The sequence below is a fragment of the Pezoporus wallicus genome, unplaced genomic scaffold, assembly GCF_028554395.1.
Source record: "Pezoporus wallicus isolate ANWC-B61680 ecotype Strahan unplaced genomic scaffold, APGP_CSIRO_Pwel_v1 contig_4816, whole genome shotgun sequence".
Classification (NCBI taxonomy): domain Eukaryota; kingdom Metazoa; phylum Chordata; class Aves; order Psittaciformes; family Psittacidae; genus Pezoporus; species Pezoporus wallicus.
Window position 1 is genome coordinate 4,714,537 of NW_026640990.1, and position 143,090 is coordinate 4,857,626.

Sequence of the window (143,090 nt, forward strand, 5' to 3'; positions counted from 1 at the left end):
ATTTAAGTGAGACTCTCTTAACTTTGAGCAAAGTTTCTTCCATGTTTGAAAAGCTAGACTGCCCCACACCATTTCAAATGGCCCATGCAGTGAGATAAAGCTATGCTGGTGTGCAGAGCAGCCCCCTCCTCTGTGTTCAGTCAGTAAGTCCGGATTCAGGCCCTCAATTTTCCTACAAGCCAAATATATGGGCTAAGCATCTGGCAGCTCAGTACTCCGACAATTGCAACTCCGGCTGATACATCCACATCATGAGAACAGTCAGTTAAAATGTGCTCAGTTTACTTTAAAAGCTCTCAACCCTTGCATACAGACACAAGGGACTACAGAGTAACAATCATCCAAAACCCAAAGAAGTAAAGCAGCTGCTGCCATCTGAAAAACAAAGGCAATGTGGACAAAGCGACTTCCTTGTGCCAGCTACACCTCCCTAACGTTTTTCCTGCTGTTGAGAAAGTTGTCAGATGTTAAGCTCACTGTAACAGCGCTTGGATCTTTCCTAAGGTGCACCTTAATTTAAGTACAGACCATTCTGGCCATTGAGCAATGGCTAATGAAGAACGAGCAACTAAAATGGTGATAACACTAACGAACGTATTATGTTCTTTTATACCAATGGTACCCTTGAGCCAAAAGTGCGTGTTCAGCTCTGGACACCCAGCTCAAGAAAGATATCATCAAAACATAGGAGGAATTTTGAAATAGACAGTAATTAGAAAATGGAAAATATAACCCAAAGCAAGATGGAAAAGACTGGGACTGTTTGCCTTCAAAAAAAACTGAGGCAAATATATTTGTATTTTGGTATCACCTTTATAGCCAGTGACAAAAAAAAGGAAGATGATGGACTGACTCTTTCCATGTTAGCAAAATAAAATACACACATTTTTAAGTTTGGAAAGAAAACTCCTGTGGCATATCATCAAACTGCAAGTTCCACGAGGCAATAGTGATGCCAAAATGTAATTATATTTAAAAAAAATACAATTTTTTACTTTTAACTGCTACTATGAATTCATGTCCAGACACAGACATGCAGTGAAACTTTGACAGGATGAAAGGCTTCCCATGTCTGCATGTGAAAGAGCCTGTAATTACTAACGGACTAGGAAGAAACCATTTGTGTGTGAAACACGACTCCCCAACTTCCTTTTGCAGGTATTCCTGTATCAGCTTCTGACACAGGTGACACTGGACAATATCAAAAAGTCCTCATGTGAGACAATGTAGGTTGCAAATTATGTTCTTTCAAAACTATTTTGGAAGAAGTTTGTAGAAATGTGAAGAAAAGCCTTAGAATAAAAGAGGCTTCACTAGTTAACAATAATTTTTCTCCCTTTGGGGAAGTACATGAAGAACATTTAGAAAGCTATCTTGAGATAACAATCTTGAAAGATTGTTTTTTCCCCCATGAAAAGCAATTTATTTTGATGTCTCACCGATTTTTTCTGTGGATATACAATACATATATGGAAAGATTACAGTTTAACCACTTGCTAATGGTTATACGAAGAGATCATCATATCTTACTTTACTATGATCCCTTAAAGCAAACTGCAGCGTAATTTTCATTATATCATTCATCTGCACTGGCTTGCCTTGCAATTATCAATCACACTGTTTTTTTCATGGACTCTTAAATCAGTCACATATTCTGAAATTGAAATGTCTAACGATTCCTTCTACTTTTATTACCATTCTTTTACGACAATTGGGCCAAAAAGAACACTTTACTTGAATGGCACAGTTGGTTTTAAATTAGCAACACTACACCAAGCTCTAGCCGGTGAGGTAAACAGGAGTTCCCCTTCAGCACAAGGCTGCCTATGAAAGAAAAAAAAATAATGGCTGGTATTAGTAGTGTCAGTGACTCATTTATGAAGTCACCTTACACAGCAGATGGAATTATGTAAATCTGCTTCATGACACATTTTCTTGCAAGACTATGAGAGAAGTAAAAAAAGCACCTAAACTGTTTAGGCACATTTCTGGAAACAAGGCGCAGCTCACATAACATTTCTAACATTACACATTCACACAGAGATCTGTTGGACACATTGGACAATTCATTGAGCAATCATGCTAGCTGCCAGATGTTTGGGCTTTTTTCTCCCTTCCTCCAGTTTAGAAAACTGAGGCAAACACTGCTTGCTACTGTCAGCACCAGCCTAGAGGGATACATTCAGCAGGACCAGCAGAAAAGTATCTACTCATAAGTTCTTACTTTACAGCAGCCATCACCCATGGTTTATAAACTGGAGTAAAGCTTAATGCAGTTTTAGATTGAAGAAAATTACACCAAAAGCCTTTTACTCTAGGAACTTTAATTTCACTTGCATATTTTAACAGAAATACATTATGTTAGCAGCAAAAGATTTCTATTCTAACATTTCACGATACATTAGTGTCCAAATGTGCCTTTTTCTACCAAGGCAATCTACATTAATTGTACATCAGCTCTGACAGTATTTCCAAATATGTACACACCACTGTAAAATAACTATTAATATAATTACCATAGAAAAACATAAAATCACAACACTAGTAAAAATGTAAACATTTTAAGCTAATGAATTTAAAATTGCAAAAGGTACCATCTACCATTCCAAGACCAAGTGAACAGCTGAAGACATTAGATATAACATAAAAAGTTACTATATTAAGTCTTTGTTCAGTTAATATTTCAAAAGTTGTTCCTGTTCTGTGAAATCTATATTCAAGTTTGGGATACCAACTGCTTTCAAGTTGTACTTTCTAAAAGAAGAGTTCAGGTTGACTGTTGTCTCTGACTGACTTCAAGACAGCAATCCCACTACTTTTTAAGCAGCAGTTAATTCATTCCAGCAGCAAACAAACAGATACAGTTTTCAGAGCAGGCCTGACATATTCCTCATAAAAGTACCTAATCACACGTGTAGTTCAGCCATAGCAGATGCTACCAGTGTCTTTACCGTGCTACACTGGGTGGTTTGAGCTGTTCGTTCTGAGTGCAGTGACTCTGAGCAAACGCTGTGTTTCCAGGGACTCCACTGCCAAGCAGCAACACACCAACTTGCCTGCACACATGTGAACATGGGGCAATGGGACCTAAGGTCTACAAGAAGCCACAGGCCTCCTGCTGTCTTCCAAGCCTTGCCCTAGCAGGAGGCTGGCTAACATCACCTGTGCCTGTGTAAAACATTTCCTATTTTGGCATTCTTTATAAATACCAATCAAGTAACTTCACTGGTATTTTGACTCATGCAATTAAAACACCCTCATGATAGAATGCAACTGACAAGATGACTTAATGGGTACATTCTCCTTCAGTGCTGAGAAGCAGCAGTTTAATAGTTTCCACCATGTCCCGTAAGGAACAGGCTGTCTACTTCTCTGCTTCTTGACTCCCATTCACCTCCACTCCGAAGGATGGAAGCTAACAGCTCCCCAGCCCCACACAGTACCAACAGATGGGCTTCCGCTGCTGTCTTGGGCCACAATCTTAAGACAGCACAGCCTGGGAAGAGAATCAGTGCAAAGTCTAAAATGTCACTGTACCACACTGCAACATAGCTGTCTTCCTCATATTAGTTCATATATTCCTCATATAGTGCTTGGGTACAAGCAATATATTGGTTTTAATTCCTGTTTTGAATATTCATCCTCATTACAGCCAGGAAAACTTGGAGAAAAAAAAAACAAAAAAAAAAAACAAACAAAAAAAAAAACCCAAATCTCCAAACAAACCAAAGGAAGAGTTCAATTTCTGAGCAAGCCTATGCAATGATAAGGGACCAGTATCAGTAATAACATATTATAATTTGCCACTATGTGGAAAAGCCAAAAAAAATGACCATTTTCCTCACAGATATATCTTCTAATTACACTTTTGAAATTGTGCTCTGTTTTTATTACTAATATTTATGTTCCCTTGCATAGACAAAAGCTGAGTACAAATGAATTTCCTGTAACTGACTTTATTGTATAGCTAAGATTTGCTGGTAGCCTGCAGTTTTCATCAGTTAAACCAACTTGCTTAACAGAAGATTCAAAGGCAGCAATAAATGGCAATGCAAAACAGAAAAAAACAACCCCAAATCGACTGAGTCAGTAACAGTAAATACTAAAACCTGAAGTCAACTAATGCTTCATAATAGGGATTATATAGTGGTTTTTTTTTAAATAACAGAAACTACTTTCAGTAGCAGAAGCCTTTCAGCTATAGGAGCTTAAATATGCAATTAATTAAACAAGTCTCAACATTGCCATGACATTTCACAGGACTGTAAGAACAGCACAGTTGTTCTGAAGCAGGATGATCCAGGTAATTAATGGCCTAGTTTGCTTGCTTAGTAGGGATCACCGTAATATAGTGAACTGGCTCATATGAGTCTAATTTAAGGATAGATATAAAATGTCAATCAACACAGCTTCCTGGAGAATAGGTCTTGAACAACAGCTTGAATTTTACTCCTCAATATAGTAAGCTTGGCTTGCTAAGACACCTGCCCTGAGGTGTTACCCATAAGAACCCTAAGTCACGTACTGACAACTGGATGAACGTGTAATTTTCTTTAAATATATCAGTAACAGATCAGATCAATATAGAATGTTATGCTGGAGATGGAAAACTAATTTCAAAATAAGGCATTAACAGGGAATCCACAAGAACTACAGTTGTTTTCCATCTTGTTCAATTTTTTAAAGGTTCTGGGGAAAAAAGGGACACAAACTCAATGGCCTGTCTGTTTCCTTTCCCCCACCCCCTACCCATGTCACTGATGTAATAAAAACTTATCACCTCTCTCTACAAACCTTGCCTTGCATTCAATTTTAAAAATCAATGATCTGGAAGAAACTGTGAAAATCACCTGCAATAAATTTGCAAAGGACATGCAGACTGCTGGAGTAGTAAAGAATGAGGACAGGTCACTTACACAGAGCAATCTGGATCGCTTCAAGAGCTGTATTTTAATGCTGGTAAAATACAGTGTAGATTTCTAAGAAAAAATAAGGTAGGATAATAAGAGGATGATGTATCACATTCTTGAAAAAGGCTCTGAAGAGGACTTGAGCCATAAAAGTCAGTATCCAAGGCAATGCTTCCACAAAAAAAGGATAATACCATTTTTGAGAGAAGAAGGGAAGGAGATATTAATCAGAGTAAGAGGATCACGTTATGTTTCTATATAGTCCTGATGGATCATTATTGACATGTGGCATCTAATTCAGATGTCACACAAAAATATTTCAACACATGAAAAGTACAGAGAAGAATGCGAAGATTAATTAATCTTGTATAACATTCATTGCCATAAGAAGTTAAGGAATTCAGTGCATCTCATCAGAGAAAAGGTTAAAAGGGACATAATCATGATTTATAACTGCACACAAGCAATTAGAAAAGCTGATATACAGAGATCAATATAAGCAATCAAATGCATAAAAAGACCAAAATAACTTAAGGTGGAGCTAGAAATGCAAATAGAAAATCAAGTCTAAAATGTACCTGGGATAATTAACTAATGCAACAGGAGGTATGAGTGAATTCTCATCACTTGAAGGCTTTAAATTAATATTAAATGCCTTCCTAAAATATGTATGTTCAGTTCAAAACAAAGCCACTGAATTTAAGAGAAACTGCTCGTTGAAATTCAATGGCCTGTTGAATTTAAAAATAAATCCTCATTACAGTGCCTTCCTGCCTTATGTATTTATGAGATTTATTTTTAAATATAACAACTAAGTGGAAAGGGGTTACCAGGAAAAAGGTGTTCATTCTTTCCAGGGCACAGTAACATTTAAGGCTAGATTTAAAGCTAAGTAAACTGCAGCTGCATTTTGGAAAATATGGCTTTTCTTCCCCTCTTTTTCTTATTTCTTGTTCAGAGTTGCACAGTCCACTTAGTCAACTGTGTCTGATTTACATAATCATGTAGTCATTCTTCAGTTTTTCTGTTCCTATTTATAAACCATTCACAAACCATACACTTAAATAACAGCATGATTTATTGTAAGAATGATTATGGTTATTTCAGAGGGAAAATGGAATGTGATTAAATGAAGAATGAACAAGGACATTACAGAAACAAAGGGCTCTAATCCTGCAAAAGGATTTGTAAATGAAACCTACCTCTCAAGCCCCACCCCAAATAGGCAGTGAGCTACTGATGGAATTCAGCAGACACCTTTACAGCTGTGCAGCCGAGAGCTTAGCAAAAGACAAAAATTAGATAAAAAAAACAACCATGCACACAGTATCTTCTGGAGAAAGAGTAAAGCTCTCAAAGCCATCTGCATTTTAGAAAAAAAAAATAAAATAAATGAACTGTATGCATACAGTTGCTCCTGGATAAGTTCCAGCATCTGACGTAAATGCATCAGCTAAGAAAAGGGTTGGATACTTAAATTGTGGATCCAGGAAAACAGACTCTTTTCCATTTGCAATAGACGTTTTGCAGGTGCCACAGGAATCCTAATAACCCATGCTTCTTACAAAAATGGTAAGTCTAGATGGAAGAAGAGATGGAAGAATAAGATGGAAAAATATCAAAGTTCAGTATTTTGACCTGAAGTACTTACTTTCTACTATTTCAGAAAAAAAAGTGGTGAAAAGACATTACTACTTACCAGTAACACTGCTGTGTTTACAAACAAGGAACAGCTGAGAGGCTCCACAAAGGAGAAGCTATGTTACAGAGCCCCGTTTGTCAAAAAAAAAACCCAAAACCCAACCATAAAAAATGAAATCCTGAATAGCTGTTCACATGCAGTACAGCTTTTAAATGTTCACGTTAGTCTGAAACAAGTAGCAGTCACGCATCACATTCTTGCTCATACACAGATAATCTTGGTCTGCTTGGACAGCACATGCACCAGCAAGAATGTAGGTGATCCCATGCTAAATTGATAGAACTGTTTCAGAAATTCATATGGAGTTACAAAGCTGTTCAGACGAGTACAATAACTTTTCATAGAATATCACATTATAAGGAGGGGTTCCCAGACAGTGAGGGAGAGAGAAAAATATTTTAGGTGGTGTGCCAAGCATGGAGCCCAAGAAAATCGATTTTGCGAGATCTGTGCTGAGTCTGTGTGAAATTCCCACTTGGACTAGCCTGAGATGCAGATGTGCTAAGCTAATGTTCTGGTAGAAGGTAATGGTAACAACCCTGCTGCAGGGATACTGAGTTACCCTGAACACTGCATTTTATTCAAGGGGAGGGTACTGAACCACTCCTCAGAAGTAGCACCGTTATTTCAGATAGAGATAACTCCCCCAGTTATTAGTGCAATTATTTAGATGTTAGTGATACTGAGTACAGCTGAGACTGCAGCTAGTAGTAATGCCCTACCTAAAAGGAAAAAAACAGCCACCCAACCAAAACCAAAACCAAATCCAAATCCACTTCAGCTTCAATACTTATAACCTACATGCTAAAATCTGTTTTCACTCAAGAGATGTAGAAGGCTGAATAACTTTAAAGTCCATACACGTCTCTAAACTAATTATGATGTCTATGGCTGTAACCAGGACCTAGGGTCTAGCATTTCTCTGATGCATTTCTGTCTAGGGGCTGGTACCGGTTTGGTTTCAGACTCAGTCTTGTTAACCAATGAAATGGGATTTCCATGGCCAGCTAAAGTGCTTTTATTACAAGGACCAATTTTGCGAGGAGCAGCAGTTGGTGTCTGCAACTGCTGCAGTTTTGCAGATAACTTTGAATCAAAAGAAGAACTATTAGCAGATGTACAGTCAGACTTCTCCCAGTTTTCCTTGCCCACTTGCTCTGTGTTCACCTGTGCTTTTGTGCTGTAGGGTGACTTATCAGAGGGTGGAGGTGGAGCTCTTCTTTTCTTTCCTCTGCTGTCATTAGGACTTGTAGTATTTCTTTTGGGGCTCAGATGCATGTTTTTCTGAACCAGCATCTCATGAGATCCATCAAAGAGTGAAGCCCACAGGGAAGATGCAGACTCTTTTTGCTGGCCAAGCAAGAACTCACCATCAGTCTCTTCGATTTTTCTTTGTATGATATCAGCTAAGCCCTCATGTTTCACTGGAGAATCAATGCCTATAATTTTAAGGGACAGCAATTAACTCAGATTAAAATTCTACCACTGATTTTTACTGCTACTTATTTTGTTATTACTATTCAGAATACAAAACTATATTAACTGTATCTTGTGAAGTCCTGACTACTATTAAGAGTATTAATGGATGAAAAGTAAAAAATCACATATGCTTTCAAAGACTGCTCTGAGGCAACAGGAGGGAACTGTTTTCATGACAGCTGGCATTCAGGCAACAGTGTAGGGCATTGATATTTCTTCCCAAGTAAAAGCAGAAATGATGTGCCATTAGAAAACCTGTATGTATTAGATATTAAACATCTTCTGTTGCATAGTGCTTTCAAATTTTCATTTCACAGAAGGCCTACGAAAAAGTCCATGACTAAATATTTTTGTACTTCCAGCCTGCAGAAAATGGGTAACTTCACATATATAATTTTTTTTTATGTGCTTTAAGACTGTCTTTTCCCATTTCTTATCCGTCATATTGAGTTTTCTAGGTATACTGCAGTAATACTTGCCTCAAACAGCAGCAGTATCTTTCTATTGCAGGCCACATGTTAACAGTTTTCAGCACATTTTTAAACACAGGGTTTTACCTATAGAAGCATAGAATCATTTAGATAGGAAAAGACCTTTAAGATAATCAAGTCCAACCGTTTATCTGCCACTGCCCAATCCACCACTAAACCATATCCCTAAGTCCCATATGTACACAGGTTTTGAACATTTCCAGGGACGGTGGCTTCACCGCTTCCTTGGGCTGCCTGTTCCAAGGCTTGACAGCCCTTTCGGTGAAGAAATTTTTCGTCATATCCAATCTAAACCTCATCTGGCACAAGTTAAGGCCATTTCCTCTTGCCTATCACTTCTTACTTGGTAGAAAAGACTGACGCTCACCTTGCTACAACCTCCTTCCAGGTAGTTGTAGAAAGCAATAATGTCTCTATTCAGCCTCCTTTCCTCCAGACCAAACAACCTCAGTTTCTGCAGCCACTCCTCATAAGATCTGTGCTCCAGACCCACTATCAGCTTTGTTGCCTTTCTTTGAGCCTGCTCCAGCACCTCAATATTTCTTGTAGTGAAGGGCCCAAAACCAAGCACATTATTCAAGGCACAGCCTCACTGATTCTAAGCATAGGGGGACTTTGAGTACTATAAATAAGCAGAAAAATTTGTATATTAAGAGTGAAACAGAGTATGCGTGCTGCTCCTCACTGATGTTCTTGAGGGTCAGCAGAATTATGCTACCATGTTACCTTTGTAAAACTTCCATATAGGTTATTTACTGCCTTTCTCCTCTGCATTCTTAGCTTAGATAGGACTCTCTTGATTATTCAGTGCTCTGATGCACAGTAACTCAATGACCCACATGGCATTGTGAGCATTTTCACAGTTCCAATCTTAAGCAGCAAGCAGTCAGGCATTTATAGTTATACAGTATTTCTCAGCCAATACTGTATCAGATCCATTAAAACAAAGTGACCTACTTTTCTAGTCTGTAAATATTATTTCTGTAATGAAACTATTAAAATAATTCTGCTGCATACCACTTTCCTCTGTAAAAATACAAGTCTCAAAGACATGCTAGCTAGATTTTCCAATCATCTTTTTCAACATCATTATCAAAGACCAAAAAAATTGATAAGTTCTGCTTAGTAAGCCTTTAAATAGCTTTAAGAACAGCAGGTTAATTTCATGCAACTAGTTAAAGACATTATCAGTTTGCAGACTGGACTATTTAACCTTTACATTTCTTGAGCTTTATAGTATTCTTATGATGAATGCTTACTTCTAACAACACCTTTTTGAATATGCTCAGGACTCCCTAGTTATAACTCAGATTACAGATTTCTTTGTCTCCAGGTATAAAAATGTATTCATTATTTGTGCTCTTACAAATTCAGATTATTATGTACTCCTTGGTATGCAGTTTTGTTGCTCTCTCATTGTCTGAACTGTCCTTGAAAAACTCAGTGTTTCGACATCAACACCAGAAGCCATCTGAATACAGACAATGTTGTTTCTGTTACCCTGCAACTTGAAAAGACAAATCCCACTTACTCATATCATGGTAGACGGAGGTTGCTTCTTTTGTCAAGAACAAAGGTGGTTTCCGTGGTGACATAATCTCAATTTTCATAAGTTCTTCACAACAATGTTTCCACTGGCCTGAGAGAGAAAAAAAAGAACAATGACTGGAACTTAAAACACTTCAGCTTGAAAAAAGTCGATGTTTCTCGATTGTGTTGGGAAACTGTCTCCAATGCAATGCTAATCAATACGCATTTACTTTTGTTTAGCAGAAATGCTCAGCATGCATTTTTATTTTCAATTCTGTACTCACTCTCTTAGCACGCAGGTCTACCTCCAATTTCAGCATTCTAGCAGCATTGCTATACTATGGAGGTTAAATATCATAATTTGCCTTCAAATCCCCTCACACAGTATAAATTCACCAATAAAAAAAGTTTCATGAAGTTATCAGGAACAAACTCCAATACTCTGCAAGATGGATGTTATACAACTATGTTACAGTGTTCTAGTAAAGGAACATTCTGTCTTTAATAGAGGATAACTTGCCTTTTATCCGTTAGCAGACAAGGAAACCTCTTTTTCTATTAATAGTTTTTGACCTTAAGGAAAACAAGACATGGTAAAATTACTTTGTTCATACCAGTCATTCCAAGTTTTCTGAGCACATTAATTTTTAGGGAATTTTAGAAGCAAGGAAGAAAAAAGGCATTTAAATGCCAAGTGACCCATTTTTTCTGAACCTAAGGAAAATGTCTCAAAAAATCCATGGGTATTCTGTCTATAATGAATAAGAAGTAATTCTTTTACCCCACTCTACAGCTAATTTAAAGATGATGCCCTAGTTTTTGCTTGGTGTGTTTCTTTAATTGATGAAGCCTTTTCTCACTGTAAATCAGAGCTAGGAAGGACTTTTCTCACTGTAAATCAGAGCTAGAAAGGACTAGAAATACAACTACAATACTGAGTTTTCACAAGCTCAATTCACTGATTTTATTGGTGTGGCCTCTGACTAAAGACTAATATTCCATTCATTGACCTGGTTTTGTTTTTTGAAATTATAAAAATGACTATCGGGAACCAACTAAACCTGTCAATGTTGGCACAGTAACTGACACTTGTTCTCTACTCTCAATAAACCTGTGAGTCGAACTACTAAAGCAGAAGAAAAAGATGGAGAGGAATTAATCTATACTGCTCTTATAATAAATAGTTGGTGTTAAAACAGCAACACAGTATACTACGTCAATACCATTTCACTGTTTTACACCAATAAGTGAGTTTCTTCTCTCATGAAAGAAGAGTGTTGCTCCAGAGGTTAGCCAAACAATCAGGGTATCAATTTCTCATCTCATTCATATCACCTATTACAAAGCTTTAGGTACAGATTTTAGCAGGTTCAAGAAGTATGTATTTGCATGACTGGACTGGAGTGTGGCTGGGTGAGCATATTCCTGCATGACAAGGGGTACCAAAACCTTAGAATTACCAACAGAATCAAGTAATCCCTGTCACAAAAATTGCGATTTAATTCAGCTATTAATACTGCTGAGCAAGGAGTTCCCCAATAGATGTGCCTCCTTGCAAGGGCTGGCTGAATCTGCATCCTAGCCAAAGCCCAAAACGAATCCAGCATCTTCACCACTTCCCACTAAGGTTTCCACATCCAAAGGTTTCATACTTGCAGAGTCTCACAAAACCAACACACCACTGGTAGGATGCCCAAGCAGAGGTGGACTCTTCCTGCTACAGTGGAGGCAGAGATGGAGAGAGTGTGGCAGTCCGTAAAACAAATTAACTAGAATACTGCTGAAAAACACCAAGTTCATTTGAGATTGATGGGCATATTCTGCCTCTGATTTCCTGCAAACCCCCACACCAAATACATTGACTTTGGTTAGTCAAATATTGCTTTTCAACGCCTTAGACCACCACCCAGTATTATCCCAGAGAACATTTTTCCTTCTCTTTTCTTGCACACAAAGGTTTACGAGGCAGTTCCAATTCAAATTGTTCGACGATCCCTTTGATGTTACATAACAGCCCACTTGGAGGGCACACGGCCAGCACTGCCTGCTTACTTACTTAGGTCATAAAAGTGCTGCCAGAAAGCCTCCATCCACTCATGAAGTTCATCCCTACTGTCAGTAGCAAAAAGTTGCGTCACAGCCTCTCCAGAAACAGGGTTGATAACAGAGAAGTTATTAGTCCTTCTCTTGGAGTCCTTATCCACAGCTCGAATTCTGGTTTCCTAGGAATGACAAATTGTGATTAATGAGTTACTGCTTCAGCTCCACGCTGGTATCACCTTATAGCCAATGATACTATAAGGGACGTATAATTTGTCTTTTTATCTAATCCATATTATTTCCAAAACAACCAACAAAAAAAAAGAACAACAAACAACCCCAAAACTAAAGTCAGGAATCACTTATGAAAATATTTTCCCATAAAACTATTAAAATGGCATAAAATATGAAAAATAAGGGAATGAAGCGTAATTATTGCTGTTTAGTTTAGAATGTACATTTTATGCTTTCCCTTCCCCTGCCCCTCCCCCCACCAGCTCATCTCACACTGCTCATTCTTCACAGTAACTTAGTGAATCAAAAATAAGAGCAAGTAGCTCCTTTAAACTCTTAGCTGGACAACCACATTGTTACAGCCACTGTTTAGGTCTCCTATTGTACTTCTGTGGGTTGCTGATTATGCAGTCTGTTCTAAACTTGTATTATTTTATGTTCATCTTGGTGAATCAGGACATTCAGAGCTCGTACTATAATGACAGGAAAGGCAAAAATAAACGTATCTAGTCCACATTTAAAGAAGCATTTGTAGCAGTTACCCATGCAACTGCTAGAACAAATTTCCAGGATGAAAAAAACACTTTGCTGTAATATAAAAAAAAAATAATCCTATTTGTCATTTCAAAATAGACATTTTTGTTATGCCTTAACTAGGGAGAGCTACACAGAAACAATTAAAAAAAATGTATGTGAGAAGTATATCACAGGTCTATCAAATTTCTTCAGCTAATGTTAGAAAGACTTTCAGGTTACACAGCAGCATTGTTACAGCCAAGGTTTCCCCTTCTGTTTGGAGATGTAGTTCCTTCCGTGGGGAAAAGAAAAAAAAAAATTCATATGTAAAATACCAAAACATTTTGGTAAAAGTCTGATAAAACACAACTGAAAAACTTTCCAGAACACAACCGGTCAATATTGCTGCTCATCACAACCTGATGAACAAATTAAAATAATTAATGTTACTTTATTTACAAAAGTAAATGCAGAAACCCTGGGAATATCTTTGCATATACAATTCAACCTGACTGAACAAGCAATGGCCTATTACAACACAGCCCTCAAAAGGATTTTTGGCATACCTAGGAGAATAGCATAATCCCAAATCCTGTTGGGATGATGAGTTTTGGTGCCAGGGAGCCAACTAGCACCCCACATCTGGCCAGCCCTGGAGCTTGGCAGGACATGAGGCTGCCTAACACATGTTAAGACCACACAGCACCCTCCTGACACACAAGGGTGTCCCCCTGGGAATGCCCCAGCTTTTGAAGGAAGCCAACAACCACAGCCAGGGCTGTGCTCGAACGCCTCCTGTCTCACAGGACAGTGAATCTGACCACAAAGGTGGCCTCACGCATTCCTCAAAATACAGTGGGGACAGCTCAACCATGTTCAGTTTTACACAATTCAACCAAATGTCAAACATCTGTTAAAGATGTTAAACATACACCTACAGAAATTAAGTTTACACATGGGATCCCATGGGGATAAGTGGATAAGCCTAGTTCTGACACTCAGAAAACCAAAAAATTATACTACACAACAATCCTCAGATTTTGAATGCATTACTGAAGTAACCATTTGAAATACCAACAGCTGCTTGTAGCATATCTGATGGATATGCTCATTTAAATTCTTCCGTCTAAAAATAGGAGGTGAAGTAATTCATCCATAAGTGCTCTATATCCCATTAACTCAGGTAACCATAGAGACCAGCAAAAAAATTAAATCAAATAGATTAACATTTGACAGGTAAGAACTTCAAGCATGCCATACACACAAGTTTATTTAATGATGTTTGCTGTAGGTTTTATCCCACAACTATGGTATTATTTGAAGGAAATAAATCCTCAAGCAGCAATCTGTATCTGATGCTTGAATATTTAGGGAGTGATACAAGATGCCCTTACAGTAATGAGCTTGATGACTTTACCAAGCTTGGACAAATTACACTACATGTCCAGTTCCACTTAACCACAAAAAAAAAAAAAAAAACAACAAAAAAAAACATACTCAAAACAAAACCAAACCAGAGAGAGAGAGAGAGAGGACGTTTTTGTATTGCTGAGATGCAACACTTTCCTGCTAGGCCAATCTGAACACACTGAGGAGCAATGGCTATAAAGGTCACTTTAAGACATCAAAACAAACTACAGTTCTTGAAAAAAAATATTGAATAACCTAAGATCCAGACCTCTGTATTTATTTTAAGGTTAAACAAATCAAATCACATATAACAAACTTCCTTCATGTTTTTAGTACCAAAAAATAAACCAAGAAATAACATGACACTGGAAACAACATAGAATCTCTTCATGTGTTGGTTTCCATAATGTTAATAATTTCCATGGGGTCTCTTTTAGGCAAGCAGGGAAATTCAGTTAAATTTAAAATTGGCTTTCAAACACATTAATGCACAAGAGTGGATTCACCCTATCAGCTATGAATACTTTCATCTTCATTGTTTTGTGAACTTCTATTAACATCTTTGTGGCCACTGGGTGGTAAGTATTATGTGTAAGTATAATATGGAAAAGCAATATTAGGATTTCTATGTTATTTTAGCTATCTTAGGTACAATGCAGCAGCTAAAAACCAGGAGGAGATGGCATTATATGACCAACCAGCATTCAGTGGAGCACCAGGGAGCCATAACACATAGTTTCCAAACCACTCAATTTGAGCATGTGTGTTACAAGGTCCACGGTGTGGGATCTAGTTATTATATCTGCCTCCCCTGCCCACATTCACAACCTCTTTCAAGCAACTGCAAGACTAAATTGAGCAATATGATGTGAGATACCAGACATTTGGAGGCACTTAACTAGTCTGTGCTTTTCCAAATTATTTTCACATGTATGAAGGCTTGTTGAAGCCAACCAGTGGGACAAAGGCCTTACTACAGAGAACATAGATATTCTCAGGGCTCCTCTCATTTCACCACTGCTGGAGCTCCCTGACGCAAGCAGAGAATATTGCTCACATTGCTGACTCCCTAAATGTTCACATGGTCAAGAACTCAAATCAATATACTTCCGCTCCAGACCAAGACTGAACTCCCTGGTTGCCTAGAAGTTATACTGCTGCAGCTATCGTTACCTTTTCCAAAAAACTCTACCTGACCTAGTCCAGAGCAGATGTTCCAACAAGAACTGTCATTCAAGGTAACAGTTTGCAAAAATCGCAGAATCATAGAACGGTTTGGGTTGGAAGGGACCTTAAAGACCATCCAGTTCTAATCCCCTGACACCTTCCACTAGACCAGGTTGCTCAAAGCCCATCCAACCTGGCCTTGAACACTGCCAGGGATGGGGCTGCCACAATTTCTCTGGGCAACCTGTGCCACTGTCTCACCACCCTCACAGTAAAGAATTACTTCCAAATATCTAATCTCAGTCTATCCTCTTTCACCTTAAAGGCATTTCCCCTTGTCCAATCACTACATGCCCCTGTAAACAAGTCTCTGTCCAGATTCCTCGTAGACCTCCTTAAGGTATCAAAAGGCTGCATTAAGGTATCTCCCAAGCCTTATATTCTCCAGACTGAAATACCATGTTGATTTTGCCCTTTCACTCCTGCTGCGCTGTTTAGCAATTAGTCTATGAACCCTGAGCCCAAGACTGCAAACATTTGCTGTTTCTCATCCTGTTGACCTCAACAATTAGTATGAACAGAGATAGCTCTGGGCCTGCTGCACTGCATGGCACCACAGCAAAGACTGCACTGGCAAAATACGCCAGGAAGAAAATCACAAGCCTATGATAATTTGAAACGACATCCCAGAATTCCTCAAGCTTCAGGCATACACAGCACACAAAAAAAGTTTTATAATCGGGATACAATAGAATATGTATTCCAAATACTGAGGCACTCACGTGAAATGCTGGCACACACCCCTATTTGCTAAGCTATCAGGTGTAGGCAAGGCCTTTATTATTCATTTCAAACTAAAGAAAACCTGAAAAAAATTCAGGAACTGGCTCACAAGGAGTATTTCTTGTTCAAATTGGATTCCAGCAAATTTTCTTTGCTACAGAAAATATCATTTCTCTTTTCCTACTTAGTTGTACAATATAATATGTTATAATCACATTTAGCTGGAACAATAATAGTAACACTTGCATAATAGGAACTGCAGAACCATTCTTGCTCAACAGCAGTAGCAGTGAAGTCATCTGAAGTTGAAGTAATGACTTTGCTAGTCTTAATGGCTTCTTTGAGTCTCGATTCAAAAGGAATGGGAAATAAGGCTATCAGTGTGAATATTTTCCAGAGAGTTTCTCATAAATCCAGATGATTTCATTACTTTTCAAAAAGTATCTTTCAATTACATGTAAAAGATCAGCTCCACATTACAAATGAAAATGCCACATATGCAACCAGAAAAGATTTTAGTTAGAATGTCTAGAGTGGATGTTCAAGCTCAACTTTCATTTTGAAATTGCTGTTTCTATAACAACACATAACAGACAAGCCCATATGATTAGTCTGCCTTCATTTAATCTGTAAGAGAAATTTCATAACAAAGAAGTCAAAAAATACCTGCAGGCGTTATTTTCAAGAAAAACTGTTTCAGTAGTAAAGTATCCAAATACATTTAAATTGATTTTTTTTCTGGTTTTAATTTAAATTGAAGAAGGATTCACAGTCATATTCTCCAGCAGTCTGACATTTCTGTAAAATGCTATAAGATACATTATTTTTGTACCTTCTACACGTTAGCTTTAAGGATACTCTGCAAACATATGGACAGTTTCTAGGCAAAGGCTTATTAAGCTGGATGTTAAGTTCTGAGCATATTGGTAACTTGGAAGGAGCAAAATACCTTAGTAGAATATGGATATTTTAAAAGGAAAAGCAAAACTAGGATATTGACCAAAACAGAGACAAGACAATGATAGATACGAGGCAGCCTGATAGATACTTTTTAAAAATAATTACTGTCACATTTTAGCATATGGGTTTAATAATTCTATAATTTACTAAAGTTTAACATTTCTCAACTCATATTGTGAGCAGCTGGAAAACAGTCTTATGGCAAAGGCCAAGTAGTGCAATTAAAAGTGACTGAAGATGTATGCAAGTAAACTTGCTTAACTGGTTTCACTATAGTGACATTCAGACAGTTAATGTAAATGTATGAACAACTGGAATTAAAAATGACTTTGTTAATAGATACAGCACTACCAGAATGGTGGTTTTATTTAAGGAATCAATTTGAATCTCAGCAAATTAAATAAGAAGTAGTAATACAAACAGGTAACATTCTTATACCTGGTTTAAGTGTTTGGTTTACATTCAGGTCTCACTATAGGTAAGAATACAGTCATATTTTCCAGAAACTTTAAAGCCACCAAAAGCTGATATTGCTGTTGCAAGAAGCAGTTCTTTATTAATCCATGTCCCTACTCATTCCCAGTCGTAGCCTAGCCCCTTTCTTGTACCACGCAAGCATTTGTGTAGCCATGTAGTGAACTGGCTAAGAGACTTTATTAAAGGGAATCACAGTTGAAGCCAACCCTCCTCCTGCCCCCAAAATGAGCTAATTTTAACCCACACCAGTTCTCTTGCCCAATTCATCAGTCAGCTGCCCTAATGCCTGCCCTGGGTATAAAGCAGCGCGGTAGCATTAACAAATGACTGGACAAGAGGAATATTTCTTTCAGAATTAGTGCTGGAATCAAACATCCACAGTAACACAGCAGCAGAATCCAGATCGACCTGTGCTTAACACAGTTTTCAAATGTGTCTGTCTACTTATGTAAGATGAATCCACCTATGTCAATCACAGATAACATTAAATCCCTCAGCTTGCCCTTGTGTGCTATTAACTCTTGATAACTGCATTAAAACCAGTTTTTGAAAGCATCTCTTCACTCTAATGATCACCATTCTAAAAAGTCCTTCCAATAATATTCCTACATTGAACACTTAAACATTACTCCTAATTAAATACTTAATGCTTCTTTAGCCAAATAGTAAGTAACATTTTAACTTTACATTTTAAACTTAGCCTTTCTAACCAGGGCATGAAAAGCAGCAATAACATCATTCTAGGGAGCAGAACTTCCAAAGTTATTACGCCTTCTAAAAAAACACTATTAAGAAAAGCAGCTTATTTTAAGGCACTGAAATATTTTGAACAATTTTCTAGCTCTCCTTCTAATTAAGACTGTGGCCAAATAACACAAAAGCAGCTTTTGTTAAAATTCCACCTTGCTGAGGACAAAATTCTACCAGAGCTTTGTTAAGGGACTGTAAGCAATACATTTGCAAGAGCTGTCTTACAGAACTGTCATATAAGAAGTTACCACTTTTCCTAAAGAAAAACATCCTCTTTTTTATCTTTATGTTAACCAGTCTAATGCAATAGAAGGAACTTACCTTCTCAGATAAGAAATGTAATAACCTTGCTAAAAAGTTCAGTGACTGCAAATTTCACTGAAGCATATCCCACCCACGTACTAACTATAGAGCATTCTGCATACCAGCAGCTTAGAGCCCAAATGACAGCATGCCTTTAAAAACATCAACCAACCAACCAAAAAAACAACCTCCACTGAAATAAACAAAACCCAAACAAAATAAAAAACCCATACAACAAATTTTACCTTGTTGACGGGAACTGCCAATGCTGGCTCCAGTTTAGCCTCAATTTCTTCTGGTGAGTTGTAACAAAAGAGTTTGCCACCTCTTAGCACGCAATATAGCCTCCTCCAGCTAGTTAGACTTCCTATCATTTGCTAAGAAGAAGAAATAGTCAGAAGTTGCCAAATATAAACGACAAATTAAAAGTGTATTATAAGGTTCAGATCAGCCTTATGTGAATAAAACTTAGCCACACCTAATTCTTTCCTAAAACAAAAACTTTCTGTTGCAGAACAGTTCAGAGTCACTGACTTTTGAAATGTTACCAATGCTTTAAATGTCTTGATGTTTTACAATTTTTGCAGAATTATTGCCTGGTTACTCTAACAACACAGAATTTGCTGGTTCACACAGAATGAAATCTAGAACTGGTGTCCATTGTAAGAAAGAAACCACCTTTTATTAGCTATAGTAATTACACAGTAAGAGAAATAAAAGGAGTATCTCACTTTGGAAATACACAGTACATTCAACAAATGTCAAAGGCATTTGTCTAGCATTTCCACTTTCTCAAATGAATTTTATGAACAGCTTTCATAAATGTATTATAGTTTCACAACAAGTTTAAAGACTGTAATTCAGCACTCCTGACAAATAACCCAGCCCTCTGGCCCTCCACTAACACCTTCCCATTTGCCTAGTTGTGCAATGAACCAAAATAGAGAAGTAAACTGAGTTCACGTGAATCATTTTTGAAGGAATGAGTTTAAATACAGCTTGGTTCACCAGTCAGATTATCCCATGCTGTGATATGAACTCTTGTGCTAGCACAATGAGAAGCAGATACAAGGATGAGGGCCATAGGTTTATTAGAACTATTGCCATCAAGTACCAATTCTGAAACAACTACTACACTTGATCTTTAGGTAACAGCCTAAATAATTTTATTGATAAGCATGCCAAGGAAACATCTATTTCTTCACACTTAGCCACTGAAGATACTGTTTGTGAACAGTGTTTTGAGATAGGGTTTTCCCCTTGCTCTAGAAAGAACACATGAAAAATAACAGTTCTCAAGAAACCACTTCAGCTAAAAGCAAACATTTTAACAATTGACTCTTGGCGACAGCTATTAACACAAGATGATGTAAACACAAGCAAAGTCTTCTTACCTGTTGATTAAGAAAACCTGCCATCATATCCCTAGCCATGCAGGAAGGCTGAGCCACTAAACGGCAACACATGTTTCCATACAGGGGTAGCCAAAAAGAGGATTCCTCTAGAGGAAAAGACCAGGCAAAAGAAAGACAACACTTAGTTCTAAACTTTTGCCCTATGTACATAATTTGACTTTCTCTATCCAGTTTTACATTAAGATCATGAATGCAAAAAAACATTTCTATATTTAAAGAAAGAGTTTTCATCATGTAACTGAAAACTAAAAATCAGGTTTAATCTAATAAAGTTCTTTTTATTAAGAAGAAATCATGTAAAAATGAAATGATATTCTACAAGAACAAGTTGTTCTTACATAAAGTATAGCTCTAAATCTCATTTCACAGCTAGAGACAGTTTGAAAGATAAATACACTGATCACCTCATCTAAGCAGGATCCCTGAGCCTATCCCATTGCAATGCACAGCTACATTTAAATATGAGCACTTTGCTGCAGATTGTTTAATTAAGGCTTAGAATTTTTGTCTACTTCTGTCTTCAGCACCAGAAGTGCATACAGGATTCCAAGGACTTTCTAATGAACTACAGTATCCCTCCTCACTCAGCTCTGCTATACAATAGGTTCTCTCTTCTGTAATTAGAAGCAGGTAATACAAAATTCCATTGATACTACCCTGTCTTTGGCCATGTTTTAGAAATGCTTGTAATGAATCAAAATTTCCAGGTATGTAATTTCTCACCAGACTAATTTATGTGAATTAATGACAGAAAAAGGAATTTGAAGGAGTATAAAGTACTAATAAAGGTTACAAAGATACTCAGAATTAATCATCCAACCCTTCAAGAAACAAATGCCCCATAAATCTCCAAATCTGTACGTATTTAGAATTAGTGCAGTGTAAAGAAGGAAGTTCTCTTTGGGGTCAAGTTTACCCGTAAAAGGTAAAGTTCCCAGCTGCTACAGTGAAATACAGCGAAAGTCCCATGTCTGAAGTTAACAATTAGAGGGTGGCTTATGGGAGGGGCCATCCTTTCAGAAAATAATGGACAAAGTATCAAAACCAGTACTCTTGCTACTTAAATCATTAACTTCAGTTGCAGCATAAACATAGTCCCTGTGTTAGCAGCTAGCTTGACTGCTGCCAACTTGTGCTGCCCCAGAGGTTAAGTACAGTGAAAAACACAAAATGCAAACACACATGCTTATGTCCTCTGCTAAATTTGGGCCTGAAACAACCTAGCTGAACTGAAGCTATTTTTCTACTTTCTTCCTGACTACAGAGGAAAAAAACTTTTTTTCATTCTCATACCCTTCCTCAGTTGTGAGGAAGGGGAAATAATTTGTATATAGCTATAACTCACTTAAGACCGAGATGCAAATGACAGAAGAAACTCCCAAAAGAATTAAATTTTCATCTGGACTTGAAATTTTATTCAACTTACTGTTTATTCAGCTGTGTACAAATGCCTGTTTTAGAGCCGTTAAATATTTTATTAAAGTTGTTCTATATTAAGTATCAAGAAAAATAATATCTTTAAGCCTCTAGTTTACAAGAGAGAGAAATGCAAAATGTTACTGTTTTTTTTAATTTCCTTAAATTAGTACCACATGTACTTACCATTTCCTGTAACAGTAAGGTTGTGAGTCCTAAAATTGTCCTCAGCACTCTCCAGCCCCAAAGTGGTATATGCTAGCATACTGTATTTTGCTCCACTACATTTGAAAGAAAAGGTACATTTAAGGCATTTCTGCTTCACATTACTTAGGCAGTAATTAAAGGAAGTCTTGACACGCCTGAGGTAACACATTTGGGTACTAGGGAATGCCAAGGTGCAAGGCAGCACCTCTTAGTGATCACAGATTGCCACCCCCCAAAACCTCTTCCCACAGAACTCCCCTATCTCTGGTTTTCCTTGTAAACCAACACTGCCCCACAGTCTGTTCATCTGCCTCCTATAAGCTTATCTCCTGTCTCCACTCAGTGAATACCTCTAGTTCCCTCCCACCCCACAACTTCTAGCCCAATGCCACAAGGCTCCATCAGGTGGCTCTTTCCATAGCCTTCTCCTGGACCTCTCTGCCAGGAGACTTCTGACCAGGGCTGCCAAACCGATCTCTAAAGGTTGTGCTATCCAAACCCTCTGCACCCTGAGGATGCTAAAAGCATCTCTCTCCTCCAGTTAGACACCAAGTAACTTTAAATAGCTTTACAGCTTTTATTCGCTTGTATTCCTAAGCCTAAAGCAACTAGATTTGGTAATAGGTTCAAAAACTGCTATAGTTCATAGAACAATGGATGACGTAAACTTCATCTGAAAATACAGGTTAAAAATTAAAAGGCTTTATACTGCTCCTCCATGATGCTCTGCTCTTCTATTTTGCCTGTGTAGACTACACTTTATAGAACAGTTATTTATATATGTATTTTTTAATATTATCTAATAGGTTGATTCTTTGCATGCAGAAATCTGTGCAGAAGTCCTACAGTCAGTTTTGTTGCATAAAGGACTCTTTCACATGTGCTTACCGGTTTCAGAATGTTATATCTTTGGTTTGGATTTTGCTGAGGGAAAAAAAAATGCATTTACAATTCAGCACAGCGCATGTGGAATGCAATTCTTGGAATAAACTAGTATAAATTTGGTACACGTTTAATCTCTTCCCCCAAATACTCTTCAGACCAAGTAACAGATTTACAATTCAGCAATGCAGTAAGAATTCCACCTGGCTAATGGCTGTTTAAACAAAATTCACAAGAAAACAAACCACTCAAAGTCACTAACTACTCTCCCTAACAGGATCTAGTGTAAGATCTCCTCAGGAGAGCATAAAACAGCTTAGTGGTATAAAAGATAAGACACCACTGCACTAACATCACTAAAATAATAGCTTTCTATCACAATATTTTTCAAATGTTATTTTTCCTAATAGCACATTGGGAATGTATGTTTTTACAATCTTTGGATCTTCAGAGAAACAGGGCAGATGCCTACCTAACCCTAATGAAAGAGGAGAAGGAAAGTAGCAAGTTTGTTAGCAGGCAGATCCGTTACACATCTATCTCAAGGGAAGAAAGAGAAAATTAAATATGATGTACCAGTCCAAGTGAAGAAACAGTAGTGTGAAACATTACAAGAGGGCAATATGAATGAAATCTTGTTGGCATTTGTATATATTCCCTGCTAGACTGTTCACTAACAGAGGACTCTCCACTGATTATGTTCTGCTATGCAGTTGAGCAATACATTGCTATTCTATTTAAACTATATAAAAAAAAGTTCAGTTTCTTTTCACAGATAAAAACTTCTTTGCTGATTTTAAACTTTTTTCCTAAACCATGACTAATTACCACAACAACCTTGCAAAACAAACTACTTCACTTTTAAAATATGCTTCACACTAAAATTTTCATTCTAAAATACAAGTCACTCCTTTCAGCCAGCTGCAATATGATTTAGAAAAGTTTCATCTGCAAACATTTTTCAGATTTAACAGGCTACTCAGGATTGTTGACTATGTTTTGCTTCTACATTTCACAGAATTAGCTAACTGCCTTAATTGTCGATATCTCTGTATAATGAAGAATAATCTGCCTGCTGCATCTCATTCAGTGCTTTGCAAATCTATAGTATTCTTCCATGTAATAACTTTATTAAAAAAAAAAACAAACAAAAACCAGTTCATCTCCACAACATGCCTGTGGCAAAGGTGCATTGTTAAATCTGTTTACTGATCAAGAGACAGAGGCACCAAAGTTGCCCCAGAGACACTGGCATGGGAAGGTGTAACTATATCACCCTTTCTATCAATGTGTATTAATACACCTCAGATTCCAGAATATTAGCCCCAGTACTGGAAATCTCAATGTTAGTTTGCTCATCCAGATATACAGAGTGGAGGATTTGTGAATTATTAAAAAAAAACAAAAAACTGAAAAAAGTCTAATATGCTCACCTTTCAATCAGACCTTAAATAACAGAAGGCAAAAACAAAGATAACCTTCAGTACTAGAAAGAACCCAGTTGTAAAAGAGAGGCCATTCGAATAGACTGTGTACTTCTAGCAAAACATCACTATGAATTTGCTAATTCAAAAAGACACCACAACCATGCCTTCAGCCCACTGGAGGACAATACATAAAAGGCAATAACAACTCTATGCAGAGGCCCATTCTGCAAGTGAATAAACGTGCACTTCATGGAGTCTCTCTAATGATTTATCCAAACAGCAACCTACTCACTCTGGAATTCAAAAGTATAACTTCACTAGGACAAATACCTATATATTAAAAAAAAAGAGGCTAGAATAGTAAAAATAAACAGGCAGCAGACTGTATAGAAATTGACAGATAATTAAGAGTATAATGAAAGCTAACTAACCTAAGCAAGCGTTCAAAACACTTTGTCACTAAACTTTTACAAGAAGTTACAAGGCTGACAGTTTCTTCACTAACCAGGGAGATTTAGATTTCTAAGCTAAGAAGTTTCATGCAGAGGGATCATAAAGTTTTTGGAAAATGGAGAACTTCATCCATGGGTGCTCTGAAAAGAAAAATGCCTGTACAAATTAAATCTACTGAGAAAAAGATGTTAATATAATACAGAAAGCTCTCTTTTGTTGCAGTTGAATTTCACCTACTGGACTAGTAAAGTGCTCTGGGAATGCTTGAAAGATCTTCTGTAATCTTGCAATCCCTTCCCTTTTATAAGAGCTACATATCAAGATCTTACAAATATGTATCTTAAGGAAACTCTACTAAAAAAAATAAAAAGAAAATTGTCAACTTATTTTCTGCCTATAATAACTTCCTTCTTTTCAAGAATCTTTTTTATTCACCTAGGAAAGGCATCATTAGACACATCACTGTTCATTTAACTTTGTTAAACAAGTAACAGTCACTGTAAGATGATTATTTACAGTAGAAAAAATAAACTTCAAGATGGAGGAAAGGAAAATGCAACCACAATCAAGAAACCAAAAGATAAACAAAAGGGAAGAGGCAACGACTTAGATTATCTACTAGATACTTCTTCCTTAAAAGACAGGCAATATATATTCTAGAAAGTATGGTCAGAAAATAAGCTAGTGGTTATATCTGAAGCAAACTATAATGATAGTGTGTCATCGCCCAGCTGGAGCTTGTAGAAAGCACAGTGACCTGAGATGATGTAGACTGAAAGATACATTGTCATTAGGTGGAACACACTGGAAAGTTAGCAATGAAATTTGCTTCACTCTGCGAAGCAGATCTCTTGGATGTGTATTTTTGATTGAAACAGTCGTATCAGTATACAGTAATATCAGTTTGATAAAGGTAGAATATGCTTGAATGTTTCCTTTTGAAATCCAGGCAAATAGATACATGAAGGTAGATTAAGACTACATTCAGTAATTAGAATTAGGCATTGATTCGTTATTGTTCAGCTGCCTAAAATAAAGTAATTCCTTGAAAACATTGCTTTCTTTTTAAAAAAATAATAATTTTAAAATAAATATCATTAGTATTTACAATTTAAGTACTTGGCCTGCTTAAACCTTAATGAAATTAAAGTAGCTAGGAAATATTAGTGGGCAGTTAGCTTCTTTAAAAAAATGCATGAAAGACTTCAGATTGTTTTTAAAAGGAAACAGGTAAATTACTGGGAACAGCACTTATTTCTACAAACACTGAAAACCAGCAAGACATTTTAAAATGTTCTGTGCTTAAGTCAATTAAGAAAACTCCTGTTAAGCAGCTTGTAACTGTAAAGTGCCTTTGACAGTCCAGTTTTACTGAAAAGCCAGCAAGTGGAATGGTCCCCATGTGCACAGCATATACCCCAGGCACAAAAAAAGAACTTGGTCAGCTTCATTAGGGGAGAGGGTATAAGAAAGGGTTCTTCTGCCTACAAACCACACTTCTTTATTTAACACAACCTGTAGATTTTAGACATGTTTACCTCTCTGTCAAGTACAAGTAAAACTGGCTAGGTGCAAATGGGGAGGGGGTAAATGGTAAAGGGAAAAGGAGAAGTAGATGGACAGAGGGACCCAGACAGACAAATTGTACAAGCTTGATTTCCTCCAGAGGTCAAACTAAAAATACTATAGGGTTTGAAAGTAACAGTGGATTTGCCAGCTATTTAGCTGTATAGCAGAAAAATAAAGCCTACTTTTGTGTTTCAAGATCAGAACGAGGTCCCAGGGCTGAGCAACATAACTGGAATTCACACTTGCTTTCTCATTTCCTATTTAAAATGTAATTTTTTTTTCCACTTGGTAAATTCAGAAATAAACAATTCATTGGCAATTTGCCAAAAGATTACAATACATTTGTTTTATTTCTATTTTAAAAACAATAAAACCAGAATATCAATACGTATGCCTTACTGGATGACAGGGTCAGGAGGCGAAAGAGATTCAGTGCTGTCTTCTTCCAGTGAAGCTTTGATTTTCTTCCCTGTAGCTTTGCTGAGCGATGTTTTAAGCTTTTTTGCTAGTTTCTTAGGTGTATTTGTCACACATAAAGGCTCCTCTGTACAGCAACTATACACTTCAACCTTCAGCTGGAAATCTGGTCTCGCTTCATCACTGAAGGGGAGGAGGAGAAAATGTCAGAGCATTTGTTAATAAACAGAGTATGCAGGCAAGGAATGCTACTGCTACTTTATATAATAAATAACATGTATTTCTAATCAAGGGAAAGAATGCCATAAGATTCAGGCAAAGACATACATTAATATGGAATTAAAGACTAGAGTACACAGGAGTAACATAGTGTTGGAGCCATGAGATGGAGGTTATAATTAAACCATAAACAAATGCAAACAGGAAATTCAACGTTTAGGCTAAAAACTGAAAAAAACCCCCATGTTATGGAAATACACAGGCAAAACATTCAAACATACTTAAATCTGCCCTCTACCGTTATGCAAAAAATCACAATCGAAAACCTATCCATGCCTATGGCCCTAAATCAGATTGAGCTGTTTTAAAGATATCTTAGTTGCACACCATTCCCTTCACATTTACAGGAAAAAAAAAAAAATCCTATCTCACTTATAACCAACAGAAATTGTCATTCATAACTTCTGTCCACAGCTTATGCTTTCTCTTTTCATTTCTATTGATTGTCTTGTTCTCAAGCTCAGTCATCAGACTGGAAGCATGACCTCATCTTTCAGGTACAAATCATTTAATTACACACATGCCCATAATGAAATCATCCCAAAGGCTTTTATACAAGAAGGTCTGTCTATCTCGGGGGATACAAGGCAAGTTAGACTGCCTCTTCTGCTTTTGTTGCAGTATTTCACAGAAAATTCTAATGGTCAAGTTTCATATCTTTGAAGAAAATCTGATTTAAAGATCTACTTTCTCTCAACCACTCAGTTTTCAGGATCTTTATTTAAAATTTTAAGTAGTTTCAGCTTTCCAGTCAATCTTCCTCAAGAGACCAAATTTAAACTGCTAATATAAAAAATAAAGGGTGGGGGAGAGGGCAGTTAAGTACCTCTCAGGACTCTATTAAAAATTCTAAGGCACAAAGAATTATGAGAATACCTTTCTACTGTTTTCCAGCTTACTTTTAAAGACAAGTGAATAATTTCCTGTCTAGTATTCTTCATATTCTTCAACTATACGGACTGTGGCTGTAGCACATGTTCATATAGGTGTAACAGAACACGAAGTGTGGAAAGAGATCAGAGCCTTCTGTACAGAACAATACTTAAAATGCTGGGTGCAACGTCTATGCCTATACTTTCATAATTCTTTCAGGTTCTAGTAGTAAACTAATTCTGTCCTTGAGGTACAAGTTTGTTTATCTCTTCATATAAAGACGAATGCTTCAGCATAGCAAAAATGAAAAGAAGTACAGTTCAAGTGGCACAATCAGCAACATTACGTACATGAAAACCAACTTCCCAGAGAAGGGGTTGCACCATCCACAGGACCTCTACTGATTCCTTTGTCCACAGAAAAACTTAGTGGACCTCAGTCAATTTTACTCATAGTCATACCCACTTTCAAAAGAAACAGCAATATTCATACTTTATTCAACAGAAGCAAATTATACTCACAATATGGTTACATTTTCAAAACAAAGATCTGTTACGGCTTTATCCACAATAGCCACCTCTGTATCAAAAACCTCAGCTCCCATTTTGAACAAACAAAAAACTGCATAGCGCTGTGATTCTGGAGAAGGCCAAAGAAATGTTTTATTAGCCATATTACATATTGCAATACTAAATACTTCCAGTAAACAGCAGTAGAAGTAATGGTAATTCTGACCTCTAAGGAACTGATCTCCAATTCTTCCCACCATAAATTTTCATCACTGGATTTTATGATAATTGAGCTATCAAAGCTGCTGTGAAGGTAAAGCCATATTCACAGAGGAAAAAAAATTCCTATCTCTGCTCAACTTTTTCTGATAATCACTTATAGTTTGTGGTAGAAACTTCAGAAATGTTAGTAAAAAACATAATTTTGTTAAATAAAGCTGATATTAAGCAAAAAAACTCTAATATTTGATCCAAAGCCTATATCATTTTATGGATATACTATACAGGATTAGAATGTTTCGCCATGCTTCGCCACTCTGACCGTATTGAAAATCAAAGTAAAGTCAATGCCAGGCGACAGCTGGAACAGATTTAGGGTTAATCTCCATGACACAGCGAAACGCGTGCACTTGAAGACTATACAATAGTATATTTAACACTAACAGACAACTTTTATTTCAATTTCTCGCTGGAAACAGGCTCCAATATACTCTCTCAAGTGTAAACAACACATAGAACAACATGTTTAATCAGAAGTTTCTCAGCTATCAATTTAATAGCAACGCTTGTCTGTTGCTTCCTCTGGAATTTCTCCTTATGAGGACTTTTCTAGAGACCAGGGTTTAAACATTCAAAACTACAGGACTTTGAACTAACTCAGCTTGCTACAACCAACAACTTCAACTAAAACATGGACCTACTGAAAGGTCAAAGAAGGGGTTAAAATGAGTGCAGATTTCCCCATCCAGTTTAAATTTGCAAGCATAAGCAATTGTTTATCACAGTAGTTATTACATCTTACATACTTTCTTTATTGCTGAAGTGATCAGAGCCTTTCCACATTAATGGTATTCGAATATCTAAAGAAAAAAAAAAAGTAGGGAAATTAAGTTATAGCCAATACTGTAGATCTGTGATCAAAATAAATTACGAAAAGCGTCTTGTTTCCTTTCCTGATGTTCTGGGGGTAACAGGACCTTCTACCCAAAGAACAGCATAACTATTTCAACTTTATTATCCATTTCAAAAGAAAATTCATCAATTAGTCCATCTTGAAATGTCTTTTTTAGAAATGCTAGAATAAACAATATTTTAAATCTCATTTGAAAGTACCTGAAACGACATTTCACAGTGGCTGTGTAACTGTTCTGAGAGAACACAGTTCTGAGCCCATTATTATGCACAGATGTAACCCGAAACTCTGTTTGCCTTTTGCTGGAAACCACTCATCCAACTGCAAGAAGAAAAACTTCCTGGTTTAATGGAAAGACTGGGATACTTATACTGCAAAGACTTAAGTCTTGTTTTGCTAACCACAGAGAAAGTATCACTTATAATCACATTCCCAGTCAGAATTGTCTAAGTTGGCACAAAAAGTTGAGAACTCTTTTTTTTTTTTTTTTTTTTTAAATTCAGATATCCTTCTATTTCAGAGCCATACTAGAGAGGCAATTACAGGCCATTATTTTAAGTCATGCTCTTGCCATTTTAATACCAGGGAAGTATTTTCTTCAACAAATTTTCCAATTTATCTACTCACTCCAGCAGAGTAGAATGACATTCTCCTCCAGCTTCAAGGACTCAGGTCTAGTCATAATGTTTCTTATTAGTCCCTTATTGAAAAACAAATGCAGTGGGCCTTTATAAATCCAAAGTTCTTTTTGTAAGTACAACAGAGTGTTGTTTAAAAGTATATGCAATATATTAAGTGACACATGATGGCAGCAGTGAACAGCACTAGCTCAACTGTATTTTTGTAAAAATCGGTAATAATGTTATAAGGAAGCACTGCCGTCTCTAGTGCTGATCTCCATACTAGACTGATGGAAAAATCCACATACAGTATGCTAAGATGCAAAAAAGTAGTGGTATTTTGGCATGGTTGTCATGTATTCTGACAGGGTTTTACCCACAGAACTTACTGTTGATTTAAGTGAAAGTGCATATAGTCAGAGTGTTTCAGAAGCTATATAAAATAAAAAAAATAAAATTTAAGCTAATTTTGATTATATTATGGGACATCTTATTAAACACACTATTTCAATTCTGAAACTTGCAAATTCATCTATTTTTAAGTGTTCATGAAAACTAACAAATTTTCAACAGTAAACTGCCAGTATACAGCTTTAGACTGCCACGGTTTCCTAAAAATCAATACATCACCACATTCTGAAACTGCCTTCCAAAAACACATTTGCATAGTAAGAATTTCTAAAAATAGTGGTTTTGAATAAGGAAACAAGTAGTTTCATAGAATCATAGTATGGTTAGGACTGGAAAGGACCTTAAGATCATCTAGTTCCAACCCCACTGCTATGGGCAGGGATGCCTCACACTAGACCATGTCACCCAAGGCTCTCTCCAGCCTGGCCTTGAACACTTCCAGGGATGGAGCATTTACCACTTCTCTGGGCAACTCATTCCAGTGCCTCACCACCCTTACAGTAAAGAATTTCATCTTTATATCTAACCTGAATCTCCCTTGTTTAAGTTTAAACCCATAACCCCTATCACTACATTTTCATGTTTCATTAGAACAGTTACAGAAGTCTCTCTCCAAGCTTAAAAACATAAATGTATTTATCTCTGTCAGAGGCAAAGCACAGAATGTTTCTTTCTGAAAAGACAAAGGTCTTAAATTTACATAAATATGTGAAAATAGTTACAACAAAAGCTTTTTGTCACCTTTAATCATAGAAAACTCTGACAATTTTAATGTGCTCAATAGGTCTTGTTAACAATTAGATTACTAGGTTAAAGATTACTTCTGTATGCCACTTTCAATATCATGCAAGCTGAAAAATTTGTAACTTAGAAAATCATCAGGCTACAGACAGTCAATTGCTTGAACAGGTTTCCATGTAACTTGTAAATCAGTTTTCAATTCATTCTTGGATTGAAAGTGCTGCCATTTATCAAAGATCAATTTTCACACACCTTAATTTCAGTTACCATTAGCTGTAAATCCATGTAGATTCAAACTGAACACATTCCAACACTACAATTAATCAGATTTAAAGCCAATGATTTCTTTTTAAACTTACTTTAAATTATGATTATGCTTTTTGATCAACATTTAATGTATTATCTTCTGATATATTTTTGATAATGTATTATCAAAATAATTGATAACATAAATATATAATTTATTCACACATGTGGGGGATACATAAGTAAAAATAATACAAGTGTGAAAATCTGCAGATTAAGGAATGCACTCCCCACACAGTATCTGACATACAGTTGCTTTCTGTGGGAGTACATTCCTCGGTACTCCTGCATAGCTGTTCCTGAACTTTCAGTGTTGGCCACATGATCACACTTTTTTTTGGTAATAGTTTAAGCTTCTGGCATGTACTAACCATATGATACGCTAATATATTTATAAGTAGATGGATTACTTTCCCCTAAAAAAAACCAAACCCTGTATCTTCAGTTCTTAAATTACATGTCCTGTCATATTACATGGACTACCACTCACTCCTTTATTTCCAGCCTCTCCCAGACAATTCAGTCACGACATCTCCTGATTCACGCTGCCTGTATTCACAACTGCATTCTCAACAAGGCAGGCACACACACGTGTGCCTTCCAAACACGCAGGGCAACTTCAGTTTCAAAAACACTTAAGGTTGGCATACAAGAGAGAAGAAATGTAACATGCTGGTTTGCTACGCAAGGATTGGGAAAAACAGGGAAAGAATAATAATGGGACTTTACAGTGTGTGAACATACTGCAGCTGTGGAAGCAGACAGGACCTGGTTTGGCATGCTAAATTGACACAGGGTAATGGGTCAGAGGGCAATAAAAGGAGAAACCAAGGAGGCATTCATCTGTCTTGCGCAGAGGCTCCTCCCTTGCTAAGCACAAACAAGCTTGTCGCCACAATTACTTCTCATGTACCCAATTTTTCTCTTCTTAAACAAAAAAATGTGGAAAATGAGTTAATTACAGCGGATCTATAGACAGCATAAATCTCTCAGCAAAGGTCAAGAACATAATTTAGGTTTTCCTGCTGTAAAACAGAGCTGGCTAGGCTTCCTGGCACAAGTATCTGAAAGGGACAAGGCATGGCAGCATCCCAGCACTCACAGATTTGAGTTCACAAGGTATTTGATGTCTGTCTCTGCTCTTCATCTCAATCTGTGCCATACTTCTGAGGATCATAAGAGAAGCTTGAGAACCACTATGTTAGTAACTGGACAGAATCATTACCAGAGAGCATATAATAGGAAGTGGTGTATTTCAACCTTCTGCTCTCTTGTCCCGTCAAAAAACTAGCTAAATATTTCACATCTTAAACAAATTTCTCATACTAAAAATAAGTCCTTACACAATTCTGATTTTCTAGAGATAACAAAAGTACATTATATGATCTTAAACACTTCACTGCAGATAACTCCATAAATCCAAAGAAATGTGCAACCACAGCACAGACAGACAAACAAATGCTTTCATTCAACTACCATAAGGAGGAAGGACAGATGCATTCTTCAAACAGCTGTGCTGGCAGAAAACATTATTGAACCAAATGCTCATGACTCTTCTACTAGACGTTACCTTGCTTAAAGATTTATCAAAATATGTGGAATTAACCTAAACAGTTTAAGCAGTGAGCCCTCCAACACTGTTTTATTTTTAACTAAACAGGTAAGGAAGTACAAACAGATCCCTTCGCAGAGCTAGCATAACAGCCACAATGAACAACTACAGGAATGCTGAATGTAGCAACATCCACTATTGGCACAGGCAAACAAAATGGTAAATTCATAGTGCTGAAGTTTGAGAACTGGCTAAGAAACAGTATTATCAGCCTACTGGAAATGACTGCTAAATATTCTTGCTACTTTGCATGGAAGCCATACCACTATACCTTTGTTGTAGTATCTGCAGTATCTGTTGTAGTTATCTGCAGTAATTAGATAACATTTGCATACTAGTTATAATTCTGCCCTCAATTGGTTAGCCACACCCTGTATGATCCCTTCAAAGTCTGTCTTTGTTGGGAGAAAAAAAACAAATTATCAGCATATTCACACTTCCTTAGCTTTGAAATGTATTCAGTACCTCATGACAAATAGAAAAAAAGTATTTTCCACTGTGAAAGCCCCTGAACAGAAAATGGAAATACTAGATAGGATCTTTAAAAGCAGGTGTGTGACTTAAAAGCACAAGTCCCCTTGAAGCACAAGAGGATTTATGCCCCTCACATACACACTTTAAAAATACAATCTTGTTTGTAGAGTTTGTATTACAAGTTACTGTCCAGCAAATTAGGTCCCATAATTAAGTGAATACCCAGCCACTTACCTGATATAGCAACCTTTGCTCTGCATGCCATCCGGTCCTTTTTCCCATTTTCTGAAAGCCTGCCAAAAAGAAGAAAAGAAAAATGAGGCTTGAGATCTGTGCATTTAGACTTCCAAAAGTCAACCCTTTAAACATCAAAAAGTGTCAGGGTTTTCACATTATAACTCATTTCAAATGCTTTTCTTTAAAGTTAAATTTGGTATCTCTGGTTTAAGATATGAGTCATTAAGATTCTTGAGGATAATCTGGAAGGAAGGTACATCATCAATTTTCTTAATTCCCTAGAAGATTTTACTCCAAAGCTTGTTTAACCCAAGTATTTAAAGACAAGTAGATTCATCTTTCTTGTCTTTTCTAGCTCCAATAGAATTAAATATGTTATCAACTTTTCTCCTGCTGTACACATCAATGAGTAAGCAACTTAATTTATCAGTTCTATTATTGGTTAGAGAATTGCTACCTCCTCTATTAAAAGACTAATAATAAAATGTTGCATTCTTACTATTGTGATTTTACATGGAGGCAGACAGTCTACTAAGCAGCCAGAGTGCAGATCTCAAAGTTAACCTTAAATTGAATCAAAACAATCTATAGATGAGTAACAATAGAGTGCTTTCCTTATATCTGCTACTGCTCCTAACTCCTAACCAAATAAGGTGAAATGAAAATTTTTAGCTGCTACCAATATCCTGACTTCGAGAGACAGTTCTAGTGTCTTCCAAACTCACAGATTACAGATGCACATAACAAGAAACAGGCAAAATTCCTTTGAAAACCCTAGAATTTCCTCTCTAAGACATCATCATTTTATCTGGATTAAGCTTTAACCAAATTCCAGTCTTGGGCAAATGCTGAAAGAAGTGCAAATGAATTATCAGCTGTCAAAGATATGATCTAAATGGTAGAGAAATAACTCTATAGCATGCATCTCTTCTTATGACCTCCACTGACAATTCAAAGTACCCCTTAAGACAGACTCTAAGCAAAGCATGACAGATACAAGTACTTCAAGTACTACTGCCCTATTCTAGACGCGTTCTAGTCATCACCATTCTGTGGTGAACAACATCAGACAGAGGCTTGAGTAAATACCTGATACTATTCCATCATTAAAAACATAAATTAAAGATGAATTGCTATAAAGGTCTTCTTCACCTTAGTAGAAAAAAGCAATACAGTTGTGATAATTACAGAACACTACACATTTTAAGTGCTAGTTTTCAGAATCAGCTTTCATGGTAATGGTTGATGCAGTCAGAAAATGCAGTTCTTTCCTTCAATAATCTCCTATAAGACCACATTTGCAATAGCAAAAGTAGCAGGACTATTCCTATAGATACAATTAACTGGAGCTAAGCACATACTCAAGGAGTTTCTATGCTAAAGTGCAATGTAATATTTCATTAAAGCAATAACATAAGAGCAGTAGTGTCTCTGCACCATGATTCTCAACACTGTACCCAAAATATATTTCATTAGGCAAAAATTATGACACTATTCAAATAAATACTCTTCATTCAAGAATTACAATGTAAGAATCTTTTCAACTCGATTACTTTCCTGTAGTTAACAGAAGTGGCCAGCAGAGGGTACCAATTAACCATGATGCTTCCATCATTAAAGTGACCTTAATAACAATAGAAAGAATGAAAAATAGGTGTATTCTTGGACAGTTTTGTTCCTTCAGATTTAGTTAGGCTCTTTTTTATATCTTAAAGGTAATCAAGCAAATCTGACTATTATGTTACCTGATATTCAGATGCTGAATTGCAGTTTAATTTCAGTAGAATCTATACAGAAAAACATGACTTGTATTTCATTTTCTAAAGTAAAAAGAAGATACTAGAATGGTCTTATAAAGTAACGTTTTAAGGCAACAGTAATGTATGCTTGTATGGGGAAAGTCAGAAAGAAGGGTTTAAATACACTTTCATAGACAGGCTGCTAAGAATTTATGTAAGCAAAAGCCTCCTTCCTAATGCTTTATTTGAATTTGAGGTGTTACTCACTGTTCTCTGGTTCTGCATGAAATCAGCTCTTCTTTCTGGTTCTGTAGCTCTGTCCTGTATGCAAGTATACGAGCATTGCAGACCATCAGGTTTTTAACCGCTTGCAAGAGTTGGTCTTTTTGTGTGCTCACTGCAAGTAGTTTACAGATACCTTCTCGCATGCGGATTTCAAAGTTAATCTTCTCTTGAATGTCGTACTCCTAGATATGCAAAAAAACAACGGACTAAAAAAAAACAATAGTATCCTGAATTTTTAAACCAGCTATACCTATTTCACAGTTGGAATAGAAAACCCTATGTTTTAATTATACGCAGCCGTTAACAACTGTTATTAAACATAAAATGATGTTTCTTTTTTCAGGAAAAAAAAAAAAAAAGAGTAAAACACAGGATGTAGCAGATTGATTATATCCATTATGCACGGAAATTCCATGGTAGCTAACCATAGCATCTAAAAGTTATTAAAAATTTACATGCCTCAAGGTGTCATTCATAGGATTGTAACATATGGTTCCCTCATACGGTCACTGAGCAAAGCTTATAATTTAATAACCCACTTTTTATAGTAACCCCTACTAGAATAAACCCTAAACTCCGGAAAAATATCAGAAACATTTCTGATTTAATTTCTGATTTAAAATATCAGAAATTCAATCTCATTACTTCTCTGACCATCTTAAAAAGTTTTTTTTTTTTTTAAAAAATGGGCTTTTTTCACTTCTGGTTGATACAAAATTTGGGCAACACAGGAAGCAAAAGAAAAAAAAATATAATATCGTAATATTTGACTGTTTCAGGCTGTGAACTGAAAGCCAGACAGCTGTGGTAGCTTCAACACCACACAAGCATCTCACCCTACTTGGTGACACGGTCATAGACTCATTGAAAGGTTTGGGTTGGAAAGGACTTTAAGATCATCTAGTTCCAAGCCCTTGCCATGGGCAGGGACGCCTCCCAACTAAACCATGTCACTCAAGGCTCTGTTCAACCTGACCTTGAACACTGCCAGGGATGGAGCATTTACCACTTTTTTGGGCAACCTGTTCCAGTGCCTCACCACCCTCACAGTAAAGAACTTCTTCCTTATATCCAGTCTAAACCTCCCCTGTTTAAGTTTTAACCCATTAACCCCTTGTCCTATCACTACAGTCCCTAGTGAAGAGTCCCTCCCCAGCATCCTTGTGCAGGATAAAGTGCTTCTTCCATGTTCAAACCAGTGCAGGATAAAACAACGCACCAACACCTCCACATCCCCAGCATCTGCTTCCCTATCCATACTTTTTCTCAGCACTGGTCCCTGAAGGGAAGCAAATAGCTTTTATCAATCTTCTTTTATTCCAAGTCAAATCTTACACAGCTATGGAAAGCTAAGCAAGGCTCACACCTGCCCCCAAGAAATAATTACCCGTTCTTTAAGCCTAAACTACTAATACATCAGCTGTTACAAACCTGAATTTCATTTCAGAAGAGTAAAACAGTACTTCCCCCTAAGATTTCCCAGGGCAATAGGCCTCTGAACTGACCCAGTACAGGCTGTGGCTCCTCTCCAGGTTTATCACCTGGTATGTAACTATGGTGAGGAGGTAAACTCTCATAGGTCAGGGCATCTCCACATATCGGGACTAGCATTGAATGGTTGTTGGACCATAGCTGAAGTAATTGCATGATATAAATCTCATCTGAAGGAATGACTTAGCAGCCTGATTTGAAGCACATGATGTTCTCCATGTCTACCAAAAAAAAAAAAAAAAAACCAAACCAAAAACTGAATAAATTGGTCAGCTTTTTTTTTTTGGTTTTGTTTTCAGTTCCTTCTAAAAATATAAGCACTCCATCTGGACTCAAGGAATGACGCAGCACTGTTTTGCCATATGCTGTCTAGTAAGGCACCATTTCCCTTGTGGTCTCCATCCTTCCCCCACCAGTAGCAGCATAACCCAGACAAGATTACTAACAGTTGTTGAGATTTTCAGCCCCACACTCAGGAACTGCCTAATCAATACTTTCAGGAAGAGTCTAGGTATTCCCCACCTAAGTGTACCTAGGATATAAAAAAATTTCAAGGATTGTCAGTTTTACACAGTGGTGGAGTCACAAATCAACAGCAACAAAAAAATCCAACAACTAAGAAAAAAACTACGGATACTACCGAAGGCTGGACAGATTGAAATCTTACTTTATTTAATTAATATCTTAAAAACAAGCTTTCAGAATCTTATTCCAAAGTACACTTCTGATTTATTAAGACTGTGGCTTACATCTAAGCCCTACAGGTCTATTATATTTATTTAAAATATGCAAGTGGTCAGGCAGCAAGTATTCTTCTAAAACAGAGTATGAAGGCAAGATACTAGCTCAGGGCCTTTTCTAGCTAGACACAGGAACGAATATTTGTCACAATTCATAGCAGTAGCCTTACAGATACAGTTGAGTGCAACTAATTCAGGTTTTTAAGTGATTCGATGTTTCAGAAAACCCTTGTGAATAGGAAAATCAATGGCTAAAAGATTAAGGAGCTAGAAGGGATCAGCTTCACACTCCGAGCCCGAGCAGGGTGCGCAGAGGAGCTCACCCCCAAGGCAGCATCACCTCTGTCCGGACAGCCATCCGGCAGCTTCCCCAGCATAGGCCGTGCCCTCACCGACCTGCACACCTCCACTGAAGGACTGATGTGCCGCGACACCCCGGCACCGCGGGGGTCGGCTGCCACAGGGGCCATGCTCCAGCCCCACGTGCAGACCACTGCCGGAAGGGACACGCCGAGCTCGGCAGTAGCGCAGGCCTCTGCCCACCGAGAGCCACCCTCGGAGCTGTTGCGGGCCGCAGTCCGCTTGTAGCGGAAGGAGGCGCTCGTCGGCCCGAGCCGTTACGGACGGCACCTGCGCCGGGCCTCGCGGCGAAGGGTCGCGGGCGATCACCCTGTCCCCCCGGCGCCGCCCCTCCCGTCCCACTCTCCCGCCGCCGTCGCCCGCGCACAGGGTGCAGAACGCCCGCGCTCACCGGCTCCTCGCTACCGACGCCCAGCACGAGCCGCCGCATCCTGCTCCCCGGCGCTGCCGCCGTTCAAAACTCCCGCCCTCCGCAACGGCCGCCGCGGTCCCGCCCACTTCCCTAGGGGAGCTCGGGGAGAGCCGCGTTTTGCGGCGCCTCGGCAACCCACGCGCGACAGCAGCGCGACAGAGCCGCCCGTGGGAACGGGCACGGAGAGGGTTCTTGATCCGCTCCCTTGCTTCTCGAGCGGGCAGCGCCCAGGTGCTGAGGGGAGCTGCGGAGATTCAGTATTGGCTGTAACCGATAGTGGTGGTGGTACTAACTCCCAGTTATGTAGCCGGAGTGCTGAATCATACCGTGTGTATATTGACATACCACCACAATACCTTTCTCGGCTCCCTGCTGCTTTGTTCTCCGCTGATGTACTTTTCTGAAATAGGCCGATGCCACTTCTCTCTGATGAATGTGCTTCAAAGGAGCGGGAAGGAGAGCCTCAGAGCCGCTCACCTATCGGCAGCTCCGTACGCAGCCACTCCTGCTCTGAAACCAGCCATGAATTTTTAACCATGTTCTGGGGTTTCTAGAGTTCACTTAATTATGCATCTTTAATATGATGGTACTTCAATAGCTGAGCTAATAGCACGGATTGTGGAAAGTATATTACACTATTATAGATTAAAATAAAAGTGCGCGAATTATTCGCTGGATTGACTGGAGAGGAATAGGAGCCATCTCTCTTGTCTGCTTCCAGTTCTGCAGGTCTGGTTGTCTTCAGCACATACAGCAAATGAGCCAAAATTATGTCTTCCATCCATGCCTCATCCCTGATTTTGTGGCTTTCCTCGCTGAATTCTTCCTCGGTGGGTGATGGTCACAAATACAGATCCTTGTCACTTCACACATGGTTGTCAACATTTGCAAGAAGTGAATGTGCTGGAACAAGTGAGATACACAGTGTTGCTAACAGCTTTCCACAGAAGACAGAAGTCTCCTGGCTAACATATGCTTATTTAAAATATAAGAGAATGAAGTTAGAAGGGAAGATTTGAAAAGCCTCTTTTCTTAATCAGGATTTCACATCCTGGCATCTCTGCTTGCCCCCTGGCATTCACAGCCAGGGCACAAATGCAGGGGGCTAGCCTTCAAGGAAAATCATGAACTTCTGGACCAAATGTGTGTATTCCTTGGTGGAATGCAGAGGACAGAGAGCTATGCTGCCCTTCACAGCATTTGAGTCTCACCTCAGGGCAGAGACAGCAGCAGCAGCTGTTCAGCAGTTCCTGTTTCCATCTTGGGCCACGTTCCTGAGGGTAAGGAGGCATTCTGATATTTGTTAAATACCTTCATACCATGATGAAGTCTTCTTCATACCACTGGCAGGACGCATGCTACAGCTGGGAAGCCCTACCCTAGGTTATATATTTAGAGACACTACAGTTTTTCCCATTTTTAGATACTCCCCCCTGTTCTTTAGCTACTGCAGCTTTCCCAAAAGAAGTCTTTCTGCACTACATCCAGTGGAGAAATCCTGTCAGGAAGCCAAAAGGCTTTTGCTTATTCAAGGTATGATCCTTACAAGCTGTGTGTGGACAGTCAAGGTATCAAAGAGTGGGTTTGAGGCAGATTGAATGTAATCCTGGTGCTTCATAAATCCTAGCAGAAGCCTCACGTTCTCATCTCTGCTAGAGTTCAGGGTTTCAGACACATCAAGAGACCCATCAAAAGAGGGGAGAACAGGAGACGCAAAAGCAGAGTACACTTTTGCCTCACAGTAAGGCATACATCTGAAGGTGAGATCTGACCTCTCCTGAATCAGTCAGGCATGGGATTTGAGCCTCAAAAAATTCCAAATAATTTTCTGGTCTACAGAGGAAAACTAGAAACAGGAACATGTCTTGGAGAGACCATTCCTGAAATTGAAACCAAACACTTGAATGTTTCAAGTTAACTGAACTGCATTATTGCTGAATCAATGTTTGACAAAAGTAAGCGAGGAGGAGCTCCAGTCTCAGCAAGTATCAATGACTGAGCTTTATGTAAACTATGGGGAGTACCTGGAAATTATAGCCTTACCATAAACAAATAAGGAAAGAATACCTGTGATACCAAAATCCATTCATCAACTCACAAGATAGTGTGCTGCCACAGAAAAGTAATACAATATATGAAAAAGACACTGAAACACTTCCCCCCCAAGTGGTTCATCACTCCAGATTAGACTAGAACAAACCACTGGTGCAAGTTTTCCAGAAGCACTCCTCTCTGTGAGAACAGCTGTCTCAGGTGTGCACCAAAAGGACTTTGTTAAAAGCCAGGGTGGCTACCATGGATGCAGTAAAGTATCACTGCAAAAGGACAAGTTATGCCCCAACCTATTTCAGGCAATCAGCATCTCTAAAGCCATCTTTGCTGGTGGTGTAGACAGCTCCCAGGAATCTGTGGCAGCTTTCCAAGAATTTTAGATGCTAATTAGCATGGTTTTGCAGTACAGTCTGTTCAAAAAATCCTAGTCTTAATAAGTCCCACAATGTGACTACTAACAGCATAAAGAGCCGTGCCTGCAGCCCTTACACATTTTTACTGACATTGACTTGAATTGGAACCCTTAAGAAATCAGTGGGAGTTAAATGTGTAGGACTCAGCCCTAATTAACTTGAATAGTATCTTCTCAAGCTCAGTGCATATCTGCTCTTTAGCTAGTTCAAATGCCCAGTTTTCCACTACATTAGAAATATGTTACTGCAAAATCTGCTTTTCACACTCTTGCACCTGCTTCTGCTTTGGTCCTTCTTTGCATTCACTTCCTAAAGACATTCAGTTTTTTCTCTATAAAATCAAGCTTCGTAATTCACTTGATCTGTCAAATGCTTAACTAAAAAATTAAACATTTCACCAAACTTCTAGTCCTTTCTCCTAAGGGAACATGAGGCTTAGGCTTTAAGTGGCATTTCTGCAGGCATTATACCATGCGAGAAGTTCTCTAGGCATATGAAGTCTAACTCCAGGTACGCTGTCCTGCCTTTGGAGCACACATCCAAAGTAGAAATGAAGAAGAATTTATGCCATCTACATTATTCAGAGATTTGGGATTAAACTAGCAACTATTCTGCTCCCTAATTTAAGAGCAGTCCCACCAGACAGCAGCAATAAAAAAGGAAGCATTGTAACTGTGTATTCTTCTCCAGCCAAGCCTTCGCCATGGGGCAAAGAAACACAAGGCACAGCCCACAAAACAATTTAAAACCTGCGCAGTCACTGCTTCACTAGTGCAGAGAAGCCAGAAGCGGGTAGGGTGAATTAAGCAGGGGATCTGTATCCTGCATCCTGGGGTTTCTCAAGTGAAAAATTTTTTTCAGATGAATCACACCTTCACACTATTCTTTTATTTGCATTGCAAACCATTTGGCTTCCTTCTAGTATTAGGGAAATTGGATAGCAGAGGAAAGATCATTGTCTATCTAAATCACTATTCTGCTTGAGTGTTACATCAGCATATTATTTTAAATGTTAGGCCCATCATTTTGGTTTAGCAGGTACAAAATGTCTACACCTACTCTTGACAGCACTGCAGTATTTTTCTTAATTTTTTAGTTCCCACAGCTTGCTACACCTACTCCTTGAATATCATCAGAGTGTGCCAGTAGAAATCTATTCAGTTCCTATTCAGATTTATCCTAAGTGGAAATATATGAAGGTTTGTACTGGACACATGGAAAAGAATTTGAAAGGATTTCTATAACTGCCTTCTACTTCTTTAATTTTAAACTGAAAACCAAATTGTTCCCATTGATTGCCACTGATTTTTATTACCATGACGTATGACCATTATAGCTTGGTTAAATGGGCAGAGACTCTAGAATTAGGCTGTTTACCTGAATGCTTAGGGGTACCTAAGCTTAAGCTAGGGGTAAGTTAAAGGCAAAATGATAAACCTTGTTAACTTATTTCTTCATTTCAGCCTGCTGAGGTCAGTTGAAGTCTTTCCATTCCACTTCTGTGGCAGAAGGTCAAGGTGTAATCCTACAAAACATTAAATATGGGTAACTACCTTACTACCATGTGCTTGTGATTCAGTTTCGATAAGGTGAAAATTAGTCATCTGTTCAATGACAGTGAGCTAAAACCTAACCCTATCAAGGCAAAAGCAACAACAAGAGAAAGGTTTGTAGGCTTTATTTTACTTAACTGAGCACTGTTAAGTAGCTATCTTCTCTAAGGTAGTCATGGAGTCAGTCATTAAAGATGACAGCTTAAAACATGTGGATGCCCAAATTAGCTAGGATGCATCATCCTTATCTTTCTCTGATAATTAGACACAGAAGCCAGAATAGCTTAGAGTAAACTCTCATTATTTCAGGTGTTTTCAGATTAATTTTACCCTGAGAGCTTGCTCATCTTCTCCTCAAGGGTTTTTAATATTCTGCAGTTCTCCTTCAACTGCTCTGGTGCTCCAGATTGCACCGGGGCCATGTCTCTGCATGACGCTATCAATAAAACATTGATACCAGGTGCTTCAAGGAACTATTTTGTTGATCATTGTACATTCCTGTAGGATTTCTAAAAGAAACTGTAAAAGGCTGAAAAAGTATAAGGAATTGTTTTTCCTTTTTCCAGAAAAGTGTCCAGAAACCAGCTCCTCCAATATTCCTAATGTCTTTGTTTGAAATACCTCCATACTGAATTACTGTAGCCTCTCTAAATCACCCTATATAAGATAAATGCACTCAAAATCTATTTCATAACAGTAAGTTACAAAAAACTGTATCTCCATATGAATTTGGAAAACAATTTCTGAGATCAAACCTAAAACCTTAAAAGTCAAATTAAATACTACATGACTTTAAACTGCAGTTTGATGATCTTCTATGTCTTAAAGTTGCTCATGTACAAGACATTAGTGTGGTTTACTGAGGCAGACCAGTCACATGTATTCCTCTTTTTCTGCTTGGGAGCCCAGGGGCATTGGTTTTGAAGCCAAATCACATGTCGTTGCCATGTAAGTACAGAATCAACGCCATCGGAATTATCCTGAGGACAAGGATCCTCACAGGTGATTGACAGCTTCACTAGAAGCCTTCTTCCAGCTGAGAAGACACTTAATGTGGACACAGTGTCTAACAAAGCATAAGTTTTGCAGCCTTTCCCTAAGTTTAGAAATTTATATGGTCTCTCTTTTTTATGTGACTTCCTATCTCCACAGCAGTTGAAGGAACAAAATTATCTACAGTGCCTCTCAGCATCAAAGTTAGTTGAAATTGGCTACTTAGATCCATTGCTAATAGGGGACATTTGCATAAACAGAGTAATTATGGTCATACAAAAATGATGCTGCTGAGTAAACTCAGAGAGGTCCTTTCAGCTCAATATTAAAGGGAAGTTCAGTACAAAAAGGATTTCTTGGAAGTTCTACACTATCACTCCCATATCATACCCTTATACCAGGATTTCTCTGTTGGGTATACAGTCCTGCTTTGATTTCTTGTGCATTTACTGCAGGTGGCATTTGGTATGTAAAATATACATTGAGATGGTTGCATCCAGCTGTTTCCTGGTCAGTCTGCTTGGGAGGTCACCATTGTGTACCATGGGAGAATCTAACTGAGAACCGTAAGTTCTGGTTTTAGGGCCAGGTCTGTTACGAATTTTTCTAACTGATTTTACACAGACAAGTGAAATGTCACTGGATCATCTAATGGGTTGTCATTTTGCATTTGAAACATGGAGTAAGTACACTGAGAATATAACAAATCTAAACTCCTATATGAGAAAGTAATGACAGAAAATCACCTTCTTTTTGATTGCCAGAGGACTACCATCTATTGCTGGCAGAGCAGATTAATCCTGCTTCTGACAGCAATCTCCCAGGAAGAAGGAGAGATTATCCAGTTAGCTGTCAGGTTTGGCATCAGATTTTTTTTTGTCTGAAGGTGAATACAAGCTGTGTATTTGCAGATGGTCTCTTTATTTTTCTTTTTCCCCCATACAATTTAGACTATCTCTGCAGAATATAATACATGGCAAATGGTCTCTGCCTGAAGTGAGCGTGTAGTCTGGTCTGATTTTCCAAGTACTGGAGTGCAGACATCTAGGGAGAGAAAAATGGCACAGCAACATGGTCTTGAGGCCAAGCAGCATCAGCCGCACTCTGGGCAGCCACAGGCATTAAAGTTCCCCCTGCATTGCAGCATTGCTAAGGAATTAAGTGGTAACTGTCCCTTACTGAGGCATGTTTTGAGATAACAGCTGTTGTTGTAAATAACTGAGGCATGATATCCCTTGTCTGGTAGGACAAGTGATTCAAATACGATTTCTTTGCATTTAACACAGTTTTTGGACTGTTTTGATCCAATCTCAAGGAGGATATTCAATGGGGCATGGGTAGGAATATATAGGTTACTCAAACTCTCACTTTGCCTGAAGAAGTATTTCTCATTGGTAAGCAACTGGTTTGTCTCAGTAGCTTTCCCAGTTACAGTTAGGGCTGTAACTGTCTATAGCTCTGTAGTTCTCCCTGTCTTGTCACAAAACTGTGTTTTTCCTGCATTTTTCTAAGTCCTGAGTCAGGTACCTGCTGCATAAACAAGCAATTGTCATATGGATCAGGCCAAGAGAGAGAGAGAGCCAAAACAAGCAGGATTAAGGCAAATGTTATTTCATGAAAATAACACAGTAAAAACCAAATAGTATCTCATTACTATTAATGCACTTTTTTAAAGCAGTATAATAACCATTTGTGGTTGGAAATTTATACCAAGAGGTTTTAAGCCTCTGGTCCTTAAAGAAAAGCTGGCTTGCAATTATGCTTGGTTTCTCACAGAAATAGATACTGAAAAACTATTGAGCAGTTCATCCACTCAAGTGCTTAAAGAAATACATCCATGGGGATAAAAGGATTTAAATTTTTAAAACTTCCAGTTTATTTTCCATTCTGAGCATCCCTAGTCCCTGTGTTTCCACCAACCTTCCCCCTACATCCAAACTTGGCTGTGCTTTTCTCCTGCCAGCAGTGACTAGAGGCAAGGCAGTGCCCTTCCCTCTCCTCCCAGAGTGCAATAGCACTGTGAAACAACTTGCCTCCATGAAGCCTCAAAAAGCCATAATGCGACAAAACGCTTTTGCTACAGCACAGCTGTTTCTGGGACCCTTCTCAGGGACATAACGCTGCTCCTGGGAATAAGCCCAGCGTCAGAGACTATGTCTTTATACAGGTGATGATTTTTGCTGAATCACTCCAGTGTTGGATCAGAATTGACAGTTCATGTGTAAGAGTGACTAAAATACCTTTTTTTCCTAAGGTAGAAAGATCTAAGGAGAGAAACTTCTTGCAAAGGGCACTATGCCCTGAGAACGCCCCACAGTTGAGGTGACAGGCAGCATAACTTCTTCAAGCTCACCACAATTTCACTGCAGGAAGCCAGTCCAGCTATTTTTTTCCTGTTACTCCAGTTCCCCTCGAAGTCAAACCACGGGGAGAGGATGACATTGGGCTACACCTGTGTACTCCTTAATTTGAAATGGAAACACTTCCTGCTAATGATAGTATTTTGGGGCTAATAAGATGACCCATTTTTACTCACCATTATGAAAAAACAGAGTTGAGTAGCAAATACGAATAACTACATTTAACTGAGGTTGGTTTGTCAGAGATTTCTGTTATCCTTCTAACCATTTCAGGGCCTGTTAAATGAGCTGAGGCAACACTTCATGTCGCTGTTAGCACTTTAAATTATAAATAATGGTAACGATAAATAGCACCTCATGTTTTTACAAGCAGTTTCATTTGGATGAATAAAAATAACTAGTTCTGCCTGGATGCATGCATGACTTACATGCACATATTTACTTGCTTACTTTAAAAAACAATTTGAATGCTAGGAAGCTGTTCCTAGTACTTGATTCTAACCGTGTGTTTGTATCGTGTCATCAAATTATAACCAGACTTTTTAAAGAAAACCCAACAAACAGCAGGGAAATTTTCACAACAGGTTCTTTAAGGAGCTGACACAGACCCAGAGGGGAAGTTATCTGGGACACAGAGGATCACCTTTTTACATAATTCCCAAATATGTGCAAACAGCTTTTGTGCACTAAGGTCTGCAACTGGCAGTTTTAACCAACAAATTAAAATCTCTGCCTTCTCTTGTTCTTTGCCTGTTCGGGAATGTCTTTCTTGACCCCATCCATCAACAATCTCTGCAAAACTGAGTCATCCCACTTACATATACAGGCATTAGATTTTGTGAAGGAAAACACAAAAGCAAGCCACTACCTAACATGAAGGCTATTTTTACTTCATCTATTTCATACTACAGCCTTAATTTCTTAAAAATACCCCTGCTGTATCATACAGTCTTTTTGAGAGCTGTTTCAACTTCCATCTTTAAAACACCAAGCCAGGAGGGAGCTTGGAAAAGCATGAGTGGGTTGCTGCTCCTCAGCTGCCCCTTGTGTCACTCGAAGTCTCTCCCCAGATGTACATCTCTCTCCATACTTCCAAACATGTTTTTTCACACACATGTGTTGCTACATCTGTCTGCTACACAGACAAGTACACACTCTTGCTGAATTGATTTAAACAGGCAATTGGCACTAACAGGCACTGAAACACCCAGAACTTTGTTGGAAGCTTTCATGCAGGCAGTGCACACATTAATAATCTGAACAGGTTTTTCTCATCACCACTCCAGTCACACAAATTTTTAGGTATTCCTTCTAAATTATCTTACTACATGGCACCGCTAAGTTGGTGGAGAACAACTATATCTTTGATATTTTAGGGTAATAACTTTCATGCATAATTGGCACCATATTGGTTTACATGCCACCAACTGAATTTTACTGGCAGTCACCTCAATAGTTGTCTAGAAAGTCAACCATAGCATAAAGGCTTCTACAAGCCGTGTCTCCAAGGGCTCAGATTTTTGCAGGGGACAAATCATTCCCTTGTTGTTAATGGTCTTACCACTGGGCATTTCTAAACTAAACTTACTGCTCTAACCAAATAACCTGAGTTTAGGATAAAATGTTTCAACAAAACAGGGAAGCTGACAGTGTGCCGTAACTTGAATCCTTTGTAGCACAGTAGCTTTTCATGTAAGCTTTCGAGAGAAACTGCAGGTAAAATTTCACAGGCTGGGAAGGCTCACTTGAGTCTAACATAGGAATTAGTCAATCTGGAGATGGGAGCAAGCCCCATTTGAATGGGAGCAATCTGGGCTCTGTTCCTGCTCTCTGTGGGAGGCTCCTTGGCTTCAAAGTCTATAAAGTTAACAGCCATGTGGGCGCAAGAAATCTGAAGAGAAAGCACCACCCTACAATACTTTTTTTTCCCTTTGGTGAAGACATGGTTCCAGTTTCCAGCTTCACATGGAGCTAGAAGTATCTAGTCACATCTAACACATCTGTTCTCAAGAATCTTTTTACATAGCAGCTGTTACTTACCTTTTAAATTATAAATGTTCCTAGGTTTTCATTGCAGACGTGGCAGTGGCAAGAGCACAGTATTTCCTAAGGACTGTGTCTTTTACTTATTTTTTCCAAGGATACATATCTGAATGAGAACGCCATTAGCTTCAGCATAAAACTGGTAGCTAAACCTGCTCACATGCTCACAGTGCCTTCAAAGTTTTAAATACTAAAGACGATCCAACACTTTGCTCTGAACACTGCAGATTTAACAATTGCAAAGGATAGCATTCATTATAACAACAAAAACAAAATTGTTCTTTGAGGGACAATGAACTCATGACTCATTTTGCACTACACAAGACATTGTTTTAACATAGGCCATTTGGCGCAAGATATAAATAGAGGCCTATTTTTGCAGCAAGCTAGCACCTAACACTCCTGCAATAAGTATCATTTAGACAAGAGCAGGGCTGCAACAAGGGACAAATAAAGCCTTACTTTCAGGCTGACCCCATGTGCTCAGGTGAATTTTATCCTCTGTGTCTAACAGTTTTCTGTCCTTGACACATACAACCTGTTGCAGAAGAGGCAAAGGACTTCAGAAGGGGTGTGCAGCCATGTTGCTTTTGTTGCCCACTTTGAGCTGACACTTGACTGTGACATGAATATTGAACATTCGCCAACAAAGCAAAAACACCAGCAAGAACCACACTGTTTCATCTCACTACCCTTAGGAACTGACAAGTGCTCTGTACTTGTAAGTCTGTCCCTTAATTGTAGATCGTACTCTTCTTCTCTTCATCATACAGGAATCCTGTTGGTTTAAGTGAGCCCTTTTCCACTTACTTTGAAATCCCCACTAGTTCTCCCCATTCAGTTCCTGCCCAGATGCAGGAACCTCCAGCCTACCAGTCATTCTCCCAGGACAGCAATAACTGATCCCCCAGACACCTATACATAAGGCAAACTAGTAAATGTACTGCTGTGTGAATATCAGAAAAGAGGAAAGAACAGAGAGCATGGAGGAATAGAAGCAAATTGTCTCTAAATATCTGATAAAATCCATATACTCTTCTGTGTTCTTATGTGATGGTGTCTGTCCCAGTAGGACCAGGTGGAGGCTTTGCCTATTTGGTTCAGTGTTGTTTATTGGCTTGTTCTGCTTTGTTTTCACGTTATGTTGAGTTAAGCTATACTTTAAAGGCAGATTCTGGGCAACTCTGATGTGAGCTACTATCACATGGCCTTTAGGGGACCTTTTGTCCATAAAAGAGGTGAAACATAGTTCTGCTACACTTTCTCCCTTCTGCAGAATGCAATTCTCTCTTCCTCAGAATGTTCCTTATAGCAAGGGTACATCTTTGATATAGATACACCAGCATAACATCCCTGCCCAGCAGGAGAATTCCCTACTTGGTATTTGCAGGCAGATAATTGTTTTCCATTCCTGATAATTGTCTTCCTTTGCACATGGGATGTGAAAAATGATCCATCCGTCAACATGGACACTTGCTGTGCTTTCCCTATGACACTGATATGTCTATTCAAAGCCAGGTGCAAACTCCAGGAGAAGGGAATACCTTTGCTTTAAAGGCAACTGGCTCTCACATCCTTGACAAAAGATACTGCCATAAAAAGCAGTCCCCTCTGTCCCTGGCTTGGATATCAGGCATGCGGCAGAGCAGGGGAAGGGGAAGCACTGCTTCCCGCAGGGCTTGGAACTGCTCTCTCACATGGTTGGATATGGCAGAGGACTGAATTGCCACCACAGCTTAACACTGTTCTTTTTATGTCTTTGCTTATGTAAATTAAAAACTTTTAAAATCCCTGTGCATAGGCTTATACACCAAAGCAGCTAATTAAGACGGAAAGTCTCAGCTTTTTTATAACCTTTTGGGGCACTTTTTTCAGTTGGGAAATCAGTGTGATTTTTTTCACACATAATTCCTGGAAGGCATGAAGTTTGAACTTTTAAAGGCAATGTTCCTTACCATCCGATGTCCATTGCAGAAAGAATGGTGGCATAATGAAATAGCTTGAAATTCTGCTTTCATGGTGTGCTTTGTACTTTCCTTTCCTTTGGAGAAAGTGCCTATATTTTAATAAGTCCCACTGAGGGAAAGGCTGTACTGGAGGGAGAAACTTTCTCTAAAGACATTCTGATGTTTTTTGCTGTCTTTTTAGTCTTTTTTGAGTGGGACAGCTTCTTCCAAAAAAAAAAAAAAAAAAAAAAAAAAAAAGAGACCCACTCTCTGCTGCAGGTTGAGTTTCATTTGGAAGAGGTTTAGGAAGAGCAATTGCTGTACAACTCTGCTCTGTTCTGTCTTCTTTCAGTGCATAAATCTGAACAGGAAGTCACATGCTGCACAGAACTGGCTTAAGCCAGCTCGGTTTGTTGCAGCCATGTTGGAAGGCTGTGCTAGGTTTGTCCCTCACTGGCACCACCAGTGATGCCCTGACGCTGTGCAGCTGCTGTCACTTGTCCCTGAGAACGAGACCTTCAGGTCCCCGTGCTGTTGCCAGAGGTGCTGCTACACTGTGGAAGATTTCAAAAGGTTACCAGTGTGAAGAGCAGGAGCAAGACGGCTTTGTTAAAAGGCTCCAGGTTATTCTTGTGCACATTACAACTTGGAGCTTAGACTCTCATCCTCTGAGGAAAAGGCTTTGGAAACTTCGTATGTTCCTCTTCCCCTCCAAAATAAGCACAGTAAAGAGCAACTCAGTTGGAAGGCAAGTCCCCCCAGTATCTCCTCTTTGGAGAGGTGTTAGTTACGTTTTGGTTATCCTCCTAACTGAAGTAACTCTTTCTTGAGGAAAAAACAATATGGTTGAAGTGCAGGCCAGACCCACTGCTGACACTCCTCCTCAGCTACTCTTCTCCTGTCTTTTGGAAAATATGCCTGCAGCCATCTCACACCTGACAGCTCTCACCAGGTATGGGCTAAATGGTGAAAATCAACCCAGAAGAGAACACTTTTTTCTTTTTTTTACTCAGAAGAGCATGCAAAAGTAAGGGTAGAGAAGAGGAAAGCTAAACAGTTTTCTGGAGTCAGCTCCTACCAGGGGTTACCTGTGGGAACACTAATGAGTTTGGAGAGTCCACAGAAAGGCAGCAAGCCAATTGCAAACTAGGCAGGATAAGCTGCTGCAGGACCAAAACCACTCACAGCATGCTGCCTCTCTTGTTGCTGTGACAACAAAACTCATTTGAAAGCAAAGACTTGACTTTGTTTTTTATTTCAGAATTGACTTCCAGTTATAAGACTGAAGCACCCCCCTCCACCCCAGAAAGAGAAGGCAACAACTTAACCAGCACCAGTCAACAACTAACCAGCACCAGTCATACAAACCCAATCTGTACATTCCTGTTCTCCTCCTTCCCCTACACTCTCTTAACAAGCAGAGTGCTAGTCAATCAGTATGCTAGAAACGCACCACAGAAAGGCTCTTTCTTACTGGGTGGGTCTTAGTGCCTGTGGCAATAAAATAAACTTCGTTGTACATTTGATGTATCCTGAATGTATCTGCACACAAAGCTAATATGAATCCCAGTCTAAGGCACCATTACTGTAAGAGTCACTAAAATACTTCTTTCAAGTTTCTAAGGCCTTTCCTTAGATTTTACTACTCATTGCTTGCTTGTTACATCCTCTCCATAAACAGAGAGCAGATGATAAATATTAAAAGCAGGTAAGTTTCAGCAACTCAAACTATCATGTGCATTTGTGGTTCATGCTCAAATGCTAAGAAAATCATGGCACTTCCAACTGAGCTGAATAGGCATACTTATTATGGGCACAGCTTTTACAGTGGAATGGGGAGACTGTGCTACTTGCCAGAGCCAAACTCAGAACCCCATCTGCATGCAGTGGTAGCAGATGTGCAGTTGTGTGCATCTGTCTTTATATACCTGTACATAATTTCACCAACAGAACCTGTGCAGATTCATACCTCCTATAAACTGGGTAGAGCACACACTGAAAACCTGGGTGGGGAGCATTGGTGTGAATGGGAGAAGCAAAAATTTCTGACATCCCTTTTCAAAGCAAGCCAGTAAACAAACAAGGGAAAAGAGAGGCTGCCAAATGCAGCCAAAGTGATCAGAGTGAATCCAGTTATATGCCACATGAAAAAGGCCCCCACAAACATGTCAGCACTGTGAGCCTGAAGGGGAAACCGGCTGCAAGTAAAAACAAAACTGACTCACCTATTTTCCTTGTCTAGGATGAGAAAAAACTATCGGAAGATAAACAGCTACGGTAATTCTTGAAAAGCAAACTGATTTTATAAACCTCCCTTTTCTAGCCATGTTAAGTGGAATTATCAGCCAAACAAAATTTACCTCACTTTTGAAGCATGATTTTTAAGCTTGTAATAACCTTCAAAATAGGAAGAGGCCACCCAAAATCTGCAAGTAGGAGACCAAGTACGGCAGATACAGATCACTACCTGAAAAAGAGCTGAATATTCTAAATATTCCACCTTGCTTGCAGCACCAGGCAGGTTAGTACATGCTGGTTTCATTTAAGTAACTTTTATCCTTCTGGAAATCTCACTGCAAAGTGTTTAAAGCGAACTTGAAAGAGAGAGATGCATGCAAATAAACTGGATAATGTCTCCCCAGCACTTGGCAGAATTTCAGAATTGAGTCATACATTATGGCTCTGTAAATTTGGGCTTTGTGTAAGTGATAGTGTTAGATTCTACCCACTCCAGATTTAAATCACGGGGGATAAAGCTCAGACATGTAATGGTTGATATACATCCTCCACTGTAAATGCACACTTACTGATACATCAAAGGGAAAATGTTTCTGAATGCTGGGAGAACAAATGAACATCAAAATGGAAGCATCGGTAGTAGATAACTGAAGAGGTAAGGAGTTGGATCCCAATACAGCAAAACAGAGTGCAAATAAACCTTGAGAAACCTTGAAAGAAGAATTGCTGGGGCTAGATGATTGCTGCATTTCAAATCTAACTGACCAAAACCACAAGCTCAGGCTGCAGATCAATGGGCTCCTTTCAAAGCCATCAACATATTCTGTTCCCAAGACAATGAGGGATCTTGTTACCATCAGCTGGAAGAGGTGGTGGGTGTCACCTCCGCTAAATGTGGATGGAGCCTCAGGTAGCATTCCACCAGACTTAAGTTCAACTCGCTTGTATAGCATTTATCTGCACCTTTGATCATCAGCACCGAGTACCTTCCCTTAATGTGGAGGGGAAGGCAGAAAGGCAGCAGGCACAAAAGAGATAATGGAAAATAGGACAACAGCCAAGAAAATAGGGACCAAAAAAAGTCATATCCATATATCCAGTCCTGCCAATGTTGGCCTCCTTCAAAGGCCCCAGATTTGGGGGCAAGCAGGGGTCAAAACTGTTCCCTCCTGACCTCCCTTCTGGATTTTTGGTATTGCTTGATAACAGAATAAGGTAAAATCACCACATTTAGACAAGGTAATACAGGACAACTAACTCATGCAAAACAGTTGCATCCTGGATGGTAGCCCACACGCTTCAGAGATTAGCTGAAGCTCTGAACTGCAATTTGAGTAACTTCTTTTGATATGCCATCTGGTGAATCATTTACTGGGAATGTCTTAATCACATCAAAGGCATCCATCAGTGCACATGGATTTTGTCAGCGTTCAGGGCTCTGCCTGTATATTGCATTCAAGGCACAGATATATTAGTACAGAATTAAGCTTTACCACAGTGCTTTCTCCCATAGTAATAAAAAAATATGCAGTGTATTACCACTATGGCCTCCAGCACTGGTTTTCAGAAGAGCAGTATTTCACTAGAACATCAAAAAAGCTGCTACTCTGCAATCAGACTTGCTTGCATTTCTGAAAGCTTGCAAAAATAGGCACACATCTGTGGAATAAAACGAAAATTTAAAAGCATATTCCCCTATTGAGAAGACCCATTGGCAGCAAGCTCTAATGTCAGTTACATTTATGTAGATCTAAGGTGGATATAAGGAAGAAATTTTTTACAATGAGGGTGGTGAAACATTGGAGCAGGCTGCCCAGAGAGGTGGTAGGTTCCCCATCCCTGGAGACATTCAAGGTCAGGCTGGACAGGGCTCTGAGGAACCTGATCTAGTTGAAGGTGTCCCTGCTCACTGCAGGGGGTGTGGACTAGAAGACTTTTGAAGGTTCTTTCCAACCCAAACTATGATTCTATGACATCTGTTCCCCATACTCAAAATGCAAATCTTGTTACTACTGACTCCCCTTCCCTAAATCCTGAAGCTAAATTAGGGTCATATGAAATAAATAAAAAAATAAAGTCTTCCTGGCTACTAAATATAGTTTTAAAGAACCATACACAATTCTACTGCCAGAAAGCCAAGGCCAGGTTATACCTATTTTCATGTCAGCCTTGTCTTGCTGTGTAAGCACTTTCAATTGTCTTATCCTTCTGCATCTCCCCAACATACCCCTCCACAGCTCACTGCTTTTCCATGGCCAACAGGACGCCCTCAAAGCCCCACAGACCCCAAGACCAGGTGACCACGTCAAGCCGGCTGCCCGGGAAGGGAACAGCCCTGCTCGCAGCCCCACTTGGCCCCACAGATCCCTGACCCGCTGCCCCCCTCCCGGCCCCGCGGCCTCACCAGCCCCTTCCTCCCGCTGTCAGCCGCCCCGCCCCGCCCCGCCCCCCGGCCCGCCCCGCCCCGGCCCCGCCCCGCCCCGCGGCGGCGGCAGCGTGTGTCGGCGGCTCGGCCTGATTTACGGCTCTGCTGAAAACGGCTCCCCGCCGCCGCGCCGCCACGGCAACAAGTCTCGTGAGTGCCGCGGAGCGGGGCGACGATCTGGAGGCCGTCTGAGGCCCGCGCAGAGCCAGGGCCCACTGCCGGTCCTGCTCCGCCGCGGCAAGGCCCGGGCGGCGGCTGAAGCGAGCGAAGCCGCGTCGCGTCACCGGGGCCTTGCGGCTGGCCGTGCGTCCCCGGGCGGGCGCCTCCCCCGGCGGCGATGGCGCGATCCCGCTGAAAATCACCGGGAAAGTTTCCCAAGTTTCCCGCGGGCCTGCCGGGCAGCCGCGACCCCGGGGGGGGGCGTGGACGCGGGCTGCTTCTCCCGCCCAGGGCCCGGCGAGGAATGCAACAGACGACCCGGGATGAAGGCAGGCACCCCTGGCAGGAGCCGCTTGGCAGCGTCAGCCTCCCCTTCCGCTGCCCGCGATGCGGCGACCACACCAGGTTCAGGAGCCTCTCCTCTCTGCGGGTGCACCTGGAGTACAGCCACAGCTACGAGGAGAGAAGCCCCCTGGCCAAGAGCAGCCTCTTTTTACCCCTGAAAGACGCGGAGCTGATCTCCCCGCCGGACCCTGCGCCCCAGGGCAGCCTGGGGAGCCCCGGCAGCGCCATACAGCAAAAAGCGCCCTACCTGAGTTTTCTAGGCGATGCGTCCTGCGAGAGCACGAAGCGCGGGCAGCCTCTGGAGGTGGAAGCTGAACGGCCCGTATCCTACGTTGCAAGCTATGTGTCTCCCGACTCACCCAGCGAGCAGATTTCTAAACCGGCTCTCCCGGGTACTGACTCCAAAGCCTCCTTCGAGGCACATGTCAGAGAAAAGTTTAACAGGATGGTAGAGGCCGTGGACAAAACAATTGAGAAGCGAATCGACAAGCTTACCAAAGAGCTGGCGCAGAAGACGGCGGAGCTGCTGGAGGTGCGGGCAGCTTTTGTGCAGCTGTCCCAGAAGAAGCAGGAGGTGCAGCGGCGGGAGCGAGCCCTGAGCAGGCAGGTGGACGTGGCAGTGGAGATGATCGCAGCCTTGAAGCAGCGCCTCACCGAGTCTGAGGAGGAGCTGCACCGGAAAGAGGAGTAAGTGGGGAAGTGAGAGCTGATGGCTTTGCGCAGGCTGGCCAGCACCTGTGCGAGTGAAAGCCTTCGGGGGAGAGCAGAGGGAATGGTTTGGTCGCTTGCTGATTATGAAACGGCCTGGTGCTCTCCACCTTCTGATCGCTGTATTTCTAGAGATGTAGCCCATGTGACCGTGTCCCCTGCAAGGCAGAACGCCCCAAAGCCTCACAGACAACAACTACCAGATGCCCCTGCAAGGCAGGAGACACCTCCCTGAGCAGGTGGCTTTCATTCCTGACTTCCCAGTGACTAACTTTTAGCCTCTCTAGTGCCTCTGTTGTTTCCCAGGTTTCATGGGCATAGGGACAGGTAGAAGCTATCATCAGCATGTAATCTAATTTATACAGACACCTCTAATCCATCTTCTTTTTAAGAAGAGGTGAGTGGATAAGTCCTGGAGGAAGTATGTAAGAATGCTGAATAGACCCTTCTCTCTGAAGTCATCCCTCCATGGTCAGCAAGCTGCCTGTGGCATGGGGTGGACTCCCATGTAGCAGCAAAGCTGTACTGGAATCAGTGCTGAAAAGGCCATGTCCAAGTACGTGTTTCAGATGGACACAGAACTGTGAAACTGGAATCACTTTTATGCGAATGGAAAGCAGATGTCAGTCATTCTGACTAACCTAGGCCATCTAAAAATATGTTTGTGATGCAGCCATTAAAAATGTAGTGGTAGCTGATATATTATTTATACATGAACTACTTAGTTTATTCAGCACTTGCTGAAACCTTTTGGGCTCTTCAGAGCAACAGAACTTATTTTACAGGAATGCAAAAAAGAGCCTTGGTAATGGAGTGCCTCCAAACCAATTCATCAGCTTGCCAAGGGAAGATGAGAAGTACTAGTTGCCATGACGCTGATCTTGGAAGAAATAAGGAAGGTGGCGTAGGAGTTCAGTGTAGGAAGTTTGCAGGGCTTTCATAATTCCTTCCTGTAGTCTAAGGACTAGAAAGAAAAGACTGATGGCTCCAGTATCAGTAGGAAAGCAGAAACCATTCAATAGAGAAAAAACACGAGTTCTGCAGTGCTGCAGAGGAAAAGGGCTCATGGAAAAAGAGGAAGGAGGGAATAGAGTTTTCTGTGTAGAAAGAATGAGTATGGTATGGGGAGGTTGACAAAGGACACTGATCTCAGAAAAGAGCAAGACAGCAAAAGTTGTGTTTTTTTTTTTTTTTTAACTGTATTGGTAAAGGCCCAAGGAAGCGGTTGCTTCCCCCTTGGCAGGCTGCTTTCTAGCAGAAAAGACTGAACACTGAATGAAAGGAGAAGGAGGGAAACCCTGTCCTTCCCATTAGGGCATTGCTAAACTTGGGAAAGGGGCAGGAGCTCAGATGATTGCTGTTAGAATTCTAGCCATCTCTTAAGGAGTAGTGTGAATGTGTGAGCAGATGAGGAGGTAGCTCTGAAGTTGGTGTTACAGGGAAGACTGAAGGTTATTTGACTGGTAAGGAATGCTAACCAGAAGAGGCAGCTGCACAAGAGACTTCACCTGAGTACCCAGGATTACTGCTAGCTTGCTTCAGCTTTCAGTAAAGAAGATCAAAAAACCTGGCAGCAAAAGCATCAATACATACACAGTAATATGTTAATTTCTAAAGGGAAATGGGCCTAATGCATTCTAGTGCATAGGACAAAAGAACATCAGCCCAGAGTACCAAGGAAGGAAAAAGGGGAGTCATAGTGTGCCTGTGCCTAGTCCCATAGTGTTACCTCTTCTAAGAAGGTGATTTGTGCCAGCAGCAGGGAAGCACTGAATGGTATGCTCTAGTAAAGGGCAGAAGAAAGGATGATCATGATGTTGGTAACAGTGGTGCAGTTGTCTGGTTTTCTCATGGATGCTGGTAAGTTCTGAGATCTGTTTATATATTCAGTTCATTGTGTGTTCAAAAACTTGTTTGGTGTGCTGGAAAAACTTTCTCCTGCAAAAAAGGAGAATCCCAAATTTGGCTTTGATTTCTGGAAGAAGTCCAGATGATTAGAGAGCCAAACAAGACTGCTTAATGGAAACTGCAGAAGCAGGAGTTCTCACTGCAGATTGTGGAAAGTCAAAGACAGCCCTTAGGGACTGCTTTGATACTTGCTGACCTTCAGAAATAAATGCTTTCGTCAGTTTCTTTGGTTCTTTTTGGTGTTTTGTTTTTTTGTTTTTTTCATAAGCAGTCTTGTGAATATGGGTAAGTTTTATCAAAGCTAGTATTGGTATTGAGCCACTGTAGCTGAAAATTTTTCCTCTTTCTTCTTTGGAAAAAGAAAATGCTTTCTCAGAAATGCCTCCTTATCCAACTTTTAAGGAAATAAAGAAAAATGGTCTTCTCTTGGTCTCTCAATAATTGTCCCTAATAACAGAGATTATGGCATATGGTGCATGTGAAGGCAAGAAAGGGTTCATAATCAATACGCATTTCTAGATCTCAAAATGGCTGAAACTCTGGATCAGGGAAGGCCAAACATGCAAAAAAATAACACCCCCTGCAAACTATCCAAAAAAGGAAAAAACTTCTAGTCCAAACCTTAGATAAGGTCCAAAACCTCTTCTTTGGAGGCTTTTCTGCAGAAGAAGCTGAAAACTCTTATGGGGATCCCTTCAGATAACTTTAATAACAATGTTCTGATAAAAAAGTTACAAATGTTTGTACTGTGCTCATATTAGAGTATTCCTCCATTTCCACCTACTCTGTCAGTGTCTTACATGAATGGACAATCCCCGTAAGTGATCAAATTATCCATAAGACTGGATTTAACAATTCAGCCTATTTTCACCTTTATAAAATGTGCCCAGGGACTTGTCTGGGCTGTTAAGCTAGGCCTGCTTCTACATGTAAGAACAAAAGAATTAACACTATCTGGGAGGTAGAAGAGGATGTATTTGCAGGTTGAACCATTGCTCTTGACCTATAAATTGGTAGGAGGGAGGGAAGGAGGAGAGGGGGAGGAAGTTGGGATTTAAGAAACTTCCTGTTTAGAGGAATGCCATACAATAAGATGATGACAGAAAATAGTGGTACGGTCGCACTTTGGATAATGGCTCTGATTTTGGATCTGATTGTGAAGTCAAATGGGAAAGCTAAGGGAAAGGAAAAATGTCTATTAGCAAGAATAATTTGGTTAGGAAGCCCTCAGAAGGCTTAGGGAGGATAGATCTAAACTCTTTGTTTAAACATCTGGGTTTCCTGAATATGAAGATGATGCTCTTGTAGGCCTCGCATGTTTCCTTTGTGCCTAATTTAGCAAAGGCAGACTTAGCGCTCCTGTGACTGGCAGTCCTCAGCAGAGGCAGTAGATCAGAGGTCACTTTGATGTGATAGAATTTAATTTTGACCTCTCTGTTCTACCTGTAAAAGCCCATGTCCTGAGCCTTTGCCTGGACCAAGCACTGAGATAGATACATAAAAACTGTGATCCAAGTGGCCATATTGTCAGAAGCTGGTTTCTCTGGTATGTTCTTCAAAGCAAGCAGCGAGTCTTTAAACTTACTTTACAGGGAGTAAATTCTTCTCAGAGTTACATTGTTGCTGCTAATCAAAGCACTAGCTTCAAATGACAGCACTATGAGATTTTACTGTTGACCTCTCATTCCATGAGCGGGAGGAGTGTTGGCTTAGGCCACCAAGCAGGTTTGGGGCTGCCCATTTGAGGCATTTGTAGGGTCAATAAGGTTACTTCTTTAGACTTGTCAATTGATTTTTTTTTGTGTGTGTAAATGAAGCCCATACAGTCCAGCAAAGGCAGTGCTAAGTGAACATATCTTTTTAGCTAATTTTTTTTTGTTCCCTGACAAAAATGGTTGTGCTAATATGCATGAAGGTGCATGCTGTTATATTAGTATGATGCCCTCATGGAGATGAACTGTGTTGAGGGGTAGGACAGGTGGAGGTACAACACTATCTATACCAATAAATACCTAGTTGAAGTAGTATTACTCTAAGCATAGAAAAGTTTTACAGCAGCCATTCTTGTGTCACTTACTCTTATATTTAAAAGTCCAAAGGCCAAAGCCTTTTTTTTTTTTTTTTTTTTTTTTTTTGGGGGGGGGGGGGGCGTGGGGTTGTAGGGGGAAGAAAAGTATGTGTTCTAGAGAAGCAGGTACAGCTACCAAGGACAGGTCCCAGTTCCCCAACCTGCCTCAGTTGAGCCTCTTTGGCAGTTTTGACAAATCATGGTTACAGGGTCAAGCTTTCAGCAGAGCTGCTGAGCAAAGGAATGATTTAATTAGAAAGTGTGCCCCAAAAGGGATTATTCAGTGTTTGATGAAGGAGAATGCAACGTGAGCGGGTATTGTGATGTTAAAGATAACACAGAAGCCTGCCTAAAGGGAAGAAGACTGTGTTGAAGAAGATATCAAGAAAATCGTTGAAACTACAACCAGCTATGAGCTCAACTTCTAGAGGACACCAAAAGGCTTGTTTCTGGAAGTTATATAAGAAAATTAAACCAGTAGAGTTTGATTTTCAGCAAGTCTGACCAGGGTAAGCATTTTATGTTACGGTCCTCAACTGGAAGCTACAGTTGACATGGTGACTTAAACAATTTCACTTTGTCCCCTTATTATAGGGTCAGAGCATTAATGTAGTACATTCCCATATCCCTGACACTAGTTTCTTTAACCAGTGTAATGCGTTTGTCTTGAGAATGGTCATGCATCTGGTTCTGGCATAGCCTGGAATGCAGAGGCTATTTCAGAATAGCTGTGGTGGGAAGTAGTTATTCCTGCCACTAACTTCACCTTAAATTTGCAATTAATGGAATTATCTGTGCAAGTAACACCTCAACAATGGGATAAAAAGTTGGCTTTTAAAGATCACTGCAATTTATGCTGTAAAACAACAGCTTTCCTTAAGGTACAAATTTTAGTTGTATAACAAAACAGTTTTGATTTTGCTGTAAGTAGAATGCAACCACAACTATGCATTATTCTTCCAACCTCAGTTTCAGGTGATCCCAATCCCTCTTCCCTGTTTCCTTTTATCTTCACACTTGAGAGATCGCTTCCCCCCAGCAGCATTGGTTCAAGTGTTAGCATGACTATCCCACAGAATGGCTCTGTGAAATAAAACATTTTAATCTTCACAGTGCCACCCCAGTAAATTCAGGGCTCAGATCTAGAGTACAGCTCATTGTCCTACCAGTCACCCCCATTCAATAACTTTCTGAGAGGAGCAGGTGTGAACCACTTAAATTGAATGTGCTGATAGTGGTGTAGGAATGTGAAACCTAATGAACAGCAGATAGCAGCCTTCAGGCAATAACACCAATAGGATGATGGATGAGGTCAGTGTTGTTAATACTTAATGAATGTACATACTAAATATTTTCATTATTAAATCACTTTAGTATTTACTGTAGTAGGAATTTCCCCATCTTCAGGTAAAATAATAGAAGTGTTTGGTTTTCTGTTAATTTCAGGCAGACTTATTCCAAATACAGTTCTCTAAAGTGGTTTGATACTTGGGTGCAGAATCTGCATAGAGCCTCATGTTTGACTCCACCTACAGAATAGTTGCAGGTGTTGAAGGTGCTGTAAATAGCCCTGGGACCAGTGTTATGCATCTGTAGGAGGGCTTGGTTTCAATATGAGAAATATTAGCCCTTCTTGTCAATTGTTAAGGAGCTGGATCTGTCCCAGCCTCTGCATCTACTCTGTGTATCACATACCTAACTGCTGAAAGCCATACAAATACAAAGGGTATTTTCAGGGTCCACATGCCAGCAACTGCTCCAGTAAGAAAGAACTGCAGCTTACTAGTCCTATGTGGTAAAGGCAGAAGAATAATTGTCACCTAGTCAGTCCTGTGAATTACAATTTATTTATCACATCTCATTCCGGTTTAGGACACAGCCTCCATAAAGAAGGTTTCAGGGTAAGTTTTAAGGCAGGCTATCTGCAGAGGGCAGTTAGGCTGCAGTTGGAATGTGAAACACCAAATTACTTAAGTCTGGTTAATTCTAACAGGTTCACTCACTGGCAGATTCAGATTAAAATAAATGCTTTGGTAGCAAGTCTTTCTTGTCTAAAGTGATTCCTTGCCTCTGCACTTGGTTTTATTGCTGAGCATCTCTGAGTTGCTGCTGCACTGCAGTGTTTCCCCCTAACTCCTCTGGCCCTGGGAAGATCTGTTGTCCAGCAGTTTGGCAGTACAGGCACCTCCTGCTCCTCTTGGACACCTCCCAGGGTGTATCCCCCTTGTCTTTCCTGCTCGCTTGCCTCACCCTGTCTCCACAAGCTCCTGGCAGTTTGAGGTACCCTCTGCTTTCTGAGCAGCAGCAGTGATCTCTCTTCCTAAAAGGTTTTGTCTGTCAAGAGCACCCATGATGAAAAAAGAGCCCCACCTTTTTCCCTACTGCTCAGTCACAGCCCTTTAACAAAACATTTTGCTATACTACATACCTTAATATTAATACAGTAAACTATGAGCAAACAGATGAAATCTCTGTTCATTACAGAGATTTACAGAGATCCAAGCTGTGCTGAGCATCATTTACTCCTCAAAAAAATTAGTATCAGGATCCAGTGCTAAAGCAAGTGCCAGGGTGCAGCTGAGTGAAAAAGGGCAGGAGGCTGAAGGCTGATGGATATAGAGGAGCAGAGCAGAGTGGGAAAGAGATGATGCTGAGAGCAGAGTAGGTCAAAAGGGGAGTTAATAATGCCACATAACCTTTTCTCAATAGAGCAGCAGTGCTCTAGATGTAGAATAGTCAGTACAGGGTAGCAGAGGCCTCTCATTAGAAAGGGCAGTGCTTCAGGTCTGAGCTGGGCTTTAACAAATGATTCCTGTTTCAGGTGAGTGCTGCTGACAGGGCTGTTCTGTCAAGACACAGAGCCTAGTAGGCCCATGCTGCTGTGTCTGGTTTATGCCTCTACCAAGTGGGCCCCACAGTATTCACGAGCTCAGCTTCCCCCTGACTTCATGAGGAGCAGCATCTGACTTATGTGAACATCCATCTTTCCACACGCAGAAGGGCTGAGAGTAAAAGAGAGAAATTGTATTACATAATCCCCAAAAACTTGGCAGAGGCCTGAAGAAATAAATTGCAAGTAAAATAACATATACAAAGTATCTAGAAACAGAATTGAAGAGAGAAGGTCATCAGTATGGCCAAGAAAAAGTCTGGGAAACTACATGAGACAAGAAAGGCAATTAAACAGATAAACAGCAGCTGCAGGAAACTGCACAACTTCTCTGAAATATCTTCCTGTTGTTCATGGTGGGAAGAGAGTAAAATTCTCAGAGCTCCCTTCGGGTAACCAAGGCACAGCTGTGCATAGAGCAAGCTCTCTGAGGACAAAATGTTGGAGCAAGTAGAGAGGCTTACTAGCAGTCACTCCTCAGGGCTTGATGTTCTGAGAGATGAGAATGAAGTGGAAACAAAGGAAGTAGCTGAACTGACAGAAGTGCTGCCTATCAGGACAAAGCATGCGACTGAGACCTAGTGGGTGGGTATATTTTGGCTTCTGTCTTTCTGAAGGGAATTTACAGCATGCAGGTTACCATTCCAGTCCAAAGGAAAATTTTTAGATGGAAGTTATTAAAAGTGTTTTATAGGCTGTACAGAGCAGCTAAACAGAGAAAAAATATGAAAATGATGCTATTGCTGCTAAAAACAGTTCCTACAAATAATGACACGTAGGATGCCAAGTTATCTTGAGTAGTCTAGAAAGCAAGGAAAATACTAGGGAATTTATTGACATTAGTGTCTGTTCTCCTCCTGATAGTCAGCTAAATCTTAAAAAAAACAACCCTCTGCTTCCCCCTGTCCTCCTTATGGCACAGCTGACTAAGGAGATCCTTGAAGGAAAGGAAAATCTGTGATTCATGCTGTGGAGCAGGCAATTAATGAATGCTTTTTAATTACCTTTGCTGAGATAATTGCAAATGTTAGCATTCCTGAAGCCATCATGCTTTAGAAAACAAATGCCAGGTACTCAATGTATGCGGCCTCACGCTGTAGCACAACACACAAGCTGACTGTGGCCCCCGGAGGGATACCCTTGTTTTGGGCTTTGGGTTTTGGGCTTTGCCCAGCCTTCTCACATAGAGAGCCAGCAGCCTGGAGGGCCACATGCAATTCTCCTTCCTTACCCAAGGGGTAAGGGATTTGGAGCCAACCTGCCGAATTTCTGTCCTTTGGAGCTTCCTGTCAGCTGTAAAAGAGGAGCCTGACAGAGTGCCAGAGGCTTCAGGTTGCTCCTGCGCTAACACAAACCTATAGTGGTATCATGAAATCAAAGAAGTTACAATGATTTAAGTGTGGTGAGAATAAAGCCCTAAAATTGACCTTAATGAGTTTAGATTGGCTTCTTCCTAAGCATTCCTCAGTGACTGGCAAGCTAATAATCATAGAAACTGTACAGAGCCTTGAAATGGAATTGATTAGCTAAGCTTAACAACAATGTACTTGTCTGTTTCTTAAGACAGATTTTGTGGGTGAGTTAATATAAGATTCATCGATGCACTTCATCCAAACAATACATGCTTGCTTTACCTCATTACCTACCATTAGATCAGCCATGCAGACAGCCTCTTCCTGCACTGTGCTGTGGTATAGCTATTTCTGCAAAGCAGTCATGCCCTTCCTGTTTGGCAGGCATTGGTTCCCCCAAGTCCCACCCCCTCAGTTTTGTACAAAGCAAAAATTGACATGGTTCCATTGGCAGAGCAGGAACTGTTTATCCAGGCATTCATTAACTGGGAAGCCTACAATCTCAGATTTGCCAATTTTCATAATACATGCTTCACTCTGTAACCAAAATTCTCCTACCTAGAAACTCCTCTGATATCAGAGGGCCAAATGGTGGCCTGATTACCGATAGAAAACTGACAGTATGCAGAGCACTTCACAATGAGCTGTGTCTCAGTACAGAGCTGGGACCTTTCACAGTCAGTGGTGCAATCTGTTTCCTCCAGTTTTTACCAGATAAGGAATATTTCTAAACTTCTGACCTAAAACTCATTCTTCCCATGCACATACTCCTTGGTCTGTAATCTGTAGATTATCTGTTAATCTCCCGTGTTCCCACTAGCTCCAGATCATAACACTGCACTTTGATGTACTTGCAGGATTGCAGCCAAAAATAAGTTTAATGGCCACAGTAGCTCCTTTAAGTTAGGAACCATCTCAGTAGCAACATTAAACTACCATTGTAAGATTGTGATAAACCGGGAAGATGAATCTGGGGGTTCATCCATTTCTCTTCATGTTTCAAGGCTGATATTCACAAGGGTAAGTTAAAAAAAAAAAAAAAGAAAGTGGCTGTAGTTGTCTCCAGGTACCTCAAGAGGTGATGCTTAATGACATTTCTACCCTGTGGACCACTAAGCACTATTTCTAAGAGACATAATAATGCGACAAAAAACCCCAAACCCATTGCCCATAAGCTCACATTTTGTATTCAGTTTTCCAGATACTCATTGTGTCTACAGTAATGTTGAAATCTTTTAATAGAGGTGAATGAATGACAGTAATTAGCCACCATGAGCTATTGCCATGAAAAAATGGAGAAGCATCAGTGAATTTTTGACAGCAGTGAGTCAAGGGCCTTTTCCATTATTTTAATGTGGCCACATTGCAATGTTTCTGTCCTGCAGAGAAGTTGTTACTTTCAACCACTTCCTGGAAGAAGCAGCAGAAAAAGAAGTGCGGGGAAAGGCCAGGCTCCAGCACTTCATCGAGAATCTGTTGCAGCGTGTGGATCTGGCAGAAAGGCAGCTAGAATATTACCAAAATCAGCAGGTGGTGTGCAACCACACCGATGTCAGCGAGCACGTGGTAAGCCAGCAAAGCCCTTCCCTTCATTGTCACCCTCTACCAGAAGGAAAGTACTTGAGTTTGAATACATATGGAATCAGTGGCTTAGGTTAATTGCCACTCAAAACAGATCTGGATTCGTGAAATGTTTCTTCAGGTGTGTTTTACTGATGTTTTATACTTCCACTTCACATGAGTGAAAGGAGCAGGGACTGCAAGAGCAGCAGTAGCCAAACGTGTCAGAGCAGAGAATCATGAAATATTTGCCAGATTTTTTTCCCTCCCAGCTTTGGCTCTTGCTGCTGTTACCTTTGCAATAAACACTTTCCTTCGTGTCACTGAGTGACTTGGCAGTTTTTTGGAGATGTCTGAAGGTTTTCAGGAAAGATGTGGATCCCTACAGAGGACATGTCTACCTGCTGGCAGATCATCTTGCTTTAATTACCTATCATGGGGCATTTAGAAATGGATTCTTACAAGCCTGTACCCCACCGATTAGTAACCAAAAATGTCTGAACATTGGTTTTTAAACTACATTATTTCTTTAAATGCCCTCATTATTAATACTTAAGCTAAGTATTTTCCCTACAACGCATTACATTTATATGGCAAGTTTTAGCCACATCACTTCCAAAGAACATTTCAGTTAAATGAATACCCCGTGCTGTTTATGCTAAATGCTCATCCTAGGACGTGAGACGAAAGGCATTTGATCATGCACAGCACTGGTTAGGTATTCAGTGGTGGAAAGAAAAGTTCCAAAAGAGCTTTAGATAAAGACCTGAATAAATGTAGGTGTGCTAAAATCTAGCAAAGAACAGCTCAAACAGTGTCTGTGAAAACACTGAGGGGGACCGTAAGGATGAGCCTCAGTATTAAATCATCTCCTCTGCTCTTGATATCTTTACTGGGATTCCTGTCTCAGCAGTGTCCTTTGGAGAAGACACTAATTTTTGAGGCAACTGCCCTGCTTTCTGAGTGACTTCAGCATTCCTCTAAGGTCATGCATCCAAATATTGACCAGCCTGACCTTCAGGAAGTAATTACAGAAAAGCACACTATGAGGTGGCTCCAGACGCTATCCAAGACAGATGACAACAAAGTTAGGCTGGACAAAAATCCATCTGCAAAATCTGGACAATAGCAGGGACAGAGGGAACATTTACAAGAACAAAATCATTTTCAGATGCCAGATCTGACTTGCTTGGCTCAGTGACTTCATTAAATGATATTCAAAGGCTCAGTCTAGTTGCACTGATGGGAGATCAGTACAAAGAACTGATTCAGTACCCAGACCTATTAGAGCTGAGCTGGCATTAAACACCTCCTTTCGTGACCCCCACTAAAAGAGGGACTAGACAAAGTGTTTCAACACTATGAACCAAACTGTTGAGAAAAATGAAGTCATGCAAAGTTTTGCTGGCACTGAGGCTATGCTGTCCGTAGCTGGTCTCAGGATTAGGAGTGGAAAGGGGGAGAAACACTTGTGTTCTTGCCGTCCACCCTTCAGTGCTGCTGTAAGCAAAGCCAAGGGTTCATAGCTGGAGTTTCCTAGCTGCTTGTGTAAAGGAAACGTATCACTGCAAAATTAAACATTCTGAGAGAAAGTTAATTTAATACAGCTTATTCAGGCAGTGTCCCTTATTAATTCTCTTGAACACGATAATTACTTCTCATTGTATCCTTACTGTTTAATCTCATGTGAACGATCGCTGTTCAGCCCACACTACTTTAGCAATTTACTTTGATTATAGTTGTGATAAAAATAATGGGGAAAAACATCCAACCACTAACAACTCATACGTTACAAATTTTTAAAACAGATGTAATAAGATGGAGGAGTAATAATCTGTACAAGTTTGTGGTTTTTTTCTCAGTTTCTTTCATGAATATTCTTCTGGTTTTAACAGCAGGTGAGAATGGAAATATGATTTTGAAGACTGCACCTATTTTATCGCTGCGCTTTAATTACTTAATAATTTAATATTAATATTAATAACCTGTTTCTGTTTTCTTTTCAGCTTACAGACATTTCGTTAAATAAGAAACCCAGATGCCTGTATGTATATCTTTTTATTTTTCTCTTACTTAAATACACTAATTTGACATACTTACATTCCTGCTTTTGCATTTCATGTTATCCAGAAGCCTCAGTCAGGTGGGGTTTGAATCAGGTTCTATAACCGAATATGATCTATATTATGTCATGTAATAGAATAAAACCAGACTTCTGCTAAATCAAAACTAAAATCAGATATTATTTGAAAAAAAAAAAAATCTGTTAAATGAATGACTCTGTCCTGCTGACTGTAATAGCTTCTTGCAAAGCTGGAGTAGTTGAACCTTTTCAGCAAACACAAGCCAAGTTTCAGATGAAAATATCATTCTGTAGGTAGGAGAGAAACAGTTGTCATTTCCTAACTGACAGTAATACTGTTGTCTTAAAAGTCACATGTAAGCAAACAAGTGCCCCAACAAAGTATGAGCAATAAAAACATCTCAAGTTACTCAGACAGCTGTCTTGGGAGCAGCAGAACTAATTAGGGCTGGTTTGCCATGTCTTTGTGACTTGGTCACGAGTCCCAGTGACTGGTTTGGAGCATAATGCGTGCTGATGGCAACTTTCTTGGTAGGGACATGAGTTTGGGTCCTTTTCCCATTTCCATGAAACTTAACTTGTTGCATCACCACAGGTCTGGGACTTCTGTCCCTCTGCCAGATTTGTTTGTGTCTGACCAACAGGTTCAAGAATTACTGGAAGACTGAGACACACATGAACAGATGGATGAGCTGGAAAATAAACTGAAAATGCAATGTATAGCCTGCTGGGAGGGAGCTTTTTGCTCGTTGGTTGGTTGGTTTTGTTTTTTTTCCCATATATCTTAGTCCTAGCAGGCAACTGGCCAAGTACCCTTTTGCTAATAAGCAGTGTTTGCATTAACAGCATGGGGCTTTAGCTTTAGTTTTTCTACTTCTTACTGCTTTTATAGCTTTTTTTTTACCTACTGATTTTGAGATTCTGAAAAACCTGACTGGCCAAAGTAGACTTTGAGTCGACTGTGTATATGCTTTTCAGGCTTCTAGATGTCTTAATATGATTGGAATCAAGGAAAATAGAATTAAAATATAACTAGTGACCTGGTGAGATACTGACAAGTCTTTGGTCTAAATATAATGCCATTTGGTAAAACCCAGTCATTGCTGGCAAATAGTTCAAAGGCATAAATGAAATTGTTTAGAGGTTTCTGTTTAACTAATGATACACTTTTCCTTTGAAAAGATGCTTTAAAAACTAGAATTCAGTAGTAGCCTTTATTTGGAGTTACCAGATTAAAAATATCCCTACTTGTCCTGTAAAGCAAGGAGGGTAGAGGAGAGGATGCTCAGAGGGGTATGGAAGTTTTATTTTGCTCTCCCTGTTCTGGTGATGAATCCAGCATTTGCATTCACCACATCAGATGAGGTTTTAATGATATTTACCAGTTAAAAAAAAACTGGGAAGTGTTATTACCCATCCAGAAAAATCAGTGTAATCTCAGGGGGTTTGAGGCCACTGATGGCTTACGTTATTTGGGATCAGTGGCTGGACTTGTAGTCTCTCTTGCTCCAGTGCCTCCACTTTGCTTCCCAATTCCTTTTCTGCAGTCTCTCCCAGCTGTTTTCAGGAAATGCCCCATTGAGGGCATGGCAGTCCCTTGCTGATGTTTGCTAGCTGTTTCTCAAAGGCACTGAGACTTGTGGCACATCTGTGCCTAAATCAACTTTAAACGCCGGCTCGCATTGTGAAGAAGCTAAAAAATGGGTCTCTTAGAATCATGAGGCTTTTCTTGAAAAATACTTAATGTTTGTGAAATGAAGCAAGAATAGGATTGTTCTTAAGTGCCTGGGGCAATGGGGTGCATTTAGTCACATTATTTCAGTCTTTTTCCATAATGTGACAGATTATGAATATGTTTGAGTAGAAGTTCAGACTTTCAGTCACTTGTATTGAGGAGCTGCCACTTTCAAGAAGAAAACATTTCTTGTATCTGGAGCCGGCAGCATTGCATTTCCTGTGCATTACTTGCATCTTCATCCACCTTAGGTGCTTTCTTACGCTGATTGTGAATTAGAGACAGACATCCCATCTTCCCTACCATAAACTCGTTCCATTTAAATACAGTTTAGCTCTTTTAGACAATCCCCTCTGATCATACTAACCTTGACCTTCTTCTGGTTTTAATAGCATTACTCAGTACAGCAGAGGAGTGCCTAACATCATCTGCAATCACCTGTGATAATGCCTGCTTGTGCTTTGCGATGTAACTTTTTCACCGTGACAACATCTGAGAAAAACAGAGCAGTACATCTTTTAACAACTCACACTAATAACACTACTAGCAACTGTAACAAACAGTGCCCAAGTGATGATAAACCATAATGGCCAACCCTTGTGCATTTACACAAGTAATTTCTAACCCCTAGCAAGTGATCAGAGCGCAGGCCTCCACCAGGCCAGCATGGCACCGTGCCTGCAAACTCCAGCTTGGACCTGTGTGACATTTCTGCACATCCCCCCCAAGACTTCCCCATAGTGAAGTCTGGTTGTCAAAGCTGCCAGGCAGGTAAAAGTGTTCCATGGGTAAGGCTCCTGAGCTGTTAACTGGCACTCGTTGCCTCCCACCAACAGATGTTTTCCTGACACCCCTCTGGTCTTTTTGAAGAGCAGGAGTGCACTTGCACTGTACACACTTGAACAAAAGTGCTTTTTTCCAAAACTGGCTCTGTCAAGTGATCAATATTGTTTAACTTCCAGGTGAAGTAGTATAACAGATACATGGTTTCCAGAAATAATGAGCTATGGAAAATAGCCCTACGGGAACCCTTAAGAGATCAACTTGTACATCGGCACATCTGTACTTTGCTTCAGTCACAGTAGCTGGGCAGACATGAGCTGGTGCCTTACATTTGTCGTGCTGCTGTAACACTACATGTATCAGCAGTAAAACATTTCAAGATTACATTAAAAGGGACTGTAATGATCTTACTTAGCTGAACTGTGGAACTGCAGTTTCAATATTTCAGAGTAAGAGGGCATGGTTCAGCCTTTGCAGCACTAGGCACTGTGCTGGCTCTCTACCTCAGCACACCAATTTCAGGAAGTCCTGCTGGGCTTGAACCATCACAGGAACAAAGAATTCAGCTTACTTTGCCCTGTAAGTTTTCATACCCCTTTTCCCACCATTTTCTGTATTGCACTCTCCTCTTCTGTTTTAAATCAAATCCTGAAAGCAAAGCTAAAGTTTCCCTAGATAGGGGCCTAGCACACAGGTAGAGTGTGGCGTTTCCTGAGCTATTCGCCATTAATAGCAGCCGTTCCTTGGGCCTTGGCCACAGTCCAGGGAAGTTCTGAGATCTCACCAAGAATTTCCTGGAGTACCTGCACTTTGTACTATTACTGGTGCTGGGTGGTCTTCCAAAGACCATGGGATGTTCATTCTTTGCAGAAGGTTGCTGTGAACATGGGCATCTTTAAAATCCCCGTAGATCACCAAATTATGAGACTATAGACCTCAGTAATGTCTCAGCACTCCAAGATCAGCAGAACTCTACCTGAATAAAAGTGTAGATGACAATGCATAAAGAGTCCACCAGCAACGCATGTAGGAGTTGTTGCAACTCTGTTTTTTACTTTCAGCCTGGTTCTGTAAACCAAGGCTATTTCTGTCTTAAAAAACATATGGGTTTGGAACATTCTGGGGACCTACCACTTTGCAAGACTGAATAATAGTTATTAATAATTGTTATTAATTTCAGGAGCCGAGGAAGTCAACACGCTTCATATAACATTCCTGATGCAAAGCCTCATTCCTTTCAAAAAGGAAGAATCTTGCTGAAAAAGACAAAAGATGAAAAAAACAGCTTGCAGCCAGTGAAGTGCTTCTATGAACCTATTGATTGCTCAAGAGAAATATGGAGAACACAAAAGAAAGGTGAACAAGTCTGCTCTGCCAGGAAAGTGAGCACAAAATCGAAGATGGGTAAAAAAGCCAAACCACTATAGGAATGGTTAGCAATATATTGTAACACAGGAGCTTGACTTCAACTGAACAAATACTGAATGAATTAATAGTCATCCTACTTTTTCCTATCTGGCCATGCCAAAACATATCAGATATAATATATAGAAATATATATAGTATGAAAGATTTATATTATTTAGTTATGCCATTCCCTCTTTGGGTGCTATAAGAGAAGGGACATTTTATTCAGTTTACATGGAGGTTTTTCTATTTATTTATTCATTTATTTATTTATATAGCTTGTTTTAAATGACTGCAGTTACCTTGCTGGGCAGTACTGTGGCTGTATGTTTTAATTATTTCAGTGGCAGCATGTGGCTTGGTAATTTATTTCCATCTGTGCTGTTGCTGAAGTTCAGAAGAATCCATTTAATCGGCACCTAAATATTCAATCTTTCAGTTTAGGTAGGTATAAGATCAATGATTAACTGTTACCTGCACAGATACACTTAGATGCAGAGCATCTACTTGAGTTGCTTGAAGGCTGTTTATAGCAGGTAGATAGCTACCCTTGATTTTCTGCCATAGGCCCAGTTGGGTGTATTTACATATTTTATTACATACATAAACCAGCTCGGTCCTGCCAGCAGCTACGTTGTCTGTTGGTACAGGTTTGGGCTGCTCCGGTGTCTCAAGAATAGCTTGCAAATTCCAGAAGCTTTATGGCTTTGTCATATGTACCAGCCTCTGGTGTCACTTAGCGAGGAAATCAGAAACTGGTACTGTGGCCCTGACAAGCACGGGCTGCACTGAGGCAGAGGAGAAGTTTCAGTACCAAGCACCAGCAGCAGGTTATCAGCTGTGGTGCAGCAAGTGAACAGCTAAAGCAATATATTATGTTGCGTGGTACCACATTCAATTCCTGTGCTTGGTTTTAGGCACGAGAGGCCTAAAATTGCTATGATCATAACTGAAACCCTCCACGTTTTTATCTCTGAAGAATTTTACAGGGCCAAGAGATCCCTGAATTTCAACTGAAACCCAAGAACATGGAAATTAGAGATGAATGCAGGATAGGAATGCACATGTTTACATTGCTTTGTGCCAATTAACAGGATCCTTATTTATCAGAGTATTTATCAAGATTTTTTTTGTGTGTACATTTTTTTGGTAACATGAAACCTCATGCCATGTTTACAGATATGAACATCCTGTTGATGTCACTGATGAGATTTGTTTTCTCAAGTAAAAGAAACGATAGATGAGACGAGTCTGTGTAATTTATTTTTTAAATGCTCATAACAGATGTAAATTGTTTATGTGGAAGGTGATTTTTACAGTATGTGTACAAAGATTTGTGAAAAATGTTTTTCATTTTTTATAACTATGACTGTAAGCAGAACTGGGTATTAGAAGACAGTGTATCACTAGGATTACTGCTGCAATAAGCACTTGAGTTGCAATATTTTTAAAGCAGAAGATGACCAATCAGTCAGCTAGGATCAGGTAACTACAGATGTCATACATTTGTCAGTGTACAGGACTCCCAGAAAGTAGCAGAGTGAAGAGAGTAGTATTCCTCACTTTTATTTTAAATATTGTATATGGAACAATCAGATAGATGTTTAAAGTTTCACAACATTGTTTCAGTAGAAAGTCACAGTGTAAAACCAATTCAGGTTTTTAGGTTGTAATGACATTTTCATATTTATTTAACTGTGTCACAAGGCCACACTTGGACTTATGCTAGGCATTGTGTGTGGTGCAAAGGAGTTGTTAATTGTGTTGCATGGGCTTGGCTCAGATCATGTGTTACAACAACTTTCTTAGGCAAGCCACAAACTAGAAACATCCTTGATCTTTTCTGTTGCTTCACCCATCCTTTTACAAACCTGAAAAGAATCACCCTTTTTGAAGATAATGAAGGTGAACTTTAGAAATATTCATGTTCCTTTATCCACTTGACACTGAAAGAATATTTTTATTTTTAAATGCCTATCTATGTTGTTAGTCACCAAAGTTAAGTGCAACTACAAGTTCACAAATGAGATGTTTATTTTATTATCTATCACGCCAAAATCTTGACTGCAAGTTGTCCTTTTGGGGAAGGAAGAGAAAAAGAGAGTAAAAGCAGTTGCATGTTCTTAAACTTTTCAAAGTCTAAATCACTGTTATTTGCTGAACAAATGCCAGGTTAATTAATTAAAGAGTAATTGGATTGTACTGTAATCGCAGATAAAAGTTTTTAGAATATAAACATTCTAATAATAAAGATATATTTCTCAGTTACTGTGTCATTTGACTGTGAAATACAATGTTTCTTGCAAAAGTATCAACAGCAGAGAAAAAGACAAGAAACAGCTGCCCTGCTTGGGCTTCTGTTTATTCCTCAGATAAAACACGACGTCAGTGAAGCTGGGCTGTGATCTATCAAAACATTACAGATTAACTTGAAAGACAGCTACAGCACCTTGCCCACATACCTTGCACATGTCACCTGCCCCTCTCCTACTCTAATGATGCATGAAAATTGTTCTTGAGGTAACCTACATGGTCAGATAACCTGCCAAAAGCAGAGGTGAGGTGGAGGAAGGAGTGGAAGGAAGGGTGAGGTGAAGGGAATTAAGGGCAAAAGGGATCCTGGGAATGTAGGTGGTAAAGTGTCCTTCACACATTGCCACTTGCTGAGTCATCATTCCATCAGGTATCTCCCTGGTTAGACTTGGAAAGAAAGGTTTTCCCACAGGGGAGCCAGATTCCTGTTGAGAACATGAGCCAGCGTCAATGTGCGCTCACAGCCCAGAAAGCCAACCGTATTCTCGGCTGCATCAAAAGGAGCGTGAGCAGCAGGTCGAAGGAGGTGATCCTGCCCCTCTACTCTGCTCTTGTGAGACCTCACTTGGAGTATTGTGTGCAGTTCTGGTCTCCTCAACATAAAAAGGACATGGAACTGTTGGAACAAGTCCAGAGGAGGACCACAAGGTCCAGGGGACTGGAGCACCTCCTGTATGAAGACAGGCTGAGAAAGTTGGGGCTGTTCAGGCTGGAGAAAAGAAGGCTGTGTGGAGACCTCATAGCAGCCTTCCAGTATCTGAAGGGAGCCTATAGGGATGCTGGAGAGGGACTGTTCATTAGGGACTGTAGTGACAGGACAAGGGGTAACGGGTTCAAACTTAAACAGGGGAAGTTCAGGTTAAACATAAAGAAGTTCTTTCCTGTAAGGGTGGTGAGGCACTGGAATGGGTTGCCTAGGGAAGTTGTGAATGCTCCATCCCTGGCAGTGTTCAAGGCCAGGTATGACAGAGCCTAGGGTGACATGGTTTAGTGGGAGGTGTCCCTGCCCATGGCAGGGGGGTTGGAACTTAATGATCTTATGGTTCTTTCCGACTGTAATCATTCTATGATTCTATGATAACTCGTGGGAGAGGTGCTGTAGAAGAATGGATGAGGAGATGAGATCCCTTTGACACCCAAAAACTTGGCTAATGTTCATCAGGAAAAAAAAAACAACCTCCTTCCCAGTCATGTTTACGCTATTTACTAGCTCATTTTTAAAGTTAATGTGGTCATCAGCAGAACTTGGCTGTTGGATGTGTGTATCATGTCTACACTACATGTCCCATTAACAAGTGGAACACTTGAGAAAGACTGGTACACACGCTAGGCTGAATGTAACTGATATTACCTTGGGGGTACATTATGAGGACTGGAATCAGAAAAGGTCAATTCTTAAAAGATTTTTTAACTCTGAAGTTTGTGACAAAGTTGACCACTCGGATTTGAAAAAGAATTTGTATCAGAGTGACTATATTTTGCCCTTTGACATACTTTGAAGGCATCTAGATGGGTTGTATGTTTGTATCAAAGTGAAAATCAGTAGGACCTGGATGCCTCATTACCACATATATTTTTTAGATCACAGCTTATCTATAATTAAAAATAGAACAGTCTGTATACTGGCTGGTTCCTTACAGGTGAGCTTTCTGCTTAAAACAAAATGTTCTGACCAACATACAAGATTTTAAGCCAGGAAAACAAGAAACTAATTGAAACCTAGGCATTTATTTATGTATATGTATATAGAGAAAGCAATCATTTTGAGATGCTCCTGCCAGTTGAAGAGAGAGCATGTTTTTAAAGCACTTGATGGCATCTGATCCCCCTCTGCCTCAGTGGTAAAAAGTCTTCCCCTGCCCAGAGATGTGAATATATTTGGTTTGTTTCCAGGAGAGTTACTGGAAATATTTAACAGGATATTCATATTCAAAGGGATGGCCACCAATTAGAGCAGTTACTAGGTCAAACAAATTACCACTTCTATCATCCCTAATAATCCTTTCAATGCCACTGGCTCTTTCAATCTACTTGAGCAAAATCTCACTCCTCTCTCTCTTCATTCTGCGTCACCAGGCAGTTGCCTCTATTTGTTCTTACATGAGACTAATGCTGATTGTTTCCATACATCCTGTCTGAAGTGGCTGGAGTGGACTACTTTAATGCTCTCTGCAGTGGGCATGGGCATTATTTTTTTAATTTTTATCTTTCTTTTTCAGAAAAAATAATCCAACAAGTGATTTTATGACAGAGAACATAAAACAAGCTCTTAAAAATAGATCCTGTTGTGACACGAACAGAATGTCCTTTCCCGTTTTGTTGCTAATGCCACCCTCTATCTAGCCACGCTTTTTTATTCTGGTCTCTTGAATTTTCATTTGCACATCTCTCCAAGGAGAGGGAGAAACAAGCAACATAAGTTAAATGCGATCATTGGATTGACAAGCCTTTCCCCCCTCACTAGCATTGCACACTACAGGCAGGTAAAAGTTGGCTTGAATTTTCAATGAAATCATGGGAAAACATACATACAATAGATTTCAGGTTCATTATAATGTTATGAAAGAGGACGAGGCTCTTCTGAGCTGGGAGAGAGAAAGAGGAGGATACTCCACTTGCCTGAGAAGTCACTTTCAAAGATAAATGTGGGTCGAAGGAATTTACTGTGTGCTGGTGTGAGATGAAGGAAAAACAGTGAAAGGATGAGGGACTCTACTGCCTGCTGTCTTAGAGGCTTTGACCTACAAACATCAGAATATATATGGCCTGACACATTCAGTCCTTAAATCACACATTAGACATATGTCTAAAGCCTAATTACTAATTTCAAAGTAACAAACTTTAGGACCAAGCTTCCAAGAAATTCCCCCAAGCTTTGTCCATGGTGTTTGTTCAGACCACAGTGTGTTGGCTTATGGTGGCTAACTGTTCTAAAGGGGGGCTTGCCAGCAGTGGGGATTTCTGTGCTCTTTGGCTGCTTTCTCCTCTCATGTCTCTTCTCAGTGACCAGCAGTTGCTGGCTAGCATCAGCAGCTATGCCCAAGCGCTACCCTCGCTGACTTATCAGCTGGTTCCACAGCAATGCTTTCCTTTACTTTGCTGATCTTTCTATTTGCTTCCCGAAATCCCTCCCTCTTCTTTCTGCCAACTCAGTACCTTCAACAGCTTCTCTCATGCAGCAAGCACCTTTCCTGGGCCTCAGCCTGCTAATAAGTCACTGCATTGCACCAGAGGTGCCTGCAAAATGCTTTCTTTGGCAGGCAGGGGCAACTGCTGCACTAAAATGGCAGATTATCCAGCTGTGCACAGCATGGCTGCTTCGCTTCACCTCAGCAGGTGGGCAGGGGAGATGGAGCATTAAATACTACACCACACATGCAAGATACTGGCATTTACTCACACCCCAGCAAAGCTCAACCTGTCTACTCCAGCCATGATTACACTTTCATGAACTTTTAAGCCAGTCCAGAGAGCAGAAGGCCAGGCAACAGTCTTGTGTTTAGATTAAATGCACTTTTGGGCCGTACACACAAAAGGCATTGTTTGAATATACAACCGTGTGCAGTGCAAGAGAACTTGATCTTACAGCATGCGGTCATTTGATCAACTTGATCATTACAGCATGTGGTCAGTTTCAACTACCTGAATGATAACTCGAAGCCTTGCATGCAGGCTGGATGTGCTGGGATAAAAGAGGCCCTGCCTTTTAGCAGTGTGCAGTTGATGCTCTGGTACTCCCTGCTGCAGCCACATCTCTGGACCACATGGTTGCTTGGGCTTTTGTCCCTGACATAGCATCCCACTTGCTCTGCCATCTTTTAAGCCACCCAGGTGGTAAGACCGCATGTTGCCATCTGTGCATCTCATGCCTGTTTGCAAACATACAGCAGGCCAACATAGAAAGGTCAAAAGTGTGTGTTTATGAGAAGACACATGCAGCCCACTGGCCCTTAGCTGGAGAATGAGGGTAACCTTGGCTGACCATCCTACATTTCAGAGGTATTTTCATAAGAATATTATACTTATGGTAATTGCCCTTCACTGAAGTACAGCTCTGGCAGGCATCACAGACCTCTGCTCCCAAAAGGATTTCTGATCTCCCACCAGGCAGCACTGTTCGGGGTACTTTTATAAGAGGGGAGGCTGAACATTGGTCATTTGAACCACACAGTATACATGCACATACACATACATGCGAACTACAGCTCAGTTACACACACTACAAAAGAGTCAAGAAACCAACTTAAAGAGGGTTGATTTTGTTCTGATTTTACTCTTCATTAAGACTGTATCACTACTAGATACCCCAAAATAAACTTTTCAAAATAAAACTACCAACAAGCTAGTTCCTGAATTGTATATAAACCTTCCACTGAAAATCACTTTTGGCATCACAGAACATATTCATCTGAAGCAAATTTTCAGCAATTTCCCCCCCTTGCAGAAAATGGTAGGCTGAGAAGATATTTTTTAAATTTTTCTCATGGGGGATTAAAAAGATCCAGAAAAACTGGAATAATTTGTCATGGACTAGCATCACCACAAATCCATGTGGCTTGTGCTGAGAAACTCACCCACCAGTGAGCTTTTAATTCCTCCTGTGTCAGCCTGCTTGGCATACCAACCATCCCAAGGCCCAGGGTATAGAGGTTTAATTATCCCACCCTCTGAGGCTTTGTGCAGGCACCTGTTAAGAGGAGCACGTGAAAGTCACTAGTTTTGCATGCTGTCAGGGTATGCCGTGGTGTTTGTGCCAAGCTATGCCAGGGCCGCCCCTGGGCAGAGGCCCTTCATGGGATTAGCCTGAGGAGGCAAGGGATGGATCAGGCATCACTCAAAAGCCTGGCAACAGCAGTCAAAGCAATTCAGATTTATAGGTACTGAAACCATTTCTGTGCCACAAGCCATGACACTTGTGGCTCCTTAGCAAGACTGTGTAGCTGTGTAGCAGCTGGCATGCCTGCTACTTCCCAAGCCTGCCTAGGGTTTGCACCAACCCTACAGAAGATTTAGGGTAATGAGAGGAATGGGGATACGTTGAAAAACTCTGCTACACACAGAAGCTTTGAAAACAGGGTTTAAAGGCATGGAGAGACCATCTCAAAGGGCACATGCAAGCTCATCCTTCCCTTCCCTGGTCCTCCAGAGGAGTATTTCAGCCATGCTGGGAGCTGACTAGTCTGGAGAAAGAGCAGAGGGATCCTGCTATCCCACCAAACACCCTGTTGACGTACTCTTAAGGGCAGGTCATTTTATCCATTTTTATAAGGGCATCAAACATTTTATCTGTATGCAAATCACAAAATTAAAAGGATAATCATAACTATAATGAAGGAGCTGTAACTTCTTTCTCAATTAATTTAACTGTCATGGTGAGCACACTGAGCTTGTTGGGAATAAGTTTTATTGTGGAGTTTTTCTCTATCTGGAGAAAATATGGTTATCAGACATTATCTGGATTTCACCTGCACACTCCCCTCCAAGGGGGCAGCTGAGGGCAACAGGCATAACACAAAAACCTGTGTCCCAGTGAACCAGGAAGAACATTTGCCAGGGGATAGGCAGAAGTTTGAGCTTCCAGAGGCATGGTTGGGAAGAATGAAAAGGAAGATGCATCTGAAGCAGTTGAAACAGATTAATGCCACACATGCTAAAGGAGGGACCAGGACAGCAATATGGTTTCTGTTCCCATCTGTTCTTTATGTGGGCTTCAGTAATTAACTTCTGAGTTTTGTTTACCATTTGCTAACAAGGAAATGGAGGTACCCATGCTACCTCAATACTGTATGGTATTTCCACCCTTGTTTTCTAGGGTACATCATTAAAGGACTTGGGAATCAGATGACTTTTTGCTTTAGGGACAAGGGCTTCTATTCCTTTTGTTGAAAACCCGTATCACAGATCCCCATCTCCTTGGATTTTGGTATTTGGGTTATATTATGTGTGACTCTGGGTGGTGTTAAAGGTCTGTTCACCCCCTGGGCAAAAGCTGAAACACTCCCATTTTATTCGCGTACACAGTCAAGGTGTCTAGGAGGCAACACACACAAGTCAGTTCAGATGTCAGTTCGCACAAAACAGAAGCGGTTCCCGGCGCAGAAGGAAATTTCACGTTGCCATAAAAGCCAGTGTGGGTCCAAAATCAGCTCAGTAAATGTGTACTCTATCTGAAAATCCGCTTTTTAGGTAAAAAAAAAAAAAAAAAAAAAAAAAAGCGCCTTTCAAGAGACTAAACTGGCAGATTAATCCAGACGGGGCTTTTCTACCACTAGGTGGTGATGCCTGACAATGAACTGGGGCACCGCGTTATCCGTCCCTGCCCCGCCGCAGGGGTGAAGTTCACACCCTCCTCACCGTTCACATCCCCTTTGTGTGTGTGCCACTTACACATGCTCTCTGTTATCAGAGACAGCCCACGTCATCTGACCTCAGCTTGAGTTATACATTAATTAGAGGACTTTATCAAATACATGGAAGTATCATTTAATTAACTAGAGATTGTGAATGGAGACCAACAAATGACATGCTACTGGTGGTCACTTGCAAGAGAGTGCTAGCAACAAAGGTAGTATCAGCAGCTAAGCCAATCCAAAAATCACACAGACTGAATATAAATGACCAAAATTTCTTTTTTTTTGACAGAGCCAAATCTGCACAACATCCACCACAGTCCACTGGCCACGGAGTTTCCTGTAATAGTGGCTGAAAGCTGGGGCACAGGGCAGGCTGGTAAGGCAAAGGGATTTTGGCACTTGGAGATAAAAGCACTGGTGCCGGAAGAGGCCAAGCATACCTTTCTGTGCCCTCAGCAGCACTGGGCAGGAACTCTCTGGCCACAAACCCCTTGGGATGCGAGGCACCCGTGCAGCCATCCTGGTGCAGGGCCATACCCTGCACCATGCCACAGCCAGCCCCATTGCCTCTTCCCCATTCCATCCCCTTCTCTGACCTTTATAGCTACTGCCTTTCGTATTAAGCACACAATATTCTGCTTCTTCATAGTCATAATTAAGGGGGTTTATTCTTATTATAGAAATTAAGTCTACTTGGAACAAAATAGCAATTTTCTGTTATAAAATGATGACTTTCTGAAAGGCATAAGAGGACTAATGCACTCAGCAATGGCTAATGACTACATGCCAAATGGCCTTTTGCTTTTAGTGGGCACCTATGTGCTTCTTGATGCTCCACAATGGCTTGTGGGTTGGAGTCTATTGAAGACCATGCAAGCCAGTAAGGGAACCTCTAAAACAGGGGTTACAGAGGACTCATCCCCTCCACAAGGAGACACCTAAGCCCCACAGCCTGCCCCGGAGCAAAAGGTTTGCTACCTTTTACAGGGCAGTAAGGCATAGGAGAAAGGAGGGAGAGGGAGAGAGGATGGACCATGAATGGCTGGGAGACATGGCAGGAGAATGTTCCCTGCAGTCCTGTGCCTGGCAGGCCCCTGCTCAAGCCACAGGCAATGTCAGGGGTGCAAAATGACCCAAGCTATGGTGAGGTATTAACAAATTCCATGTACTCATTATGCCCATCTATATTACACTGTTGAATTCAACATGCATACAAGCCTGACAATCAGCTGTTTCCTACCCCAAGAAAGTTTCAAGGGGTTTAATGGTTGCAAATATGTATTTAAAAGGCTAGGGTTTTTTTCCAAACAACATTAAATGACCTAAAAATGTTTTAAACTAGATGGCATAGCTCCTCCTTCACTCCAGAAATTACTCCCACTCTCTCCTGGAGTGTTTCAAGGGCCACCCTACCTGTCCATACCTCAACCACCAGCATCCAAGGAGGGAGACAGGCCTGCCTGGCTGAACTGACCAGTCACCCACAAGCAGTGCCAGAGAGTGACAAGCTAGTAAAAATGCAGTGTTTGCCACTCCTGGAGCAATCCATAAGCAGAAATGTGTTTTTATGAAACATTAGTAATTTTAGATAACAACAAATCAGTACAAATCCCATATTCACATAAATTATCAGCTCTGAATAGCTGACCCACTTTATATATAATCTTGGCACAAAATCTTGACTATGAAATTTGAGGCAGATTGGTTTCACTTTGGTCAACTTGGCAAGAAAGAAATGAAAATCCTGTTAATATGGGCTCAGCATGAGGGCTTCTTTCCACTGTAACTCAGGCTGTCTTGTTTGTCTTGCAGTGATATAGGGACTAAAAGCTTCTGCATCCTGTCTAGATTATCTGCAGCTCAGTTTGCCATGGTAGTAAATTCTGGTGACAGACAAGCTTGAACCCGTCCTTTGAGCACTGTACTATGAGTGTGGCAAGTGCTTCTCTTTGCCACCATACTCCAAAAGCTGCATTACAGGGCTCCACCGAGAGACCATTTACTCATCACATTGTGCAGGTACTCATAGGGCAGTGCACAGATTTCTGAAGACTGCATTAAGAAGAAAGGTAACCACTCCATGCTAGGCGATACACATCTTATAGCAAAAGCTTCAAAGCATTTCTAATCTGATTCAATCTACCCAGTCTCTGGGACCACAAGTCCTTGCTGTTTAACAAGCCTTTGTGGCTGTTGCAGGATTGTATGGGCTGTCCTACATTTTCAAGGATCCTCAGCAAACCTGGCTATTGCCAGGTTGCTTCTCCTTGTAGAATTTGAAACTGGAGCCATAAGTTTTAAATATATGAGCTTTTTTAATGAAAGTACAGGATAACAGGAAAATTAAGTTATATTCTAGTGATGTTACAGATGAGTTGGAACATTAGATCTACATCGCAAGTTGGCCAAAAATTCAGCTGAGCACCTGAAACATGGTCCAAGTCAACGCTAGCTTGCACTAGCATATAAAACTCAGTCTTCAGGAGACCAAATGAAAACCAGACTCTAGTCCATCACCCAGTACTTTTCTAGATGGATCCAAGATGCAGTGCTGTGTCCTCCTCTCACACTTGCAGCTTCAAAGACACATACCTCGGAACTACAAGCCATCAGCAAACTTAACCTTTAGCCTTTGTGCTGAGGATTGAATACAAAATCTACACAAACTTTCAATCAGCAACAGCAGTCACGCTGCATGTAGAAAAACTTTTGGTTTTAATAGCACACAAAAAGAGGACTGAGAGCAAAGCCATTGATTCACTGTAACGGAACAGCACGCCTGTTTTACAAGTGTATAATTTCTGGCTGGTAAAGGTTGAGGTGAGGGAATACAAGAGACAACTCCCAGGTAACTAGAAGGGAGAACTACATACAAGAGACAGGTCTAATATTCAGAATACCTGCAGACATTAACAATGTAATCCTATCACTAATCATAGCTTGTAATGAACAGTGGCAGTGGGGTTCCTGGGAATTGGACAGACTCACGTAGCTTGTTATTTTAAGTAAATACCATAATAGGTATGAAAGCCCAAAAACTAAAATATGAAAAACAGTATGAACTACCAGTCTTTATGGGACAGAAAGAATTATCCATAGCTATCCAAAGGCTAGTTTGGCTTTCATATACTTGCATATAAACCATGAGTCACTTTACATCATCTTGCCTCCGACTCTTTGCAAAATACAGAGGTTTTGTTAGTGGTGTTTAAGCTAACTGCAGGTATTCTAGGTTTAGTTTGTGTGGGATGGAAAGAAATACTAGCCTTTTGCTTAGAAGGAGGGAAAATGTAGATTTATATTGAGAGGAGAACAAGGCGAGGAAGAGCGCATAAGCAACTGCATTATGAAAATCTAGAGAGGAGCACTATGGATATTTCTCTTCTTACAGCAACAGACAGAACCAGCCCCAATCCCATAAGGAGAATATGGCTGATCTCACCCACAGTCCCTCCAAGAAGGCTCTGCAGGAGCCACCCCTGCACACAGGCAAGCCAACATCCTAAAGCTGTGTGCTGGGTGCAGAGCCATGGTATTTCAGAATGTACACAAAGACTCCTCCCTTAGGCAGTGTCCCTACTGCTTGCCCAGACTTTGTACCTAATGCCCCACAGGATAGGCATGGAGAAGCCTGGCTCCTGCTGCTTACCCCCTCTGACAGGTCACCACAGTTCTGTTTCCCTTTGCAATAACGAACACTCCTTTGACCACTTCCAGCCCTTTTGATGGAGGCTGGTATAATCACAGTCACAACATCACTGTTGCAGGATATTAGATAAGCCTCACTACTCTGTGGTGGAGTGTCCAGGTGAGTAACTTCTCCATTTTACAGACAAACTGAGATACTGAGATGCTAATACAGTAACTTGGCATGAGAATGGAAAAAATAGATGATTCATTTTCAGTTTCCTCCCTTAACAGCTACCAAATGCTCATGACAGTACAGAGGGCCCATCCTAATGGCTACCCTAAATTTTAAGTGCACTCACTTATTTCAAAGAAATTTATAATACTTCTATTAAACACTCTGTGCATTTGCAGCTCCTAAAACTGACACCAACTTCAGTGCTTCTCAGCAACCTGCCAACAGCTGGCATTGAGCTGGCTGCTGCCTCTGCCAAAGAGGATTAATGCCGAATAACGTTGACTGGAGGTAAAAGACCTAATTCTATTTCTAGCTGCACTGGTATAAAACAGGAGAGAGTAACGTTGTTTACGAAAGATGGATGCAACAGTGTAAAAGGATTGCAGTTGGAGAGAGTCAGGCTCAGAGGAATTGTTGGTGTGTTTTTTTTCTAGGACATACCTGTTTGGAAACTAATGGAAATGCTAAATTTGCTATAAAGATTTCCAACGGAAAAGTAACATTAATTCCAATTAACTGCTGTGAATAAATGTAATTAGGACACATTTAGATTTATTTAATAGTTATCAAAAAAGGTTGTTTGCAATCTGTAGAGTAATATGTCCCTCGGTGTTAATGGTAACGTGATTTTGTTAGAAGCAAAACAGGCAAAATATACTGAAAGCTGAAATTCCTCCCCCCCCCCCCCCCCCCCAAGCTCTCCTAACCCTTTATACTAGAATAGTTGCAGTAGAAAAAGGCCTTTAAGCAGTTTTTGGGATTTTGTTGGTTCTTTTTGTCTGATTTTTTACAGAACAGGAGATGTTTCCCAGTCTACTGTGTATCATTTCTCTTCAGGTAAAAGCACAAAAGGACATTCACAATTAGTGGAGTAATTACAAATGCTAACAAAAAAATACAACCAAAGGGCTTGCAGTAGCTGTAAGCACTGCCCAGAGTCCCCCTGAGCCCCTGTTTGCTCTCCATTGGCAGAGCCCTTGTTCATACACTTTCTGAAGAAGTCAAAGGTACGAGGAGGCCAACCACCCTGCAGCTTCTCCCCACTGAAACCCAGGTGCATGAAGAAGTGAGGAAAGCAGGCAGGATACAGGCAGGCACGGGATTCTCAGGTGTCTGAGCAGGTTACCCTGGCTTCCTTGGCACATTCAGACCATAGAGCATGGTCTCACCCCACATAAACATCTCTGTTAGACAGAGGAGCTGTGCTGGGAGCAGGGATGAGGCCGAGCTGACCAGCTCAGAGGTAACAGCTGATTGGACCAGCATCTCCAGTCACCTGGATCACCCTCTTCCTCAGCATCTTTCTGGAGCTTTTTAAGGAAAACACTGCTTTCTGAATTTGCTAAGACCTAATTGTATTTCCTTGAGCTGCTCCAATGCAAGAACTGGTCTTCAGCATGCCCTGGCCAGCTGGGAGAAGCCACACCCCTGGGCCAAGCACTTCTCTGGTTTTCATCCTGCCCTACTAGGGCAGGACAAGGCACCCTTAGCAATGCTGACTCTATGTGTGAGACTGGGACTGTACGTATTGCCACCAGGTTATAAATTCAGTCTGTCTGCCAGACGCATAGCTATGTATGGGCCGAGACTGCAGAGAAAGAGCCTGCAGTTTTGCCCTCATTGTGCTTTCTGCTGAGGAAGTGGCCGTCCTCTGGGAGCCTAGATTTTGGGCCAAACCAGAACCAGCTGAGTGTCAGTCCGGACATGAAGAGGCAGGCTGAATTCCTTGTAGACTAGCAAATGATTTGGTGGTACTTCACAGTGACCCTTCCCTGCTGGTAAACTAAATGTAAATTATTTCTTCAGTTTATTCTCACTGATCAGCATTGGGCTCAAGAATGTGATGGATCATGGAGAAGATCCAGACAAAGTACCCAATGCCAGGATCTCATCCAAAGCCAACAATGCAGCCTCACAGACCTGCCATGGATGTGGTGACCCCAACACTCTGAGTGACTACCACAGAGTAGTACAGAGTGTGGGATGTGAAACCTTGTCTTCCCTACCCCAAGACAGTGTCAGGAAATTAATAAAAAAGAATACAATAAAGGAATACACAAAGGACTACAAATATTCCTTTTGTTGTATCTGATTTAGACATGGAGTGTTTCCCAGCTTCAGTCTAGCCACTCGATAATCTGAAGTGGGAAATACTCATAATTCCCACCAGATGAGCTGTCAAAGGATGCGGAAACTAGTTCATGTTCACCTCACCTCTCTCTGCTTGCTCTCTGTTGTTACTTTTCACTCTATTAAGATGTGTTGTTAAACACTTTTGTCTCAAGATGCTAAAACATCCTGGAGTTTTACTTTTGAACAAAATTCCAGAAGGACACAATAAAAGCCAAAGCAGTTGTTCTTTCTCAGTGAGCTCATCCTTACACCCCACAGCTGTCAAACAGCCTTCACAGCCTCACTGCCTGCCTGGGGTTACCGCCAGTGCAGATACAGGTATTCAGCTCAAGGACTGATGTAAAATGTAGCTTAAACTCCCCTCTTGATGGGGATGATCTGTAAGAAGAATAAAGGCAGCTATGGAGCAGAGCTTGTGTATTTCTTGAGTTGCAGCTACTGCAAAGCAAATTACAAATGTCAGGATATTGCATAAATACCAAGTGCTATTGCTTTGCCGCAGCTGTGGTATCTGCCCAGCACACCTAGAAGCTCCAGCCTCCAGTTCAATCAACTCAGAACTTGGCACCACAATTAAAGTAACACCTCACTTTGATTTTTCTAAATTAATCATTAATCTTTGGTGTTTCCAGTTAGTCACTAGAACCTATATTTCTGTCTGAACCTCATCCCTAAGGTTTCCTGTTTGTTGTTACTTCCATGCTACAGACAGCACAAGGGGCAGAGCGCTATTGCTCTTGAAAAGGGTGTTTATACATGGCTCTGCCCCAAACACCTGGAAGTACTTGTAGACCTAGAAAGGCAAGCCCAAATACTGGGTGGCCCTGGAAAGCCAAATGTCATTTCAAGTTTGCAAATGCTTCCTGTCATCACTTTTGGGCCAGACCAAAGTCCTGGAGTGAGCCGTCCCTTGGGTTGAAAGAGAGAAAGTTTGAACCTAGGATGAAATCTGGCACCTTGAGTCCCTCTTGCATTATCCTGATGTTTCCGGTATGCCACTGGCTGACACGCCTCAGCACAAGCTGCCGCTGTTTTTTTGTGCTGCGCAACATCAAGCAACACCTTCAAATTTTCTGCAATTGCAGCATAGTGCATTACTGTCAAATGTTGTATGACCCAGACTCACCAGCAAAGAACGTTTGGTGCAGTCATGCACCCCAGTAGCCCCCTCCAGCCAGAGGGCATCAAGAACCATAGGGCTCAACAAGAAGCCTGGAGGCCGGGGAACCAACCCAGTACTAGGGCAGCAGTGGTAACAAGAGGACAAGTGACCCAGGAGGAAGCCCTGCATCTCCCTGTCTCACCAGCAGAACTGTTATAAAAACACCCAGTAATGGCTGGATCTGCACTGCCACTTTCTCAGTACAGAAGCTTCAGCCATTTGTGGACACCGGTTTGCTCTGAATCCACCATGAGCTGGCTGGATGCATGACAGCTCCAGGCCATGCAGGATCAAAGAAAAACAGGGTTGGAAAGGCCTCATGGAAGTCATTTACTCCAATCCCTTATTCCCAAGACAGGATCAATTTTCCCCTCATCATTCTTGGCAGACTAAAAACTAAAGAAGAATAAGGAAACTAAAATTTAGGGAATTGGGGCAGGCTAAGTATAATTATGAAAGTGTAGCCTGAACAGGAATAAGGCTGAATGCACTTCTAGAAATCCATGCCACAAAAACTGCGTCAGGAAATTGAATTTAATTTTTATTTTTAAAAATGAACAAACAAATCTGGAAGCTTTAAAATCCAGGGTATGGGTTGAGAACTATTTCACAATCCTTAGTCACCTACATAGTCAGCCAATGCGGAAACGCACCATATCACATCCTAATAAGCAGTATGCAAATATTTTTGTAATCGAGTGCTAATGACACCAAATATTATTAATATGTCATTTGGCACACTATTGTAAAAATAATATTTAACAATGTATTAACTGAAGTTGTAGCAAATGATGTATTTAGCTAATTGAATGCAATTAAATTAGAATTAAAAAGGGGATGTTTCATAATCTTCCTTGCTTTTCACCAAAAAATCTAAGCAGGAAATTCAATAAATGAAAGCTGCTGGAAAATCACGTGAAGCATCAAGCGCTGGAAGATTAATACAGCACAAGGCATCATATGTTGTTCATCTAACTTTATTAAAAACTCCACCAAGTTTAAGTCTTTGGACATTTAATTCTGAGCTGAACTTCACTCCCTTGTTTTTTTCCTGAGTCCTCATCCTGTCTGTTGTATCACCAGGTTTAGATCTGTTGCATCATTATATCCAGAAATGCAAACTAAAAAGAAAAAAAAGAAATCACATTTATGGGATGAAATGCCTGTGTTTGGACTGTGGATGGAATGCAGATAGAGTACTGTACTTTATCTTGAATAACTTCTCCCTATAGCATGCATGTGTGCTCCTTGCAGTTTTGTCAGTAACTGGTAATACAAGTGGGCAAAAATACAAGTGTTACAAACTGCAGCATGGTTTCTGAGTTTGTTCATTGCTGAACCACTGGTGGCTAACAGTTTGTGTGAATATTAAACGCATGGATGTGTTCATGCTTTTGCAGAGAAGGACTGGGAACTCACCCTGTGACTGACCATTTTTGCAGCTACTTATTTCAAGGGTTACTCTGTGGGCATTGCTCCAACTTTGTACATGCAAGTGTTCTTGCAGTACTTGCAACTCATTAACAAGGACTTGTGTACAGAAATTTGGCCACTAAGGATACAAATTAACAACTTATTTGCACATTTAAAATAGACAAAACCAGTATGGACAACTTCTTTGCACATTTAAAATAGACAAAACCAGTTGCTTGTGCAGCACCAAGTCCCCACTTTCTCTTTTGGTTTGGGAAACACTCGGACCCCTCCGAATGCAGGGACGTATGACTGACCCTACTTATGAGAGAAGGCTTTGCATTCACCTTCTCCTTGTCTCACAACGGCAGCCCTGCCCCAGCTCTTGCTGCAGTCACAAGCGGTATCAGCGCTGATTGCAAAGGAAGCTAGATCAACCCTGCACGTCATGCATTTTAGCTTGTGTAGATTCAGTATAAAGCTTTGGCAACACATCCGGACTTTCTTCCCAATGACTCCAGCTGCTGTTTCTACAATTTTGTGTAGGCATCCATATCCATGGAAAGCTTTGGAAATGCATTTTGACTTTCGTATGGACATCACTGATTTCTTCTACAGAGATGGAAAGATTTGCAAAGATCCACAGCCTTCCCTTACGCCTCTCTGATTCACTGAAGAAGACAAGCTTGCCTGTGTTTGGTAACCCCCTGCCTGCACCCAGAGATTCCTTCTCAGACCTAAGGAGTAGCAGAAGTTTATGGCAAATGGGTTGCTTATCTGCTCTCTAATCCTTATTTCCAGTCCAAACTCACTGAAAACTTTTTCCATGTCTGTGCTTACTACCTGCCAGAGAAATGAGGCATGATGGGGAGGTTGGAAGGACAGGCATTTATATAGCAGGAACCTGCAGAGGAGTCCTCTTGCTATCCCTACCTCCATTCATGTCTGCTGAGGTGGGGGACTCAGGCCTCTGCATGTGGGACCCCACAGTGCAGGGAAATGAATAAGCATGGGGACCACCTTTCTGTCAAGCTTTGTCCCATGCTGCAGGGAAAGCTTGAAGATCCCTTGATTTAATTCATTGTCTGTAAAACCTTTATTCAGATATCAGGGACCAGCCTCTGCTCCTAGATGCTCATAACCAGACTAATTTTTTTCTACCTTAGTGGACATGTCAGAGAGTGAAAGTTAAAAACATCTTTCCTATTTAATCAGAGAAACTTTGCTTTCATACAGTGTTGTCGTTATCAGCCAGGACTTGATGGAGACAGAGGGAAGTTTCCACTTGCCATGCCAGTGCTGGCTGGGGGTCCCAGCTCTTAGCACCTCCTGCCATCCCTCTCCTCACATTCTTCAACATCCTTCCATCCAACAGTGGCAACTCAATGAAGCACTGCCACAATTTAAATAGTTATTTGCATTTAATTAACAATGACAACATTTATTTTAATACAGTTAAATCAGAGTAGCATTTAATTTAATTCTAACAAGATAGTTATTAAGCTAACCAAATATCAATTGATTGCTGAAAAAAACACATTGTGAAACAAATAAGTTGAGAAATAAATCTTGTTGCCAGGCCATTAATGTAAAATCACATAAATAATAAATGTCTAATTAGGTTCTCTCTAATGAAGAGCTCCAACTGTTCATTGACATTCTTCAGGAGGGCTGGTGGCACTCCAGGTTGGCTACTGGTAGAGAGAGGCCTGATCCAAGCACTCAGAAGGCTATACGGACTGACCCACATTGGGCAGCTTGATTTAAAGAGGAGCTCAGCCTCCCCACATGCTGCCTAGTTGGGGCAGCCTTGCTCCACACCCCTCCAGCTGCTGGGTCTCAGAGACCTGACGCACCTCGCTTAGGCGTGGGTGGGATGCCAAAAATCAGAGAGCAGGGATACATCACTGAGGTCTGCTCCTGTCAACACCATGGGACTGCAGGGTGTGGGGGTCATCCCCCGAAAATCACCACATCTTAACCCTGTCCTTCTCAGCACAAGCAGTTTACCATGCTTTCCTGCAAATTACCCTGTGTCTGGAGTATCAAAAGCTGTCAGTTACAGCACACATAAACATTTCCTTTTCTACTATTGCTAAAGGACTTGTAATTTTCATCTATTTGTATGCATGAATATAATTTTCAAGGGGTTTGTTTGTTTGCTTATTTAAACACAGAACTCATAGGGGGAGTTATTTTCATTGCTTTTCTGGCGATCTGCTCTGTCCAGCTGCACAAAACAGATAAAAACTATCTCACTCGAGCAACTCCAAATCAAGTCTGCCTGGTCTGCTACAAGCCTATTATATAGTACATGCAGGCTCAGTTTAAAGTCTTCACGTGATGGAAGAGCCACTGAATCCCTACACAAATTGCTCTGATGGTTCACTATGCCCATTGTGAAAAATGTGCACCTTTTTCTGAGCCTGAATTTGTCTAGTTTTAATGCTTATTCACTGACTCTGCTCATGCCTTCTTCTGTCAGCTTAAAACGAAAATAAAATCACCAACAGTCAGAAAGTATTTGGTCCTGAAAAATGGCACAGGATTAAGGTATAACCAAAGTGAAAGCAAACCAAAGAGGTTTGTCTGTTTGGCCGCAAGCGGCCCTTTGTTTGCCAGTCCAGCACTCCCTCAGCCTCTGCCTCCCAGGGAATGGAGCAGCTTCTGCCTGCCATGGGAGAGGGCAATGGCTCTTCCCTCTGCCATCATGTCTATAGCAATTTCAAGGAAACAGCATCAGAAAGCCAGTTTACTAAAATGCAAATCAGAAGTTTCCCTTTTTTTTAAAAAATGAGAATAATTCACACCTTGTATAGACCTCACCTGAAAAGAAGACTACACCCAGGCTGTGCCCTCAGATAACCCCCACAAAACTGTGCTTCCCCTAGAATTTCCCATACAGGCATATAATCTCCCTTGCAACTGGATCACTGGAGGAGAGGGAGCCGTTTTCTGTTCTGTTTTATGGGTAGCCACTGGGCTGTGCATATTAAACTTTGGTAAGGGCCCAGTGAAAAGCTGCTGTCTCCACTACAGCTGGGGAAGTCTCAAGAGAGCTTCTTTCCCTGAATTGCACTGGAGAAGTGTCACCAAAGGACCATCACCTCCCATGGATGGGTGCTAGCAGTAGGGGACAAAGGGTGGGAAGGAACGTGGAAACTCAGACCAGGCGTGCATGGCCCCTTGCTCCCTGTTACCCTTGAGGGAGCTTTTCTGGGTGAACTGCAATCCAAAGTAAACTGTGATGGATTAGTCATGCCCGTTAAATAACCTAGACCTGCAGAATTGAATTCTCACAGTAAATGAAGCTGTGGTTCACATCAAGGGACAAGGGCCCATATAGCTGAAAGCACACTTCTACTAAGGCAAGACAATCTGTCCAGAGGATCAAGCACTGATACAGGCTAATTTTGCACAATTTTGCTGTATCATGCTAATGCAATGAAGCCACTGCAGCCTTTGACGGTACTGTCCCAGCTCTTCATGACCCTGCCACATGACGTCCAGCACCAAGCCTGACTCCCTCCACTGGCTCTCTCCACCCTGCTTGCTTGGGCACCAGGAGTGGGCCTCGAGCAGAGGCTGAAACAATGCAGCATGTACATCCCTAATCATAATAAAGGCAGTGACCTGGATTTGTTGGTGTTACGTTACACAGATCAGAGACTGTGATTTCTATGAGGGAAGCAGGTGTTTTGGAATATGATCTATTTTTCCAGAAGGATGTGATATATATTTTTCAGTTAATTATTTTGTGCCAAACCATAAAGAAATCATCTTCAAATAGGACTTTGTCAGCTTGGAAGATGCTCAGGACTTTACACCAAATTTTAGGCTTGACAGTGATCATAGGGCAGGTCAGGCTGTGGCAGCAAGGAATCCAGCCTGCCTCAGATGAATCCCTACACCAGGGATACAGCTTCACTTGTAGCCAATGTGCAATAAACCACACTTTTTTCTTTTTTTTTTTGCATCTTTCCATGGCTGTTTTCCAAACAAAGCAACTTAAACACATTCTGGAAAGAAAACTAAGCAATTAAACAGAAAATGTCAGGGACCTTGTGCAGTATAGATGAAACAGCTGTTGAAGACTGGCTGAAATAGCCAGGGGATGCATGCGGGCATAGACAGTACTGCAGGCTGGGGAGAAAAGGTTGTAAGCCACAGAGCCAAAGACTATATGACAATTCCTTCACAATCAAAAGATGTTCCTTTTGTGAGGTCATGGACATCCATCACCCCTAAAATCACCAGCATGCAACAGGTTAAAGCAGTTATGCTGAAAGGGGAGAGAGCCTGCAGTGCAAATATTGTTAGCACATCTGTCACTCACAAAAGAGTAAATTATTAACTCCTCCTAATTAGGTGCCACTCCCATCCCACCTCTAGGTGTTACCAGGATTTGAAAGGATGGAGCCACCATGCGTGGAGGTTTAACAATGCAATCTCCTTGCCACATGACTAAGCAGGTCTGTACCAACACCACCCATCCACCAGCTCTTTTGGCTATGGCAGATGAAAACTCACTTCCCCTGTTTACCATCTTGTGATAAACCTCCAATGGGAACATTTTTTTCCTGCAAGTAACAGGATTTTGAGAAAATACTCATAAATCCTTCCCCAGGCTTTTGTGACAGGCCTGAGACACCCCTGCCAATGCCTGCCAGCACAGGAGGCAACTGCGAGGGCTCATGCCATCACCAGCACGCAAGAGCCATTTTCTTTTCTTGTAAGGAAACAACAGGTAAGAAGGCCGAGTTGATGGTAACAGGACTCTTCGTGTAATACCCTCCTATCTCATCTTCTCCCAGTCACTTGCATGTGCTTCTCTGCCATCTGACCAGCACTGTCATCTGTTTATTACACGGGAGCAAGGTGATAGGCAGGGTCCCGCAGAATGCAGGAAGGCCTGCCTGCTCCCTCCCGTTTCCAGGGCAGGCCCACCTCTTCTCTCAGCCACAAGGGGCACATCAGCTGCTGCAGAGGGGACAGGCAAGGTACTGCTCAAGGCAAAGCAGGAGGACTGAGGGAGACCCAGGCACCCTGCCCTGGTGCGCACCGGAAGGCAGGTCCGGGTGTTTAGGAGCAACCTTTGCTCACTTAAGTGCATTAAAGGGTACTGAGAACCACGTTACTATTTAATAACTGATGATGGGTAACACAAGAAACTCTCCAATCTCAGGGCGCAGCATCATGATTTAGGAATTATCTTCTTTCACGAGGTTTCCCTTTACAGGGCTTATTAAAACCTGCTTTGCACAGCACTCCAGTTTCCAGGTACAGTTTGGAAAAAAGCGGGGAAAGTAAAGGAAAGCACAGCAAGTGTGCAACATTATTGTGAGCTCAGAAGATGTTAATTGAATTAATACAATCCATTCTTAAGTTTAACTGGCAAGATTTGATGGTTCACATTGAAAGCATGAATAACTATTTTGTTCCGTGAATGACTATAGTTTAGTAACTCTTGATGTCAGTGTATTTTGCCCAGGGTAAAACTTGCTATATGAATTATTCACTGCTGAGTGGATGGAATGAATGGGGTCATGCTCATAGACAGCATGCCAACTGTGGTTATTTGACATGACGGGGCAAACCCGATGCTGACAAAGGACAATAGTTAATTTACAATGTGGTACTGGGCCTCAGTCATTCTCCTTAAGATCTCTATAGAAAGCAGGGCACTTTTTGTCATGTACTCCACATTAAGATGGATTCTGTGTGTCAAAGAACACTGAAGCATAGCTCACTTTTAAAAATGTTCACTAGTTTAAAGGCAAAAAAAAAAAAATAATCTACCTTCCTGTCTTGTTTGGCTGAAACATTGCTCCAAAGAAAATGTGTTTAAGAGCAACTTAAAAACAAATGGAAGAATACATCTATATATCACTAGAGCATCTTGTCAGATGCAGTAGTTGATAGCCTCTATGACCTCTCCTTGATAGAAAAGGATCTGGCAGGCTCTCACAGGACAGGGTCTTGGACTGGAAATAATAGCACTTTTACCTAAGCTTTTATTTCCAAAGCTGAGAGAGAAGAAACTGGGCAAAGTTTCCACACTAACTATTTACATTGAGCAATCAGAGCAAGGCATTTTCCCCGCCTTCTTAAAAACCTGTTGCTATAATGCCAGCCATTTGTAATCTGGAAAGACAGGACAATTCAGCTTGATCTGACAAATGGGCCACAAAAGTTTACTTACGCATAATAATGATACATTCATCTTCACTTTACACTTCCCAACTGCATGCTTATTGCAAACATCTGTGTTGCTGAAACGACTGGCATTACAACTCATTTATATGATTTAAAAATAGAGATAAATGAAAGCCAGGGGGTGGCAGGGTGATGTGTGAGGTGCTTTTGCTTCCTAGATTTTATAAATTTACTTTCATCTTTGAGCAGTTTTCTGTGAATGGGCTGAGTCAGTGCCCTGGTGTGTACAGAAATAACTTCATGGGTAACTTCCAAACTATCAACACAGCACAAGCTTTGCATGCATCAATACTGCACTGATAATACACCTAATACTTAGAAGAAAGGCTAAAGGAAGGATGACTAAAAGGTGGCTTTGATTTTCCTTCCTTGTCGCACACACCCTACCATCCACTTGCAGGAGTGACCACGTATGCCAGCAGCTCCCTTTAGACAGCAGCTACATGCCATGCTCAGATCACCAGTAAAGCAGCTCAATTCTTAATGCCATCCCCAAATGCAAGTGTTTTCTTGCCTTATGCTAAAATGGTACACTTTCTTTCAAATTATGATGTGCTGGAGATCGTGCCTACCTCTAAAATGAGCCTGCCTGTCTGAATTTGCTGGTTTTCATCCCTCCTGACGCTCGGTGATTTGGCATAAATCCTGCCTGAAACACATTTTGAATGGTTAACAGTGAAATGGGATATTTCTCTTTGGCTCCCAGATCTGTTAGGTATTGCATGTATTTCTTTTTTGGACCAGATGGCACTTCTGCTTTGTGGCTGCACATGAAGTATTGAATTTCTGTGCTTACATTTGGCAAGCATATAACGTCCCTGGGGATCACAGATACAGGTGAGCATACTAAAAAAGCTCCCAAGTAGTCTTAAGAGGCTTTCTCTCCTTGGCCATCCAGGTATTATTTGACTGCCTTTGTTTATGCCATGACATTGTGTACTCTTCGTAGTCACGTGGAACATCTCAGTTACCCTCTAGCCAGGCTGATGGACAACTAGGTGTGAGCATTTCAAGCTGTTGCCATAAATCACTCCATAGCAAAGCTCTTTAAACTAGTTCATGGCTGGCTTGGTTGATTGTTTTGGTGTATCTCAGTATTTACAGTAAAATTAACAGGTCTGTTGTATTCATGCCAAGCTAGTAGAAGGCAAGAAGTCAATTTTGAACATGATGTATGATGCATCTCCTTCTCTAATAGTGCTCACATGCTACTCTGGTACAGCACTCACAGTAACGTGCACTGGGGACACTGAGACCACAAGCTAGGCAGTGTAAAAAAAATCTCCAACTGTTTACAAATGCTTCCCACTCACACAAATCCCTGTCTCAAAAAAACTGGTCAAACTTTCCATGTGACCCCTTCTGCAAGGCATTTCATTTTATCACCTGTTTGCTTAATTGTTGCTAAAGATTTAACACCAAACTAAGGGCCAACTCTGCCTGGAGGAGCAATGCAGCAGTGTCACAACACTGCTGCTCTGTGCAGAGGCTACCTGCCAGCTAAGACACCTGCTTTCTACCTGCCTCATGCTGACGTAGCCCCACTCCTCTTTGCTGTTTCCCTACTAGCACTACATGAATCACCAAGAAATTTGAATAAACTTGGCCAGGTGAATTTCAAATCCCAAGAGGTGCCAAAGTGAGTTTGTTTCTTCACATGTGAGCACTTTCGAGATTGCTTTTGTGCATTGTGGGTCAGCTGATAGGGGAAAGCTGAGTACATCACAGAAGCTACTGCAGCAATTTCCTCCCTTCACATCTGCTGTGAAGGCAGTGAGAACCTTCTCACAGGTGAGACCCATGGTCGTCTCAATTACACACTTGCATTTGACATAACTGCTTTATACTCAAATATCACTATTAACTAAAACTACAAGAATAAAGAAATAGATGAATTCATAGGAAAGGTAAAAAGCGAGAGCCTGTTTTGCAGATACCCATTTAAGCAGCCTCCTCAGCCCAGAATGGCAGCCAGCATGTGCGGTTCATTAGCTCAGTCTTGAGTTGCAATATCTCACCTGCCATTTACTTGAACACCCTTGTCCTAGGCATAGGGGCTGAAAAAGGAGCAAGTCATTCTCACCCTCCTGGCTGCAGCTCTGGTAGTCACTGGAGTGGCAGAATGGGTGTCTGAGGTTGTATGCACCACCCCACAGGGAGAGTCATAGAAAGTGGCAGCATGCAGGGACACAGCAAGGACTGTGAGGTGCCTGCTGCAGCCATGGGGGAGGTTCTGATGCCTGGAGGGGCTGGCTCCAACCTACAGCGGATGGCACATGAGGCTCTCCCTCCAGCACTTTTTCACCTGCAGATATGAGGAGACCAAGGGGGAAGACAAGGAGAAGGAAAAATTAAAGAGCTGACAAAGAATGAAAAGGAAAGTAACCAAAACGAACGCAAATGGAAAAAAAAAAATAAAAAACCCACTTCCCTGATTAATTTTGATCTCATCATTCACTGAAAAAGGCCTGCATGGTGCAGCAAAAGCAGGGCACACAGCTGTGTTAGGAGGAACATCTGAATGAAACTCTGTCTCACCACCACTTTCTTATGAATATGCTCTGCAAATATGGCCCACTTGTGGCACTGCTGAACAAGTGCAGCACGTTGCAGCACTTATACAATGGCACAACTGGATGGTACACAGGGAGAATAGACTCCTTTTTAACCCTTTCCACAAGAAAAGCCTGCGCCACTATGAAGCCTAAAGTTGAGAAGCTATTAACTTGAGGTATATTCTCCAACCCCTGCTATGTTTTTTTCAGGGCTGACTACTGCAGACTGGAGCATACTTCCTCAATTTTTTTCTCTTTCTGTATGTTCTGAATGTTTCCTTTGCGTAGACATTTGTCCAATTTCAGATAATTTCATGTCTGGAATGTCTGCGTAAGTCAGTATGTGGGACCATCATAAGGCAAAAATAAACATTGTTGCAGGAACTGCTTCTTAACACAGGACTTCTCATGGAGATTTGTGCCTTGGTGTACATGTGCAATTGACAAAGATTTACTGCAAGCAATGGATCTGGGTTTTGTTTGTTACAATTTCTCTCTGTCATGCACAGAAAATGCCTTTCATTAGGAAAGATGAGAGCTACAGAGCTCTTCACTGCTTTCTTTGTTGTCCATCTGATTTCAGGTACATTACCGATGAATAATATCCTGTAATAAAATACAAAGATTGCAGTAATTGGACACGTTAAATATCAGTGATGCAAGTGGGCCTCTGGATTGCTAGGTAGTAATTCAACAGCACCCTCTCGAAGCAGAAGCATGCTGAACTATGCTATTCCCTGCTGTTTCCATCTCCTACTGATGCTGGTAACTATCTATCTTTCTACAAAGCACAGTTGGATGAAATGTAAAGAAAAAGGTAAAAGAGTGTATCGTGCTGTCTATGCACACTCAAGTGCCAATCAGCTAAAGGCCATCTGGGAACAGAAAGATACTGCTATTATCTTCTTTCACAGCCCATACTGCCATTGCTGAGATAGGATTTTTGAAAACACACATGTAAAGTGCATCCTGTTATTTAACAAGTTTCTTTCTTTCCACTGAATTACATAGGAACACTGCCCTTTCCACGCTTGGATTTATTAGGTCTGCGCAGGTAGAGAATCAAACCAGACTTGATATTTTCTAGAGTTTTCTGAATTGATGGACAGAGAAAGCTCAGAGCTGGTTACAACCTGCCTCACTGGTAGCACAATGCATTGGGAAGCAACAGCACCAGATGCTCACCCCTCTGACATAGCTACAGCAAGTCATTCCTGGCAGCCATCATTGATGCATCCCTGACTTCAGTTTACAATTTATCTATTTGTTGAAAATCTAAGTCCAGCTATAAGCACTGAAATAGTACCAGGCTCCAATTTGGGGGTCAGACAAGATCTTTGGAGGTTTACAGTGTCCTAGGAAGTTCCTCTAAGTCATAATGGACCAAATATCTGACACATGCTGTTTTACTCAATGGAAAACTCACATGATTACTGAATTTAAAAAAACAGTGCTCTGAGAATTCCTCTTCTTTGATCCCCGTGTGACATTCACCTGTTACCGATACCACTACCCACATGCTTAAGGGAGGGATCCCAGGCTAAGCAGGAGTCTTATATCTGGGTTTGGACTGTGTGCTCCCAGGGGAACCCATCACATCTCCTCCTTGCTGCCATGCACAACGGGGGAGTTTGGCTTTAGCTGTCAGAAAAACACTCAGAGATGTGCCTCTGCACATCCTTAACCCAGCACTGGGATGTCTATTTGGTGTGAACAAATGGCCTCCAGGGGCCAGGGCGGCAATTCTGTGTGTCCTGGGCCTGCTTCTGGTCGCTGTGAAAGTAATGATTCTGCTCAGCTGCTTAACAAGAGGGCAAAGAATCTTGTGGAGATGCCAAAGCAAAGGTCCTAAGGTTGAAGACCTGTGTATGCATATACACAAATTTTTCTATTCCCATCACCCAAATCTGCTTGTCTTTCTAAGAGACAAGAGTGGGCTTTCTTCTCACGAATGTCTTGATCTTCTTTACTTGTCCCCAGGTGTCACAGGCCCTTTCGACAACTGTTACCCACCTCCTGCCTTGGGCCCTTCTCTTGTGCATCTCCCTGGAGCACAAATGCCAAAGCAAACATGCTAGATACAGAGGCGTTTCTCAGATTGTTACAGAACCTATTTTAACAGATGACTTATGTCTGTGGGGTAATGTATGTGGGAAACAGAGATACACTTCACACTTTTAGGAAGCTTAGAAAATTGCAATACTTCTAGGAATACAAATGACATAGGTTTAGGTACATTGAAAAATCCCTGCCACCACCCTGCTTAATTCCCTTGTGCCTGGATTTCAACTCAGTTTCTATGTTAGCTACCATTTAAATGGCTAACTGAAAAAAATCTTCAACTATGCTCATGAATATGAATAGTCCCTGGTTTCTGTTTTACAGGATTTTGTTTACATAGGGAACTGAAAGTTTGTTGTGGTTCACATACACAGAAAGTATTTCAGCTGTAAACACCAGTTGTTGAAATTGTGCATCAGTCATTCAATACGGTCTTTGGGTGCAATGGTTATGTTTAAGCACCTGCAATCTCTCAGGCAAATCTACCATTTAGATTTTCATTTATTTAATAGGAGGTAAGCAATCAGCTGTAGAAGGGACATTTGCAAGTGTGAAAGCAAATGAAACTGTGGGGGTGGAAGAAGGAGGGAGGATGATGAGTGCTTTACTGAAGATCTCAACAAAATATTGTTACTAGACAGGATTTCTTGCAACAAAATGATTCAAACAGAGGGGACACATTAGGGAGGACGCAGACAAAGCTATGGTCTACAGGAGTGGAGCTCAAAGATGTTGTAGATTTGGACTATTCATAAAAACCACACAATAGACTCCTATGAAGATCATGGTCTATTTTTCAACAGACACCTACACATCAAAATACTGCCTACATTTGGTGAAATCTAATAATCTAGTTCTTGTCACTCATAACTATTGGAGTTTGGGAGCTGAAATAACATTTGGTTAAATAAGTGCTATTTATTTCTATAAAGGTCCTTCTCCACTCTTGTCACTTTGGTAGCAAAACTCAAGGCTTGCAAGTACAGATGGATGACACTAAACTCCGCTGTGGCTTCTATCCATAAGCAGAGATCAACTGTACTGAAAAGCTACTGAAATAGAAAGAGTAAGTCTCTGGAGAAACCTGAAAGAGAAAAAGCAGCCAGCGTTGTTCTCTCCTATAAAGGAGTGATGCAACATAAGAAAAGTTTGAATGTCACATGGATTGAGACTTGCAGAAGGTGGGGAAAAGTATTCTCCAAAGGACATATTTTTGGAGCTGCTGTGGGAAATCTCTCTACAGGCAGATCTTGCTGAGGGGGAAGCTCACACCCTGCCATGAGGGAGGACTGGCCCATTTGGAGCTCAGGATAAACACTTGGCAGGAAAACAATCTCCATCAAGGATCTGTATCAGGACTGGGCATGTCAGTCCTGCAAAGATTAACACATATGCTAAGCTTTCTGCACATGAATGTTCCCACTCTAATTCACGGGTGTAAACATATGCGTGTGTATAGAACCAGGACCTCAGCGCCTTTCTTCTCTAGATCACATGGAAGTTTTCCTGACTGTAAACGTGCAGGAAGGGTTTTGAACAGAGTTAACTGAACAGCTTCTGCTGCAGGTCAGAGTGTTTTGAGACCAGCACATAGTCAGAAATATGACTGGTCCATATGGCTTATTGCAATGAGATTCCCTCAACAGAAATGCCCCTGATAACCAGGAACTATTGGTTTTGGTTTTTAATCTAATTTTTTTTATTGCTGCTAAACTTGTTTCTCATCTGCTTAAATGTACCTTTATTTAATGGTTCATCTAGATTTAACTACAGGTCAGTTTGTGACATATGGGAGCCACATAAATCTAATCTGAATAATTATTTATTTTATTGAAGTTTTGTCCAAATTACTTAAGATTGTTCACACTTTTAAGGGAGCTTTTGAGCTTTTGCCTGCATATTCCTTACCAAGGCTAGCTCGCTCAAGATTTGATCAGATTTATGTCATTATCAGCAATCTTGTTAAGGGGATTCAGGACATTGAAACTCAGCTGTTCATTACATGTATTATGGGCTTTTTACTAGTATTCTTCCGATTGTGACATTAACTTGTATAACCACATTCTGTTATACCCTGTTCAATCTGCTGCTGAGCTGCTGGAACTTGAATTTTGAAGCAAAATGATTACATGAGATGTGGTCAGAGTGGTCAACTCTTTGAGCAGTGATGGCCTTGATATTCAGATCAAATATTTGTTCATAGTTCACCAACAAATTTCCTTTATAAAAAAGATAATTTGTATACTATCTGACTAATGTGCTGCTTGAAATCGTGAACAGAAAAGCTGTTCAATGTACAGCAGGAATTAGTCTTCTTGGGTCTCAGCTGACTACCTTAAGCAAGAGCGTTTCTCCTGTGTTGGGAAACAGGTCTCTTCGCCAGTTACTGCTGCCTTTTTGTAATCAAAGGCGGGGTGTGTGTGTGTGTGTGTGTGTGTGTGTGTGTAATTTTGAGGCTTGGATTCCATGATGATTTGATTGAACCATGAGTAAATCAAAGGGGAAGATGAAAAGAATTCCTGGGAAAGTATTTATAAACCCGAAGGACTGAACAACAAGCATCCAAGATTGCTAGCAGAGCTAATAGAGGGAAGTGCGATACCTTGAGCAATGATTTTTGAAAGTTCATGGAGAACAGATGAGGTGCCAGAGGATTTCAGAGCCACAAAATACAGCACTCAACTGAGTTATAAAAAGGGGCATCCAGGAATTTACTAACCAATTCATTTAACTTCAATAGCAAGTAAACTATGTAAGGAGTCATAAAGGAGCCATTATGAGAACTTAGAGCAACCCAGAATCATAAGTAATTGGGTGGGAAAGGGCTTTAAGAGGTCATCTAGTAATCTCATCAGAAATCTTTTAAGAGTAAACATTCAGCAAAATATGGTACTCTGATATCCACATTTCAGCTGGCCCTTTCTATACATCTGAGGAGAGTATTTAAGCATTGCTTGGGGAGGGGGATCATTCCTTGAACAAAGCCCATTTAAAATGAAGGACTGTCTTGCCTTTTCTGCACAGTTTTGTCTCAGTATCGAGTGAAAATCCCCAGAGGTGACAAGAGAAAGTACAGCCGCTGGCACAGGAAAGGAAAGCCGCTAAACTTGATGATCCTCTTCTTCAAATTAATATACCCTGGACAGAGACCTAAGTAACAGATCAACTGAGGGGCGAACTGATAACATAAGCAGCTAATGCTGGGGTGACGGGGCTGGGAGGCAGAGCACTCTGGCAAAGGGGTTGCAGAAGAAAGCCTCTCCTGCTAAACAGCGCAGGGCAGCCAAGAAGTCAGCCTGCCTTGCCAGAGAAGAAGGAGAGGCTGCAGTCAGCCCCAGAGGAAAGAGGAGTCAGGATGCCTCCTAAACTCCCGCCTGAGCCCTGGGCAAGTGTGAGCTGGCCATAGAGGCGTGCTTTCAGGGGTCATCACTCTTTTGCCTTAAGCTGGGCATTTCTTACACTTCCTGGAGCAACAGTTGCTCCTCCTCATGGGCAAACCACAGCTCCCATCGTGAGGAGGGTGCCCTGAGGAGGGACAAGCATCACACGGGCAGCCAGCAACTGTGCGAGGTCTAACACCACCACAGGATGGCAGCCAGCAAGAGGAGCTCTGCCATGAATGGGGACGAGGGCAAAAGTTACTTTTCTTTAGGGCTTGGAAGGCTCTTTATCCATTAATTGGAAACTTTAAAAAGCTTTACTTCAACTCATGTGCCTGCAAATTTTTGTATCATTTAGATCCTTCACTGCAACGTTAAATGGTAACTATTAGGTCCCGAGTATTGTACTGGGTTTAGTGTAGTAGCTCAGGAGATCCAAAGAAATACTGAGTGATGCAGGTTAGATTAGGAAACCAGGATGGGGCCTCTAGCTCACAACCTAAAATGCTGAACTGCAACCTGACCTTGACAGAAAACAACTAACCCTGAAGCACGGAGCTGCCAAGAGCTTTGAGAGAACTGACCATACAAGAGCTTTACCTCCCAGGTGAAATTCGGCATCTTTCCTTCTGCTCATACAGAGCTGCTCACCAAAGCCAACCAGCCAAACTGCCTGAATTCTGAATAAAGTAGCGATCTGTGATTGCAAAACTTATCTAGGACAACGCCCAGCCAGATGCATGTGTCTTTCCCCTGTAAATGCAAAATGACATGGAGCCATTTGAAAGGAATGAGGAAAAAAGAACAGAAGTTTACTTGTCATTAGACATAGATAGTAATAACCAAATCATGTGAGGAAACTGAATACAGACAAACCACTACACTAAAGGAGAGAGGAGCACCAATTATGTGCAACAGAGCTCTTATTATATGGCATTCTGATTACCTTAAATTATATTTTTTAACAGACATCCATTTTTATTTTCTCTTCTAAAACAGGTGAAGTTCCTTTCAGGTACTGACGTCAGCTACCCTCATCAATTGTTCCTGTAATAGCTCAACTACCACTACAGCCCCAAATGCTATGAAAGAGCTAAGTACTCCCTGCACAAAGGGGATTAGGTTTGGTCATTGCAGTGAGTAGGCATGGCTAAGTCTTTTACAGGGTAGCAATTGATACTGATTTTGTGTGGTAGCGGTTCCCCCCTCCACACACTAGTCTTTATTAAAAAAACAAACAAACAAACAAACCAAAACAAAAACAAACAAACAAACAAAAAAAACCCAACAAAATGTAAAATAGAAAAGTAAGTTAAAGGCATCATGATCCAACTTGAAAATAAATCTGACTTTTTTTACCCCTTTAAAAAGTGCAGTAAATTTAGTACTCATCAGATGTGCTGGACCAAGTCTATGGTAGACTTCCAGTATGGTCTGCAGGACAGCAAATCTCCATATGGGCCTGCCTGTGCTTCTTGGCCATGCTTTTGAGGTGCCCTATTTGGCTAGCACAGCAGCACAGCACGGACTTCTCTTTGGCATAAAGGCTCCCACCACTCAGAGACCATGCGACAAGAGTACCACGACCCACTACAACCTGGATCAGAGGCCACATGATTGCCAGTTCAATGGTCCTGGGCACATCTAACCCCTGCTGTGCCCATTCTTCCCCTTCTCTCTCTCACTTTCCCTCCGTCCCCCCCCCCCCCCGCATTATTTCCTGTTTGATCTTTCCTTCATGTTTTGATCTTTAGTTATTACTAAAGCTGCATCCTTCTCTCTCACAGGAGTCCTGGATTGCACTATTTATTTATTTTTGCTCTAATTTTGTTTTAAAAGACATCCACAACCTGGGGATGTGGTGGGGGGAGAGTGGATGCTACCATGAATGACAGTTCAATGGAAAACTTCAAGCTGTGCCAGGCTAAACAAGCAAGGCCACAAGAGCTGCAGAGGCCAGCTGAGTCCAAGGGAGCACCTGAACTTTCCAAGGAAGGTAAGGGAAATGACACTTTTTCTTCCTTCCTGTTTATCAGGTGAACCCAACTGGGGGTTTACATCGAGGTGTGAAGAAGGTTTCTACCAACAGGTGGTTTCACATGGCTCCACAGAGGAAGAGCCAAAGGCTACTGATGAGATGGCCACCCTCCAAGTACCAAATGCCAGCAGCATGGGGAAGCCCAGCAGTTTCCCAAAGACATGCATAGCCACTTCCAATTGACCACTCACGGGTGCTGCTGAAACCTGAACCCTTGGGTTCATTCACTCCTTCTCTGTACGTGGAGAAGGCTTTCACATTCACTGAAGCATCTTCACTGGCCACAGATTTCAAGTGTTCTTGAATGCAGTTTTTGTTTAGGTACTGTTTTCATTTATGTCAAGTACCTTTTATGAGCACAAGCATACCAGTTTCAGCTAACTGATTAACAAACACCAAGGTCAGAGACTCAGATGGCAGCTGGCTTCTATCCAAGCTTTACAGATAAGAACAATTGTCTGTGATGGTCAGTTGGAACGTGCTCTCCCACAAGATGTCCAGCATCTCTTGCGGCAGCCTGGGATAAAAATATTACAAGCATAGTTCAGGCTTTTGTCATTCCCACTGCCCACGGGAGCAGGATGTGCAGAGGCAGAGGATCAGAGGATATAAGAAGTTCATTCAGTAGTCTGTGTTTTCTACATTCTTAAAGTGACCCCAAACACTGTAAGCTTCCCGTTCAGTTTTGACCAGAAAGTTTGGCTTTTTCCTGACCCTCCTCTGTCCAGCGGGAAGCAGGATTGAGCCATCACTTTGATGCTGTTTTCCTGCAACTCTGACAGATCTCCTGGCTCCCATGCCCATGAATTGCCCATGACTCCCTATTCCTGCCCAGTGGAACCGAGCACCCCTGCAACACCTGTGTACCAAGTTCATCAGCAGGGCCACTGCCAGCTGAGACTCATGAGCCCTAACCCCACCTCTTGCCGGTGCCTTGTCCTCTACCAGATTCCCAGCTGCACCTGGCGACACCAACATAAACTGCGTCCCATGACATAAAGAGTAGGACAGACTGGATCTGTTGCATCCTCACAGGACCTCTCAGATTTAGATCAGGATAGTAACCGAGTCTAGCTCCTCTGAAAATGCTATAAAGCAAGATTTTACATTTCTTCTTTCTGCTCTTTTTTTTCAGTCTAAGATTAAAAGCATTTCTTTCTGAAGCCTGAAGTCTTGCTGATAACCCTGAAGTCCTAACACAAGTGGTGGTGTGATTTGGAATGAGGTGGTAACCATGTATATATGATGGAGAAGATACAGAGGTTTCATTTCCTACAAATTAATTCTCTACAAGCTGTGTAAACTTTCCTTAGTATAAACAAAGTCTTTACAGACAAAGATGTTAGGGTTTTTTCCCCTTTCAATTATTTAGAGAAAAAATAGAAATGAGATTTTGCTGTCTAGGCACTTCAGCTGGTAGCAGAAGATCGAAAGCTGCTCTTGTTGCCTTCCACAGTGCACTTCCTCACATTTCTGACTATAAAAGAAATGTAAATAAACCTGCAAAGAAAGAAACAACCTTGCGCAGACGGATATTACTAAGCAGTTTCAAGTTTCTACACTAGACTGACACCAATTTGTAGTTAACCCCCAATACAAACACCATGATCTCTTACTACAGATGGGCAACACACTGTAAAGAAAACACAACTGCCCATGGCAACACCATGGTGTCATCTTCTCTCCCACCATTTCTCCATGCCCTTTCTTTAGGGAGGCTCAAAAATCCAGCTCTAAAAATGCATCAAACAGTAATTCTGGAAAAGAAGGAATAATCCACATAACCAGCTTGGTGACATGACTCTGGTTTATATATTTGCTCTCCATTACCGGTACACATACAGTGTGTTCTAGCCTGCCACAGAGGCAGGGAGGGGAGCTGCCCGTTTTTCTTTGCTCTCATTGTTGCACTTTGAGTCTGATGGAGCCTCCTGGGAGGAGAGGGGAATTGTCCCTCCTCAGAAAGCTCAGGGCACCCTCAATTTGGAGGGTGAGTGTGAGAGGGAACAGAGATGACTGCAATGCCTGGGGAGCTTGGCATGTCTCCTGGGAGGAGTGGGGAGCAACCTGGAGCCAGCCTCAGTGGCAATGGAGAGGTGGTGGCTTGTCTGGGGGCACAGAGGAATGGGCTGGAGGCTGTAACATGAAGGCACTGGGCTCAGATACAGGACTAGAGGAAGGACATGCCTTCCAAGGACACAAAAAGAGCCTTTTATTTTAACCTGAAGGTCTTTTTCTCCTTCAAAAAGTTATGCTGTGGGAGCTTGTTTTCTGAAAACATGGCGACAGGGAGTTCCTGGGAGTCTCCTCATGTGCACACTTTCAAGAGGAACACTGGGGTCTACCAAAGGGCCTGACTCACAGGCCCATTAGACATAGCTTTGTCAGATAGACAAACAAGTCATTATGGACAAATATAAAAGTACCACCAGAAAGCAGCAGTATCGTCCTTTAAAAATATTCCGGAGCACTTAATTCCCACTCATATTCAAATGTCTGTAGGATCAACTAGAAATGCTGTTTGCTGTTATTTTCCTTCATTGTATTATTTCATATCAGTACATTGCATCTCATTTAAGAGGAAGCATGCTTTCATAGGTCAGAAAGACATTTTTGTTGCATTAATGCCCTATGCCTAAAAATAAAATCAGATAATTTAAAATGAATGTTCATGGTAATTGCCTACCCTTAAAAAAAACCAAAAACAAACACCTCCATGCCTAAAGATGTGATTTCCTAGAGAAGCAGTGGACACCTCCTCACAGTGATGCTATTTAGAGAAAAAAAAAACAAACCCAAAGTCCCTGGTGCTCATGGCTCCTCATGTGGATCTAACCTCTTCTACGTTTAAATATTTTGCACAACCCCAGGGGGAGCATTCATGGTGTGCCCTTGGCTGAGCACTGGGACTCAGACACCGAGAGCAGCAGTGCTGCCCTGTGGCTGAAAGCCTCTGCTTTTGCCTGCAATACCAGCAAGTGAAGGCCTCTGAAAGATACTGTCATGCATTACTCTGGCTTGTTCTGGAGTACTTGAGGATTAATTCTGGAGAGTGAAATTTCAGAGTGATGACTTCTAGAGAACATAGTCTGCATCAAAAATGAACTAACTTGAAATATTTTGTCAGTACAACCATCTGTACTTCTCTGAAACAACCTCAGTGGAAAATAGTACTGTTACCCAGTTCTCTCTGTATTGATGATGTACATCAGCCATGCATAACAGCCTCATGTGAAGGCAGGGCTACCTCCTTCTGCATCACTGCTGTCTGAAACCACTGCTTCTCCAGACATATACAAGCTGAGAACAGTCCACAACTCTGCTTGAGACTTTTTTGTCTTCTCTCTTTGCAGCGACTGTACTATGTGTTTCTGACAGTACCAGTGGTCTGACTTTTCAGCTTTCACCAGGAAAAAAAGACAAATACCAGCAGTGAAAATAGATGCCTTAATACTGCCATTCCTTAAGTTAATAAAGCCAAATATGTATTGGAATCTGATTTCTCTTTTTTTTTTTTTTTTATTAGGTACTTTATCATTTAGGCTCCATTTTCCAACATGATTTGTTACTACAAGATAAAGCAATTATGTGCTAAAACATGATTGTACTGTAAAACTCCAGCATGTGAATTCATGGCCAAATGACAGACAGGGCTCTTCTGGTGGTAACTGTGACTAGCAAAACCAGATTTGTTATGCGTGACACTTGAGGAAAGCAGTGACTTAGCATCCATGCTAAACCTCTGCTCTGCTGCTCCCCAAATCTGCCCAGAGTAGCACAGCACCCAAACTGGATCTGCTGAAAAGGGCAGGGAGGCAGCCAGCATATGAGGCCAAATGCAATCCAGACCAAAGGGGAGCCGCAGGCAAGAAAAGGAAGGGAATAGTAACCCAGAAGGAAGCCAAGTGAGAAAAAGGAAAGCAAACCTTTCTCTCAGGAGCTGCAGAACGCTTTTGCCTGACAAAGGGAGAAGCCAGCATGGCTGCTTGCCAAATCCCTACTCAGATGTGCCACATGGTGCCAACTTGCAGCTGCCCTAGTGTTGGAGTGCAGCACCCAGCTCACGGGTCCTTCAGCCAGTCCAGTGGGCTCAGCTGCTTTCAAGCAGGGTGGAGGCTGACAGGCCTCCTAGGGACCACACTGTCCTGCAGGGAGCCCTACCTGGCAGCTCTGCCCACAGGGTGTTATGTCAGAGACAGCACCCTGCCAGCCATAGGCTCCTCGCCCCAAGCGCCAGGGCCTGCCAGGAGGAAAGGTGGCTGCTGGCCACTTGCCAGCACATCTTGCGTTGCCTTAAATACTGTGTTCTGACTACATGTCCTGTTTGGTATGAAACAAACCTACCAGAGGAAATGAACAGGATTTTGCTTTTAAAATTATTGTGTCAGGTACATTAACAGTTCTACCATCCATGTTACTCAGCTCTTCAGAGAGTGCTTGGGTTTCATTTCTGCTGTAATCGTATCAGCATCTTGCTTCAAGCTTTTCCTTGGCTTTCCTGGTACTTAATTTATTTTCCTTTGCAGTCATCTATTGAGCCATCTACAGTGCTCTGGTGGCTGCTGAACCTCTAGAAACACATCGCGCCAAAGTGTTTTAGTGAGTCACCTATTGCTCTTGTTTTCAGTTTTTACTTATGTAGCAAAAACGAACTCTGTGTTTAGGACCTATTACTTCAGTGATCGCTCTTTTTTAGCTTAGCAGTTGCTGAGCCCAGACAGTAAAATTGAAGATTTCTGTGCTGGAAAAGCAGTCATTTGTTAGGTTTTAACAAAATCTCTGACAGGGAGGTGGCTCACAGAAAGCAAGGAACTATTGTCTAGTTATTAATACAATAAAGGTGAATATCAACCCAGTTGACATTCAGGAAGCAGTGAGTCATTAAGCAGGCACTGCAGCAAGCCAGTGAGTGGTATCGGTTCAGCTCCCCTGGCACTGGTGCTGGGCTGAATGTCATTCACCTTCTTTATCAGGGACATTATTTATTCTGTGTTATTTATTGGTGGAATATGTGAGTTTGACAGTGATCTGTCAATGACAAGGAGCTAAGAGGTATATCAAATGCAGAAGCCATACATCATAAATGTAGATGATTTAAAAAACTTGGAGGTCTGTCAGAAAGATGTGAGTTTTAAGAGAGGGGAGAGAGGTGGAAACATGTCAGACTATACCTGGGGCAGACATTTTCAAGGGTGGATAAGCCAGACTCACTTCTATGGAGCAGGAGTGAAAAGAGGAGGTTGACTACCTGTGAGTGCTGTCACAGTCATCAATGCTGTCACAGATAAACCAGCTTCAAGAGGATGATTCTTGACTGGAGCTGGCAGGTATGCAAAGTCAAGGAAAACTAAATTTTGCAGCTTCAGGGAAGAAGTTGCCAAGCCCAGAGCCATGTGGCCTGACTGGTACTGCTGCTGCTCCCAGGGAGGAAGGGGGCATGTATTCTGGGATGGTCTTTATCTTCTCTTAACCAACTCTCTATAGTGCTAGCACTGGCAAAGTGGGCAGCTAAGCTATAGCCCTTTCTCTGTATTTGCCAATGTTTAAAACAAGGCAGAAACAGACTCTGAAGAGTAATTATTGATCCCACAGGCTCATTACAGCTGCCTTTACTCCCCCTGCAGTGATTATGAACAGATAGAGTATTTTAAACAGGAGGGTTGTGTCTACATGTCTGCTAAGCAATATTTAAATGAGTTAACTAGTACCTGTGAGGAGATATATTTTTCAACGATGGCCTTTTTTTTTTTTTCCCTATTTGGCACAGAGAAAGGCAGCAGGTAGAGTGCTTCCCTCCACCATGGGTGGGCTGGGAAATACCCTGCACCTCCCTCGTGGTCCCCCTGCACCTCGCTCGTCTTGCCACCTCCTCCTGCCCCCTCCAGCCTCTGCACACTTTTTCTGGATGTAAGTCCATATGCAGCAGGAAGGACTGCAAAGGGAAGGGAAAGCATTTTGTTCGCGTCAAGACTTGAAACAGCTTTTTCTGGTCTGGGATAATGCCAGGATCCCTGGAGGATGAACTCCTGCCATAGAATTCCAAAATTCAGAACAACTTTAAGATAGCTCAAGTTTGGGGGCCAAAACCGGCTACCCCAAAAATCAATAACCATCATTTAAAATAAACACCTAAAAGGATCTTGGCCAAAGTTAGGGGGAGCTGTCACAAGCAGATCACAAGCAACCTCTGTTTAAATGAGTTGAGATTCCTGGGTGTCACAACTGAAAGAAAAAAGGCTCCCAGGAGCCACAGCTGTGGCACAAAACCAGCCATCTTACAGAAAGTGGGGGAGATATTAAAAGTTAACCACTCCAGGGAGCCAGCAGATGTTAAGTAGAGTAATTAGCCTGAAATTTAACCTGAAATGGGAGAGCCCTGTCATCGAAGAACTCCTGTCCCACAAGTAGGAGATGGGCATCAGCCTGACGAGGTGTCCGAGAAAATGCTTTTCATCAGGAGAGGATGCATGAGAATTAAAGAACAGGTGGGAATATCACTCAGAAAAGGTCATCTTTAACTGGACTCACAACTGTTTACAGGCAAAAGGCACTTCACTGGAAAGAAATGAATGTAGTCTCAGTTGAAGCAACTGCAAGGGGTTCAACACTGAGGTCTTACAAAAGATATGACCCCAAATAAAAACCAGAATGGCAGGGGCATGTCTACAGCAATGATCCTTGGGGCCTGAAGAAGGAAGGTGAACAGCGTTGGCAGGCTGCGACAGCCAAGCGTGAAGCCAGCCTCCATGCAGCCCTGCCCACAGCTGCCAGTTGGCTGGTGCTGAAAAAGCTATTGCTCCAACTCGGCCCCATCCATGAGATGGGATTCACACCCAATGGCAGGGACCATGGCGAAGGTGGGTGGAAAAAGTCCCAGGGGTCTGTCACAAAAGGTGGGTGGGAAAACATCTGGGAATAGATCCTCTATGGGTTCTTGAGTGAATTCACAGTAACAAAAGATCTCAAGAGAATCTTGTGGAAGGAAAAAAAAAAAAAACAAAAGAAAAGAAAAAGGAGCCCTTCCCCCCCCACCATTCTGGCAGTTTCCAGATGGGAAACTGAAATGAAACTTTTTTGAATGTTCAGAAACCTTTTGAACCTCATTAGTTTTCATTTCATATGGCTCTGCACAGAAAAAGTATATAAACCTGCAGCTCTTTTAGATGAAATGAGGTAACGTTCAGATTATATCGATTGGAGCGGGTAGGGGAGCATTTATTTCAGTAATATTTTAACAAAAGAAGTCATTTTATGCAGTCTTTACAATGCTTTCTTATTTTAGGGGTCATGGGAGCTACATAACACCAGGTCTTCACAGCCTCAGAAACCAAATTACTTAATTTTGAGGAAACAATACCTGAATGCAATTAAGCTCTTAACTTTACTCATGTGAGTAGTTTGAATTAGTGCATGGAGAATACTTGCAGGCTTTCAATTGCACATGTGTAAGTTTTGGCAGGGCTTGGTACTTAACCATGTTAATCTTGAAGCCTTGCTTTCTTTGTTTTCAGCAGCAAACCTAGCAAAACTATAAATACACTATCCACTTTGAAAATCCTGTAAAATCAATTTCAGAGACTTCAAGGAAATCAAAGGAAATGTGATAAAATTAAAATGCTCCCACCTAAATAAAATTTTATTTCCCTTCCAGTAATATACAGTATTTAACTAAGAGTTTTAATACAGTCAGTAAAATATGAGCATATTATTAACCTCTTCAAAACTGCACAATTTACTGTAAAGTCATTACCATTCTGTTTCACTCATGTCTGGCCTCTTTGTTTCAAGTCTGTTTTCCCAGCTTACAGTATCAGGTCAACAGACTCTAACATAAATGAATAATGCGTCTGGAATTTTTCCTTGCAACACCAAACCTCAGACCAAGTGCAGGCAGAAGGGCCATGCTGTGAATAGGATGGGAAGTGGCTTCAGCTGTACCTCTTCTCTCCATTCTCCTTCCTGTCCCACTTTTCCTTGCAAGGGACTCCTACATAGACCTCTGTCTGTCCCTTACTTTATTTCCTCCTGTCACAGCAATCAGAAACAGCATCTGGACATCTGGAAGTCCAAACCCACCCTTTCTCAGGGTCTAGTAGACAAAAACATTGCCATGCTTCCCACGTCCTCTTTCAAAATCTGCAACTGTGACCTTGAAAGTCCTGAGGCAAACTTGTTTCTGCAAGGTGGAGGGGATCTACTCAGATAAAAGTATTCATGGTCATTTCTGAGGTGCTGCCTAACATTAACTTGGTGAAACAAGGGTGTGCCTGGCTTCTTGCTATCTGCCCAAGCTGGAAATGAGTGCCCGGCAATCAGTAGAGCTTTATTGACAGTGCCGAAGGTATCACAGTTCAGAAGAATGTCAGTCTCTTACCTCAGCACTTTACATTTCTATAGCCTTCAGGTCTGGGGGAAAAGGGTGTACTTCTGAAACTTCCTGTCAGTAAATCTAGTGTTTTATACGGATATTAGCAAATAAAACTTAAGTTGTGTGAAAAATGTCAGTTCTATTTTTGCCAACTAAAATATAACAGGAAATTGTATGCTTAACATATGTAGAGAACTGCAAAACTGAACTACAGATACATACCCATTATTATTAAGAATGGTAAATACGGCTGTGGAGGTGAAATGGGTTGTGCTGCTGGATATTTCCTGTAATACGAATTCCAGCTACAGTGTCGCTTTGCATATAAAGGCAAATAGAAGATCCTTATGACAACTTCAGGAAGCAGAACTGCATTCTTAAAAATCAGTCATATATTTATCTAGTCCCTTAATACACTGATGGGAAAACAAATGTATTATGCTACCCAAAATAAACAAGTGGTTTCTGAATACATGGATTTCAGAAATGCACCAACAGCTTTGAAAGGAAGGACCTGAATATGAATGTTTTACAAACCAAAAAAAGAAAAATCAGTCTGAGCTGCTAAGCCATGAGCTATTTTAAATGATGCCTGGAATTCAATGACCCAAAGCCTGTCACACGCCAGATCTGAATCATAAGTGTAGGTCTCCTTCGGGATGCTCTGGAAAGCCCCACGCAGAAATCTCAGCTCCACCAAGGTGTGAGCCAGCGGAACTCTCTGCAAAGGGTGCCCAGCTGCTGCTGCACCAGGAAGGTGGAACACTGGTGACCCTCAGTGTGTCTGCCCACTCCCTCCACTGTCATCAGAGTAACCATGCAATCAAGGAGCCTTAAAAACACTGTCGCCAATATTTTTGTTTATCGGAAGTGAAGGGGTTTGGAAGTTTTCTGTTTGTTCTTAGAAAGCACTCGTTTTCCTAAAGAAACAGCCAGGCTTCTTTCCACAACTCCGAGGGTCAGGCTAAATATTTTTCACACTTTTTTTCCAGCAAATGGTGTAGTTACACCAGCAGCTAAACCTCCCCTTTCCAGTTGCCCATCCTGCCAGCGCCAACAGAGGGGCTCTGGTGGAACAGATCATAAGCCCAGGAGAGAGGCAGGCTGCTCAACTCTTCCACTGTCCTTTTTTAATGAGGTGGAACAAGTTAGAAGCAAGTCCTACTTGTACCTAACAGTTCAATCAACCCAGTGTCCCAAATAAAAGGAGTCCCAGTCTCAGATCCTCTGCCAAAAAGACATGGTATGACATGAACTAACAGAAGTGAACTTCTTTAAAAGCTTCTAAGCAAAGGAACACTAACTCCCAGCAAAAACAGGGTTTCAGGCAGCACCCTTAAGGGCGAAGGGAGAATGGAGACAGTATATGCCAATAGTAATCTATAAGGATTTTTCCTCCAAATACCTATTACTGTATTCATTGCACAGGGATGAAGCGGTGCTGAGTGTGATGGTACACAGGTGGGAACTGCAAGTCAGAATTGCCTGTTCCTCACAGACAGCCTCCAGTCTTTGCTGTTTTGGCATTAAGCTCATATTCAAGACAGCAATCATGCAAAAGAACCTACCTTTTAGAAAACAGAGCACCCAGCAGCCCGCTGGCCACTGCTGATGCCAGCACCCAGCCCACAGTGCTTCTGAGCCCACAGGTACCCATGTGTGCCTGGGATGGGGATCCTCTCCCCAAAATACATGTGGGGGAAGGTTCCCAGCATACTCAGGGCTGAGGGCTACTAATCTAATTTCATTTCAGACTGGTAATTTGTGACTCACAGACAGGCATCTATTTTTAGGCATGGCTTCATCTAACTCCAGATGGAAGTGCAATAGACTGTGGCCTCCAGCAATTACCACCACTTTTACAGCCCAGATCCTGACACGGGTCCTCTCAAAGCTTTGGCCAGAGCAACTCAGGTGCAGACTATTACCATGCAGTATTGTAATTGTGTATTACAACCTGTGGGCCCCCCATCACACAGGTTATTTTGAAGTTTGCAAGAAGTGCCTTGGCTTTGCACTGTTTTTCCTCTCCCTGTCCCCTCACAAACAAGCTGGGAGCCTTTTCCAAACCACTCCGTCACCAGCACAGTGTCTTCCAGCACGGACTGTCTGATACACTCTGAGTCAGCTACGTCCGACGAGCCACAGCTGGCCTGGAGCTAAGCCAAACACTTTTCAGTTCTGCTGCACAATGTGATCTAAATAACTGGTCCCATCTAATTTGTTTCCTTCGTGGGTCTAAGGAAACTGTATTTCACTTCATGAGGTCCCAAGTTAGGGAAACATGGTAAGGTCAGCATCCAAAACCAATTCAGACAGCAATACAAATAAACATTGATCGGAAAAAGAGACACAGTTGAGGGAAAAAAAAAAAAACAACAAACTTTTGTGACTAGACTATTGCTTTCATTAGCATCATGCTCCGGAATTTAAGTTTCATCTGTTTCTATGAAAAATATGAACAAAGAAATGTATAACCAAGGAACAAATTCTTACTTGACTGTGTAACCTCTTCCTTCTTCCGAATTTGTCAGGATAGTCTTTCCTCAAAAGTGGTTTAAAAAAATCTAAATTTTTGGAGTGAAACTGAATCACTATAACATTTTAAGGTAAACATTGCTAAAATGCTTGGAAGTCAGTTGTGGCAAAGACTGCATTAAGAAGCAGACTAAGATACCTTTTTTTTAGCCTTATTTTTATTCCTGACAGACAGCCCTTATTTAAAAAAGCCAGTGTATTTCAAGCATTTCTATTTTACAGCTTTAAAAAAGCTGCAATATGGTGTAAAAATGAAATGCAATTATCCAATGACAGAGAATTTTGGAAAAAAAAACAACAAACAACAAAACAAACAAACAAATGAATCAAAAATCCCCATCATTTCTGCCCAAGAGGTAGCAAAACTTTTAGACACTAAACCAATTTTCTTTTTGGCTCAGAATTTTGAGGCAAAAGGGCTGTTTTTTTTTAATGCATGCATGTATAATATGTGGATGTTTATTTTCTAGTGTTCTATTCATATTCTAGGAGCATCCTGTACTTTGGGGAACCATATATCAATTATTTTTAGTGTAAATTATATTAGAAAGGGAGGTTTTAAATTGCATTAGAAAGGTCTATGTTGTGATTCTGGTAACAGAACAAGCAATTCACTTTGTTTCAAACTCCTCCTGTGCTTGCAAACATCCCTGAAATCACACCCAAATATGGTGTGGAAAACAAACGAGAGGTCTTGGCTGTGCCATGCACATCCCCTAAGAGATAAGTGAACCTGTCCTGAGTGACAGAAACTTGTGCCCACCTAACAAAAAGGCAGAGAATCACCAGCTTGCTGCCAGCACACCTGGGAGCCCAAACACAAGCAAAAGCTGGAGGAATATCCAAGAGCATGCTGCACGACATCAGCATTTCTCAAGATTTTCTGGAGTTTTCTCCTGTAGTGTTTGGCTCCTCAGTCTTCTCAGTCCACTGTTGCTCCATGCTTTGGCAAGGGGAGCACGCTATCGACCCACACGCAGGGACCTAGAGCTGCTTCTCACCAGAGACACTGTGCACACTGCCCTCTGTGCAGCATCCTAGGCCACAGGGCAACTCCTCTGCTCTGCTAAATTGCCTTTTTGTTGCATTTTACATCCCCTTTCCAGATGCCCTTTGGAAACCGCTAATCAATAGGCATATTTCAGCCCTCAAACTGGTGTTACTGGTGTGAGGAGGATGGCACTACCAAGGAGAGATGCTCCATTAGCACAGAGCTGCACTAGCAGCCTCTCTAAAACCCTTCTGATGCAAGATGAAGGGCACAGCCAGAGCACACCTTCCTAATCTTCAAAAGCCTTGTGATGACCCACATGGAGTTAGAGCCACTGTGACTTTGCAGACTTCAGATCACCTAATGTTACAAGCCAGGAGACAGTCCAGGCTGATGCAACACAGAGGTTTCCTGCCTGTCCCCCTCTTCCTCTGCTGCCTGACTTGGATGCTCATGTTTGCTGCCCTCAGAGGAGCAGATATAATCCTCTTTCTTCAGGATTACAGCTGCACCCCAGCATCAGGGTAAGAGGTTTCCATGCAACACAGATCTTCCACTGGTGACCAAAACCAGAAGAAACGCTAACAGCAAATCATCCTACCAGGAGTTTCAAAACCCAACAGATTCCACACGAGGGTGGAGAGCAAGTTTTCAGTCTGACTGGTCCTCTTATTTATTTGTTTAAGGGCTACCCCAGCAGCAAGCAGGGAATAACTCCTTCCCCATATAGAAGTGTGCTGCCAAGTTCCTCTGACTTGCAACAAGACTCACAAATATTTCCTGGTTCCCTCCATCACTGAACACTACCAAGAAGCCTATTCAATACCTCATAGCAAACAGCAAGATCTTTCATACCTCAAAGGCATAATTTAGCTATGGGAAACAAATTTACCTTTTCATTGGAAACCCTACTTTGAGTATAGCCAACTGAATGTATTTCCACATAAACTGGTGATAAATGGAGAGGAGGAACTCTCAGAGAAAGAGAAGTGCTAATTTGCCTGTGCCCAAATCAAAGCAGTTGCTAGCTGCTAGCATTGGGGCAGCAGCATGTGCAGAAGCACATTGTGCAAATGGAGTTCCTATCGAAAAAATAAAAGCTTGCACATGGTGAAAATAAGGTACAAAAATCTTACATTCTTTTCCTCATTAGCGCAGTGGGACAATAGTATCAGAGGTGTTAACTGGCAGGTGTGTTTGTAGATAATCGCTTGCGCCTGTTTTACAGTGCAGCAGAGAGAACAGAAATCAGGTTTAAAAGCAATCATGCACCAGGTCGCTTTTCATTGAGGTTGGGTCCTATGGCCATAATGTATTAATCCAGATAATACATGCTGTTCAATAGCTCTGTAAAGCCTTTTCTCATGGATTTTAACCCTTGGAGAGGCACAATATGATTTCTAGAGGTCAAGGTCAGTCCTTAGAATAAGGGGCCGGGCTGACAAAGTCACCACAACTTGAAGCATCAAGTTCACTATATGCAGTAGCAGGCAGTACATGCAGGCAGCAGGTCTGGCTCACACCCGCAGGGCTTCCTAACACACTAACATCTGAAAGCATGGGTGTGCGTTGCCAGATCCTTGTGTCCCAACAACAGCAATAAAGTGAGAAGCAGTTTCTAAGGAGACATTTCCATGCTTGCAGGCTTTTAAAACCCTAGCATTCAAAAGCTCAAAGAAATCTAGGAGGATCCACTGCAATCAATGGAGATGACCATGGTGATCTCACTGCTCTTGGTAACTGTCTCAAGGACAGACCCATTTGTTTTCTTTTTGAATGAATCACTTTCCAGACAGCCCATCAAACACAAATCTGTCTTTATACACATAAGTCTAGAATTTACCAATTTATAGAAATAACAAGAAATCAACAAGTTCAGTTATCAGTCCCAAACATAATCAACTACACTGATCGTGGCTTTTCCTCTGTCACCCATTTGTGGCTAACGTGACTAGTTTGAGTAGTAAACACCAACCTGATAGCTGCTGCCATGGTCAGGCTAATTTCAAACTGTTTTCCTTACAATAAACCCTCTTTTCATTCCTTGTTAATTTTCTTAAAACAGGAAATAATCTACAATACTTTTTGAATGAATCAAAGGATATTGCTCCTAAAACCTATGTGTGCTCACCACAGTGTAGGTAGAACGCTTCACCTAACCGCCTTTCTGCTGGGTTTGGTTTTGGTTTTTTTCTGTTTTGTTTTGGTTGTTGTTTGTTTCTTTGTTTTGTTTTCTTTTGGCAGTTTTTTGTGTGTGTGTGTGTTTTGTGGTTGTTGGTTTTGGTTGGTTGGGGTTTTTGTTGTTGTTGTTCGGTTGTTGTTGTTGCAGACCTGTGAGCTCTTCAGACAGTATAAAGGAAATTGTTGCCAATTTGGCAGGCCCCTATACCAGCACCAGAACAGAATCTGACTCCAGAGCTTTAAAGAAAATTTGAGGGAGACAGGGACACTACCCTGGGTTTCTAAATGCCAGAATCATATTGATTTGATGCAGCAGGCTGCTGTCAAACAGCTCCTCTCCTGGCTAAGGTTGGTCACTGCTCTCAGTGGGAGCTAAACTGGACCCTTTGCTCTCTTCTTCACATTTTGGCTGGATAAGGAATGTTTTCAATCAGGGTAGGATGGGAAAAATTAAGAGCCTTTTAGGAATGGCATATCCTGAGTTTCCAGGAGATGTCTAGGTCAGCCTAAAGTCTAGCCGGCTGGTGCACTCATCCCCAGTATTTACACTGACAGTGGAAACAAGCCTGGAACAGCTGCAAGTAATTATGCCTCTGACCCTCTCACAGCAAAGCCTTGTAATGCAGGATACTTCCATTCACACTGCACATTGCCGCAGCTAATGCTCACTTCCGTATGAAAACATCCATGCTAAACTTATTTCGTTATGGCTAATTGGTACCCAACTGAATTCTTTTAAAAGGTGTGCTTTGCAGTATCTGTCATCTGAAAGCTTCCCTTACCAGGAGGAAACATCTGTCATCTTTGCAGTTGGTTGAATGTAAAGGTTTTCTGTTTCCACATTATATATATATCCCAGAAAGTGTCAAAACAGAGTAAAACGAGGGTTCAAAATCATAGTGTGCTCTGCTACTGCCCACAGCTGTGAGTACTATCACTGAGGACTCACACCCATCTCCATGCTCTTTTCCCCACCACTGTTATCCTCACAAGAGTGGCCCCTAAGCCTGTGTCCACTCTCACTACAGCAACTGACCAAACCAGAACTCCAACCTCAAGTCATACCCCCACACCAGAATCTCTTCTTCCTTCCTTATTCCCACACTGGCTCTGCTCCCACAAAACCTATCCCTGTGTTACCAACCCAGGACCCCTCACTCGCTCACACTACAGCCTGACCAGTCAGCTGCCCAGCCTTGCTCCTGATCTGTGGGCCAGGAAGTTCACACCTTGCCACTGCCCACAAGCAGAGCTGCAGGCAGCAGCAATAGCTTCTCACAACCATGCTACTTTGAAGAAGCCTGCTGCTACTATACATTGCATGATTTAGGCACCTCTGGAGTAAAACCTAAGAGCCAGGCCTGGCATCCACCCGTGAACTCTTTCTTCCTCCTGTACTACTCTAGCTGTGCAAAGCAAATAAAGAAAGAATTACCATGAATTCCCTCAGCATGAGTGGATGCTGGGCTGACATGGAAAGGATTGCTTGCGCCTCAAAATAATCCTGGCACAGTGAGTGTGTAGCAAGGTGTTTTAAGAACAGAAACATTAAGAGGAAAACAGAAACCAGCAACCCCACTGGCATGACAGAAGGCATCAAATGCCAAGTCTTTCATATTTACAGACTTGTGCAGTTTATAAGCTTAACCAAATGCTTCAGTGAGAGAAAAAGAATAAATAGTGGAGTCACCAATTTATAATCCTTGAGACTAATGGAAAGAATGTCTGGACCATAACAGTGAAGCCATGCTACAATCTCTTTGGCCTTGTTTTAGGATCCTCCTTCTCTTGCTTACAGACTTCTTAAACACACAGAGAAAGCCTGACACACAAGCTGATAAAAATACATTGAGTGGAACAGCACAACAGCCCTGGACTTTGGCTGAGCCTGCAACCAGGCAGCCAACATTTTGCAGTGTTCCTTGATGGGCTGAGAGTAGACATTCATACAAGTGTTACTCTTTGCGCTTCCTGATACAGGCTTGAGTAATGAAAATGGAAACAGCATATAAAGCAACTCCAGCTATTCTGATGAATGAATTGAAAAGTTTTCCTCCAAGGAATCTGATAATTGAAAAAGCAGATTAGAAAAAAGTGGCATAAAATATTACCATAATCTCTCTGAGACTAGAAAATGTATTACATTGACTAATAAGCAACAGGAAGAGACTTCACATTTCCCTTTACACTTACATTTTGTTATATAGTTTTAGAAGAAATGATTAAGACGTTATTTTATTTGTGGACTCTCCATGGAGAAGACAAAAGACTGAAGAATGTAGAGCATTCTAACATGAGGATAAAATACAGGCATTGTTCAGGTAAAGATGCCAACTTGCAAATAGCAGAAGAGGCCAAGATTACAGCTCATTGCCCTCTGCCACCTGATGGAAGCTCATTGTAAACTGTTACTCTCCTTTGAGGACACTGTGAGGTTAACTGCAGTGAGACACGGTGAAATAGCGGTGAGCAAGAGAGCTATGTAACACATAGGTCACACCTGCTGGAGTCACCCTTTAACCTTAGGTTTTCTGAACTGTCCCCCTGAGTCTTTGCAAGCACCTGGGACCACTGTTTGATATTATCCAGAAATACTAATCTCCTCTGAAAACAGAAAACAAACATCTTACCAAAGTGTCACTGGGACAACAAATGCCCCAGCAAAGCAGTTCTTTGTGGTACTAAAATAGCAAAATGCAAACCACAAAAGCCAACAAAAGCACTCATTTAAGCTGGGGAAAAATACTACCATGAGCGCCTGGGAGTCTGAGTTGCCCCCAGTGCTTAATGGAGCTGCAGCTGCTCCCAGCGAATTATTCACCACCAAACTCTAGGGGAAATGATGTGAAGCCCGCAGCAGAGGGTGTGTATGGTGAGGCAATGCATGGTGTGTCGCAGGGGTACAACGCTGGACTGGATCCTTCCAGCCCAGCTTGTGTGTTCAGTGTGAATTCCTCACATGCATTATGTGGCAGGCTTTCCCTGAGCCTGGCAGGAGTAGGGAATAGAAGAAAAAGCTAGCCTGTGATTAATTTTTAACAGAAATTGTATTATTTCATGAAATAGATTGAAAAGATGTCTGCAAAGTGAAACCTGGTTTTAGATTCAAACTAGACTTCCTACTTGAATCAAAACACGTCTAGTTTCAGTATTAGTGAAAAGGACGACTGATTTGTCAGTCAGTACATTATTTGGATGTTTTACCACTAATACTAGGATTTTGCATGCCAGTGCTAAACTATTCAGGTCCTGCTGCTCAGGAGGTTTGAGCTTTTGGACGCATTAAGTGGAAGACTGCTGAGTCCTGATCATTTCCAGTCATTACTCACCAAAATAAATGGTAGCCAGATCAATATTACTTGGCTTGATGCTGTCATAAGCAAACTATGTTTGGGCTGTAGTTTGCTGTTCCAGCATTGTGTTTGGATAGAAAAATACAAACAGACAGAAGAAAAGAGACCATGGCCTTTCAAGGCACCACAATCCAGGAGGCAAGACAGATGGGACTGTCAGTATCTTGGAGGATAGGTTTGAATTTAAAAACTTTTTTGTCTGCTTGCAGAAATGCTCAGGGAGGAAAAAAAAAAAATCAGTGGGGAAAACAGAAATATGCTTCTGCCAGGCAAGAAGAATCAGCTTTACAACTACAGGAGGAAAATAACTTGCCCAGGCAGCTGCTCTGTATAAAAGGACCTGGACGTGGACTGATCACAAAGAAAACCAGGAGTCAGTTGCACCATGGTATTGCAGAAAACCAGAGCAGCACTGATACAAATAGAGTGAGCTAGAAGCCTACACTGCTTATGACGCCAACCATAGACCTGCTCCCAGCTTCCGTCTTCTCCACGTCTGTTTCAAGGGCTAGGCACTGCACCTGATGAAATATTGGAATGATTGAAAAAGGGAACAGAAGACTGAAGAAAAAAATAAGGCCAGAAAGTGGTACTGAAAGGGAAGAGAGGGAAGAAGAGGGGATTATTTCATCTAGAGAAATTAAACAGGAGAACTCATGAAAGCATTTTTTGGACATGTAAAGTCTGTCACTTGGAGGAAAGAATCTACCTTCTAATGTCCATAATGTGCAAAAGAGTGTAGAAAATCATGAGTTTACTGCACAGCTGGGAAGATGCAGTTTACATATGAGATAAAGCCTCTCAATGGTGAAGAACAGTTACAGCTAGCATCATAAAGCTGTAAAATTTCCAGCATCCAGAAGCTTTGGGTAAGCGCCCTTCAGAAATGAGAGGTAGTACTGATCCTGCCTTTGGCTGAGAGCTTTTTGAGGTCCACCTAGCTCCACAACTACACAGAAATGGTCTTTCCAGACCACTTGTGAGCCACACCTCTCTGAACTTTAATACTCACAGAAATTAGGTAGTAAATTGGAACACTGCAAACAACAGTTTCAGCACATGCTGGAAAGACTGAATTTTATTTTAGTCTTACTCAGAGAATATTATAGAACAAGGACGTAATTTAAAACTAAAGAAAGGAAATAGTGCCTTTACTTGCAAAGGTGGCATTCACCTGCATGGTCAGCATACTACTCTTTACAGCGAATAGTCACCTAAATCTACTCTAGATACCATATGCTGGAGTTTCTTGCTTTAGTTTGATTTTCAATTACAACAGCCTATCTCATGCAAGACCCTAGTAATCATGGAGTCACACACAGTAGCTGGAAACACAGAGCTTGTCTTGTCCAGCCCTGAGGCAAATGGGCTGTGTCTGTCCCATAGATACTCACACCCTCCCCATGAACACAGACAATTAACAGAGACCAAACACCTATGGCTAGAGAGAAACTTTCAAACATATCATCTGGGAAGAGATTAACCATCCTTCTACTAATATTTTCTAGGCATAATGAAAATATGCAAGTATTACTTTTTAAAAGTTGCCAGACCTCAGCTAGACATGTAAATAAAATGCCACTTGCCTTACACTGACACAGGGACATAGTGCAAAAGTACCCAGGAACCACAAAAACTGAGAGGAGTCATCTGCTGCTGTTAGAGAAGGAACAAGAGACTCAGTTTTAGAATTAGTTTTCACTGACATGTAAATCATTTGGGACCTTTGTGAATCTTGATCTTGAAATATCAAGCCACCCTTCCACTTTTGGTAGGGCACATACACAAGAAGCAGAATACAACTGAGACTCAACACCAGCACTAGCCCCAGGAGATACCACTTGGCTCTCAGAACTGCCTTTTCTCTGTGTACCTGCCCAGCATCTGCAAGATAGCCTCAGGCATTCCCACCAGACTTCTGCAGGAGTGCAAGGTTACTGGTTTGGTTTTGATCCAAAGGTGTTTATATTTTTCCCACACAGTTCACTTTGATGTCTTTTAAATATACCCTGAGCTTGTATTTCCCCAAAGAATAAATACAGCCTTGTTCTCATTCATATTTTAGTTATGAAGCATTTAGTTCAGAATCATTTGCATAATAATTTAGCAAGAGGTACATGCAGGTAATAAGAAAAACACTGAACATGCTAAAGGCGCATATTATTGTCTTGCACAGAGCTATTTACCTTAGTAAAAACCTACATTATATTGAAAGAAACAGAGCTGAATCACAGCCTCTTACAGACTTATCTTCTACACACTTATCACTTATGCCCCACCTAGGCACTTCATTTGCCTTCAATATGAGCTCAGAGAAAGTTAGAAATGACTGAATTACTATTTATAATTACTGCCAACTGGGCTGGAAGTAGGTCACTGGCAGTTGACAGGAGTCAACACAGCTGGATCCACTGCTGTGCGTCAAGTTCAGGGACCATCTACCCTGTATGTTATACCAATACCTCATCATATAGGCAACCTGTTACACGCTCTACAGACTAGAATATCCAGCATGTAGGAAAAACATGTCTAGATAGCGCCATAAGACAGGGTTACCCATGGCACTTTGGCCACTTTGTGTCACTAGAGTAACACAGATTTTTATTTTTAAAATAAGTCATCTCAAGCGTATCACCAACACAGCAATGTGTAGCCAGCAGAAAACAGGCAGGCCTAGTCCACGGGGTTCATTAATTCCATTTGGCCATTTAGAAATGGTTCCATCTGCAGTATGTACAGTCTTAGCTTTAAGCCTTTATTTTTTTCTAACAAGCACAAATGCCTTGTATTTGAAAAATCAGAAATAAGTAACATAACGAAGCTGTGTTAATATTAGAAGGAGTTGTGCATCAGTGGTTCATATTGAATGGGTATGGGCATTATGTTCACTGGTGCTAGGATACCATGGTGATGGGCCCTGAAGAATTACCAAAAATAGATCAAATGCATGTGGCAAGTGATAATAAGCACAAAATGTTTTCCATACAGTAAAAATGCCGCAGGAAAGCAGAATAACATATTCTATAAATCAGCTCAACAGAACAACAACTTCCAGGCAGAATACTTGGGGATCTGAATGAGTAGTCATATCTGAACTCCTAAGCCCAAAATTGCCAAGAAACCAAATTTGGCAATGGTGTCTGCACCTAAAGAAATTCAGACCCAAGAGACTGGCACAGGATCTGCTGTTGCTAGCAAAACTGTATGAAAAGAGCTGAGAGGTTTGGATTTAAAGTAAGAGACGTTAATCACTGGGTAACACCTACCACAATAACTGCGTCTTTCCAAGCTGCTGGAGTATCATCCCTTTTTGTATTGAGTCAATCAAAATACTAAAAATGTCATTCTTTGAAGCTGTGCTGAGCCAGGCTGCTTGCTCACTGCCATATAAAACAAATCACTCGAAAGAGTCTCACTGAAGCTGCCCACTGATTCAGCAGGGTGCTCATACACAGAATTAAAGACACGTGCAAACACCAGCAGCTCTTGTGTGGGAATGACAGGAGACAGTGCACCCCACTTTCTCATTAACAACCACTATGCTGCCTTACCACAAAGCGCGTGACATCAAAGGCACATGAAACATCTGACACAGCACCGCTACATGCTCACGACTGTCAGCAGTACTTTGCTCAAACCATCCCTTATGGAGAAACATGCACAGCAAAACCATTTGCTTATGAAAACGACAGCTACCTAATGCCACGTTGAAAATTCATTGACTGGGATGATTTACCACTACCAAGGCAACACATTGTGTGGAGACACATATATAATATTTAGGCTGCTGCTCCAGATGTTAAGCCACCCACAACCCTAAGTGATGACCGTTTCTGAAGCAAAATTTCTTGTGCTTCACAGCTTGTAAGAGCTCCCACTGAAGGGTGTGTCACCAGAAACAGGTACCAGAAAGCTACTGGGATGGGATACCCCATTGCACAGTAACATGCCAGAGGCATTCAGAGGAAAGCAGGTGGAGCTGCCTGACAAATGCTGGAGGAAAATATAACAAATGTGGCCATTTGGGAAAGATGTGTCCCACATTTCTACAGCTTTGAAACACTAGTGTTACTGAGGTCAATACAAAACAAAACACTCTGTGCCAATCAGCCAGGCAGCTCTGAGGGAGACAACAGCAGCAGAGCCCTCCCAAGGTCAGTAGGATTTCTTAAGGTGCAGAAGAGAGAGGGATCTAATTGCGAAGTCTGTTACTAGGTGACACACTAAGTCCTGAAAAACTATACTGGGTAGTATTTTGATACATTGGTCTAAGCAGCAAACTCTGCACCAGAAATCCACCTTCCACCATCTCCACCCTCCGCTTCCTTGGATGGCTGAGAAACAGGGCCTCCAGAGCCATACACTCCATATGCTGAGAGAGATCTTCTGGAGACCAACAGGTTAAGGACTCAAACCATCCTGGCCCTCTCAGTCTTTTCTGTAGGAAATGAAGGAAAAAACCCTTAAAATTGCGAACATAGACTCACAGAATCATGGAAAAGGTTGGAAAAGACTCTCAAGGTCATCAATTCCAACCTTTAACTTAGCACTGCTAAGTCTACCACTAAACCATGTCCCTAAGCACTGTATTTACACATCTTTACCTCCAGGGACGGTGGCCCCACCCGTTCCCTGGGCAGCCTGTTCCAATCCTTGACAACCCTTTCTGTAACCAATCGAAACTCCCCCCTGGCACAACTTGAGGCCATTTCTTCTTGTCCTTGTTACTTAGGAGAAGAGATCAACACCCATCTCACTACAACCTCCTTTCAGATAGTTGTAGAATGTGGAAAGGTCTCCCCTCAGCCTCCTTTCCTCCAGACTAAACAGCTCCAGTTCCCTCAGTCACTCCTCATAAGCCTTGTATTCTAGACTCCTCTTTGGACCTGCTCCAGCACCTCAATGTCTTTCTTACAGCAAGGGGCCCAGAACTGAACACAGGATTTGAGGCACAGCCTCACCAGTGCTGAGTACAGGGGGATGATCATTTCCCTGGTCCTGCTGGTCAGACTATTTCTAATACAAGCCAGGATGCCACTGTCCTTGGCTGACTGGGCAGAAGCCAGCTCATGTTCATTTTGGCTGTCAGCCAACACTATCAGGTCCTTTTGCATTGGGCAGCTTTCCAGCCACTCTTCCCCAAGGCTGTAGCACTGCATGGGGCTGTTGTGACCCAGGTACAGGACCTGCCACTGAGCTTTGTTGAACCTCACACAACCAGCCTCAGCCATTTTCTAGTCTGTCCAGATCCTTCTGAAGAGCCTTCCTATCCTCAAGCAGATCAACACTCCCACTCAACTTGGTGTCATCTACAAACTTACTGACAGTGCACTTGATCCCGTCATCCAAATCATTGATAAAGGTGTTTCCTCCAAAATTATTTCCACCTGATAGCAAACAGGATAAGAGACTGAAGGATGTGCAGTGAAAACAAAGCCCAAAAATTCCCCCAAAGCCATGGAATCATTTGGGAAATTAATTTGTCTTAGTAAAAAGTCCATAGCATTTCATATAACTTTCTGGAGCAGTGAAACACTGAGAGGATAAGCATCTCCACTCTCCATGCAAGACAGTCCTTTGCCTAAGCACTCTAGCTCTTAGTCAAAAGAAATGCATTTTGCTTGCTTTTTAAGCAGTGTAAAACCAAAAACCCACTTGATCCTGAGGACACAGTGTCTTTCTCATCAGCCTTAATACCTCAGTGCAACCAAATAAAAGGAAGAATATCAGCATGAGATCTCAGACCTTGTGGCCACCAGAATGCTGCTGGGCTTGGTCTGGATTCAGTAATGATCAGTACTGCTACAACACCAAAGGCTCACTGGAACACTGTCCAGCTTCATTGGGGAACAAGTGCAGTCAAGGTATCTGCCAACTTGGACCACACTACAGAAATTCTCAGGGGACCTATTGAACCAACTTCACAGTCCCTTAATGACACAGAATAGCAAAATGAACACAGGATCTATTGCAACAAGAAAAACTATAGCAGAAATACACACCGTACTAAAGAAATGAGCAGAGGGGAAGATTTGAGCTTACTGCTCCCCTCCATCTTAGCTATAATAAAAACCTCACAGTATAAAGTACAAAATATTGTTAATTATTGCAATACTTCACATTTTAACCTGAAAGCATGCTGACAAACCAAACCCCTGATGTTTGCCAAGCTTTTCCTCAAAGTGCAAGGCAAAAGCTTATCACTATGCCCCAGGGAATGTCTCCAGCCCTGCATCATGCCCCTGGCGAAGGCTGGTAGACAGCTATCCTACTCAGAGCGAAACCCTCCACACCTTATCTTTAAATGCTGTGTGTTGACTGAAAGCTTGCACAAATACTGAAATGTATCACAGTACCAGCAAACAAGACAGGACGATACACCACTCAGGGTTCCTAGCTGTATCACCTGCTGCTGGGGATCTCTTCCTGCACCCCTGCTGACCCAGCAGTGTCACACTGAGAAATGCTGTAGCAGGGCACTTACCACAGTACTTTTCTCTGGTGCAAAAGGAGGACTTCATATCATGGTTGATGTGGTACCCACTTACAGGACTTGTTTTGTGCCTGCAAGCTACCTCTGTGTGCTGCCGTACTAATGGTCTATTTATAGGGTTGACGTTTTTGTAGTACAGCAGGTAATGTCGAGTGCAAGTGCCCAACGCATCATGAGGATCACCCTCAGAACAGCTTAAGGAGCTGTGACTCAAGATGACCAGAAGGCAGGGCAAGATGTCGGGCAGATGGCAACTGCAGTGCAGAGCTACAAAAACATACAGGCACCTTTATCGTAAGATCTGAAGGGGATGTCTGACTTCTGCTTTATAATTCCCCAGCAGTTGGGCCTAATATGGTCAACATGGTGTTCAGGAAAGCAAAGGCCTGTTACTTTTGTTATCACAAAATACTGCTCTGAGATGACAGGGCTCAGTTTCATTTTGTCAGAGTTTTCAGGAACATAAAAGATTTCACATGCAAATTCTGGTATTCAACACAAAATTAAATCTGGAGACAGTAACATGAGGAAAAGATCTACTGTAATTAGCATAAATAATACTCCCAACCACATTCTACTTAAAAAATTAGCAAACCCAAAATTTCAGGCTAATTAGAAAAGCAATTTGCAGTGTAGAATTGAGATCATTGGTTATTGTTGTTATTCAGCCACACCTGATCTTCTCACTTTCAGTATGTGATGTCTCCCGAGAGCTCCTGACTTAATCAGAGCAGCCTCCTGAACCAGCAGCAATCGAGAGCCCGTGACTCTATCCTTACATGAATTTGAGAGGCTTCAGAATGTTGATGAATTGTTTCCTTATTAGAAGAAAACGCCTTCACTGACACGACTTGGTTTTGAGGAAGTAACTGGGGGAAAGCAGCCATCAAGCACAGGTTTGCAAGGAAAATGCTGCTACTTCTCAGCAGCAGCCTCTCTCTGTTGTCCAGTGCAACTTAACTGAGACCTAAAATTTCATAAGGTTTCTATTCCTTCTAGCATACCAGATCCCTCAACCTTTAAGGATCCAAAAATAAGAAGGCTTCTCAGTACAAGCAGGAGACAAGCATTATCCTTTGGGCATTGCTGTGAATTTTGTGTTTGCCCTGACCCTTCTCCAGCTGAATCGAGCACATCCTGTGCACGCAGGTACGGGGAGCAGGCTCACGCCGTACGCCGGGAAGGGTTAGCGTCACTTTGCAGGTCTGCACCGCCGCCGGGCTCAGAAGGCTGCCCAGTAAAGTTCGGAGCTGCCGTCGCAGCCTCCCCTGGCTGCGCCCTGGCGCCGCATCGCGCGCCCCGGCCCGGGGCGGTGGGCCCGGCGGTGCGGAGCCGAGAGAGGGCGCTGGCGTCTCGGCCACCGGCGGAGCGCTGGGCCCCGGGCCGGCGGCCGGCGGCCTGGCTGTGCCCGAACCGGGTCCTGCGCTGTCCGCCACGCAGCCGCCGGGGACACCCGCCGCAACTGGCGGGAGCTGCAGGGAGCCTCACGGTGAGAGCATCTTGCCTGCTCCCGGTCTGAAAGGTGCCCAAGGTCAAATACGCGCACAGCTCACGGGGCTCAAGTGAAAAGCAAGATGCTGGTGGACATGGCTAGTGATGGGAAAGTGGAAGTCGGCTTTGCTTTTTGAAAGAACAGTTATATACACAAGCGTCTTTCAGGGCTTTGAAGTGCTAAATTCTCATAGGAAATTGCATATATTGGGGAAAAAAAATTAAGTAAACATCCAAGATGTATAGGAAAAGACAAAAAGCAATTTTCAAAGCACAGTAGTTCAGCATGTGTTTACATTTAGTCTGAAGATACCAAAAGCAACTTAAAAAAATTCTTATTTTGCCTAATGTGCTCTCCTGCGACAGGAAAGTTGTCAGCCAGCTCTGCCTACCCAAAGCCTCTCCCTTCAGCCAAGAGGATATAAAGAAAGCAGTTACACTAGCAGCACATCCCACCTCCTGCCACCAGGTCTCAGGGACATGGAGTCCCAAACCGCGCTCCTGTTGACATGGACATCAATGCAGAGACGAGGAAGACTCCACAGAAGTAGAGATTTACAAAGCCTCATTGCAGAATTTATGAAAGATTTGCCTTTTTTATTGGGCTGGTCTCTTCAGTTTCACATAAAGCAAATTCAACTAGTTTCTATTTCACATAGTCCTGAAAAGCATCCCTCCTATCTCACCCAGTTACCCTAGAGTTTCCTTGAGTATAGCTAAAACACTGATTTTCAAATCAGAAAGTCCTACAAGCTAGAAAGAAGTCTGGTCCCCATAAAATAACATTATTTCTTCTTAATATTTCACATGAAAAGCCTTGGTTGTTCTGCTCTGTTGTCTGTTTTGCAATTAGAGGTTATCCTGAATGTAGGTCACAGAGACAACACTATCTCTCATATTAGCAAATGCTGCATAGGGGAACTGAAGGACCGAATTCAGTATTCTCTAATAGTTCTTTCCAAATTTTTCCAACAAATACCTTTAGATCACAGCCTAAACAAAACCTTGTAGTGGCTTCCAAGTAACTTTGGCCTAAAATACACTGCTGATGAGGTGTCCAGAGGAGGGTCAGGTTTGCAACACAGTTTTAAAAATCAAGGTTAATTAAGACTCCTGTCCCCAGAAGAGAAGCTGTAGGACCAAAATCATTGGATAATGTTGAATATCCCCAATGTGAGCCTGAGTGTCTGCAGTCTCACTCATCTTGTGACTCTCCAGCCCAAGACATATTTCTAGGCTTAGTGCATTTGTTGAGGAGAACCAGGACCATGCCAAATTTTATGTTCTGATAGAAAAATGGAGGACTGGTGTCAGTAGACTTTCCCTCAAATTTTCAGCCTGAAACACATTCCTATTTGATTGCCTACATTAACATGAGGGATCCCAGAAATAGGCTGTCAGAGCATAATCAGCATGACAGTCATCAGTGGAGTCAAAAATCCTGTGCTTCATTTTGGCCTCAGGTCCAGAAAAGAAGCTGCAGAATCAGGATCACTACACAGCATTTGAAAACCTGGGAGAGTTAAATTGATATTGGCACACAAAGACTCAAGTCTTTTTCTTTGACAAGGACGTTATGCTGTATTGTCCAGACCAAAAGGCTAAGTAGGGTCCGAAGGCATACTGACAACCACAAGTAGGTTTCTACACCTTCTGTAAGGAGCGTGGAGGGCTGCCCTTCTGGATGTAATGAAACAGTCTCCCTGTTCCAAGTTGCCCCTAACCCTGTGCTAGTGCTTTATGCTGGCTCTGCCATCTCTAGGCCAGAGGCTGCAGAATCAGGAGGGTTTCATTCTGGGCTCATGGGAAGATCTCAAGGCTTGCTGACAATTGACAGGAATAAACATCAATTGCTGGAGCTCAGCCCTGACTGCAAGGCCAGAGGGCAGAATTAAGACCATTTTCACACAACTGGGTTTGCCACTGTCTTACTCCATTATCACTCATTATCGCAGGTATGGAGGACCCAAAGATGAACTAGTGCTTTCAAGGCCACATTGCCCCAGTCTTTCAGCAAACTTTTACTCCAACCTTAACTATAGACCATCTCCAGCCCAGACTATACAAAACTCTATCTCTACTGGTTGGTAGCCAAGTTTATTAGAGCAGTGCAGGCTCAGCAAGATAACTGCAGAGGAAGGGAGGATGTAAAGAGGTTTGATCTGGAGAGTAGAAAAGTACCAGTGAGGGGAAGAAGCCAGGGAGCTAATGCGCTCAGTATTTCCCAGACATTATCAGCAAGCCTAGACACCACCAGTAGGAACAAAAAGGAAAGTAAGATTTGGTCAAGGACATGTGAAGCCTGAGGGATAAGAGGACTAAGAGTAACAGAAAAAGCAGAAGCAGGTTGATTTATTTATTTTTTGCTTTAAAGGAAGGGGGCAAGAGGAAAGGCAAGAACCAGGACTGTATCTGTCACTCGTCTCTCCCCGCCCACTCTGAGAAGCATCAAAAGAGATCTGGAAAGAGAGAGGGAAAAAACGACTGTCAGATATTACTGTTCCAGCCACTGAGTCATGGCAGGAAACTACTGATACTGTAAACTACTACTATAAGGTCAGGGACTACTTGAGTTTTACCAAGGCTCACTGCAATAGGAACAAATATTCAGTGGTGAGGATTTGTTTCTTTCATAACTTCTGGTGTTACCATAGAACCATTTCACCAAGGGTGTTCACAAAAAGCTGCCTTTATTTTAACATGTCACATGAGTGCAGATGATTCTCTTCCCTCGCTTTCTGCATCTTTGCTTTTATTGCAGCAGATGCTTATTAAGAGAAGGACATGGAGAAAGAGTAGAAAAAGCCACCAGTCTTTGAGGTGCTACTGGACGCTTGGGCTATTCCAACTCTTATAATTGCTGTGCCACAGAAAAATCATTTTATTACAATCTTCTTATCCTTCCATCAAACTAGTCACTGATCATTGTCACCAATCATGCAGCCTTTTCAGACACAATCACTACTCTCTTTTCAGCACAATACAGGTGCAATGGATGGAATTACTTCCATCAGGATTAATACAATCATCCTAATTCTCAGAGGACCACAGCAAATAAAAAAAGCAGTAATTTACTATTGTGGGCAGGGCTCAGCAGCCTCCTGCCAGCACCCTGGGAGAGCACCCTTACACTCTCTACCCTTCTAAGACCCAGCAGCCCAGACAGAAAGGCTCAGCCATGTTTTTGGTATTCTTATTCCCCATCAAGAGCTGACCAGGATTCCCAGCTGCCAGGGCAGACACACATGCTGGCCATCCACGTGAATTACATTTTGCAATTCATTAGCCTGTTTGTAAAGCTAAGATGCCACCTAGCCCTGAATTGCTAAAGCAAGGGAAACAGCAGACACTGGGGATTCAGAGACAATGGGGGAAGCAGCAATACAGCATCAGACATGGATTCATGGTGAATTATTGACTGTGTGATACTATTTGTTAATTAAAGTTTTTAATGACACATTCCAGTTTTGCTCCTGTTACCTAGGCATACACAATAAAGCTTTGCAGCCACCCATCACAGTGGATACAGATAGGAGGCTTTTATCCCACTGCATGGGTTAAGGCATAATGGGATGATTGTGTGCATCTGCTACGGTAACCCACTATGCAACCCACTAAGCAACTTCCCAAGTTGCTCATCTTAAACTAATTGCTTCCATAAATCCTAAGGGTCTCAACCCAGCTCATCTGAGTCACAGCAGGAGGCATTTAATCCAGTGATACATGGAACAAGGGGATACAGGTAAGTTGTAGGGCAACATCCTGCACAGTCCTGTAAATAAACTGGGAAGTCATGGCTGGAGGCAATGCATCTCATGGCAAGCTATGGGTAAGCACAAACACAGGCACCTACGGTTGACAGAAGCACTGAAGAACCTCAAGTGTGGAATCCCTCCACCTTTTCCTGACAGTAGCTTTAGAGGCTGCTTAATAGCTTTGCTGTTTTAACAAATAAAATAATTTGTGACATTATAGAAACTAGCCAGATGCTATATGCAGTGTATCACCATAACATAGCATGGCTGAACTTCAGAACATTTCTTGTCAAAGTTCACTGACCAAAAAGAAGCAACTCTATTCCCTTCTTTTCTAGGTTTACAGGTGCTGATGAATTTGATGACAGGATGATGATTTCCAGCGAGCAATATTGTTTCAGTTTCCACACCAAAAGCAGCCATGGAAAAGGGCAAAGAATATAATGAGTCACTATCGCAAGGTGGAGACTAATTAGCAGCAGATTAGGAGCAAGCAGTGGTTTAAACCCAGTCAGGCAACTTGTTCACTCACTTCCCCCCCCCTTCTTGCCCTCCCCATACTCCCAGAGGGACAGAGAGGAGAATCAAAAAGAATGCAACTCCCATGCGTTGAGATAAGAACAGTTTAGTAACTAAGGTATAACACAGATCACTACTGCTACCACCAATAATAATAATGATAAAGGAAATAACAAGGGAAGAGAATACAACACCTCAGCACCAGCTGACCGATAACTTGCCCCCCCCAGCCCGACCAAGCACTGACCCATACCTCCTCCAACCCTGCAAACTCCCAGCCCTTCCGACTAACTCCCAGTTACATCCTGGGCATGATGTGCTGTGGTATGGAATACCTCTTTGGTCAGTTTGGGTCAGGTGTCCAGTCTCTGCTTCCTCCTGGCTTCCCCTTCTCTCTGGCAGAGCATGAGGCTCACAAAGTCCTTGGCCAAACCAAAACATCATTGTTATCAGCTCTGTTCCCAAGCTGAAAGTCAAAACACAGCACTGCACCAGCTACCATGAAGGAGAGAAATGACTGCTACTGCTGAACCCAGGACAAGTGGTCTCTGGAAGAAGGTGCTTTCATAAGCAGAGCATGATCTTACTCATTGCCTGTCTTGATCAATCTTGATCAACTGCAGAGGTTTCTGTGAAACAAATGCTAAGACCGCCTCACTGTCACCAAGTGGAAAAAAAATCCAAAAAATAAACAGCTTTGGTACATATTTTTGTTTGCTTTAGAAGAAGTGCGTCTTTTGGGGGCCTTCCCTGTTCTTTCAGCAAGAAGTTTAGCCTGGCAGGGAGAAAGCCCCCCATAGTAACCAAACGCTCACTGTACAGCAAGAGTCCTTATCAGTCAGTGCTTCCATCAGCTCTCCCATTTCACTAAGGACAGATAACAAAATATGAAGAATATGAGAATAGCACAATCCTTTGACTCAATCGATTCAAATGGGGGTCATTTCAGCAATCCCTTCTTTCAAGACATGCTATTCCCCTCAGTGATTTCATGCAACCAGCAAACTGATAGCAGCTACCTTTCCACTGGGTCAAAACCACTACAAAAACATTTTATCTAATTAGTTATCACATTACCCCTCAACAAGGTGAATTTTATTCCTTGTGTAAGAAACCTGTCATTGTTCTGGTTTTATCAGAAAAGTATACCACTGAAAGATTAATTCTTGTCTTATAAATGATTTAGCTCATTTTTCTAGGAATATGTTGGGAAATGCTGGCAAAACTAAGATTTTAATATGGGTCTCCTAGTGCTCCTGCTCATTCTTAATGTCATCTGCTGGATTGCCTCCTGGTAAAATTTTTCTTCTAAAAAAATCTGTTGCTTACTTAGGGAAGCTTAAATGTGCAAAAGCCCAAGAATTGATTTGTTTATTTTTAACTAAAGTAGCAAGTGCATTTTTTAGGACCTGATGTATCCCATTCATATTGAGAAAGGCTTTGGCAATTAGCATTTATCTTTAGTTTTGCAGGTCTGATAGAAGCCATTGACTTTATAATGGGCCTCCATTCCTCAAGATATAACCAGAAGTGGGGAGTGGAGCTCCACCTGCCACACTCTGATCTCAGCTCAGCTGGGACTGCAGCAGGTCAGTCAGGATGCCCTATGAACCAAGAGAAATTGAGCTATCTGTTGAGCACAGATCTCTGCTGGTACATACGCCTCTGCACAGCTCCCTCATCCAACATGGGCTGGGAGGAACTTTTTCCTGAGATAAGAGACACTTCTTGAGCACCACTGCTTTAAACAAATACAATGAAGATGGGAAAAGGCATGGCCTGTAAATTTTTTTGAAGGATTTTAACAATCACATCATTATTTGTTGACCAGGAGTTTGAAGCAAAGGCAACGGACACCACTCACTCACCCACCCAGCTGAGGACTGAAGCATGCCATCAATGTGACACAATGACAAGGCCTTCTGGCTCTTTCTTGCCTTACTGGCCTGTCATTACAGCATTTCCCCAAGGCAGCAAGGACTCTGGCATTCCCATAAATCCCCCTCTCCTAGGTAACAAGCTGACTGACTCTCCATTTCCTACATTTCTTTTTTTTTTTCATTCATTCTTCACTGCATAACTGGTAATTCCATCCACCACATTTTCTATCTCTGCAGATCAACAATTTTTAAGCCAAAGGGATATAGGAACTTAAAACTCCCCGCAGCAGTGGTTGAGCAGGCTTTTGCCAAACCCAGCCAGGCTAGGAGAGGCACAGAAAGCACTTGCTTTGACCTACCACAGCCTGAATGATACCCGTGAGTGCTCGCATAAGATGAGAAGGTGTGTGGCAATCTGTGGCAGGATGGAAATAGCAATGAGTGGAGACAGATCCCTTACTTTATTTTGAAAATACCATTTACAGTCAGTTAAACATGTTTCCTCCATGCATGGAAACAGGCCCTCAGTTTTATACCCCTCCTCAGCCTGAAACGATACGTCAGCAACAGCACCCCTCAGCAGCAGCACAAGTGTGAGGCAGCAGTCCCGTACGTAGGACATGTCTCACTGAGGCAGCCCTTGTCCCTCTCCTCAGAAGGCAGAGCTGGTAAGGAGTACCCAAGAGCTGACCTTGCTGCATCAGGAGACCTGCCGCCTGTCTGAAGGCAGAATTTCACACCATGTCCAGTGTTGTGTGATGACTGCACAAATGTCCCCACTGGTGTCCTCAGCCTCATGTCTGGGGCATGAAATCTGTCAGCTAACTCCCAAACATCACCTCAGACAAAGGACACATCCCCACAATCTCAAAGCTCATTCCACTCTTGTGACAGCTGCCGAAATTACTATAGAGAAAACCAGTTCAGTACTGAGAAAGTACCACAGTGTGAAAGACACTTTCTCTCTCTACAGTTCATCAGAAACAGAGATGTAAGAAAGCAGGTGGCTTTCTTGGGTCTCACAATGACCTCCACAGCTCATCACTGCTAGCCAAGCTGCTGCCCACACGCCTGTGAACTACTTGCTGATCTTCTGCACAATAGATCTATAAGCCTCAAACCAATGGATACGGTTCACATAGATATATGAATTTCAATTATGTATAAGAAACTAAATTCATTACACCTTAAAGCATGGCAGTGTTAAAGTTTTCAGGCTTTTCCCCATCTTTTGCTGGCAAGACCACTGTGTTTTCTCATACAAGTGTGGAAATTTTCCTAAATAGTATCAGAGGGAAAAAGTATGCGCATCTCTCTCTGTAGGCTGCCCGAATTGCCAAGCTTGCAGTGAGTGATGCAGGAGCTAGGGAGTAGCTAAGATAATTGAGCCTGTGCCTGCTCAGTGGGAGGCACGAGGATCTCCTCTCAAGGTGTCAGCAGATGGCTTTGTGCTGAAGGTATTTCTGTAGTGACACCCATGGAAAACAGCTGGCAGAAACCTAGGACAAGAGCCAGTTGCCTGCACAAGTCGTACAACACAATTTAGCCACTTCTGGGCATCTGCAATGCCTGCATAAGGCTGAGACCATGACACAGGACACTTGGGAGGACATTGCTCCTCTGCAACAATAGCTGAAGTTCAGGCACCACCTGTGTGGGCATCTGAAATGACGCTGTCCTCTGCATTTATGCACCTGAACCATTCCTCCGCAAACATAGCTAAAAGCAACTAGGAAAGCTGGTAACCACAAGAACTCAAGCTCCTTCAAGTTCTCTCCTGTCTGCACTGTTAAAACTCAGGTTTAGGGTCTGACATGTGAATATCACAATCTGATAACAATTACCAAGAAAATACCAACCTAAAGGACAGTGACACACCCTCCCTCTGTTTACAAATGTCATGGTCATATGAGATACTAGTCAAACACATCAGCAGACTAAAAATAAACCACAATAGGATATGTTAATAAATATTTATTTCAAAACAGTATAGCTTTTTACATGACTAATGTTAATGTGATTTCAGGCTGAGAAGAAAACAGTTAGTGTTGATTGCATGCTAACTGCATTCAGAGGAGCAAAAACCATCAATCCTGGCATTTTATTCTCCTATTAGAAAATGTTACTAGGTATATCAAACACTTAATGCCATTATTGTTTCTAATACACCAGTGAGTACTAGTGCAGGACACAACTATAAGGCCCACATGTATCAGCTTGGAAGAAGAGCAGCCATTTACAAGCAACAGGGTTCATACTTTTAGTACCTTGTGGGCTGGTTCATGCACCAGCCAACAGAACCCATATCATAGAGAGGTAAGAAAATGTCTGCCCAGACCTCTAAGAGGATTTTATTCCCAGTTAGATCACCATCAAACCATTTTCACAATAGCATCTGCCACTGAAGCACCGCTACTTAGTCAGTCCCCCTTTCAGCAAGGGAGGAAGATGTGACAGCAAAGATGGAATTCTTTTACAAAATGGCCAAAAAGTCCCGATAAGGATTGCAGCACTTTGTGGCCTACACCATGCTTGTCACACGGCAGGGAGAGGGGATCTACATATCATGGCATGTTGCAATCGCTGAGGAAATGTCTTTCTCTTCTTGCTTCCTCTCCACCCTAGTTCACACAGTTAAGGTAACATGGGAAAGTAGCTGTAGCTTTTAGGATACCACATATGGGGAGCCAGGATAGCAGTGTCATTGCTCCTTCACTGTGTTCTATAGCCCCAGTTGCTGTTTGGTTACTTTAATGTTTTCTCTGTAAGTATCACTTCTCTAACCATTGTGAGTAGCATAAAGCAAATTCATGAAAGGTCTTGAATGCTTTGGATAGTATTGTAATAGGCGCCATGCAACAGACAATGCAGTCAAGGATCTACTGAAGCAAATGGTTCTGCCTTGAGAGAAGAAGGGAAGAATTGGGAAAAGTGACTTGTGGAGAGGGATTCATAACTTTGTGAAAGTCTATGGACTGATTATTCCAACACTTCAATGAAGTTTACCACTCTGCACACTACAACCTCCAAGTGGAAAAGCAGGGCTCTTCCAGGGATGAGTTTAACAGGCTGAAATGTCCATAGAGTCTGCATTTGGTCTTACAGAGATGTCACGACAGATAGAGCCCAACTGCCTAAGATTTGAGCAACTTTCTTGGAATTGTCCATTATTCTTCCAAGAATATGGAGAGGGAAAAGGAGGTTGCATGGTTGGGTATTACTGCAGTTCCTCAGTGAGGACAGAAGCATGTGGCGTGGGAGGCTTAGAGAGAGTTCTCTGAAAAGAAAAAGCAGTGTGTTTCAACTGAGACACCCACCTTCTGCTCTAGGATGATGTACTGACAATGCCAGAGTGCAACAGGCTGCTCTGCTGGTTCCCTGAAGGCAGGAAAGCCTGGCTGTGGATAGCAGATGTTCCATCTCCTCTCTTCCACCTCCTTCCAAACAAAGCAGGGCCTACAGCACTGAAGGGGACTGCTGCTTGTAGCAATAACCCACCTGCTACGATAGCCTCATCTATCTGAAGACCCATAGAGCATTACTTAGGCTACATGCCCACCACAGCATCTGCCCACTCCTTATACTACAAGGGCACTAGAAACACCAAGCATACTGGTCCAAAAGCGATTTTCATTCTATCTCAAACTGCAACAATGCCAGCAAAATGTCCACCCTCCTAAATGCACTCAGATCAGCAGTTAACCAAAAACACTTGGAATCTGAAGGGCCAGCAAGGAAACAGGGTATCAATTCTGACAACCTGCATTTTAGCAGTCAGAGATAAAAGGAAGGTTATAGAAAGAAAGTGAAACACTTCAACATACATACTTATTTTGGGGACAGGGGAGCAGTCAACAGAGAGTTTGTGGGTCAGGGTTAAAGGAAGAACAGCAATGGGAAACATTACTGTGGGGATCTGTTACAGACCGCCTGATCAAGAGTAATCTGTGGATGAAGCACTCTGCAGACAGACAGGAACAGCCTCACGCTCACAGGCCCTTGTTCTCATGGAGAACTTCAACCACCCTGATATCTGTTGGAGAAACGGTACAGCCCGGCACAAGCAATCCAGGAGGTTCCTCGATTGTGTGGAAGACAACTTCCTTCTGCAAGTAATAGAGGAGCCAACAAGGAGAGGTGCCATGCTTGATCTCGTGCTCACCAACAGGGAAGGGCTTGTTGGAAATGTGATGCTCCAGGGCAGCCTTGGTTGCAGCGATCATGAGATGCTCGAATTTGAGATCCTCAGGACAGTGAGAAGAGCGTGCAGCAAGCTCACTGCCCTGGACTTCAGGAGAGCAGACTTTGGCTTCTTCAGGAACCTGCTTAGTAAGGTTCCATGGGATACAGCCCTAGAGGGCAAGGGGCCCAAGACTGTTGGTTGGCATTCAAGGATCACCTGCTACAAACTCAGGAGTGTTGCATCCCAGCAAGGAGGAAGTGCAGCAGGAGGGCCAGGAGACCTCCTTGGGTAGATAAGGAGCTGCTGAGGAAACTTTGAAGGAAAAAAGAGGCTTATGAAAGGTGGAAGCAAGGAAAGGCGACCTGGGGAGAATACAGTGATGCTAGCTTAGGAAAGCTAGCTTAGGAAAGCTAAAGCCCAGTTAGAACTAAACTTGGCTAGGGATGTTAAGGATAACAGGAAGGGATTCTATAGGTATGTAGCGAATAAAAGACAGACTAGGGACAACACAGGCGCCCTCTGGAAGCTATCAGGAGAACTGGCTACCCTGGATTTGGAGAAGGCTGAGGTTCTTAATGACTTCTTTGCCTTGGTCTTCACTGGCAAAGGCTCTGATCACACCACCCAAGTCTTGGAAGGCAGACACAGGGACTGTGAGAATGAAGACCTTGCGCCCACTGTAGGAGAGGATCTGGTTCGAGATCATCTTAAGAACCTGAAGGTGCACAAGTCCATGGGTCCTGATGAAATCCATCCGCGGGTCCTGAAGGAGCTGGCAAATGAAGTTGCTAAGCCACTGTCCATCATATTTGAAAAAACATGGCAGTCAGGTGAAGTTCCTGACAACTGGAAAAAAGGAAATATAACCCCCATTTTCAAGAAGGGGAAAATGGATGACCCGCGGAATTACAGACCAGTCAGTATCACCTCTTTGCCTGGCAAAATCTTGGAGCAGATTCTCCTGGAAGGCATGCTAAGGCACATGAAAATCAACAAGGTGCTTGGTGACAGCCAGCATGGCTTCACTAAGGGGAAATCCTGCCTGACCAATTTGATGGCCTTCTATGATGGGGCTACAGAACTGATGGACAGGGGTAGAGCAGTTGATGTCATCTACCTGGACTTGTGTAAAGCGTTCGACACTGTCCCGCAGGACATCCTTGTCTCTAAATTGGAGCGACATCAATTTAATGGATGGACCACTCGGTGGATAAAGAACTGGCTGGATGGCCACACGCAAAGAGTTGTGGTCAATGGCTCAATGTCCAGCTGGAGACCAGTAACGAGTGGTGTCCCTCAGGGGTCGGTGTTGGGACCGGTCTTGTTCAACATCTTTGTCGCTGACATGGACAGTGGGATTGAGTGTGCCCTCAGCAAGTTTGCCGATGGCACCAAGCTGTGTGGTTCAGTTGATATGCTGGAGGGAAGGAATGCCATCCAGAGGGACCTCGACACGCTTGTGAGGTGGGCTGATGCCAACCTCATGAAGTTTAACCATGTCAAGTGCAAGGTCTTACACCTGGGTCGGAGCAATCCCAGGCACAGCTACAGGTTGGGCAGAGAAGAGATCCAGAGCAGCCCTGTGGAGAAGAACTTGGGGGTGTTGGTTGATGAGAAAATGAACATGAGCCGGCTTCAGTGTGTGCTTGCAGCCCAGAAAGCCAACTGTATCCTGGGCTGCATCAAAAGGAGCATGACCAGCAGCTCAAAGGAGGTGATCCTGCCCCTCTACTCTGCTCTCGTGAGACCTCACCTGGAGTATTGTGTGCAGTTCTGGTGTCCTCAACATAAAAAGGACATGGAGCTGTTGGAACAAGTCCAGGGAAGGGCCACGAGGATGATCGGGGGCTGGAGCACCTCCCGTATGAAGACAGGCTGAGGAAGTTGGGGCTGTTCAGCCTGGAGAAGAGAAGGCTGCGTGGAGACCTCATAGCAGCCTTCCAGTATCTGAAGCAGGCCTATAGGGATGCTGGGGAGGGACTCTTCATTAGAGACTGTAGTGACAGGACAAGGGGTAAAGGGTTAAAACTCAAACAGGGGAAGTTTAGGTTGGATATAAGAAAGAAATT

General features: G+C 41.7%; 2 protein-coding genes and 1 long non-coding RNA gene across 9 annotated transcripts; 1 reads left to right on the plus strand and 2 right to left on the minus strand.

The window, feature by feature from the left end:
- Positions 1–261: 261 nt before the first annotated feature.
- Positions 262–3,679, minus strand: LOC130605803 (uncharacterized). The gene is made up of 2 exons (XR_008973789.1): positions 1,735–3,679; positions 262–445 (listed from the first exon to the last, which is right to left on the minus strand). It is a non-coding gene; the product is annotated as an uncharacterized LOC130605803 (long non-coding RNA).
- A 2,291-nt stretch (positions 3,680–5,970) lies between these two features.
- Positions 5,971–55,674, minus strand: RTKN2 (rhotekin 2). Of its 6 annotated transcripts, none has more exons than XM_057421591.1 (13): positions 38,739–38,816; positions 35,739–35,938; positions 33,730–33,788; positions 29,225–29,278; positions 28,212–28,329; positions 26,521–26,721; positions 21,770–21,864; positions 20,147–20,253; positions 18,998–19,129; positions 12,169–12,334; positions 10,114–10,221; positions 7,780–8,051; positions 5,971–6,488 (listed from the first exon to the last, which is right to left on the minus strand). In XM_057421591.1, the coding sequence occupies exons 1-13, from the start codon at positions 38,775–38,777 to the stop codon at positions 6,384–6,386; spliced, it is 1,656 nt and encodes a 551-aa protein (XP_057277574.1). In that variant the 5' UTR covers positions 38,778–38,816; the 3' UTR covers positions 5,971–6,383. The 6 variants fall into 6 exon arrangements, with proteins under 6 accessions (XP_057277574.1, XP_057277575.1, XP_057277576.1 ...); XM_057421592.1 differs by lacking the exons at positions 5,971–6,488; positions 38,739–38,816 and adding an exon at positions 55,534–55,674 and having other exon boundaries at positions 6,691–8,051; positions 35,739–35,792; positions 35,890–35,938; XM_057421593.1 differs by lacking the exons at positions 5,971–6,488; positions 38,739–38,816 and adding an exon at positions 55,534–55,674 and having other exon boundaries at positions 6,691–8,051; positions 35,890–35,938.
- On the plus strand, positions 55,040–74,044 carry ZNF365 (zinc finger protein 365). Of its 2 annotated transcripts, none has more exons than XM_057421595.1 (4): positions 55,040–55,973; positions 65,598–65,778; positions 67,779–67,816; positions 68,451–68,610. In XM_057421595.1, the coding sequence occupies exons 1-4, from the start codon at positions 55,246–55,248 to the stop codon at positions 68,521–68,523; spliced, it is 1,020 nt and encodes a 339-aa protein (XP_057277578.1). In that variant the 5' UTR covers positions 55,040–55,245; the 3' UTR covers positions 68,524–68,610. The 2 variants fall into 2 exon arrangements, with proteins under 2 accessions (XP_057277578.1, XP_057277577.1); XM_057421594.1 differs by lacking the exon at positions 68,451–68,610 and adding an exon at positions 71,554–74,044 and having other exon boundaries at positions 55,043–55,973.
- The last annotated feature ends 69,046 nt before the right edge of the window (positions 74,045–143,090 follow it).

What these genes read in the sequence shown, in the direction of transcription:
- RTKN2 (XM_057421588.1), bottom strand. Translation starts at nt 38,777, where the DNA reads ATGCGGCGGCTCGTGCTGGGCGTCGGTAGCGAGGAGCCG. An exon ending in GCGTCGGTAGCGAGGAGCCG is followed by an intron (nt 35,939 to 38,738) that starts GTGAGCGCGGGC and finishes TTGCATATCTAG; the next exon opens with GAGTACGACATTCAAGAGAA. An exon ending in TCATGCAGAACCAGAGAACA is followed by an intron (nt 33,789 to 35,738) that starts GTGAGTAACACC and finishes TCTTTTTGGCAG; the next exon opens with GCTTTCAGAAAATGGGAAAA.
- ZNF365 (XM_057421594.1), top strand. Translation starts at nt 55,246, where the DNA reads ATGCAACAGACGACCCGGGATGAAGGCAGGCACCCCTGGCAGGAGCCG. An exon ending in GAGCTGCACCGGAAAGAGGA is followed by an intron (nt 55,974 to 65,597) that starts GTAAGTGGGGAA and finishes TCTGTCCTGCAG; the next exon opens with AGAAGTTGTTACTTTCAACC. An exon ending in AATAAGAAACCCAGATGCCT is followed by an intron (nt 67,817 to 71,553) that starts GTATGTATATCT and finishes TATTAATTTCAG; the next exon opens with GAGCCGAGGAAGTCAACACG.